Raw genomic sequence first — 144,179 nt, 5'->3', positions numbered from 1 at the left:
TGCCAATGGCAGTCTGCGTGGTGAACGCCCCTCGTCTTCTCCCCATATGCACATTGTATATTAATAACATAGTATTTAAAAAATGATCACTTTTAAAGCAATGACATGAAATAATATTTATTTTTATTTCGGCTTGTAAATGCAGCTGTTCCATTTTTGCCACTGACTCATTCCTCCTGACTATCCTATATTAAACTAGTATATCCACGAAGGAAATGTTATTTACCGAACAACTAATGTCAAGGAATTTTTTATTGTCAACCACTTTTAACAAAATGAATAAGCACATGAATAAATTGCATAACTATGTTGCTTATTAATAGATAACTGGGCCATTTTCTAATGGTATAAATATTTTTAAATAAATGAATAAATTATAATAAAAAAGATAAATAATACTGGCACATTTTTTGTGAAGCATATTACAATACTAGAAAACATTTGCATTACCATATTTTTAATGAATTAAACAATTGATTTTTTTTTGAACCAATGTATGTATATCCAAGTATTTCGAAATAACTTTTCTGTGTTTGCTTTTCAAATATAAATCTTATTTCTTTTGCGTAATTAATCAGTTTCAATTGGTTACAACAAATAGTACACTGCGCACATAGGTATGTAGGATAACTTTAAATTAATTCGATAAACCCAAAAACAGTTACAATTGGAGCCTCATCAAATGCAAATCAACAAAAATATAAATGTATATAACAACATGCTTTAAAATATCTATTAATACTTACAAGTGAACATCAGCGGAATAAAATCTAAGTACCTCCATAACAACCGGATAAGTAATCCAAAGGGTTTCGTTTCATTAAGTATAAAAACGGGTGTTGAAACTATTCACGCTTGAAAACACAATATATATGTAATCATGGTCGCACTGGAAATTGTAAAGAAGCAAATCGTTATTAAACTAACTTAATAGCTGCGTACATCGTCTAAAAAATCAAGCGCAGCCCAAAATGCAAAGGCGTAAATTAATTTCGACACAATTTACTACTCTCTAGACATGGAATAACAAGTAATCCAATGCTAATCAGTTGCTGACTGCAGCAACCATAGATAAGGAAAAAAATAAGCTCCCGTTAATTCCGACTCACTGGCGCCAGTGTTGGAAGGATACAATACGTTTCGAAGCATTGCGCCTCACTTCCGCTTCTAGATTTTTTGAAATAACAAAAAGCTTTCTGAATAATGAGGAGTTCGCTATTGGATGAAGGATTCTTATTATTTCGGAAACGTTTCCGATATACCCAGAAACGTTTCCGAAATTTGTTACAGTGTAGTCATTTATTAGAAATTCAGGAGATAAGCCCTTCGAACCCAAACTAAGACTATGATTAGTGAATCATACTTTGAAACTAGAGAAGATGTTTTTGGAATTACTTCCGAAAAATTGGGGGAATTGACCTTTCAAGAGGCTGAGAAAAATAACATGTCCTACAGATTTAATAAGGACAAATGTCTGCTAGTGCGATATTCTCTGGTAGTTTGAGACTTAAGCTTCTGGTTTCAGTAATAAAATGGTCAAAAATGTTCTCTGACATTTTAGAAAGCAAGTTCAATCTTGCTTCGAACGAAAATTTTCATAATTGATTTAACAAAATTCTCAACAGCTCAAAAGAGGTAGAAAATATATTAGATAAGAACAGTGTTGCACAAATTGGGAAAATATCAAGTGGTGAACCAGATGTGATGACAACAGCTGTGTGTTGTGTGAGTGCTGGGGTTTTTTATGTTCCTCTTATCCAAAAATAAAACATTTTTGAAAATAAATCTCTTTTTCTATCACTTATTGTTATTTGTAGTGTTTATTGATCACCTGTTATAAATATTTTTAAATTACGCATTGATTTTTCAGTTTGAGAATGTGGTCCACCGATGGAAACTCGATGGTCCATCCATAGCAACCGGTAGCCACGAATAGACCACATGCTAAAATATTTAATTTTCATTCTTTATTGTGTATATTTATCATGAAAGTGAATATTATTTTTAAAAGAGAAATATACTGAGAAATTGTTCCTATAATTAACGTGAAATTAGAGTTGGATTTCCTTTCTAAAAAAATCAAAGACTGTTATGCGGTTCATTGACGGCAACCTTCCCCTAACCTTAAAAAAGTCAAATTAATATTTAATTATAAATAAAAGTTATTATATTTCATCATTAAAAAAAGATTAACCACATGACATTTTTGAACGCATTTTTAAATTAAAATGAAGGAGAACAATGCGTTACTCAATTTACGCCCGAAACTTGATGTTTCGATCGCAAATAATTTTGAATTAGGTTAAAAACTTCTTCGAAATATTGTATTAACCGCTTGAAGAATATTAAATAAAAGTTCCCAGTTGAGCTGAGTTTGAAACAAAACTATTCATTTTACCATACTTAATCGAGTGCAACTAGAACATTTAAAAAGAGATATAACTCCAATTGAGTTTGGTAAGGATCACATTTGATAGAAAAAAATCATTCTAACATGAAGACCAAAATTAGATTGTAAAACATCAAAAGTCGTAACGGTTTTGAAATTACAAAAATGTAGTCAATTATCAAATACTTTTATGATTAGGAGGATTGTTTTTAAGTAAATGGAGACTTAAACTCTTTTAATATCAAAATCAGCTAATAACACGAATCTTAGGACATTTTTATACAACCAATAAAGTTGAATGAATTGCCAATATTTTAATGCACAAAATTAGCAAATTACTGATTTAAAACGTTGGTAATTCGTTCATTTAATTTTCAATCACAAAGTTAATTATTCAATAACCAGTGAAGTTTTCTAAAAATTAGTAAAAGAACAGCGGAACGGCGTCTTTGTTCATATTCTTTTTATTTTGATGGAAATTCGTTAAACTCAAATTCATTCTTAAGGAACATTTTCATTTATTTTCATCCATACAATTCAAAAACATCATTATTCTGCCTTCAAATTTGAAACAGCCTCGAAGAAAGCTAAGATGTTGATTAGTTTGCAGCAAGTACGAGAAATAATAAGTCAATTTCTTTTCTCTTTTCCGTAATAAGCCAATAACATATGTTGATTCATATTTAATGATATACTTAATCTTTTACGTACATTATAAGGTATGTGAGCCAAACGTGGCCATAGATTGTTTTGTAATTTTCCGGTTTATTATTTGGCTTGAACCTCTATTTGGATTGATTCTGTATTTGGCTGATTTCTTTAAAGTTGAATTTTATATTTATCTGTAACAGTTATCAGGAGCTATTTTTAAAGAAACAAAATTAACTATCTTCATAATTCAGTTTCAAAATTATTGTTAACCAACTTTGGTGTTTGGTGCTTTAAAGGTTGTCCATGTGTCGAAATGAATTTTAAAACTGGAGTTAAAAAAAGACAAGAAATTTTTATTTATAGAAGAGTAATTCGATGGTTAATTAAGAGAAAGATATTGACAAGGACATTTAAAGGGAAAAAAGTTCCGATGAGCATTTTTTCAATCTTACGCTGTTATGGCTTAATTTGATGTGGAAGTATTTGAAAACATAATAACAAAGAAATAAGTAATTTATATATATGTATATATATATATATATATATATATATATATATATATATATATATATATATATATATATATATATATATATATATATATATATATATATATATATATATATATAAAAATAATACAGTGGGCAACCAAAAATTACCTAACTACATTAGTTAATACATTTTTTTTTCTTAATGTGGCCACCTTGGAAATATATTGACCATTTGCACTACGTAAAAGTATTAATCAGTTGAAGTTATTAAAGTTAAAATGAAGTAAAATAAGTATATTTAAAGAAAAAGAAAAAATACTTCGAAAACGTATCTTAACTCGATTTTTTAAGAATTTAAATACTTGTGAATTAAAATATATTCTTACCTGGAAATGAGAACTACTGCATGCAATGCTCCCTGCATGCAATGGGGACATATTAAGGTATTCCCTTCACATTCAGCCATTTGCACTACAGATACATGTTTTACAATGCTGTGGCACCATTTTGTGATCAAAAATGAAGTTCATTCTTCATTTTGTTGATAGAATACAGTTTGAAATTGAAAACTGCCTTCCTACATTAGTTCAAGCATCTTTTTTCTAATTGTGGTCACCTCGGTAACATGTTGATCATTACCTTAGGAACACTGGCCACCTTTAGCTAACCTTCTTAATATCTGTATTCGGCGTCACTTGGTATCACATTAAATGAGAGGGTCGGACAAAGCTTCTTCATGCGGTAGAAAGTGTTCCATAAAAGTTTCCTCTTTGCGTACAAAACGCTTTGAAGCAGTTTACTTCTAAAAATAACTCAACGTTGTTGAAGATGAAAAATTCTAATTTAGTTCTAGTTGCATGCGTAAGCTTAATACGGAACTAGTCCTTTACTGTAGAAAAACTTTTGAAGTTAAAATTTTTGCAATTAAATAACTAAGGGTCATTCCATAGTGACTAACGTAACATTCGCAGCAGATTTTCAAACTCTTTTTACTTAGACCAGGAGTAAAAATAAATGTGTTTTGGTTTAATATGCAGATTTAAAAAGGACAAGGTGACTATTTTACATTTCTACAACGAATTTGAAGCAAAATAAGCGCTGGCAGGTGTTTTTTCACCAAAAAAGGCATCGTGACTAACGTAACATTTTTGCAACCCTGAGAAACAATGCTTATGTTACGAGGCAATTTTTTCTGAAACTTACGCAGGCATTTGAAATTGGCCGATATATTTGTAAGAGGTAAACAATCTATTTTTTAAAATGTACTACAGATTTATTACAGATGAAGCTTTTTTGGCCCTTAATGGTACTTTTACGAAAAACTGTGTGTGACTAACATAACCATCGAATAACAAGCAATGAATGCATATAAAAAACCTTTTGTAATTAATCTCTTGCTCTTATATTACTTTTACACTTTTTAGGAAATTTCTTTGGGTTGCATTATGGTTCTTTTTTACTTTTTTTCTATATTAGTGTAAGAAATTAAATGGAAGGATTCAGTTCAATAAACTCAATTTGAATGTGCAAAAAAAAAAAAAAAAAAAACTGCTTTTACAAACTGAATAACATTATTTTGGGGCTAATTAAATCTTAAATATCTCCCTTTTAAAAAATTAACCTTATGCAAGTTGATAGTTTTATCGAATTCTTGTATTCCGCAGATATACTAGTTATCGACATAAGAAACTCCTAGTACTTTTCAATGGCATATTAACTTTAAGAGTTTACTGAATCATCAAACGAATAGTGTTGTGCATCTTTTTGAATTAAAATGTAATATTGAAAGAAAAATATTCAAACGTTTTTGCAGAATGCATTTTAATTCCAGATATCACCGCAAATGCTTGAATTTCTAAATGATCATTCTTGCACTTTCTGAAATATATGGCAGCAGCGCTTATTGTCACTGTATCATGTAACATCTTCAAATGTTTTCCAACGAGCAGCCATTACTTCATTTTAATAGGTGGAGATGTATTTTCTAAAAAATAGAGACGTTCTCCTTTGTTAAGACTGTATTTCTATTATCTTAATTTTTAAGCTTGGATTCTTGTGTTGAATGCACATTCAGCAAAGTACTCACTTTGCTTTACTCAGATTTTTTTTAAAAATAATTCTTTAAATTAGAAGTATCTTTTCAAAGACTTTTAAAAAGTATTTTTCTAAGTAAAGAGAAGATCTACAATGTAATTCTACTAATATTTTTCACCCATTAAATTTTTAATCAATATAGAATACCTACATATTCAAAACTGTTCATGAAAATGTACATTAAATTAAATAAGATTTTAATATTAGCAGTCATTTTTAAAATGTTACGTTAGTCACATGCAAACTGTTAAGTTAGTCACAGCTCAAATGTTACGTTAGTCACACTAATTATTTTATATCTACTAATACTAAAATAAATATTTTGTACTTTTTAAGTAGATATGACACTGATGTAAGAAAATAAAAAGTGCTGTTTGGTTCAATCATCTGGTTTCGTTTTTAAGCAGAAAATAATGCATTTTCGTGACTAACGTAACGTAAACATTTTCAGCGAAATAACCAAACTAATTAAAATACTTATCTTATAATGTATGCAAAAAGAACAGTCAATTTTATTGGATCAACATCTAATAATTTAGAATAAACATAGTTCTTTTAAAAATTTGCAAAAATTTTTACATTACACAAGAAAACGTAGACGCATGTTTTTTGCACATGTTAAGACTTTTCTACAACCTCGCACGTTTAGAGCCAGAAGAAAAACACCGAAGGAAATTTTTGCAAACTGTTACTGGATTTATATACTAGAAAGTATGTTGAATGAAATGATAGGTCACAATTAAGGCTTTGTGGAAAAAAAAAATTCTGAGGTTGAGGTTGACATTTCTATGGAATGACACCTAACTCAGTGAGGTTTTAAAAAATGTGAAGTTTCCAAGTTAAAAAAAATGACTAGCTATGAACACCAATATCAAGTTGGCCAATATCAAGTTTGTAATCGATATTCCAGGATCACCATCAGTAGAGTTTCAAAATAAAATCTTTCAAGAACACCCCCGTCACATTTTTACCGACATGAGTTTTTATCTAACGTGTTATTTATAATGTTAATGCTTCTTAGTCACCAATTGGGAATGTCTATGCGTTTAAGTCTGTGAGGCATTTCTTTCTTAAGGCTGTGAGATTAATGTTTTTTATTTATTTTTGAATCAGACTGCAGTTTTATTGCTACGTACTCGTTTTTCAGCTTTCATATATATATATATATATATATATATATATATATATATATATATATATATATATATATATACTTTTTTTTAAAATTAAGATACTTAGGATCCTTTCTAGCGAATGTGGCCCTAAGTACTTAGTTAAAAGTAAGTATTTTAGTTATCGGAAAATATGGCCATAAAATTAGTTTTTTTTCATTATATATATATATATATATATATATATATATATATATATATATATATATATATATATATATATATATATATATATATATATATATATATATATATATATAAACATATTTTTTTGTGTTGTTGTTCAGATGAACCTTTCAAAAGTGATTTAACAGTTATCAAAATGTTTAAATATTAATTTTGCTGCAATTTGTGAGTCGAGAAACTTAAAATTTGGTTATATTGTAAGAAAAATAAGTGTTCTGATATTGTAAAACATTTTTTTTGTGCATTATCTGAAAAGAACTAAATTCAGCTAGCATGACTATTACTAGTCTTTATTATGCCCATAACTAAGCGAGTGTGAGCATGACTGGTAAAAAAGTTTCACAATTTTTGTTTTACTGATATATATATATATATAATCTCCTGTCACGTTGTTAGTGTTTGAACTCGTCCAAAACGGCTCGACTGATTTTTATGAAATTCTTGACGTGTATTTGGTAGGTATGAGAATAAGACGTAAAGTATATTTCATACCGCTGGGTACTCACGGTCTCTCTATCCAAACTTTTTTTTTTTTCGTGACGCTCCTGCAAAACATCGAAAACTCTCAATGATTTAAAATTTTATTTATTTCTATTTTCTATTGGCAACAAATAAAAAGTTTGAAACTAATTTAAGCAAGGCTTTTACAATGGTTTTCAGTTTCGCTCTTTGATTCTTTTGCGGAAATATTTTGATAATAGGGAGATTCAGGAAAATGGAAAGGTGGGGGTAGGAGGGTGAAATTTTGGGAATTTAGGTACTTTTGACGCCAAATGAAGGAAATACAATAAGTCAAAAAATCAAATATATCAAACTCTCATGTCACGGTGTTTGTGTTTGAACTTCTGCCAAATGGCTCGACTTATTTTTATGAAACTCTTTTGTATTTGGCAGATATGAGAAAAGGTTGTATATATCATACCGATACGTAATTAGAGTGTCTCTATCTAGAATCGTTTTGGCTACCAAATGTCAAACGGAGCGACGCTCGGGAAAAATATTGGAATGTAAAAGATCTCAAAGATTTAAATTTTTGATCTGTTGCCATCTGCTATTTGTTAACAAATAAAATATTTGAATAATTTAAGCCAGGATTTTGCAATAATTTTCAATTTCTTTCTTTGATTCTTTTACAGGGGTATTGGGGAAAGGTGGAAGTGTGGAAATTTGGGGTTACATTGTTTTTTGATTCTGAAAAAAAAAAAAAAAAACTGTCGAAAAAAAAATCTGGATATTGACATCCCGATTATATGGTTGGCAGTTTCGGCGGGACAAGGTGCTTTTTGTGTGGGTGGGGGAGGGGGGAGGACAGTGCACCATGTGAAACTAGCAAATCATTTCTCATTTTGCCAATTCATGCCGAAATATGATCTAATAATGATATCGTATTGGCCGTTAGATCATTTGTCATTGCAGTAACTTTACTGTATGGAGATAGAACAGCTCATTCAGCATTCAAGCTGCCATTGAATATTCAAAATAACCCAGGCGCAGTGTGCATCAAAAGACAACAATCGTTCATGGACAATGTTCAGAAACAACGCAAAATTATTACATGTGATGAATGGCACACAAACATTCTATGCAGGCGTTAAACAGAATACTGAAAGATTTAAAAACAGCAAACAACTATTCGGCGGCACTCTGTTACTCTCTTCAAGTAATTTCAGACAAACATTTCCGTCATTCTACGTTCAAAAGTCGATGATGAGATTAACGTTTACTCAAGTAAACGAAACGTTGATTGCCACTGTATCGTAATGTTGAAAAGGTTCAACTAAAAACATGTACGTCCAAATGCTTCAAGATCCATTTGCTGACAAATTCTCGGGCTCATCGCCAGATATCGACGATGGAAAATTTGATGTCTGTGAAAATACTAAATGCATAAAATTGCCCACTAATTTCTACACCATCGTTGATTCAAAAAATGTTCTCATTGACCGCATGTTTCCTGATGTAAGCATGCAATACATGCACATCATGCATGGCTGGAAGAAAGAACCAGTTTGGCAGCAAAATATTTAGAGGTTGATAATTTAAACTTCAAGACACGGCCTGGCGACTTGGTATCATACAAATTGATCGATACAGTTTGCTATGCTGACGAAGTTGAAAATACTCCAACAGAGTTTTTGAATCCTAGAAATAATTTATGTTGCAGAACAAGGTTTGCCGAGTCAGCTAGTTATATATAGTATCAAAATTATGGTTTAACATTCATGAAAATTTCACAGCTATAAAAATGCAATTTCTAAGTCCAAACGTCATGAGAATTATTTTTTTCTATGAACTAGAACATCACCATCAACAGTTCAACAGCAATCCTAATTTAAAAAAAAAAAAACTTTGCCACGAGCATAAATAGTCATTTACCGTACATTACACTATTTCACTGTCCAAATAAAACGAAAAAAAAATTTCAGCTAAAAAAACCATGAAAAAATTAAATTTTAAAAGCATTCGATGTTTTAATTCAAGTATCGAAGAACCTGTTGTATATTGGCGTTTAAACTATTGAACTGAAATGCAAGAAACTTTATTATTTTATTGGAGCTAAGTAGCTCTTATCATACAGTAAAGTTAAAAGTTTACAATAAAAAGAGTAATTACTTTCTAATACACTTAGAGCATATTTATTTATACAAAGCAATAACGTTTGCTTAAAACGATGAATTTTTGATGGATCGCAAGTATACTATGTTGTATCTGAAATCTAATAAATGGAAGAAGCGATCATCTTAATTAAGATCACGACACTCATTTTCTACTTTAATTATCTTTCACTGATTTTTTTAATAAATATGGTGATTAATGTCATCAACTGTGAGGAACATAACGCTAGAAATGTACAAAAAATCTAATCAGGTCTCTTGCAAAAAAGGACCTTTTTTTTTCATTCTGCTCCAAAGTTAAGTAAAAAAGCTGGTTTAATATGCTTTATTGTTTTAACGATTCGTTTAAGCCTAATTGAAATATCGTAGTGCAGAAGCGATAATTCTTCGTACCTGCGTTGGATGAGAGCCATTTTTTCTTAAGAAGGAAAATAATTGTAATAATACTATATAAAGTAGGTGCAAGTGATAAGGCTTACCTAAAGAAGATTTGAAACAAAATAAAAACTATGTATCGGAATCAACAAACTGCTATATTTATTAAACATACATATCAATTACTATAAAAAACTAACTAAAAAGTTCCTTTTTTGTCGAAAACAGTCATAAAACCTTTTGTTTTTAAACCTCGTCATTAGGCTTTATTATTCTATGGCAGGTTAATAAGGCCTAAGAACTTAAACATTCATAAATAATCAAAATATGCTTCTAACATTAGTAATTGAGATCAATTATATATATATATATATATATATATATATATATATATATATACATATCGTGCTTCAAGTGCCTTTAAAATGAAAAAAAAAATGTTCAACAACCGTCAGAGCACTTAAAATTATCTTTGTCATAGACTGTCGTCAAACCGATGCATTCCTTATGATACCACTTGCCACATTTTAAATATTACCGCCTCCGAGCAACAGTAGGATTTCTTTCTGTTATTTCTGGGATTAGATGTTTTTTTGTTGCTCTGAGGCGAAGATATGGTCTCATGTCATTCATCTTATCTTCTCACAAGTGTGTGACGGTATCCGCCGCATCGTTTTTTCTAGTATCATTTCCTTCTTTGAGGGTTTACGTCTTTCTTATTTTATTCTCTTTCTTGTTTTTTCAGCCAAGTCTTTGGTGACTGTAGTTCCCTGATAACTAATGACTTTTCCCTAACAATTGCCGTCTTTTCATAAGTTTCTCTGGCGTAGGCATAAGCTCTTGAAATGCTGTACTTTTTAATTGAGCGAGCCGTGTATTGTATTTTTTACCGTTCGAACTAGAACTGTAAACCATGTGGTGCAATCTTTCAGAAATCTGCTTGCGGTACTGGTATAACACTAAACCAGTTAGTAAACAGTCGGAATTTCTTATAAACAACCATAACATGTTAAGGAATATTTAAAAGATGTAAAAATGACAAACATTGTTGCAAAAACAAAGGAGTATAATGAGGCCAACGGTTAAAAAGGGTAAGCCTTATTCCGTTGACATCGTATCTGAAGAAATACACAAAAGTACAATAATTGGTTCATATATATTATTCGGACATGAAAGATCGAAAGAAGCATTAAAAACAGAAAACTGTTACACAAAACTATATATAAAGGTGGATTATTACAAAAATTATTTACGATTAGCAGTACCCGCACGGCGATGCTCGTGCTAAGAAGTTAAAGGAAGTCCGTTGAACAAAAAAAATCCACTCCCCCGCCCCCTTTCTGGTCTTAAATGATAATTTTTCTTCAACTAAAATGCGTACACACCTTTTCGAAATACCTATTAAAGTCTCTCAGGAATTGAAAACTATTTGCGAAAATACATAAAAAGATTAACAGTAGCTTTAAAACTCATAATAATCCTTCAACTACATAATTCATCGCTTAACACGCCAAGCAACCACGCTACCGTAACCCGTACATAGCATGGGCATGGTTCCTTGCAGCTATCAACACTATCGGCCAGCGCCCTATCGAAGATTTAACTTACCTTACCATCTATTAGGAATTCATAAAACTAAACTACTTACCCCGGCATCTATTTGGAATTCATAGAACTAAACAATTAATTAAGCATTTAATTTGCATAAAAAATATTCCGGTCAATCTGGTTTTAAAAAAAAGCCTATAGCTTTTCTCAATAAATGGACTATTCAACACAAAAATAATTTTTCAATTTGTACCAGTCTTTCCCGAGATTAGCGCGTTCAAACAGTCAAACTCTTCAGCTTTATAATATGAGTATAAAAGTAATTTTTCCCGTTTTCATAAGATTTTTTATTGCTGCTGCACTCCTATTAGTCATAGTGTAATGTTATATAGCCTATAGCCTTCCTCCATGAAAGGACGATTGATCACAAAAATAATTTTTTAATTGGAACCAGTAGTTCCTGATACGAGCGCGTTCAAACAAACTGTTCATCTTCTTTAATTAAATAATTAATAAGAAAAATAAGACAATGATACGTCATTTAAATTTTTTTTGCAAATCATCTTTAGCATTTTTTAGGATGTTCTCTAAAAAGTATCTTCGAGATTTGCCTTATTGCTGACTCGAACCTACACTCACTGGATCATGAAGGCCGCACTTTCAGGTCGAGCCACCGTGGCGACGCATGTTTTGCGTTCCATGCATTTTATATTACAATATAAATTTTCCCGTTTTCGTAATATTTTTTTATTGCTACTCAACTCCTTTTAGCCATAGCCTGATGTTATATAGCCTATAGATTTCCTCAATGAATAAACTATTCAACACAAAAAAACTTTTCAATTTGAACCAGTAGTTACTGAGATTAGCGCGTTCAAACAAACTCTACTGCTTCATATTTTTATTATAGATTTAGTCGCGTGATTTATATTTTTTTTTATTCGTGTGGCACAACCACTACGCCCAAAGTAATTGCGTCGCACTGGTCAATACGAGTAAGCAACGTGTCGCGACCAGTATTCAGTGCCATCTATGAGTGTTAGCTACTTACGAGTGTGTCTTTGAGTGGCAACGAACAATTAAATAATTGTATTTTTGTTGCTCAGGCCTCATTAGGCGACATGCCTTAATACTCAAACTTACCTTACATATATATAGTCCATATTTATACGGGATTTTTTTTCTTGGAGTTGAAACAGCGACGTCTCATAGTTCTGTGATACTATGAAAAAAAAAAAATCTCATTCTCTCAATACATAGTTCATCTATCTTTGGCTTAAAAAAATTATATCGCATTGAGATAACACTTAAATTAAAAATTTACTTTTTTCTTTATATCAGATGAAGGTTTTACACCAAACAATAACAGAATAAGCCTTTGAAACTGCATCTTAGCTATTTCCTTTTCTTAATGACACCAGATCGTGCTTTTGATACGTATTTTCTCTAATAGTATTGCACTTTCTGTAAGCGAGATGTTTTTAAATTCATTTAAGTAAGTTGGTGGTTAAATTCTTCTATTTATTTGACTCCTCATTTTTGTATTGTTCACAACTTTTATTGATTTTATAATTTCTTTTCCTTTTAAAATGCGTCCCTTGTTTTGCTAAGAAACAGGATCAAGTTAAAAAAACTCTTTTCTAATCTCTCATGTAGTTTTGTTATTTTGCAATTAAACCTACGAAAAGAATGAGCTTGATTAAAACAGCCCTCCATACCAAAAAATCTATTTTTATCTGAATTTATCTTAAGAATGTTATCATCAAAATCATATTTTTAAAAACAAGCATTTCTTCGGCCAGCCTCTTTCTAAATTTATTCGTTCATCCAAATACACAAGCGGCCATCATTAGTTAATCCCTCCGATACCACAAATGGTTTGTAAATTTACGCTATAGCTGCATCTCTGATTGATTGTAGTTATTTTTACATACTACTAATCTTTTAGAAACATCCTTGTTAAGTAAGGATAAAAAGTTTTGTAAGTTAATAGCTAAAAACCACGGTTTGATGTACCATTCAACAACATAAAAAAGCAGCAAAATGCGTTTAGGGTCACTTTAATTGTTCTCCAACTATAAAGCATTGAAAAGTGAAAGGAAAATCCTATAGTCACCTTAGAGTAAACTCCAGATTCAGAAAATATATCGTCAGTATCTTGGATTTTCAAGAAGTAGCATTTCTATACTTCTAAGGATTCTCTGTATTCTTCACGACGAAGATGAACTTTAATTCTGCTTTTTACATGCAATACCACCAACTTCGTTTTTCTGATTTAAAGTTCCAATATTTTAAGGATGAATATATCTCTAGAAATTCCTTTCTCTTTGCAGTTGCAACATTTTCTTACCTATTTTTAATGTATTTCCAGGTGCAATATAAAAAAGACGAAAAGTTTTGCATTAAACTTTTACCTTTTCTGTCTAAAAAAAGTATTTTTGTAGATATTTAGGTATGCTTATCTAAATTATGTTTCATGAGGGGTGCCCACCAAGGTAGAGTCAAGGTGCGGACTGCACCATTGAAATTTTTAGGAGGGTTGTTTTAACGGGTATTTTTCTCTTTTTTTCGGGGGGGGGGAGCGACTCCCGTTTTTAAGGAGTCTTCTCAATATTTAAGGGGGTGCGCCCTTGCTCCTAGAGGGGTGGGCACCCCTGGCTTTGTTGCATAATGTATTTTACATTTTTTAATGCAGTTTGAGCAACCTTAAGTAAATATTCGAGTTTTTTCCCAAAGTATAATTCTTTTAGGGAAGCACTAACTTGATGGTTCAAATTAACTTCGCGAGTATTTTATAAGAATACATCCCCACGGCAGTTTCCATAATAATGGATCATACTTTTATCCATTATTAGGGAAACACTAACTTGATTGTTCAAATTAATTTCACGTTCATTGTAGAAGAATACATCCCCACGGTAGTTTAGAACCGGTACTTTGATTTTTCGTTAAACCAACAAGAAAAAACTGATTTCCGTTTCCGAATTTCCGAAACATAATGTCAGACATCACTTATATGAGCTACGACTTACACATATCATTTTCCCTCATTGAAAACAATAACCTCTTACTATTCGTTCGTTAGGTGTCCGACTAAAGACATTTGTGTACAGCTTGTAACATTTAACAGAACAAAGCGACGAGAGTTTACGGTCTGAAACGGGTGGGGATGTAGTAAAAAATTGAAGTTCAATGTTAATGTAGAATCAAATTTAATTTTAAAAGTAAAAAAAAATCATTTAAAAAATATGTATTTAAAATAAAGTGGTTTACGGGTTAATTTTGTTTTATTAGTTACAATTTTGCAAAAAATCATTTTTTTTTTTGCATGACGAAGCAAATTCAACAGGCCTCGCTTAAAAATAACTTTACCTTTCAAAAAAAGGACCACCCTAATATACATGTATAATGTTATTGAGAAAGCCGCGGTAAATGTTGACATTAGCCAATGAATCTCTATATTTGTATACCAAAGGCATCGTCAAAGGACCGAATATATTCGGAGAATCACCCGTAAGAGTTGACATTCTTTGATTTTTGTCTCTCACGGTAATATGTATAATTCTACCTGAATCCTATATCGTACACTGAACCCTATCTAGGCCAGCTGCAAAGCTCAAAGATAAACAGCTACATAGAAACGGTATTCAGAAGTTTATCAATTTCATTCAAAACAAAAGTTAAAATTAAACGCCAAAAAAAAAAAAAAAAAAAAAGAAAAAAAATTATACCAGCTTAGCAAATCTCTAGAAAAACTCATTCCATTCCATGAGCTTCACTAACAGCAGGTGAACCCATCTCTTTAATGTTACCTTTGCAGAGTATGACTTCACGTCTATAAAATCGTGATGTAACCTCCGTGTTAAAGCTAGATTGTTTATTGCACCTTTAAGAGATAGCTTCTTATATTTTTGGGTGTTATCGTCACAATAAAACAGTTCGTCGACAGGACTTATTTTTTTTTTTAACTCTTGTATTGTTTTTTATACTCTTTGTTGCTGTTTCGCTAACATTATCCAACACCAATAATTCTTCCGGTTCAAACATAGTTATTTGCGAAGTATTTTGTCCTGCTAAACACGAAAATCACCATTAAAAATGAGATTAGCTGTCGTTTTCAAAATAAAGAACCAACTTGAGTAATGGAATCTCACAAATACCTTTTCCTGGATGATAGAAGCCCCTCCCATGGGACATGGGCGTATTTTGAACTTCTATCTCTGATTGAGATGGAAAATCTCTTTACATAAAGCACAAACAGACTACAAGACGTTTAAACTGCGAGAAGATAAATGTCCAAAATGAATCTATAGTAAATCCAGCCATTGCTACTTACGCTCATGCTCATTTTGCTGGAAATAATAAAGAACTTAGTGACAACTATGGACAAAGATTGTTTTCCAATACCTGAGAGGTAAATTCTCAAGATATATTGCAGCTAAGGTTAAGGAGAGAATTTTTGACGGTCCTTTAAATACACACAGTCATGAAAATGTTTTTTTAATTAAAATATTGAAGGGGAGGGGAAATTGGTGGACTTAAAAGGTGTGTTACAATTACTTCTAATAGTTTAAGATCCTACTAGGCTTGACCCACCCTCATCGAGTTTCTAGAAATTGTTATCTCAATTCAATTGTTAATAATGAGTAAAAGTGTAAATAAAACGCAAAAGTAAGAATTTCTACCTCTTTCACGTAAAAAATTCAAGGTTGCCAGGGGTTGAAAGGTGCCTAAAAATGAGCAATTTACCCTCATCGAGTTCCCGAAAATTGTTATCATAAATGAAGAGTAAAAGATGGAAAAAAACTTTTAAGTAAGGTTGCCTACCTTTTTCGAGTCCCTAATTAGTGTTGTCAGGGGGATAAATGCTGTTAACAGGTTCCATTTAACTCATTTGTTCCACATTTTTTCCCCTTGTTTACCTTCAAATTAATGGGTGGTTGCTGTGCATCTTTATCCAGTGAGTTTTTTTTTTATCTTGAAAACAAGAGCTGATCGAAAAAATAAAATCATTTGCATATTGCTTTTTTTCGATCCAAAATTAGAAAAAAAATGATTATTTAAAACCAGAATGAAGGCAAAATTTCATATTTTTTTTTTGAGCAATCACGATTGCTTATTGCTTTCATTTGACTGTTTTTGGCGTCCTATCATTTTATTTTCCCACCGCCACCCTCCGCACTATCACCGTCGACCCGTTCCTCACGATGCTGCTCCTATAGCGAAAGCCGTCTCCAGGTTGCATCCATGTCCTACACACACGCGTATACATACACAACTACACACACACGTACACACACACACAAACACATACACACACATACGCCTACACACATACACAAACACATACACACAACTACCCACACACAAACACATACACACACGCATACATACAGACACCTACACATACACACACACACGAAAACATACACACAACTACCCACACATTCATGCCTGCACACAGACACAAACACATATGCCTACACACACATACCCCCCGCACACATTCATACACACAACTACCCACACACTTATGCCAGCACAGAGACACAAACACATGCCTACACACGCACATACACATACCACCTACATACAAACACACATACCCCTCCCCAACACACAAACACACGCCTACATACACACACTCGTGATTGCGAAAAACATAATTTGAATTCAAGATGTCAAAATTCAAATTTATTTTTCTTTTTTTTTGTTCTCTAGGGAATTATTTCCCTTTATTGTGAAAGAGAGTATCTACGAACGTGTGTCCAATGTCTACAAAAATATTTTTCGCATACAGTTGTAAAATTCTGCTCGCATAGCGTGAAAGTTTTCACAGTGGACCTCGAACATTGTTTTTATAATTTAACGTAGAAAAAAAATCAATTCAAATATTTTTTCCTTCCTTTCGTTAATGTCCGTGAAGCTTTCTAAATATTCGTTGCCTTTTTCTGTGCTTTGAGTAAAATTAGAAAAAGTCACTTCTTTTGTTAAAAAACTTTCCAAAAATACAATATTCCATTAAGCTGTCTATTTAAAATTTGCCAACATTATTTCTCTAAATTTTGTGTGTTTTTATTTTTCATTTTACTTTTCTTTTTCATGAGTGTCGGCTTTTAATCTCGGTTTGTTTTTTTCTCTACTTTTCCAGCATGGGTAATTACTAATTCAGAATGAAAGAGTTAAAATATTTAATGTAAATAAGCGGTATTATTTCTTTTATGTAACTTATCTTTAAAATGCTGAAATATTTTAGGGATATTCTATTTTATTGAATTACGATAAATTCATTTTTGAGGCGCATTAAGTATTAAATTGAAAAAGAAAGCGTTGAAACAATTACTTGTGTGAATTTAATTTAAACGAGTACTTACGTGATATTGATACATTAATAACAACAGACAAAATGTATCGACTCCAATAAAAAACATATTATTCATAATTTTACTGTCGTTTGAATTTTAATGTCAAATCAGTTTTTGGTATATTTTTAAAGGTAAAGTAGTACATATTTTCTGACATTTATGAAAACATTTTTTTTTTCATTTTCACTTCTAAAGATAAAAACAATGTCACGTTGTGCCATGAATTTTGATTATAGCTTGTAAAGATTTAGTTCAAAGTTATTATTAGAAAAAAATGTTGCAAAAAACAGGGAGGGATAACTAAAGTTTCAATGAAATTGAATATTGAAAATGAAAAGTGCAGTGGGAAGTTTAGAAGTACCGAAATATTTTTCAGCAGCATGTGCCATTTGTTTTTAAATTTTTAACTGCTTATTTATTCTTAATTGCTTGGACTCGGGTTTGCTTTGCAAATTATTTTCTAGTCATACATCGGTTTGAAGCGTGGCTTAACGTATTTGTTAATTTATATTTATTCATTTATATTAATTTATTTATGTTTTTTTTCATTTGTATTTATTCATTAATAGAAGGTGATTCAATTCTAGTTGTTGGCAACATTGAATTAGACAGATATGACTATAAACGCATGTTTCAAGAGTCAATTGTTAATGTGAAAAGAAAAAAAAACACATTTGCGATGAGAATCGTTAAACTAACGTTCATCGATTGAAAACTGTTCAGTTGTTCTACATGGTTTAAAATTCGTTGAGGACTGTTTATAGAAATTTAAGGAAAAATTATGGTGAATTTAATTGTTTTACTGAGCGAACTATATACAACATTGTGCATAAATTTGAGGATCTTAAGAATCGAGTCTCCATCAACAAACCTTCAATATTCAAGAGCCTAAAAACTAATATTTGTCAAGAAATCGCAGGGATAACCCCCGAAACTTAAAGTCATCAAAAATTGTCTCAAACGATTAAGCTGCTGCAGAATGTCCTGATGCGGCCATTTGTATGAAATCTGTTTCTGAAAATTGTTTCATATATGTATAGTAAATTGTACTATATATTCGATTAGGAAAAGTGCAACTAACGTTTCATAATATTTTATGAGCTTTTTTTTTTGGAAATTAAAGATAGGAAACTGAAGTTAAATCACCCTTTAATTATTAATTTATGTTATTTTGTTTTTTACTTTTATTCATTCATTCATTCATTCATTTATTTATTTGATGGCAGGATCTTTCAACTTTGTATAGTAGAGTATTTGATGAAGTTTGAAAATATTCTCAGTTCAAAGCATTTATAATCTTCAAAATAATAATACTTATTATTGCTATTATTCATACTATTTTAGTTTTCCTATTTGGCTTGTGTTTCTTTACTTAAGGTATAAAAAAGGGGGGAAACCCATTATATTTTTTATTACGAAAATGTTTCATTTGATAAAAATATTCTTTTAGATAAGCTTTTCTCAGATTACGTATTCATTGGTCAGTTTTGTAGATAGTAACCTTTGTTTTATGAATATTAAAACACTATTATTATAGGCAAACGAACTAAACGTCATAACGTCATCCGATCTTTCAGAAAAAAAATCATATTTATCAATTATGAACCTTAAAAAAGTGGAAAAGTAAATAAATACGCTCAAGAATTTATTGTTTCAATATTTGTGAATTCGTGTGAAAAATTCATCTTGAAATATAAAAAAAAAGTCTATTTCATGATTATTTTTTAATCGAATGCCATGAAAATTCCTCCGATAATTTTGGTCTTAATCGAACTAGAGATAAATAGGTATGCCTATGATTTGATTGTTAATAAAGATAGCATTTATTTATTGTATTAAATGTGTTCATGTTACTGGATACTATTTTCTCTGTATACATAAACTATTTCGTTAATAAAGAACGGATATTGCCCAATAAAAACCTCCATTTCCTCCACGTTTTAGTACTTTCAGTATTGTATCTTACAAAGCTTTTGTGACGTCAATATTTAACGACACATTCTTTTTTTTTCGATTTATATAATATACACTCTTTACACATTTAGCTATATACTAAATCGAAGTAATTTTTTTTCCTCTTGAAATGTGAGTCGTTAGTTTTAAGCAAAAATTTACTTATATTATATATAAGAGAAAATTTTCAATTATTTCTCTATATGAAAATCTGAAGAAAATATTGTAAAACGTCAATTAAAGCACAAAGCTTTTTAATCAAAGGAATATTCTTTTGAGGTGTGAATGGAATTATTTTTTATGAAAAAGAAATTAGAAATGTGCTTTGGCAAAGCTTCAAATTTAGTCACGCGATCAGATCATGAATTGCGTGAAGTAGACTATGATTTAATAGATCATTTGCACACAAGCTGGCACATGGGATCAGTCAATTATTGTCACGTCAGCAATAGCGATAGAACAAAGGAAAAATACATAGCCAACTTCATACCGATAGTTTAAGACTCAGTTATGTACATTTTTTTATCGTTAGTATTTACTTTGATCGGTTTAAAAAGTTTTCTAAATTTATAAATTATAAATTGTTCACATTGGCATTGCTGATATATGTCAAAGTTTTAATTAGTTTTGAAAGCAAGTTCTTGAGTAATATACATCATAAATGAACTGAAAGAGCACTGTGCATGATTTCTATATTTTACGAAACATTGAAGAAACCATGCTTTAAACAAAAAACTGTTATAAGTAAAAAAATAGTGTTTCGAAAATGCGCTACAGTAATACCATTTTTTTTCTAACGATATTGAGTGTGCTGCTGTTTTTTAAAACTAAATCATTTTTTTACTACCTATAAAAAATAAAAATTTTTATTAAATAAAAGCAAGAAACCCGACTGCCTAAAAACAAAAAATACTAAAAAGAAAAAAAAATAAGCTCAGTAGTTTAGAATGTTATTAAGAACTACTGAGTAACTACACTTGAAATAGTTTTATAATCCGCACACACATAAGACAAATCATAAATTCAAAAGCAGAATAGAAGGATCAACAGTCGGGCCCATTCCTTTTTGACCAGTCAAGGAACCCCGTAAAGTCTAAAGGGGCCTATTTTGCTATGTTACTATATTTCTAGGAAATCTAATCTAAGCTATGAATAAAATGACATAGTAACGTAAAGAAGTTAGATCCGAAATTCTGCATGATTCTTTCAAAAATAACAAAAAATCTTACAATGTGATAGCAAAGGTGATTTTTACGCAATCGCTGGGCTCCAGTATTTTAGCACTAAGAGTAAGAATGACCATCCATATTCTGAAAGAAATATTCCCACTGAAAAAAATTTCCTCAAATTTCTTGTCTGACCGGAAATTTTTCTATGTGAGGATAGAAGCTCACTTTTCTTCTCTGAGTTCTTATACGTCAATAATTTCATGTAGAAACATTATTTGCCTTTGCCAGAAAAGTTAAAAGGTTTTGTACCCTTCTGGCTTCATTTGACCACTTCACATTAATAAAAGATGGCAACAGATTGATTTTCTTCACAAAGAGCTGAATTGATTAATAAGAAGTCCAAGCCTCATCCTAGTTCAATTCTCTTGAACTACGCCTCGTTAATATTGATAGGTTCTGAGCAGATACTTCGTGAAGATAGAACATGTGCTGAAAATTTCACAACTTTCAAGAAAATATTGTTGCAAGGGAGATCTAAAATTAAAAATATCTGCAAATTATTGATGTGCTTTATGAAGCAAAAAATGAGACTATTTTCTTAAAGCTGTGAAATAAGATCATAAGTTTTTTTTTCCAAAAAAAATAGTATAAAATCTTTAAAACTAACAAAGAAAACATTTACTATCAGAATCTGTGAAAAACTTTTTGGGAGAAAACTTGTTGTACCACTTACACCACTTTTCCAGTTTTCGCATTTAACACTATATAAAAGTTTTCTTTTATTTCAAAGTGTTTCTCCTGCTCTCCATAGTATTTATGGAAACAGTTTTGCTATTGAATCTAAGGTTTTCCTGTTCTTCAATAAACAAAACATGTCGTGAATGATAACTTTTGAAAAGTAGCACTTTAGCCAGCCGAAAACATTTTTTGGTTCAGTAGTGCGTAGTTACTTTTCTGCCCTTAGGAAAAAACATCGTGGCGTGCTTCTCTCCTCTAAATTTTAGAAAGAATTTTTTTTATCGAGAATCACAAATAGAAGCTTTTGAATAGCATCCCTAGAGGAATCAAACTGGCGTGGTATTTATAAATTGGAAACTGAAACTATCTTGATACAGCTACTGTTAAAATCATATCATCAAAACTTTTCAATAGACTGCAGTTGTAATGCTTGTTTTTCAGCATCACGGACGTGCTGAGTTTAATCTTTATAACAGTTTTTAAAAAATTCCTTCATGAACTGTGCATTAGTTTAAATGCGAAAAAATAAAACAATATTTAAAAGGCAAAAACGTTGTAAATGTGATTACTATAGCTTGCGTCAAGAGGAAAACTAGATTACTTGAAGTTTTGTTAAAAAATAAAATAGATTTAGAAGCATAAACAACAATGAATTAGGTTCAAATCACTTATATAGTTTAATTATCAGGGAAAATGGGACAAAACTGCAACATTAAGCTTAGATGAAACGAGCTGATGTGTACATCACATGACTTCCTTTAACACCAACTTAATGCTATTTCCCCATTATTGGCAATTTTGATGTGATTCAATAGTTAACTTTCTAAATATCACCAACAGTGGCCAAAAAAATAAATAAATATATATATTTTTAAAATCCCCAAATTTGTCGCCAAGTTGGCGACAAAACTTGGCGACCAAAAGACTGGCGATATATCGCCAAGTGTCTGTCAAATTTTAACACCACTTGAGTTTGAATCGAAATTAACAATGATTTCCCTCCAAAAAGGGACAAAAGCCCTCTTTAGAAACACCCGATTGCAACCAAAAGATGAGATGCACAACTAGACCCCACTAGGAGTCTACGCACCAAATTTAAAATTTCTAGGACAAACCGTTCTTAAGTTATGCGACATACAAACGCACATACATACATACGTACATACGGACGTCACGAGAAAATTCGTTGTAATTCAGTCGGGGATTGTCAAAATGGATATTTCGGGGGTCTATACGTTTTTAGGCACTTATCCACGTGTGCTCGGGCTGAAAAAAAAAACTCAACATTCATTCAAGGGTGAACAAAATGTAAATTAAGGTCGATTTTTTAGTGAAATTTTTTTCGCGAATACAATACTTCCTTTTTTGTAAAAGGAAGTAAAAATATAAGACATGCATTCAGAGGTATTTAAGAGATAAAACTTATTCAGCATACTTCCTAATACATTTGAGAGACAATATTTTGAGTTTGGAAATGTCGATGTACACAGTTCATATAATATTGATTCATTTTTTGAATCTTTGTAAAATAGTGACTTTGTCCCATGAGAAGGACAAAGTCATTATTTCACAATTTATATCGAACCAGTTTTACCCCACTCATTGCCCCTTGAGTTGAATAAAACCAGACCCCACCACGGAAATTTTTCTGAAATAAGATTGTATTTTATGTGAAAGCAATGTAGCATATGTATATTTTTTATATAAAATAATTGATACATCACGCAAGAAGCAAATTCTTATTGAGAAGAGGTGCTTTTTCAATTATGTTCCAAGTTAATATACCAACTTAACCTTATGTTTCCTTACTCAACTATCCAACATACACCAGCATGTGACTTATAACAGTTTGCCGACTGTTGCATCAAAATTCGTTATATTCTTGCATATGAACTTTAAAATAAAACGAGCTGGCACATGACTTCCTTTTACTCCAATTTAATGTCATTTCCCCATTATTGTCATTTTTAATGTGATTCAATAGTTTACTAACTAAATATCACCAACTATGGCCAAATTGAAACTAGATTTAAAAAAAAAAGATAAAAAAAATCCCAAAATTTGTCGCCAAGTTGATGAAAAAAACTTGGTGTCCAAAATACTGGCGATACATCGCCAAGTGTCCGCCAAATTATAACACCACTTGAGTTTACATCGAAATTTACAAAGATTTCCCCCAAAAGGGGGCAAAAGTCCCCTTAAGAAACACCCGACCAAAAAGGGAGGTGCACAAGTAGACCCCACTAGGAGTCTATGTACCAAATTTCAACTTTCTAGGACATACCGTTCTTGAGTTAAGCGACATACATCCGCATATCCGCACATACATACGTACATACAGACGTCACGAGAAAAATCGTTGTAATTAACTCGGGAATCGTCAAAATGGATATTTCGCGTTTCTATACGTTCTTAGGCACTTGTCCACGTGTGGTCGAGTCGAAAAAAAAAACTCAACATTCATTCAGAGGTGAACAAAATGGAAATTAAGGTCGATTTTTGATTGAAAATTTTTTCGCGAATGCAATGCTTCCTTTTTTGTAAAAGGAAGTAAAAAATGTATATAAGTTTGACTAATACTTGTAGCTATGGTATAAGATTAGGAAGTCCAGCCAATATTTTTAATTAACCAATATCTTTAATATAATTTAGTCAATTCAATATCTTTTATTACAGATCAAAAGTTTAAAAAAAAGGTTCTCTGATTTTATTAGCAATTTAAACTTTTAAGCAGGTTTGTCTTCTGTTTTTGTTTTTCTACTTACGTCTGTAAGCCTCGTGGCTTACTCTGCGGAACACGAAGAGTTTTAAATATTTTAATTTAAAAAAAAATGCTTCACTCTCCCCTACATTTTTTTTTCTCACACTAAAATAAATAACTTTAATATGATCAGTTCTATAATAATAGTTGTATAATTTAAACAATAAATATCATTGTATTTTTTTTAGACAGGTTGTGAAAAAATACTTACGCTTCAGTACTCCTTTCAATGCTAGAATTACAATGGAAAATTTTAAAAGTATTTAAAGCTCTAATTTTCATACTGTGCCCATAGTTTAATCTTTCCTTTCCATTTAAGACATTTTTTCAAGTTATATTTTTTACTGCATTTGCTGCAGTCCTTATGCGACAGGTTACACTATCTTATTATACATTGACTTGAAACATGAAAGAAATTGAAATAAACTTCACTTCGAATCTTCTTTTATTTCAAAATATCTTGTAGAAAAGTAGGGATAAAATATTCAGACACTTACCTGGTTTTGCTTTGAAAAAGGTTTGGATGTTATAATTTTCAGGAGTATAGATTCTCTTGTGAATTAAGCAAGAAATTCGAAACATGACTTCGCATGTTTTGAAGAAATTGTTTAATCAATTGTGCTGTTTAAAAATAAGGAAGATATTTCTCACACACTATTCGAATAAAATTTAAGGCTTTTGAGTTTGAAAAAAAGTCGAAGTGAATCTTTTACCATTATACATAAATGCGATAGTCAGAGATGGCTGATTGTAGCATTTATATGGCACTCTGGCAGTATTGTGTAATTTATTTTATATTTTAGAATACATAATTCCATTGGGATGCTGTCAGTTTAGTTTTAATATTTTTTTATACCACAATGCTGCCTACTAAATCTCTCGGTTTCAAAAATCTCATTATGTTGTGAGAAATGTTTTTGAAAATGTATTTTAATTTATTTTCGTAGCATGAACATTCTCATCGTAGTTGAAAAAACACAAAATGTAATGTATTTAAAATATTTTTCAAAGCTTCAAAGAGAAGTTATTTTATTTTAGAGCATTCAAACTTACTTTAAGGCAATTAGTTGGCAAATAAACAAAAATTTGATACAAGTTTCCACAAATTCAACGTAATTATATTTCTCATGCTTCGGTTTTACATCGGATATACGTTTTGTTTTTCCTGAAGAGAGGTGCTTCTTACATTATGTTTTCTAAATTCAAAAGCCACATTTCTGTTTATCGGTGTTATTTTCCTTTGAAAACTAAAAATTCTGATACGAGGCTTTCTAACATTGAATACAGAAAAATGTTCTCTGCAAATCATTGTATTCTTTTTCTTTTCATTTGATATTTTTGCAGTCTCACCTGCTGCTTAGGTACTTTTAACCAAGTTTCCTGTAAATTAAAAATGTAATTAATAAAATAAAACATTAAGGAAAGTTTAATACAATGTAAAAATATTGCTTAAAAAGGAAACATTAAAAAAAAAAAAAAGAAAACTTAAAGATTCATAAAGAAAGTTTCTACCGGTCTATTTGTACTTTCCTTCGCCTAAATACTTACTAGGTACTAGTCCAATTCGAAAAAAAAAACATTTTGTGCTTGAAAGATCTCAGTTAGAACTTGTTTCTTGAAATCTATAGGGGAAACTGGAGATATAATTTTGCGAGGGAAAAGTTGTGCCATCGAGCTTCCTGACTGAACAAATAGGTCGTGGCACCTGTCGTGATATGCGACTGAGCAGATTGATTGTCTCAGTGTGTTTTGTATGTCTGGAAGTACAGCGTTGGTCGGTTTTCAAGATTAGATGATTCCGACACTGTTTCGAAACTAATGAATGAAGTTCAAAATTGTCTAACTCGGGACTAATTGTGACAATGTCAATGAGACACGCTGAGACAGTGTCACTACTTGCCCCGTCATAATTTTTAATGGTGATTTTTATATTTTAGATGCATTTTTGCGAAATTGCAATTGGAGATAGATTCTATATCGGCTGACGTCAGCAATGTATTCGCGGTAAGTCTTACAGAAAAAAGACCGTTGCTTAAAGCAGGACTACGTAAGACAAGCGCTCCACTCGTAAATGTTTTCAATCAGCCTTTCTTACTAGTGGACCTGTAAAAGAGAAAATTCAAGCAGAGCAAAAAGCAGGAGAACACAAGATTTGAATTAAAGAAGAAAAAGCAACAAAGAAAGTACAAGGAAAGGATAAACACTGTGTAAAAACGGCACTACATTATGGAAAAAAATTGAGATGCAAGAACCGGATAACTCTAAAAATTATGAAAATTGTTACTTTGCTTGTGATTCTAGTTTGCTTGGAGCAATGCAAAAATTTTAGACTCGGAAAAGATTGATGCAATGAATGTGATGTCAAATGTACAACAAAAGAAACTTATTATATTTGTGTTAACTGTAAATCAGATGCTGAAACAAGCGATGATGATGATTGACTATAAAAAACGTTGAACTGAGTAGACGATCAATCTGACCGAAAATTAGTTGGTCTAAGTTTTTTTAAGTTATACAGTTTCTTAAAAAAAGAGTTTACAAGTGTTAATAAGAAACTATTTTGTTTTCATTCATTGCTTTAAAATATGTAGGTACAAACTTATATGGAATCACCAGTTATTCTTTAATTTTTACCGTTACAAAGAAAATAGCTATGTCAGGATTTCTTTACTGTAGTTTGACCTGTTGATACAAACATGTGAGCAATTTATCTTACGTAATAATCTAAAACCGTAAAACAATTAGAGCAATTTGTTACACTGCAAATTATACCCTAAAAGAGTAGTTTTAAAAATAGTTGTAACATTTTTTACGCACAAAAGTTTTTTTATAACATTGCATTGAATAGTTGTTATAAGAGAGAAAGTATAAGAAGGGGAAAACAATTTGGTGTATTTGCCAAGATTTCATTCTACATTTGTTGAGAAAATTTTAAGAATCAGACGACATATTTTGAAATATTACAACAGTATTAATGTTTTGAAAGCGATAATGAAAAAGGTTTCTATTGGAAGAAAATACTTTAAACGTATCCTTACTATTAGTTTTTATTACAGGCATAAAACTTATTACGTTATTACTCCTGACGTTTCGAATACATATGTTAACTGTAAAAAATTCATATTTTAAAGAGATATTTAGAGATAAAAATAGTTAGCATTGTTAAAACATACAATTTATAATTTTCTTTTTGAAACATTTTCATCAAATAAATTTTTGGTACATTTCGTGAACAATATAATTTTAACTTTAAGGTTTATCTTTAGCCATCCAAATTGAAAAATATTTTCTAATACCAGTAACTCATATATTGATCATAGAATTAAGCACATTAAATAATTTAAATAGTTGCATGTGTTTACTCCAAACAATCAGTTTTCGCTTTGAAACGTATTTAAAGTCTACGAAAACAATTTTTCTCTTCAACATGCATTCTAAACTCTAAACGACTAGCCATGATCCTATACTAAAAGCTCTGGTCTTAGTTTGTAGCATCAAATTACTCAATTCAGGTATGAAATTAGGATAAATTGGAATATGCTGAGCGTCAGTCAATCAGCAATAATTCAAGAGGTAATTTAGCAAATTAGCTACTATTGCATTAGGTTTATCCATTGTTGCAGTGAACCTCTATAATTATTACGGAATACTTGAACTTTATACAAGTATAAAGTTCAAGTCTTGTTATCACATAGTCATGAAAAGTTTTAAGACAGAGAACGTAATGCGGCATACTTTTGAAAATACTTTAGTACCACTGCATGTATGCATTTGTTGATGAGAAGTTTGAAGATATCCCACATGGTACAGAATGCTTGACTTTTACTATAAGTATATCTATCGATTTGTACATAAACATCCGTGGAACTTGATCGTGAAAACTAATTACAGAACACTGTGGAAAATTCAGGAAACTTTCATGGTACATATTACTGTAAAGTGGAGTGTTTACAGTACAGAAAAAAATGCAGTAAATTGGACCGAAAAAATTAAACGATTGCAGCGCCAATTGATACACACATATATGATTTTATAGAAATATATGATTTTGCGGTGTAAGTTCATGGTTTTTTAAGTGTTGCCCTGAATTCCATCGCACCTCGTTATATTGGATACATCGCGCTTTTCATCTGTGTCCCGAAATAACAAAGAAAGTAAAACCAATTAAGTAGTATAATTGTTTTATTTCCTAAGAATATTACTTTCTTCCCTTTTTAGATAGTAACGAAATAGGAATGTATTCCATTTTGAGCTCGCTACATTTAGCGAATATTATTTGAATAAGAAATAATTATTTGATTTCTTTTTTCACCAAAATACAACTGAAATATTTTAGATATTTTAATTTTCTAAGCATTTGGTATTGTGAGGCTCTGAGAAGTTGAGCTCCGACTCTGACAATGTTTACCTCTGTTTTGGTAAATAAGGAGGGGTAATTGGCGCTAAGTTGAGTTGAGAAACTTTCTTAGTAGTTTTTCAAAAATATTCCAACTAAATCCGAGCCCAATAACACGTCTATTTTTCAGTAAACTCCCCTAAAACAGGTAAACATAGCCAAGGTCACAGTTCAACTAACCAGAGTTGCACTATAAGATAATTACCTTTCAGTGTTTTTCTCAGAAATTCAGTTTAGTATACGAATAGGCTAAGTTAATTTTAGATGTACATAGCATTTACTTGAATGTTAAGGGAATATCTGTTTTTAATGACTTGAGTTATACCGCGTTTTTGGATATATCGGGCTTTTTTATTGTCTCCCGACAAGAGCAATATGACGAAGGGCTACTGTATCTTGTCTGGAATTACTATCAACTTATATGCATTGCTACAATTAAATAATCTCAGTGAACTTAACTTTTCCTCTTTCATTATAAAAATTATGGGCAGCGTTGGAAAACTTTTAAGTGAAGCAGCTAGTTAATCATAAATTATTTTTTAAATGACGTGATAATCAAGTTCACACAATTTAACCTTCAATACAGAACATTTAGTTTTCTTTGAATAATGTTCAACCATTATAGCTTTTTTTTTGGTGTAATGCGCAAAATATAGTTTAGCTTACAATCTTAAAGTGTACTACTGAATAAATAATGTATATGGATCATTCTCCAAAAAGTGTAACTTTTAAATCACACGCACTTTACACTAAAAGCTTTAAAGAATAGTTCATTTAAAAATATTTTTTTACATTCCCCATAAATGTATCCATCATTCAATATTTTTGGGAAAAACTTTTTTTTAATTTTTTTTGCTTCACAACATGTGAGTTCTCTCCTACGTGGCATGTCACACACCTGGTGTAGCTAATAATGATGCTTAATAACTTGTTTAAATAAAACAATAAACTTATTTTCTATAACTTTTTAATCACAAGTCTCAAACACTAAATGCTCAAGTGTATTTCATTTTTTTCTATTGTGATTTAATTCGTTTTAGAAGGATAATGAAGTCAGTCACACAAAAAATTCTCACCTCCGTTACCTAAACTCAAAATGCCATTCCTCACTAACACGTATCAGTAATGACACTGATTTTTATTTTCCATGATACAAGGCCCCCTCCCCCCCCTTGTTTACGTTCAGCCATAGTTGAAGTTGTGAGATTTTTGTCGAAAAACATGAAGATAGATTTTGCTTTTAAAACTTAGTATGGTTACTCTGACTTCTCACCTCTGTGAACTTGAATTTCAGGGATGTAAATTAATGTAAAAAAGGATGTCACCATGTTTTCATATGCTTAAGATGTGCAGATTGTATAAACGAAGAAAAAAAAAATTCCCTGAAAAATGTATCTATTAGGCCTATATTAATGGCAAATTCCTAACCTCCGTGACAGACCTTATCAATGTCATTATTCCTGAGGTGAAAATAAATGATGGAGGGGAAATACATCAATAATAGGCATTCTACTAAAATTATAAATTGCCAGTATATCCTCAAATTTACTAAATACTATTTTTTAACTACATTTGAAACTACTAATTCAGCCGTACTTTAATTAAGAGAGCTTAATATTATATTCCCCTAATCATTAAAATAGCTGATTGTATGCACAATAAACAAAATTACTACTTTGATATTAAATTGGAATCAAATTTTTAAATATTAAAAGTTTTTTTGATTTTTTTTTTATTTCCGTGAACAAGGCATTTTATTATTCTTTTTTTTATGAGTAAAATAATTAGAACTTAGCTAGGCCTTTGTTTATGGTTACTTCTAAAGGATGACACTTTCATGAAAGAATGAAAAAACGAGCTGATGTGTGCATCACATGACTTCCTTTTACTCCAATTTTAATGTCATTTTCCCATTATTGGCAATTTTAATGTGATTCAATAGTTTACTCTCTAAATATCACCACCAGTGTCCAAATTAAAACCAGATTTTTAGAAAAATCGCCAAATTTGTCGCCAAGTTGGTGACAAAACTTGGCGACCAAAAGACTGGCGATATATCGCCAAGTGTCCGCAAAATTATAACACCACCTGAGTATACATCGAAATTAACAATTATTTCCCCCCAAAAAGGGGCAAAAGTCCCCTTTAGAAACACCCGAATGCAACCAAAAGGGGTCGTGCACAACTAGACCCCACTAGGAGTCTACTTACCAAATTTCATTTTTCTAGGACATACCGTCCTTGAGTTATGCAACATACATTCCACACATACTCACATCCGCACATATGCACATACGCACATCCGTACATACGCACATACATACATACGTACATACGGACGTCAAGAGAAAACTCGTTGTAATTAACTAAGGAATCGTCAAAATGGATATTTCGAGTGTTTATACGTTCTCAGGCACTTATCCGCGTGTGGTCGGGTTTAAAAAAAAAAAATCAACATTAATTCGGGGGTGAGCAAAATGGAAATTAAGGCCGAATTTTGAGTGAATTTTTTTTCGCGAATACAATACTTCTTTTTTTGTAAAAGGAAGTAAATTGAAAATAAAAAATTTCGAAATTGAAAAATATTTGCGTTTAAAAGTTACGTTTTTTGGAGAATGACCCATATAGGTACGTTTTTCATAAAATAGATTAATTTTTAATTTGAAAACTAAACTATCTATGTATGTGAAATACACCGCCAGCTCAGTCATTTCCAGCCGAGGACTGCAGTTTTGTGCTTATTAGCACTCAACAGCCGGCATAGGAAAGTGACTGAGCTGGAGATGGAAAACCTCTAAGGGCCAAGAGTGCGAAACAAACTGGTAGCAAATATAGAATTAGCAGACCAGACAGTGACCGAAGCAATGGTTCAGTTCAACAGTTACCAGTTTGTTTCGCACTCTTGGCTTCCTTAGAGGTTTTCCATCTCCAGCTCAGTCACTTTCCTATGCCGGGCTGATGAGTGCTAATAAGCACGAAACTGCAGTCCTCGGCTGGAAATGACTGAGCTGGCGGTGTATTTCACGTATTTCTGCTTTAGCCCTTGCTAACGGGCGGTAATTTACTGAATATATCTATGCTTTGAAATAATGAAATCGAAAATTAAAAAAAAATACATTAAATTACTCTTGGTACTGCAGTATTCAAAAATGAAAAAAAAAAAGAAAAAAATTTCTCTATTTTTTGGAACATTCTTATATTGTTTCCTTAAAATGTCTATATATTTTCAATGCTTTGTAGAAGGATTTTGTGTGGCATTTCCTATTTTGGTGAAAATTACACATATTTACTTGTCAATCACAAATGCTGAGTGACAGTACTGACGCTAATACTTTCGATTTCGAAGATATTCGCTTAGATCTCGAGATTTCAGGAATTGAAAATTTAGCCTTAAGCTCAGGCTGATTTTGCAGCATTTTGTTTACTTAAATTAAATGCTTTTCCATAACTTTTTATCTAATGAACTAACATGCATTAATATCAATTGCTGCTCCAAATAGAAGCACAATAAATCGCAATTACTAATGATGCAAATAACTCCCTCATTATTAACAGTTGATGCCTCGGAAATAACCCTCACAATTAAAGACATGAAGTAATTATAGTTAGGTCATTGACCTAATAATGAGAGTGATTGAAATAATTGCATGCTTTCAAATTTGACATCCAAACTTTTTTACGATTTAATGGCAATATTTGAAAGTTGATATAATTCGTCTATGAAATGCTTCTTTTTTTTTTCAATGCGTATTTTAGTATTTTTACTTCCTTTTACAAAATAAAGGAAGCGTTGTATTCGCAAAAAAAAAAAAAAAAAAAAAAAAAAAAAACCCTCAAATTTGGTTCTAATTTTCCATTTTACTCATCCCCGAATGAATGTTGAGTGGTTTTTTCGACCCTATCGCACGTGCATAGATGCCTAAAAACGTATGGACGCCCGAAATATCCATTTTGACTATCTCCGAGGGAATTACCACAAGTTTTCTCGTGACGTCTGTATGTGCGTATGTATGTATGTTTATGTACGCATAGCGCATAACTCAAAAACGGCATGTTGTAGAAAGTTTAAAATTAATGTGTAGACTCCTATTGGGGTCTAATTGCGCACCTCCCATTTTGGTTTCATTTGGATGTTCAAAGGAATGTTGAAATTCGGAGAACACTTCACTTATATCGCCAAACTATTGTTCATCAAGTTTTGTCGCGAAGTTGGAGAAAAAAGTTGGAGTCTAATTGCGCACCTCCCATTTTGGTTTCATTTGGATGTTCAAAGGAATGTTAAAATTTGGAGAGCACTTCGCTTATATCGCCAAACTATTGTTCATCAAGTTTTGTCGTGAAGTTGGAGAAAAAAGTAATTTTTCCTATTTGTTTTCAATTTGGTGTCGATACCGGGAAAATTAACCTCTGTAAAACGCTTTTTTGCGTCAGTTAGTGACGAACTAGGAGTGGAAATATTTAAAGTGTTTTCTTGCCTACTCCAAGGAACCATTATCAATAAATTGGCGTAAACTGAAGTCATGTGATGCACACATCAGCTTGTTTATTAAACATTTAAAGTAAAAACACATACAGTCATTCAGGATTACTTTGCGCAATAATTGTTAGACATTACACCACGCTTTTTTTAATATGGTATTTCATCTACTGGCATAAATTGGAAGAAAAACTCCTTTAGTATTCGTAGTTATCCAAAACTAGGAACTAATAATTATTTAAACCATTTAAGGGGGTCCGGGACACAAAAATCGTCAAATTTTGCAATTTTTTTTTTATCATGTAAAAAATTACTCCGTGTTTTTCTGCTTAAGAGGAGGTTTGAATCTTGTTTCTATCTTAAATAGAACGAAAGATATAATTATTTTTGTTTCATTCACCTAACTAATGTGTACTTAACTTTAAAACTTTAAACGCGTTTTTCTCCATGATGCATGTTTTCCCGATTTCTTGCATTCAAACTCTTATAAGTCAGGAACCGATAAAGATAAAGTAATGAAACTTGGAGCATATCTTTTTCAAACAGTTTACTTTAAATTTTATTCGTCGAGTTTGAAAAAAACGTTTACTTCAAAAATTACGATTTTTTTAAAAAAAAGTATCTTCGAATTTTTCGAAAATTTTCTTCAAATATTTTTTATTTTTTATTGAATCAATATTTTTAAAATCGCCGAATAAAAATTAAAGCTTAGATATTTGTGCGTAATTCATTGAAAAAAAAATTGAAAATTGTTTAAAAATATTTTGAGTTATAGCAATTTACCCATTTTTTATAAAAAAAAACTAATTAAATTTAAATAAAAATTTTTCTTTTTTTCATATTTATGTTATGATTTTTCTTATTAAATAAATGGTGAATCAGTGCAAAAAATTTCAAAACTCTAAAGTATATAATAAAAATTTTTTCAAAATGTGTCCCGGACCCCCTTAAAAGGAATTATTGACCTGGCTCAAAGTCAGCCTGACATTCAGGGTAGCTTTGAATACGGTATGTATCCGCAATAGGTAAACAACAGAGATAAGCCTAACATTGAGTCTGGTTCAAAGTTGCTCTGAAAATTGGTGAAAAACTATAATGTCTTATTTTTTGTCAATTTAATCAATATTAATAAATAAACTGTGAGCGATGTTGATAAATTCGTCATTGTAGAGGAAATAAAATGCATGATCAATCGGAATAATTTATCTTATTTAAAAAATAAACGAGATTTAAACAACTGCAACCCAAATTAAAGTTCCAAATGCTAACTTCGTTGTATTTTACAATTTTATGTAAACATTTTCGCCAACAGTTTTCCTAAAATACATAGTAGAAAACTGATTTAATGACCCTCCCAGCAAAATACAGCACTGAGCCTTTTTTATTTCTTAGAATTCGAATAAAATAAAAAAATTGAATTAGCGTAAAGTTATTTGGGCTCAAAGATACCCCGACTGACTGTTTAAAGGAGTGATCATAAAAAAAATAATAATAATCTACGGTCATTTTTATTCTTTAATTGTTGACCAAGTAAACTTAAACACATGTTTTGCTTTTTCCCCGGAAATAAACGAGCTGACTTTCTTTTAAGTTTCTGTTTTGTTACTAAGCATTATCTCAATTGTTTTAGGCTAGAAAATGTCTCAAAAATACCTTTCTTTTATGATATATAACAATTATTGAAAACAAATTAATGTGTAAGACTTTCATAAAAAAAAACAAAATTAGTAAAATAATATATAACTCTTACTAACTTCACTCTCTCAAACTGTTATACATCATGTTTCAATGAATTCCAGCGTCTTTTTGAAACCAAATTATTTATAATTCAAATACTCTTTCATCAATGAAGTTTGTCATAAAATTAGTGATTTTGAGTTATGCTTGTTTTTAGAATGCCATGAATGAGTAGTGTATTTTAGCGAAAACGACAAACGAATCGACCAATTTTTCCGTTTTTTATGATCACTTGAAATTTTGGAGCCTAAATTTTAAACGCACCTATCTCCTTCGGAAGACCTTTAGGATCCTAATTTTTTACTTCATATTATTTGCCTTGATATGTACTATCACCCCTTAAAGTTTTGCCCAACGGATCAGAAACTCCCTGTATATCTTAATAGAATTTCTTACTTAAAAACTTTAAAATCGCTCTACTGAAAAATCACGTTTTTTGAGATATGACGTTGTTGAAAGGAGTGTGCGACATGTGAGTGGATTTCAATAGAAGAAACGAATTATGTAAATTCATTACAACAATTAAATTGCTCCAAAATTAAATTTATAACCTAAGTAAGTAAAAAAAAAAACATCTATCAAAGCAGCGAGCGGTTCTAAACCTTTCCAGGCTCTGCTCCCACCTCTGAACACTGATGTGAGGTCGCACCGATGCAGGTGGTACAATAAGAATTTGAAACTGACGCTGTTTAAGCTGGTTATTAAAACTAAAATATAAAAAATAAAAAAAAATTAATTTGAATTCTGAAATTTTGAATTCAAATTATGTTTTTCGCAATCACGAACTGAGACAGGACCCTACTCATTGGAGTTATTGTTTCTAGAAACAGCTCCTGCCCCCCCCCCCCAAGTTTGCCTCTCCTCCTGAGCGGTTACGTGTACATAGTTGTGTGTGTAATTGTGTAGACTTGTGCGTGTACGTAGACCTGTGTGTATGCACGTAGGCGTGTGTGTGTGTATATGTGTGAGTGTGTGAGCGTGCGTGTGTGTAGGACATGGACACCTCCGACCAGGAGAAGCGGATAGCTCAGGACCGGAGCAGCCGCGCCGCGCCGCCTGCACAGGACGGTGGGTGGTCCAAGTTGAAAAAGGCACGGAACATCAAAAACAGTCAAATGAGAACAATAAGCAATCGTGATTACTCAAAAATTTCATACACAAAATTTAATACTACTACACATTTTGAGCACATTATTATTAGAACATTTGAAAAACATGAAATAAAAGAACTAGATACCAAATTAATTTTATGTAATTTAAGAATTAGATGAAATTGGACGTAATATGAATCGATTTTACAAAATTTAATGCGAGGGCTGGAACTGTTTGTCCTTGGCAAGTTTTTCAATGTTTGGTTTAACTGTGCCAAAGCTCACCTAAGGTCACTCTCATGTCCAGCCTTGCACGATATTTTCATTTTAAGTATGCTAATGCTGAAAATCTCGACTCGCAGAGATATTTATATGGAAGAAAGCTGTCCTAATATCTTTAGAGCTTCCAAATCAACTTGAATATACAAAGGAAAATGATTTAACCAAAAACTGTCAGTATCTTCAATTTGCGAACACCGCGCTTGCCTGAGAATCGCATTTTTTTCAGTTGATAGCCTGCTCCTGAATACGAGCTGTAAGTAAAAGAATAGCATAAAAGCACTTTGTTTTAATTACTTTAGTTTTTGGGTCATCCACCGTGACGGGGTAATATTGCGAAGGATGGTTTACTCTTATTAATAGTATTTCAGAAAAAGTAGTATTCCTGAAAGATGGCTACTTTGTTTACTTTTTATTTTTCAGATTGTCAATCATTGTTTGAATTTTGTGATTAAAATTTAAAATAAAATAATATATTGTTCCCTCCAATTCCCAGTTAGCCAATATTTAGGGGTAAAATCTACCCCATTAAAGGTTTTTTTTTGCCGATAAAAAAAAATTAAAAAAAAAAAAAAACACACACAGGTTCAGTATTTTAAAGTGTTGTATCAATGTGCAAAGTTTTATTCCAATTGTGTGTGGTAATTCACACTTGGGTAGGGTTACCATCTCAATTTGTTCAAGTTTTACCTGCTTCAATTTTAAGAAAAATTTTGAATATTATTCTAGGGAAATGAAACGAAAACGAAACAAAAACTAATGGAAAAAAGTCTACTGTACCACATCTACCATATGCCTGAAAGAAAGGCCAAAAAGTATTTGATATCAGCTTTAAAATATACGCCTCTGCCTTTTTTTGTATCCTTTTGACTGACAATGAATGATTAACTGTAGCTTTTAGGAAACATACCCCTGTTAACGAGGCATATTTTTTTTAACAATATTTTTTTTCAGCGTAGCAAGAAACATATTCGTTACATTAAACATTTAGAAATGAATGAATACTGCACTTCAAGAACGAGCCTTTGTTTACCAGTGGAAATTTATGAGCTAAAAATAAAGAACACTAAAATATGTAAGTGTAGAAGCGTGGACCGAAATAGAAAACGCATAAGAGGGAGGACGCTTTGCTTTAGTTTAATGTGGTTCAATGTCTAGTACAAACTGCATCATTGATTTTGCAATTATGATAAATAAAATCGGAAAATTTTGCTTTCTTTACTTAGTTACAAGTATGTCGTGCGTTTAAAATAGCTTATTGAGGTCTGGTTTTAAAATATGTTTTGCTAGCAAACCATTCAATACAATGTATAAGATTAGTGGTTGAGATAATCATACAAATTTCTACACAACTTTGTCTTTCTTGATTTTGTTTTATTTTAGGTTGTTTTTAAAGAATACTCACGCCGTCCAATATGTGTCAAACACACACACACTTTTATGTAGATACACTCTATAACAAAAAAAATTGACGCACCAAGAAGCAATCATCCGATTGCTTTGAAATTTTGTATGCATGAATGTTTTGACCAGATATGCAAATGATTAAAATTTGGTGTCCATGAATGAATAGTTTGATCTCCAGCGCATCGAAACTGCGCATCCAGCAGATCTATATAAAGAGCAGTTTTTCTACAGTTGTTAAAACTTTCGGTTTGGTTTCGATTCGTATTACATTTCAAGAACTTATAAATACCGCGCCGCGTGGTTCGTGTTCATTACGAGCAACTGTGAGAGTTTAAAACAGTTCGTATCATTGTACTGAAAGAGGCCGGTTAGTCAAATCGGAGAATCACTCGTCATTAGAGCCGAAGCGATGCTGGCAAGGATGGGTGGAAAATGGCAGAGTTCAGCGTCAGGATGGTAGCGGTCGACCTAGGGTCACACCAGATCGTGATGACAGAGTGATTTTCCGATCAGCCGTCACAGTGCTTTCTTCATCTCTAGGAACCATCAGACATTCAACCCAAACACCAGTGTTCATCATGACCATTTTCAGACGGTTGAGACAGCGAAGTCTACGTTCGCGCCGACCGTTACGCCACCTGTCACTGACGCCTACACACTGCCTTGGACACCTTGGGACATATCCTGGTGTGCCATGACTTCATGATTCAGGAAGTAGCCATATACTTGAACTAAGTTTTCACAAAAAAAAATCATGGTAATAAATTAAACTATGAATAATAAATAATGAATCATAAATAATGAATTTATGAATTATTGTCTAACATTAAAGGTGTTTAAAAGACTACATCGGATTAGAACATTTTTCCATATTCCTAAACATATCTTAATTATTAAGAACCATGCACATGTTTCACATTGGGATGCGTCCTGAGGTGAAACATGTGGTTTAAGAAAAACGAAAGTGGTGGTCAATGCACCATCATTATTTTCTTATAACCAAAATATTTAAAGTAGGGTACACCAGGGTTAGTTGTTACAATTTTTTTAAATATTTTTTTACAATAAACTATTTTAATTATTTAACTGTATGAAACTTTAAAATGCATCTAGATTGTTTAACATTCATGTCATATTTAAAAAAAAATATTAGAAGCCACTACTCCAAAATATTTTAAGTCATTTTAATATCCGTACATTGTAATCACTTACCCCACCACAAGGCATGTTGTTACACTATATGGGGTTACTTGTTACATGAAATATATATGTAAGTAATAAAATGAGTCTTACACATTTTGTGGTTTATTCTGATACAATTTTACAAATTCTTTACCACGTTAAAAATCAAAAACTTTTAGGCTTTACAGATTTTCTTTACTAATGACTTTATTCTGATAAACTATCATCATCATAATCATTTTTCGCTCGCGAATTACAATTTTTATAAGCATGTAATTTATCAAACTTAGCACATCGGTCAGGTACCTATTCGTCACAATTACGTCATTGAAGCGATTTAGTTGGTTTTCTGGAATCTGAGTACAGTTTAGCGCACTTTATGAAGAACTAGTCATCTTCATCCCAAGGACGCACTGTTTGGACGCACCTTTTTGCACTGTTTTTTGTCTGTTGATTTCTGACAATTTTCTTTTCGCAGATATTCGTTTCCCAGCTTCCGCTTACAAAATAGTTTTTTATTGGTGCATTTGTTAAAATGCCGCTGACCTATGATTTCTGCTTGCGGACCATCTTCACTTCTGCACTATATGGTGCATTGGAGAATTGGTGGGAGTTTTAATTTATTTATTACACTTTATAGGTCTAACAGCGGGTTTTTATAATGTTGGAGACACAAATGCTCAAGTAAAACGAACTACCGGCTAGTAGTTGACTCTAATAATATTTGACACCTGATATTTAATTTATACATTGTTGACTTTTATTTAATTGGTCAACCTCTTAAAATCATTTAGTTAAACTTTAATGTTACATATATTTTTCAGGTGTGATGCACCGTTTTAAAAACCGAAACATTGAAAAAACTATTTTACTGTAACACTTCTGCTATTTTTCAAGTAAAACTATATGTTTTTGGCACTAAAAATCTTTACTTAATATTTATGCAATGTCTCTTAGAAAACAAGCTAACAATTTCATATTTGATGCTCTTACACAATATTTCATTTACCCTTACACGCGTTATGGTGCGGTTCTAATCAAAAATGCTTCAGTACTTCGAAATCTTTCATTAGTCATGGTGTCAGTTAAAGCAAGAGCCGAATATTAATAGTAGGCAGATGCCTCGAAATCTCGATATTTCGTTGAAGTTCCTCACTGAGAAGTCTAAGTGATGGCTTCATGAGTTTTATCAAGCTTCGTGTTCTGCCAAATATATAAATTAGAAGAACACTCTCGGAAAAATACTTGTCTTAAATAGCGAAAAATATTTTCTTTAGGGGAAACCCGGGCAACGTGAATACCTTAAGCTTTTCTTGATTATTGTCGTTTAATTATAACTTTAGAAGTTGAAACAAATGTTTATAATCAGTCTTCATTTAATGAACGTGAGTAATTCAATAACAGTTGTCCTTAATATTAATTGCACTATTAGATATAAGGCCAGTTTTCAAAAATGGCATGAATATCCTCTTTGCCCAACATCCCGGGTAAAGTGGATTCGTTACTTGGGCAAAGCGAACAGCAACATTATCTGTCATGAAACTAAACATTAAAAATAAAATAACCATCGAAAATTAAAGGATGATATCCAAAAAACATTTTTTTGCTACAATGTTAATTATTGTAGTTATTGCAAACAGAGAAATTAAACTTAAAAATAAAATAAACGTCGAAAATAAAAGGAACATATCTAAACGCATTTTTTTGCTGCAGTGCTAATTATTATTCTTATTACAAACAAAGAAACTGAACTTAAGAATAAAATAAGCATCGAAAATTAAAGGCTCATATTAAAAAGCATTTTTCTTCAATGCTAATAATTGCAGTAATTATTATAACGAGCAATGAATTTTTCCAAAAAAAGTCAACAACTAAATCGTACTTTCCTTAATCGTACGTTTTTCGCAATGAATCTCGATATTGTGTATTTTTTTCCGATAGTCTTGGACAGTCTGCAAATAAGAAGCCTGTAGAGGTTGTCTACATTGATTTTCAAAAAGCTTTCGATAAGGTACCGCATGTTGCTCTACTTAGCAAATTAGCTGATATAGGAATAGGAGGGAAAACTTTCATTTGGGTAAAAAACTGGCTGACCGGAAGGAACCAAAGGGTAGTTGTAAGGGGAAATTATTCTAATTGGAGTGAGGTTTTAAGGGGGGTTTCTCAAGGATCAGTGTTAGGGCCTGGTTTGTTCATTGTTTTTATGAACGATATTCACAAAATATTTCTGGGAGCATGAATTGTTTTGCTGATGATGTCAAAGTTATGGGGACAGTAGAAAATGAAGAACAAGCAAAACAGCTGCAAGAGGATCTAGATCAATCATATTACGGAGTGGGCTGATAAATGGGGTATGGCTGTTAATGTTGGGAAATGTCAAGTGCTACATTTAGGGCATGGAAATAAGTGTACAAGTTATTATTTGCAAGGTTCAGTCATTAGTCAAGCAGACAAAGTTACTGATCTGGGGTTCTTAATAAGTCAGGATTTAAAGTTTAGCCAACAATGCAGCATTGCTAGTAACAAGGCCAATAAGATGCTTGGGTTTATCAATAGATCCATTTCAAACAAATCTAAAGAAGTTCTTCTGCCCTTATATAGAAGTTTGGTAAGACCTCATTTGGAGTATGCTGGTCAGTTTTGGTCTCCTTATCTTAAGAAAGACATTAATGTATTGGAAATGGTTCAAAGGCGAGCTACAAGGCTAATAAATGGACTTTGTCACTTAGCCTATGATTCCAGGCTTAGAAGGCTAAAAATGTACAGTCTTGAGCAAAGAAGAGACCGAGGGGACATGATTCAGTTGTTTAAATTTATTAAAATGAAAGATGTTACGGGGCTGAAGTTTAGCACTGAAAACAGGACAAAGGGGCATTGTTTTAAGCTATTTAAATCTCAGGCTAACATGGATGTTAGGAAAAACTATTATTTTAGCAAGGTAGTGGAACCTTGGAACAGTTTACCGGAAGAGGTGGTAATGAGCAAGGGAGTAGATAGTTTTAAGAGGGCCATTGATCTTCACTGGGGATTGTAAATTGACTAGGACCAGTCTAGCTGGGCCCAGAGCCTGTTGCTGGTCGTCACTTTTGTATTTGTATTTGTAAAATAAAGTGCTTTGTGACTCATATCTGGTAAATTAGTTGTGAAATTCTTCGATTAATTGTGCTCCTCTTTCAGTTGTATCATTCACAATTTTCAGTATTTTAACAATCTCTCGTCCCTTTAAATAGCTTAAACATTTTGCCGTGAATCAGGATCAAATAGGAAAAAATCTTTTAGTATTTGCAACTTATCAAACAATTTTATTGACTCGTATTTTATTCTATAAAGAGGAAGATCTTTACTAAGAAAGTATTCTGAATCATCTACTGTTATCTGAAATTTGTTAAACAGTCATCAGACACGTCTTCCTTATCACAAGCAATTTTTGGACTAGTCTTTTCCCATTTTCAAAGTTAATTCCTTCATCCAATACGGACAAAGCTACTAGTTTATCCCCTAAATAACAGAAGGGATTTATGAATTTTTCAATAACTGCTTCTGCTGCATGTTTGTCGTTATTTTGTACACTGCTAGTTTTTCAGACATATTATGTTATTCAAAGGAGCCTCGATTGGGTTGCTGCGAAAACCATATCTTCATACAGCATTTAATTGTAAAACAGCTTTGTAAAACAGCATTGAAGGGCTTTCTTTTCATGTAAGGTCAATTTAAATTGTTTCCTAAATATAAACATTTTCAAACAAAAATTCCTTTTGCCACCCATGGGGCTCAGGGATAAGCTCCAGGTTGCCGAAAACATATAGGACATACAACATACAACACCAGGAAATATTATTACAAATTATGAGAATTCTCTGTAATCTTTCTGAATTCCGCTTTTTACAAACATTAATATGTCATCCACTTCGTCTTTTAGAATTTCAGTGGTATGTGTACTCGATTGAAATGTTGTAAGTTCTGAATGATGGAGATCTTTCCACAAAATTTTGAAGCTCTCAAATAATTGAATATCTGATCTAGAACTAAGAATGGCGAGAACTTCTTTAAGGACACACTCTGCAGTACGATTTCAAGTGCATGATGATGGCAATCCAAATGTAATATATCGCCGTTCAGTTTTTACTCTAAAAAATTGCATGCACAATTTATACTGTTGGTATTGCAAGTCGTTGTATCAAACACTACAGCTAGAACAGTTAGCAATAAAGAGCTATCAACTAAGATATCATATACAACTGAAGAAATATCTAAGGAATTCCGAGTAGCTGTTTAATATTAGGACCTGAAGCTATCACGGTAATCCTGTCGGCGTTCTTTTTCCAATTACATCTGGATGTAGGTAACTTTGTGTCCCAGTGAATAACTACAAAATCTAAATTTTAAATTCATGAAATTTAATTTTACCTCTCGAAGATTTTCTTTTGCTCTCTTAAGGAATGTACGATTGATCACTAAGTCATTTGGATGTAAATTTACTGCATCTACATAGGCTGTAAATAAATGAACAACATCTTTATCCTTAATATGGCATTTGTCTAACAGTGATGAAAGGCGAGCAGATATCAATAGTTGTCAAACATACCATTTTGGTTTCTAAATCTTGTGAATCGCAAGAATTTGATGATAATAAAGGACTATGTACTGAAATAGAAGAAAATTAATTTAAAGTATAGATTTCTACATTGTTCCGATCTGGATGTATTTTTTTTAAACTTATATTTTAGCTATGGAAAATACAGTATATTTTTATGTTAGTAGTAATCGAGGATTTTTCAAAATTTATATTTTAAAAATTAAAAATTGCATAAGCATTTAGGTATGTTTATAACTAAAGAACAGCGAATTAAAATATAATTGCAATTACTTATATTTATAGCATTGAAACCTTGCGACTCTATTTGACACACCTATTACATACACAGAACATTTTTTAAATCAACGCCCCCAAAGCCTGGAGAAGGCAATTTGTTGTTGTCAAAGATCGTTCATTAATGGCCTAAGTCATTCATTAATGGACTATAGAATCCCTTGTTTCCATTTTGATGGGAAGAAACGTTCCCCTGCCGCTTGGTTCGAACAAGCGCAGAAGAGCGGTACGCTTTACCCAAGGCCATTGGTGTACATTTTATTCTCTGTAAAATGTTAAGTTTTACAGAGTGAAAGTGAGAGAATGGTCGATCTGGAAGCAGCAGCACCTATTGAGGTTCAAAATTACTTTAAATATAAAACGTTAGAATATTTTTACATAAAAATGAGAAAATCCGCAATTTTTTCTTCGAAACTCAAAAAAGGCCCTATTGGCACGTGTTAATATTCATGGATTGACTTGAAATTTTGCAAGGATCATTTATTTGTACAATGGAACAAATTGAGGGGGCGTCGCGTAAAATATCTGCAACTTCAAAAATAAGGACCACCCTAATATATATATATATATATATATATATATATATATATATATATATATATATATATATATATATATATATATATATATATATATATATATATATATATATATATATATATATATGTATATATATATATACTTCCTTTTACAAAAAAGGAAGTATTGTATTCGCGAAAAAAGTTTCACCCAAAAATCGACCATAATTTCCATTTTGCTCACCCCCGAATGAATGTTGAGTTTTTTTTTTCAACCCGACCACACCTGGATATGTGCCTAGGAACGTACAGACACCCGAAGTATCCATTTTGACGATCCCCGAGTTAATTGCAACGAGTTTTCTCGTGACGTCTGTATGTCGGAAGTAAAAAAGTTTAATTTTACACATTAAATCCACATAGGTTCTTGATGTTTTAGTTCTTAGAGAATTCTGGAGTGATATAAGTATAGATTTTTGTTAGTTTAAGAGCAATTTGACGTACTTTTACTGTACAATGACAATCCACATTAGATTAATAAAAGTGATATGATTTCAACAAAGTATTCCATGTTAATGTTAAAATGAAAGTAATAGAAATAATGAAAGGATGTTTGAGTTAGGATTTCTATTGCAGTAAGGGAACAAAATATTTTTTTTTGTGTAAAGTATTTTTAAAGTAAGTTTATTTATTCCTTTCTGAAACTATTTTTACTTCCTTTTACAAAAAAGGAAGTATTGTATTCGCAAAAACATTTCCACTCAAAAATCGACCTTACTTTTCATTTTGCTCACCCCCGAATTAATGTTGAGTTTTTTTTTCCAACTCAACCACACGTAGATAAGTGCCTAAGAACGTATAGACACGCGAAATATCCATTTTGACGATTCCCGAGTTAGTTGGAACGAGTTTTCTCGTGACGTCTGTATGTACGTACACTGTAAAAACAATTCAGAAACATTACTGGAAAATAATAGGCAGCTGATGTGCCCAATTTCAACAAGTAACATAGCTTACAAAAACCAGGAACGTTTTCCAATAAAAGTCAGTGAGCTTTCAGAAATATTAAGAAATCTCCCCTATTAACGCCAGTCGTGAACCGTCTAGAATAATTAAATAGGTTCAATTCATTTGATTGGAACCTTCCTGATTTATCAAGAAAGCTCTAGAAATATTAGAGCAACCACGGCCAAGTTACGCGAAAATTGCAAGCAAGAACCAAGCATACTCCTTGCCTGCAATTCCTGCCTCGCAAAGCTGTAGCTATCCAGTGACTTATTTGCTCCCATTGGAAGCTTAGTCAATCCGGACGGGCCATAAACAATCTAAAGCCAATACACTTAATAAACACGCTCCGTCAATATTTAAACTGGTAGCAAAAATATTTTTCACACCAGTGCAAGGTCTGCATTCGTGCATCTTTTAGGAATTCAGGAAACGTTTTTGCGAAGATGCTTGATTTTTTGGGGAAATAGGTGAAAACCTCTGAAATCACGAAACGTACCACGGAAATAACCAGTAACGTTTCGGAATTTTTTTACAGTGTATGTATGTATGTGCGTATGTATGCCGCATAACTCAAGAACGGTATGTCCTAGAAAGTTGAAATCTGGTACGTAGACTCCAAGTGGGGTCTAGTTGTGCACCTTCCCTTTTGGTTGCGTTCGGGTGTTTCTAAGGGGGTACTTTTTTTCAAGTGACTGAATATTATAGGTAGTTATAGCATATGCTCATGTTCATTTGGCGATTTTTTTGTGCAAAGCCAGTTATGTTGTCCATAGAAATGTAAATGGTATTCCTTACTACACTCCTTTCATCTATGTATACATATATTTGCTGCAGTTCATTACTTTAGAAGCAAGTGCCGGAAAACTCGGCTGCAATTCTTGGTTTAAATTTTTGTTATAATTTTATTAATATCACTTAATATTTTTTAAATTGAAAATAAAAATTTTGGGAGGTGCAAGATTTGATTTTACTTACAGAGACTTAATAATCAGAGTAACATTATATTTTCATTTTTTAGTGTAACATAAACCATATTCTCCTAAATTGAAGCAATTTGAGAAGGAAGTTCAGTTGCAGTTTTGTCAATTTTAAATATTCAATTGTTATTCTACAGCAGAAGGAATTACATATTAAAGAACTAAAGAGCCTATTGCATAAGTTGAAACCTAATTCATAGCCGTCGATCGCACAGATTGATTTGATCAAAATTAATCAACAACTACTATTTCAATTCAATGCATGTTGCGTAGGCAGGAGCATCATATATTATATCATATATTACATATTTGCCTATCGATGCGGAAATGGTAAATTTCCTCAGGTCTAACCATGACAATGTTTCGATGAATATGTCTAATCTTGATTTGTCATAATGTAACAGTTACCTCATTCCACATGGAAACAAATGCTTACAATAAAACCATTTTGCTTTACTAACTCTTTACCTATATGTTTACATTGTCATTAAGGCCATATGATGATAAAAGAAGGTCCAATGTAAGATTTTCTATTGCCATAACTGTTCTTATACAAGTTATGGCAATAGTTATGGCAATTCTTGTACAAGTTATGGCATATCTTATACGAGTATGGAAACATAATGTTTCCATGCTTGTTGAAACTTGATTACAAACATTTGCCACAAAATCATAGCCTTAAAAAAAGTTGTATTTTGCGAATCTTTTTTACTTATCGGCGATGCCTTTTTAAATCAAAAAGAGCAAACTAACTAATAAAGTACACTAAAAAGAATATTAAAATGAAAATTATTTGAAATATCGGTTGTTCGAAAAAAATGAAAGCATGTTCCCAAGAAGCACAATATGTGTAAGAAAACGTTGTAATATTGTATTAGTGTAAAATGCTTTCCGTACAAGTGACTCTGGATTTATCACACTACCTCAATTCCAGATATCCACCGAAAATTGGAAAAAAAATTATAAACGCATGCTGGATATCCAAACCGAAAATAAATTGTAAGTAAGCAAAAATCCTCATTGCACAGTGCTTCATAGATATATAAGTTGACCTACGGACTATGTACTTCCTAAAATAGGAGAGGACTTAATCCTACTCCCTATCATCTCCAGTCTTTAAGATGCTTCGTTCCTTTTCTCCTTTCAGAAAAAACACCCTGCCTAAAATGAAGAACAGATCGCAAAACACATTACTTTAGCGCTTCCAAAGAAGTTAATTTCGTTTACCAACCTATCCTCTATCACTGCAGTGAAATATTTCCATCCTTATATTGTCAGTTCACGAAACATACTTTAATGTTTTTTAATTGGCTCTGCCAGATGCAAGGAAATTCTACAAAGAACAGTGATTTTCAAATTGCGCGAGTAATCCGAAAATTGCATCTGATAAATGGCTATATCAGATGCAAGGAAATTCTACAAAGAGCATCAACTTTAAAATTGCGCGAGTTATAAAAGAATCACACTTAAAAAATTAGGAGCTATGTATTAAATTTTGAAAAGTGCTACAAAAAAGATTTGTTTTTGTACCAAACAAAAATCACTATCAAAAGTGCAACAACGGTGTTAATTGTGTAATAATTAACACTATTTGCGTGTTTGAACACGTTATACATAGCAAATACGAGTGTTCTTGAAAATTCGGACTGATGATATATTAGCAAGAATGCACAATTGATTTAATGTTAACTATTTTCACAAGCAGAGCACGATGTTTAGAGCGGATATTTGGAGTTGAATGCGAGTCGGTGTGTACTTGACGGAGCAATGATTAGAACGAGATGCTCTCGTTTAAGCTGTACTGGCTCGAATCCCTTTGCTTAATGGTACGGATTATTGTGTGAACTGTCCCATGTCTATTAATCTGAGCAAAGCGATGAAGTTAATAAAACAGACGTGGACGGATTTTGCTATGGAATCTAACACTAGCACATGTACCCTTGCTAAATATATCAGAGCCTTGCTAATTATATGCAGGGGTGATTGTGCTCCGGTATTTTACCGAATTTCCGGTATTTTCTTACGTATTTCCGGTATTTTTAGTTCCGAAAATACCGAAATTACGTTTTTTTTTGTTATGCTTTTATCTCCCTACCTGCGCAATTTTTTTTATTATATAATACTCATCAAATATACCTGCAAGAGCCTTAAGATAAACACCTATCCCTTAAGATTGACAAATGTCAAGATAACGCCATGTATAACACCAGCTCAAAAGTAACTTTGTAACCCATTAAAAATTTAATCAAATGTACCCACAATATTTTGACTCAGAACTATTTAATACTATGGCAAAGGTGCACTTAAGTAATAGGGGTCAAAGGTTCCCCCCCTTCCCCTAGTTCTCGCTTTGAAACTTTCAGGTATTTTTTGATGAACTCACAATCACCCCTGTATATGGCGATACTTTGCGGGGAGGAAAAATTGGGTTCACATAAAAATATTAATCATTTAGGGCTTTTTCAAGCAAAATGATTTTTTTTTTTGCATTATGTTTTTGAAGTACTGTCAAACCCGTTTAATGTAATAGCCAATTATCCATAAAAATATATTCCAATAATCGGGATATTCCTCTACCCGGGATCAAAGGGTCTAGTTTCAGCGATTTGGTGCTTTGAAAGTTCATTCCATTAAACGGGATGTTCTATTAACCGATATTTCAATAAGCGGGCTCGACTGTATTGAGTAAGCTGAGGCAATTTCTCGACACGAATCAAACATATTCATCTGTTACAAAATCTATCAAAACTAGAGTTATAGGACCTTCTGTCTTTCCAAAAAAATTAAACGATATGACTAATGTAGAACGACCTTAAGTAATTATAAATAGTTATTATCCAGAATAAGCATACCCTTAGAAATAAGGTATGTCTTGAACGCTGAGATATCTTATGTATTAATCGAAGGTATTTTGCATATGGGGATGATTCGAGATTAAATGTAAATTTATCTTTCTCAAATCATAAACAAAATAAATTCAGACAATGTACTATTTTATGCATTCTTTATAAGCCGTATTTGCAGTTTCCGTGTTTGGAGTTTTATGCCTTCATGCTTTTTAAATCACTTAGTTCATAAAAATATATTTTATGCCGTTGCTTCTGTTATGTCTACTCTTGGTTAAATCAATTTAAAAAGATATTTTTCTTAGTTAAACTGAACTTAAGCTGTTTGTGAAGTAGAGGAGCGGAGTTACAAAGAGCTTTCTTGGATTTATCTTCACAAAAATAAGTTTATATCATGTTTAGTTAAACTTTTGACTGCTTTTATCGTGCTACTCACAAAAGCTCGTTTAACAACCGTTTGAGAATTGATACCTTGCAGCACAAATGGTGCTCTGGAAAGGTATGGATGCCCTTTTTCAAGTAGAACTTTGTGAAAATAAATTGTTCAATAATTCCTTTGGTTGAGTATACTATTTTTCTTTACAAAAGATAGAACAAGAAACTCCCAACTCTATAATTCACTAAAAAGAGTTATAAATGTTACTTCAATTGTGGTTTCATTTTACAGTCAAAGCAGTTTACAAATAGTTAAAATCAATAAAATATGACACTGAAATACAAAAATTAGTGATGAAAAAATAATTCTTCATGAATTATTCCAAGAACAGGGTTAGTACTAAACACATAATTAAAATATTTACGTGTATGAGGAAATTAATACGGTTTTTAAATACTTAAATAAATTTTCGAAGTGAGTGAAGTGTTCGGTTTAGTGAATTATTTGAAGCTTAAACTGTGAGATGCTTTGCAAAAACGCGTCATGAGTGAGCCAAAGTTAGTTTTCAAAACACAAACAACGAGTTTAAAAGATTTTTTTCCCACCAGAACAGGTAGCTAACACAATACTAAGCAATAAATTACAAACAAAGGATATTTAAGAACAGCTTGTTTTTTTCATTTTGTTGCAGACTGTCTTAAGAGAAAAAAAAGCTGCTTTTAGGAATTATCACGAAAGTTTAGGAAATGCCTCCCTGAGTGTGATTTCACTTACTTAAATCTAAATACAGTAAAATCCCTCTAATGCGGACACTAACGGGACAATTTTTTTTTGTCCGCAACGGAAGGGTGTCTGGTGGACAGGGGTTTAATAATGTTATTTGCCTTGGAATCGGGGAATTAAAAATTTTCCGCATAAGGGGGGTATCCACATTTGAGGGATGTCCGTTAGGAGGGGTTTTACTGTACTTATACTAATAATTTCGCGAGAGTTCAGTAGATTTCACTACCACTTACGCAGCAAGCATCGCTATGATTCCAACTTCTCTGTTTCTTCTTAAAGTTATTGTTTCGTACTTGCAAGGTGATGCTAGGTAAGTGTTTCAGTTTTGCCCATCTTTGTTCAAGTTTAGGCACACGTGATCAACAAGACATACGTGCAAAAATTTAAAGCAACAAAATCGTGAAGCATCCAAAATAGTTCTATCAAATTGTTAAATTAGTTTATTGGTTAAAAAAATGACTGCTAAATACCAATAAATAAATCAAGAGTGGTGGAAATAGGAAAACTTACCACTACAAACATAAGAGGATGAACAAATTTGATTGAAAACGGTGAAAAATCAACAAGTGTTTAAATTTTATCATCAAGTAAAGCTGTTCTACAGCAACGGTAATTAATATGATATGTTAACATCTATCGAGAATACAGACTGCATTTGTTTTTGATATCCTAAATAAGACAAGAATATTGATACACATGTTTTTTTCTTCTTAAATTTAAATCATTAACGAACTGACAAAACGTAGACATGTGACGGAAGGATCAATCGACGACGACATAAGCCAACAGCTGACGGCAGACAACTTCCAACCTCTAGCTAAAATATGATTACAGTGGAAAATTATGCTGAAAAGTAGAGAGCTGTAAAAAAATTTTTTTTTCAAATGAGTTAAAGTTGCCTAATATTCCAGTAAACGTGAAAGCACACAATTTACTTATATAATGAGTTACAGAAATCGAAAGTTTACTCGATTTATGGCAAGTGGATTTAAAATAGTCGTTTTGTAACAAAACCGGGCTCATACCATGACTTTTCAAAATTCATTTTTTCCGTAATTAGATACTTCTTGGGGGCTGTCCATGGTGCCATAGATCAATAATAAGGGTTACCATGTTTCTTATATGACATACTCCATAATATCTCAACAGGTGTGGGTGCGGTATGCTGCTGAAAAGCAAAAACACTATTGTAGCGTTCACAACAGTTTCTACATAAGTATCCAAAACTGTCATCAATACCCCCAATTCTATCTGAATTCATCGCTAAAGACGATCTGAATCCATACGGTTGCAGTTACATTCCGTCAAAATCGACACTACTCCAAGTTTAGGTGACAGTGTGAATGCTCCAATAAAACCCGCACCCGCAGCAAGAGTTACGTACCCTTACCCTACCCTCCCATCTCATAGCGGGCTCCCAGGAACACTTTTTAACAGAACAATTCCCGGTCACACATAGCAATGGTCTCATAGTACGTATAGTTCCACATTATCAACATCTCTTCTCTGCACGATGCCCTCATTTGTCACAAATCGAGCCTATCTGGAATCACTTGAGACAATGTATGCAGTATGCATTAAATATTTTAAAATGCCCATTGGTGAAAATTCAGGTTTAAAACGCTTTCTATTTTACATTATAATTATGTTCAGTTTCTCCCCAACGTTTAGTTTGAGGAAAATGCTTATTTGGATAGAGAATTCGAAGTTTAACTTTTAATAAAACCGAAATAACAATTCATTTCCATCACATCAGAATACTTCAACAATTACTTTTAACTTCATTTGCTTCGGAATTTCCATCAAAAACATTAATATAGATTGCTGTATGATTTATGATTTTTGTGTCAGTTCGGGATACAAAGGAAAATTAATGAGAAATCTGGACTGGTTGAAGAATTGATGATATATTTGACTTCGATGTAGCTTTCATCTTCATGTTTTGAAATATGAAATGCTTATTAAAAAGGAAAAATTAACATTGAATTGCTTTTTTTTTCTATCGTTGAAGTTTTATTTGTAAATATAACTAAAGCATTTCCCCTCTTCATTAAAATGAATCAGTGCGTATTTTAAAGGGCAATTATAAAACAAAATATGCTTTTCGAAAAAAAATATACGTACGCTACTATCAATAACTACCTATCGTCATTTTGCACAAAAAATTGTTTACAATAATTTTCGTTGTTTTCTCATAAGTAAACTTTATGTCGTTTTATTAGAAATTCCGGGTGAAAAACTTCCCGGGTGAATTTCTTCACCAAATGATAAAAACAAAATATTCAAGAGGAAAAATAAAGTTATATGTTTAAGTTTCCTGCAGTCATGTTGAATATTTATGAGAGGATTAAAAACTGTTTTACATGAAATAAATCTATAAGAATAACATCAGTTCATGATCAGAACAAAAACCAATGCGACGGTTGGTGCTATAAATATGTAAATGAAATAAGTACATGACAGAATAAATAAATAAAGACAAAACTGAAAAAAGATAAGCTGAAAAATAAAAAATAAAAATGTCTTAAGAAAATTTATACGGCTATAAATCAATGAATAGTTTTCAAAACAGACCAACATATTTTAATACCAGAGATGCGTAGCGTAATTAAATAAAAATTTCTGGTTCGTGTAGTCTAGTGCAACAGACTAAATGACAATCTCATGTTTAGATGGTTTTTCTGATCACTAATAGGAATATAAGTAGAAAGCTCGAAGTTCGGATGTCTGGATTCATATCTGTCTTTATGTGACTCACTGCTTAGACTACCGTTCGGTCGATTTTCGTTAAATTCGGCACAACATTTGTTTGGAGCATAGTGATGTGCACCTCAAAGCTTTTTTTAAACTACGCATCGCTTATGTTTTTTCTTTATTTCAATTTTTAACCATAAAAGGTCGTAAAACTGCTATTACTTTGCGAATGAATGATGGGAAATTTTTGAATTTGATTCCACTGGTATTCCTTTAAAAAGCACCCTAGTGGAAATTTTTCTCCGTGTTGAAGCCTAACTATAAAACTAGCGTTTTATGCATGTAAAACCTACTTTTTATTTTTATTTATTTTTATTTTAACCGCTTAAGTGATATATACTAAAGGTGAAAAAGAAAAGGAAATTAAAATACTTTCACTGCAAAGTACATCTCCTGTTTTCTCTGTTTTAATGGAACCATACTTTTAGTTAATTAGAAAATCATGGTATTCATAATTAGCGCTATTGCAAGGGTTTTTCTAAAATGGTAATTTCGGAAAAGAAATCCACTTTGGATTTTAAGCTACGATTTTATCATCCATTAAAAAAATACAACGTTTCTGATGACATGCAATATAAAATAATAAATAAAAGGCAAAGCTCGGGTATTCAGCAGTAAGTTACCGCCCTTAAGCCAGGGCAAAGGAAAAGCCACATGCAATATATCCGTTTAAAAATACTCAAACTTTGCCTTTTATTTTCGAGTCGAACAGCACCATGCTGCGGACACTCGCTGGTGAGAAAAATTACTTTATCTACCAGTTCGTTGGCGCTCTCAGCTTCAGTGAGATGACATCTGTCTCTAGCTCGGTTATTCACTATTCTAGACTGATGAGCTTGAATAAGAGCAAAATTGCAGTTTCTGGACGTAATAACCGGGATGTTTAGTATATTGCGGTAACTTACTGCAATACGCTGCTAAAGGATTTTGCAAGCAACTATAGTTTGTTTCCTTTCTTTTTCTCTTCTTTTTATCATAGTTTTTGTTTTACTTTTATAGTTTTAATGAATTACTGCTAAACTGTAACTGAAATTGAAAAGTCATTCATCTGTATGTGCACATCCTTCGGTTAATTCAAGCTGAGACTTATTTACCATACTATTATTTCCTAATTAATAAAGCAAAAAAAAAAAAAAAAAAAAAAAAAAATCCATTTAATCAGATTCCAGGATGAAATTATTTGTTTTTCATTTAGATGTTTCATGGTTTACGGTTTGGTGTTTGATTTATTACTGGTTAAATATTTTACATGCATCTCAAGTGATAGGTAAACTTTGAATCATATGAGAAAATTGATACCAAATATATTTTAATGAAAGCAGTTTAACTTTTATCCAGAAAAATTTAAATTCTTACTAGTTTAAAACTCCTCATTTGTAGTTCGAAAATCACAATATTTCAATTATTCACGACATTGTACAGCATTGGAGTGACATTTCAACAACGTCAAATCAGCATTTGAGAGTAACTTCCAAACAGTAATTTCTTAATTTTTTGACTCATGCTGAATATTGTGCACGGTATTGCGAACTTATTTCATACAAAATAAGTTGAAAACTGTTACTGTAAGTCAGTCAGAAGAGTGCGGCATTGAAACACAGTATATTTTGAAATCAAATGCAGTGAAATATGTGTAAGTTGACATTGCGGTGCAGTGCTTCAGCGGTTAACTTGAACAAGTGTTCAACTTGTAAAGATTGATATACATGGGAAAGTTACTGTCAATGAACCGATTCCCATGCCTAGAACGCGAAGATATTATCCCTACTCGAGTTTTCTCAGGCACGGAATCCGTTTTAGTGCCTTCCTTTGTCTGAAAAAGAGTCTAATGCAGAGTCGCCTAGGAACATGAGTTAATACATCATATTGTTAAACGTCCACGTAAGATTTCTATTGTTCACTTACTATTTACCGACATTTTCATTTTGTTATAACATGCTTTGACTATCACTGAGCAATTCAACTTGATCAGGAATATCAACTTGAAAGAGAGCATTTTCAAGTCGTATTTCATGTTTAATTGTAAATTGTTACAACAGTAACAACAACGAGAATATTCAAAATGACGCAGTTGCTATTATTGGACCGGTATGTGTTTCTATGAATGAACCACCTAACAAAGTGGTTCATTTATGGAATCTCACAAATATTAGTATAATTTCAGCTCAATTATCTTTAATAATTGATAATTTTTTTACAATAAGTTTGATAATGATGAAAAAACACTTTAAATTATTTTTGGAAACTCCCTAAAGTTATTCTAACTGCAACTTAAAAGCTGTTAGAACCGATTTAGTTTTTTTTTTCAACAAATTTTATTAGTTTTAAGTACATTTGCTGTTTCAGTAAAGTACCAAAAGAATTGAAATATAGCCAGTCGATGACTGAAAGTGGATATCATCGAACGTGCTATAACATCGTACAGGAACTGTGAAATGGGCCTTATCGAAGTCTGCCGACAATATGGATTACCGAAGGCTTGAAAGTGTTACATAAAAATAGATATAAATAAGATTTTCCGTTTATGGGAGATGTAATTTATTAGAAGTTTGAAAGTCACCCTCCCCACCCCCCAAAGATAAAAAGAATTAGGGAATCCTGTTTTGAAAATACAGCACACGTTTTTTAGAATTGCTTTCAAAGATTTGCGAGAAATGGCCTTTCAAGTAACTGAGAGAAATATTATGTCCTATAGATTTAATAATGACGAAAAATTGCTGTTAAAATGATATTATAATTTCATGCGATGGCATTCTGAATTAAGTCTCTGACTGCCAGTGAATACTGAAAAAGCTCGAGCCTTTGGTTTTAGAAAGGAAATGGCTATGAATTATTTGAAATTTTAGAGAAGTACAATCTTGATGGATCAATATGTTTCAACATGGAGTAAACAGGACTCCCAACAGTTCAAAGGAGGCACCAAAAGCTTTTAGATAAGACGAGTAAGTCACATGTAGGAAAAGATCAAGAGTAAGAGAAGGGGTCCCACTTACCCCGTTCATTTTTGCTACACGGAATAAGTAGGTCCTTTCACTATGGAGTAAGTGGGTCCCCCTATAATAATGCTGATTTCAAAATCAAAAGCAACTCTGATCAAATACTTGTATTGGTGAAATATAGGACAACTATGATGACTTAGTAGGAATTGATAGTTCAGCTACAAAAACTGCTAAAGCTGGTGATTATGTATTTGTGAAACATCAATATTTAACCATTAGAAAACCATTAAGATTTAAGTAGGTCTAACGTTGGAAGTTGATAATACAAATTAAAAATACTATTGAATTTGCAAGAACAAATAGAGATAGTAACACTTTTTATTGGCATGGTGCAGACGATGTTGGAATAATTACTGAGAATGAAGCGATATTGGTACTTCCTTAGCAAACTTTACATAGACACAGTCATTTATTGTTTCCAATTTCTTTTTCAACTTTGAGTTTTGGCAAATTTACTCAAATTGATCTTAATCAACTGTATTACGTTCATTAAACTCACCTTTATATGTGAAAGTGAAATATATCCCCATAGGCTTTCAATAAATTTCACAAATGAAATTGTTTTGTTTTTCGCTTTAAACTTTTTCGCTATACATATTTAAAAGACAGTAAACATCTCATAAATGGATGCATTTACAAAAAAAAAAAAAAAAAAAAAGATTTCACACTAAAAATTTACATACTTTATTATATAAGACCCCCTTACCCCTTTTTTAGATATGCTTCATTTAAATTTAAATAAGAGGAGGGTGACCCACTTACCCCTTTCAATGGGGTGAGTGTGACACCCATCCGATTTTTTAAGAATATAATCGTTAAGAATATTTGAAGCATTATTTTAGAAACTAATGATAAACTTTTGTTTATCAATAATGTTCAAGATAAAATAAGACAATTTAAATTTTTTTGTTTCAAAACTTTTGTATAAGGTTTCAAAAACGAACTATTAACCCACGTGGTTCAGTCATTCCCATTATAACTGTGTCGAGGACATCCTACAAACCGTTGGGAAATATTTTTCTCCACCTTGTCACAAGCGGCTACAGGTACAGCTCTCAACTTGGCTATAAGACGATACGCTAAGAAGAGAAATCCGTTCTTTTTTGAGACACTTTTCTGTCACATCACGGCTACAAAGGGACAAGTACAGGGTGATTATAATTAAAGCTCCACTTTCAAAACGCTGTGAAAATAAAACCACTGATCAGAATGACCTCAAACTTGAACGGAATATTGTCGAAGAAGGGGGAAAACGTATGGCAGAAGAAAAACGAATAGTTGGAATTTTTAGCAATAGATGGCGATGCAAGTGTCAGAATATATAAATCAAAACACCTGTCATGCGCACGAGTCATTGAAGTTGTTATAAAAACGCCAAATACGTTTTTTTTTCTCATTTCACACCTGAGAAGTTCACTATGACTGTCTCAATAAAAGACCTGGCCATCCCGATCACCTGATCTTAACCCGTGTGACTTCTGGATATGGGGCTATCTGAAGGCTGTTGTGTTCAGTGCTTCGATTGCAAACTTTGCTGAGCTGAAGGCATGCATCGCGCAACACATTCTAAAAGTGACCCGGAAACACTTCAATCAGTCGTAGAACATGCTGTTTCTCGATTTCAACTTGTTAGAGAAAACGGGGTACATCATACTGAACATCTTTTGCGCAAATCTCACGAAAATTAAAGACTGATTTGATTTTTACTGATGCTTTTTATGCGGTGTTCGGCCTCGGGACAATTAAAAACCTATTTTTCCCATCCGATGTGATATGACCTTGCCGTGTTGGATGGGCTTACTTAACTAAGTATCACACCTGTAACCTCGTGCACGCTAAGTAGTACGGTGGTTTAACGTATATTTTACACCTTAGATAATATTTTATGATTTATTTGTCATTTGTAGTCGACCACTATTAAATTATGATACTTACAGCGCCATCTGTTGCTAAAAATTTTAACTATTTATTTTCTTCCTTCATCAAGTTCCCCCCTTCTTCGATAATATTCCGTTGAAGTTTGACGTCATTCTGACCAGTGGTTTTATTTTTACACCGTTTTGAAAATGGAACTTTAATTATAATCATCTGTATATCGTATTAGTATAGCATTCACAGCGAACAAATGTCCATAGAGCTTTAAAATAAAGTTACATATATATCTCAGAAGTAGTTGATCGCTGCATTGATCTAAAAAAAATAATAATAAAAATAAAAAAAATAAATACGTATGGTTACTTTGAGAAAAATATTTTGTTTAGTACATCACCTTAGCAAAATAGGGCAAATTGCCGTATTTGCTTTATGTACCTTGACATTTGGGTTTATTACGTACAGGTACATAGTTGACAATTTTTTCTAAAAGTAATATTATTTAGAACAAAAGAGGCTCAGCAAGAGGTGTTTCAAAAAAAAATATTTACATCAGAAAGCATATCGTCGCCTCAGAGCAACAGTAAGATATCTAATCCCAGAAATAACACTAAGATATCTTACTGTTTCTCTGATGCGACGATATATGAAAGATATTTTAGTGTCTAACAGACTGACACTGAATCCATAACATAAAAACAAATAACAATCTGCAATAACTGTAATGTGTTTTCAAAAATTTAAAGCCGAAACATTGAAATTAAGTTAGCTATTACATAAAAATCAAACATACTGAAACTATTCTGCCGTGGGAAGGTAAACGACAGTATCTGAAGAAATCAGTTTCTAAGGTAATTGAAAAACGTGTTTTGGATTCAATACTAGTTTCAATATACGTTTTTTTAAAAACCAAATAAGCAAGCTTGTACAGTAAAAATAACGTACAATCGATGGTAAAAATTGAAATAATAATAATAATAATGACAAATTTGCTGTTACTGCCGCTTACATTCCCACGGTAGTATTTAAGAAAATATTTATTCAGCCGGAAATAAAATTACAGTTGACTTTAAAACTCGAAAATTACCAACATATTTAGTATCGTACCCATATTCCTTGAGATTGTCCATTTTTCTTGGATAAAAGTTTTGGAGAAGGACCACCACAAAGATCAATGTTTAGAAGTGCGAACAATTTTCCATTCCAACTGTCACAATATAGTATTGAAAAAAAAAAAAATCTATTTTTTGTCTTTTTTTTTTTTAAATGCCAACCTATTCAGTCAAACTAGAACTATTATTCCATTGAATTTCAAAACAGTCTGTGCCTTTGGGGCATGAAATATTTTTTAAATAATTCAGAGTTTATCAAATTTTATTTTTTTTCTCTAGATATGTATGCTTGGGATTTACCAGGTAAAGCGTACATTAGTGTAACTTAACAAACTAGTTAAAAGTAAAAAATCGCAAAACATTAGGGGAGACCGGGGTTAGTTGTTACATGGGGTAAGTTGTTACATTCGAATTTAAAAGTAACCGCTAGGAGAACTGACTTTCCTTGCAGTAGATGATAGCACTCACCCATCTGCATTCCCTGACAATCACTGGAGTGCTTGCAATCAGTAGCATGGAGAGTGCTCAAGAAAAACGGTTTTTAGAGTCTGGAAGTAATTTTTCTTTCCGTTGTTATTTTTCTATTTCTGGCGAAGCCGTTGCAGATAACGAATTTATTTCTATATCACGTGAAAGCCTACATTTTTAGGTAAGTGCTAACATAGTTAAAAGTTTTGTACAAAGATATAATACCAGTAATATGTGCCAATAACTAAAGTGGCGTCGTATGGGGCAAGTTGTTACAATTTTGTTGGGGTTAGTTGTTACAAGTAACAACTTGCCCCATGCAAGTTTTAATTTAATATTATGTTTTCTTTTTAAATGTGATATGGCGGGGGACTATAAAAACATGACGGACAGGGGCAAAACACCTAAAGAAAAATACCTGGAAGTGGCTAAAGAAGTAATTGCAGGTAGTTCATTACGAAAGGCAGCCGATGAATTTCATGACACTAGAGAGATTCTGTAGTAAGATGAAAAATGCTAGTGGTGGTAAGTAGTATTTCTGATCTGTGTTATTGCATGATTTAATTCATATAAAGTACTGTAGTTGGATGACGATAGTAATAATAATAATAAAAATAATTCTGATCTCTCATTTTATGATTAATTCGTTGTTAATATGTATGGTTGAATAAATAATAATAATAATTACAACAATGATAATAATAATAAATAATGTATTATTCGAATGTTTAGATCTTTCTCCAACGCTGCAGGCAGTGCAGAAGTGAAGACGGTTCGCCTGCGGAAACCATAGGTCAGCGCCACTTTAACAGATGCACCAGTAAAAAATGTTTTGCAAACCGACGCTAGGAAACAGAAGAAGAAATCAACAGACACAAAGGCAAAAAGAAAATGCAAAAAGGTGCGTCCAAACAGTGCATCCTTCGGATGAAGATGATGAAGACTGGTTCTACATAGAGTGCTCTAAACCGTACTTAGAATCCAAAAAACCAACTAAACGGCTTCAATGTCGTAATTGTGACAAATAGGCACATGACTGATGTGCTAAGTTTGATAAATTATATGCTTGTGAAAATTGTAATTCGCGGACAATGATAATGATGATGATAGTTTATTAGAATAAGTCATTAATGAAGTAAATTTATAAAGCCAAAAAGTTTTTGATTTTTAACGTGGTTAAGAATTTTTAAAATTTAACAGAATAAACCAGAAAATGTGTAAAATTAATTTCATTACTAAAATATATCTCATTTAACAACTAACCCCATATACTGTAACAACATGCTCCGTGGTGGGGTAAGTTGTTACACTCTACATCTATTCAAAAAATTTGAAATATTTTGGAGTAGTGGCTTCTAATCATTTTTTAAAAAATATGTTGTGAATGTTAAACAATCTAGAGGCATTTTAAAGTTTCACGCGTGTAAATAATTGAAATAGTTTAGCGTAAAAAAATATTGAAAAAAATTGTAACAACTAACCCCGGTCCCCCCTATATTCAGAAAAACAAAACCGAAACAAACATTCAATCAAAAATTTTGAGCATAAAATCATGTTAAGTCAATACTTTAACTGATTCAAAACTATTTTACTGCATTTTAAATCGTCATATAAGAGTGTTTGTTGTTCGAAAAAAATGCTAATGAAAGAAAATAACACAAGAAAAAGAAAACCTAATTAAAATTTCTTGTTTAATGTCCAAGGTTATTACCCAACTGCGAAAAAGACGTTTTTATTGCCGTCTTTTCTCAAATATTTAATGTTAAAAAGGAAAAATGTAAATTAAATCACTTTTTTGTGAAAAGGAGGATTATTTTAACTGTTTAGAGATAAATGTTTATACTATTTTTGGTTTTCAAAACATTAGCACAGTTTTGTGCTACTCCTTTTAAATTATTCCTAATCCTTATTTTATTTATATTTAATTGCGTCTTTAATTAATTTTTATTATGCAATTTTCCAATTAACAAAAAATAACTTTGCGTGGTAAATTACAGAAAGTTTTACCGTAATTAATTTTAATTTTTTTTTTTTTTTTTTGCAAAAACAATATTCAGAAATCGTTAGAGAAACCGTTATTTAAATTGTACAAAACCCAAACGTAATTAATTTTCTAAGCTTTTCCAAAGACTTTTTTTTATATTTAAACAATTAGAAAATATTTTTTAAGTTCAGATTCAACTTAGTAAGCATATTAATTTCTCTGAAACTGAAACGTTATACACACACATACGTACATACATTCATAGAGCAAAATCATTTGTACTGTATTCTCCTTAGCTTATCGGTGTTTCCCGTAAATTTTGATTACATATAATTATTTTACATAGTATTTGTTACCTAATCCTTTGAATTTTTTATGACATCATTTAAAGATACCAGAACTTGAATTAAGTTTCAAATATTCTTAAAACGCAAAAAGTCGCTTTTGTTTAACATTAGGCTTGAGGTACTTATTTTAAATGACTCGCCTGAAAGACAATTCTAAATGTGCGGGATGGTTTTTTTTTTTTTCTTAAGTGGAAAACAAGATGTTTTGTTTATTTTCAAAAAAATTCTTTTTAACTCGGAAATATATTGCATTTTCGAATGATATACGCTTTAACCCAAATGACTGCCAAATATCTGCATATTTACAAGAAATTATTTTATTGTTGGAGCGTTAATAAATTTTCTTCGTGGGGGGGGGGATAATATTTGGAACATTTCTTTGCAAGACTCCCATTTCAAGTTGTTTAATGCTTTTGTCAAACTTCATTTGCTGTGTTTTATTAATGCTTTCCTTGTGTAGTCTTATGTGCACTACTTTCGTTAGAATACTTAGCGTACAAATACAAAATGGACAAAAGTACCTCTTAAAATAAGTGTATGACTTTTCTTTTTGTAAAAGTAAATACAAAACTTAATGCATTTCCAATGTTTCATTAATTTAAATAGTAATAGTATGTTTCATGATAAAACGTTACTGTTATGAATAAACTTAACACATTTGAGTATTGTAATATATTTTCAAGATTTCACTACACAGAAAAATTCTAAAAGGAAAAAAGTAACAAGCATTTCTTAGTTCAGAAACCATTTTATACTTATAAATGCATAAAAATGTGACAGTAAATTTAAATATTTTTGAAGCAATTGCCATGCATCTGACAGAATAGAAAACAGTTTTCAAAATACAAGAAGGAATGTTTATTAAATAAATTTGCATATGAGGCAGTTTGAATACAGAAATTTATTTATTCAACTAGCAACAAATTACATACACAGACACATATCCTCCTCAGTCCCGGCTTCGAGTGTAGGAGACAATGCAAGGGCGGTAGGAATGTTTAAAATTAAAATTTACTAGAAAAAAGAAAATTACATTCATGCGCATATTGAAATGTCCCTCATTAATTTTTTTAAGTGGAAAATTATTAAACATGCTGCTAAATTCTTTAGATAGTGCGCCTTTTCTGTCTGATTATCAAATTTGAAATGAAATCTTCCTTCTTCTGATTTAGAACATTACTGCTTTAGTGTCGCTCTCCTAGGAAGCAACAATTTTCTCTAAAATAAAAATTAAGATGATTTGTAAAAAAAAAAATGTATTTTTCAATGTGTTAAGAACAAATTAGTACATTTTTTTAAAATTTATCATTCAGATTTGATCTTGGTTTTGAGAAGGATTAACTTGGAGAAGGTGAAACTTAAAACTTCTACACTGTTAAAAATTCAGAAAACTTTTATGGTAAATATTACTGTAAAATGGAGTGTTTACATTACAGAAAAACATTACAGTAAATTGTACCGAGAAAAATAAAAGATTGCAGCGCCAATCGATACAACACGTGATTTACAGTGAAAAGCACTTAACACCGTATTTCCCCTCACTCGATGTGTCCCAACTCGTATAGTGGGCAGCAAAGTCGCATGCCAATTCGAAAGTCCCGAGATGGAACCTGCTATTCACATTTTGAGTTTTTCAACAATCGTTTATTCTACTTCAACATTTTACAGTAAAAGATGATTTTACAGTGAAAGTTACTGGCAACATGGATGCCATGCCGTAAAATTTCAGGATTCTTTTTAACTGTGTATGAGCAACCAACTCCATTAATGGCCGATTTTCCCCCTATCTACTAACTGTTAAAAATCCTTTTGGAAAGACCATCGAAACTTATCGTAACGACCGGCTAATCTTTAAACTCTACTTCAACATTCTAGAGTAAAAGATGATTTTACAGTAAAAGTTACTGGCAACATGGATGCCAGTAACTTTCACCGTAAAATTTCAGGATTTTTTTTTAACAGTGTATGAGCAACCAACTCCATTAATGGCCGATTTTCCCCCTATCTACTAACTGTTAAAAATCCTTTTGGAAAGACCATCGAAACCTATCGTAACGACCGGCTAATCTTTAAACTCAACACACCCTCAGCTAAAGGAGTTTTCGGTTTGAGGAAACCAAGGGACATAAGGGGAGAAAGGACACATAAGACTACTCTTGTTATATAAGTGTGAAGAAACCAGAATGAGGGGTTAGAATTAATTCTTCTGGGAGATTCAAACGAATTCTTTTTGTGACTGGCGCTCTCTCGGTTGAGACTCCCAAAATTACAAAAAAAAAAAGGTAGTTTTTCGCATCCTAGGAATCTAAGGTGACAGAGGTGTATAGCATCTAACTACATACATAACTAGTATAGCAAGATACGTAACTCCGTAACGGCAGCTCCTTGCCGCGTTGGAGCGCGCGAATTTAGAAGTAAAGGGGAAGTAAACTTATCTGTAGTCTTAAAAATGCATTTTAAATGAGGTGTTGAATGTTAGGTAGAAAATGTTTGGGAGAGTTCGCATGTTCATTTTTCGAAATTGAAACTTTAGAAACACAAAGGTTATCCCCATGTCTGTGAGAGAGGGAGGCTGGAGGAAAATCTCCAGGAATTTTTTTCGAAATTGTAGCTCTTTAAACTCAATTTTGGACAAACTTTGGGGATGTTACGAGAAGGAGTTGTTCAACTGCCAGCCCTCGGAAATTTTTCTAATATATAGTATTAAAAAGGCATTCTACACCACCTTCGGTTTAGAGAATGTTATTGGTTTAAGAGCTTCGGGGTCCATCCGCAGGAATTTTCGAAATTGAACTCTTGAAAATGCGTTTGTAGGCCATTTTTAGAAACGTTTAGAGGACTGACAATATTTTGAAATAGAAGTTCTAAAACTGCAATTAAAACAATTACTTAGAAAGCTTTAAAGTTAAAAAAAATAAAATAAAATACTTTAACGAATAGCTACTAATCTGTGAATCTCTATTTACAGTTTTACAGTTTGAAAGCCGTTGCTCAGTAATTTAGTTGCTTAATACAACAACAAATTTAAGACACAACTTCGATATTTTCCCATAAATAGCTACGACAATTCATACCTGTAGTTAACTTCTTTAATAGCATAGAGCTTTCTCGTGTGCAAATAATCACGTGATCATAAACATGATTTTAAAATAACTATTTTAAATATTTTATAATAGGTAATCATTGTAAATGAAAAAAAGGTAAAAAATATAGGAATTGGTTAAGCAATACATTACTGCAAAAGGAATGCATGAGAACACAAATTAAAAATATACTAACCAGTTTTTTTTTTTTTTTTTTTTTTTTTACCAACACACTCAAAAACATTGAATGGATTACAGTCACATCCATTCTGTTTAATCTTACAATATATGCTGGAGGCTTAAATTGAGTTTTAAGTTAAGTATTTTCCTAAATGTGGTGCACTGGCAACGGCTATAATTTATCCCTTTTCCTGCGTTAAACAAAAGTAAAAAGGTTATCCACACATCTACATAAAAACATTTGTAAACACTCCTCTAAAGAATCTAAAATAATTATAAATACATAAAATGTAAGGTAGGTGCGGGTGTTAAGGCCTATCGGCTACTAAGGCCTAAACATAAAAAATACAATTTAAAATGTTCGTATCCAGTCAAGGTCGCACTCTTAGGTAGCTAACACTCATAGATGGCTCTTCATACTTGTCGCGACATATGGCTCACTTGTTGCGATCACTGGCTCACTTGACGCGATTCGTTTGCGCGGAGCGGTTGTGCAACACGAATAATAAAAAACCGTACGTTTGAATGTTAAATAATTTTTGTGATATTACACTTTTAGATATAGTCTTGCGCTACAGTTTTCTGTAGTCAATGCTCCTATCGATCTTTGATGTCTGAATTATGTATATAAACCAATTATTGTACTTTTGTGTACTTCTTTGTACACGATGTCAGCGGCTAATAAAACCTACCAAATTTGATCATAGGCCTTATTATACTCCTTTGTTTTTGCAACAATGTTTGTCAGTTTTAAATCTTATTTTAAATCTTTCTCAACATATTGTGGATCTTTATAAGTGGTTAAGACTATTTTCTAATTGGTTCAGAGTTATAGTAGTACCCCAATCAGACATCCTGAAAAGTTTTACAACATGGTTTACGGTTCTAGTTCAGATGATGAGAAAAACAATGTGCGGCTCGCTCCATTAAAAAATATGTATATCTACACCAGAGAAAATTATGAAAAAAAAAACACCAATTGCTGGAAGAAAAGCCATTAACTATTAGAGAGCCCCAGTCATCAAAGACTAGTTTGAGAGAAACAAGAAAGAGAAGAAAACAAAAAAGACGTAAACTCTCCATGAGGGAAATGATAGTAAAGAGAACGATGCTATTTGGTACTGTCAGACGCTTGAGAGAAGATAAGATGAATGACATGAGACTATATCTAAAATGCGGCTAGTGGTATCATAAGGAATGCGTCGGTATGACAGTCTATGACAAAGAAAATATTGAGTGCCCTAACTGTAGTTAAAAAAGGAATTTTTTTTTAAATTTTGACGACTTTAAGCTTGATTAATGCATTTATATTACAATTGATCTCAATTATCAATGTTAGAAGCTTATTTTAATTATTTAAGAGAGTTGAAGTTCTTAGGCCTTATTATCCTATCATAGTATAATAAGGCAATGACAAGGTTTTAAAAATGTTTTATTTCAAGTTAGTTTTCTGCAAAACTGGTGACTTTTTTTTTAGTTTCTTGTAGTAATTGGTCTGTATGTTTAATTAATATTACAATTAGTTGATTCGGAGACATAGTTTTTATTTTATTTCAAATCTCCCTTAAGTAGGCCTTATTACCCGCACCAACCTTAGTGATAAAAAAAAGGTATAAATATTCTAGTGCCGTTGTATGTCAGTGTTTTTTATCTAACGAATTATAAATTTAACAAAACAAAGAAAAAAAACGAGAAAGTTTTTTTTTTTTTTTTTGTGCTGACATAGGATGAACTTCTTTAAAGCTCTTGCTACAGAAAATTATTTTTTCAGTATATTGAGGTTTCAGAATTTATGTTTTTCAGAAAACTTTTTAATACCTTTTTGCTGTTTTTTTCTAAAGTGTTGCCACCTCCACACAAGTCCCTCCCCCCCCCCCCCCCGTAGTGATGCTACGATGCAACTGCGTTTGATGGATTAAATATAATTTTGAGTAAATCAGGATTTTAGCATTTATTTTTTTCAAAAACTCTTAAATGCATTTTGGGTACCACCCTCATGAAAGAAGAAGGACGTTGGCCGGCGGATATACCCCCACCCCCCGTCCTTAGCGATGCTCGATTACCTAATAGATTAAACACATTTAAAATATTTAAGAAAAGTTTCAGAACCTAAGTATCTATATTTTCTTAAGCTTTTGATCCAATTCAATATCAGCCCCCCCCCCCCTCGAGAGAGTGTCGCCCAGCGCAAGCAATCCTACACCCCCCCCACCCCCATTCGTGGTGATGCAACTGCGATTTATAGATCAAATGTATTTTAAATGAAGGAGAAAATTTTCTGAATTGAAGGATCTTTATTTTTCAAAAACTTTTATTCCACTTTGGGGTTAAATCCCCCAAACAGGTAAAATGGGGGGTGGGTCACCCCCTTCGATTCTCACGTAGCGACGCTATATATATATATATATATATAAAGCTTACAGTGTCCACAAACCTTTTTAAATATAAGTTGCATGTGTCCTTATTGATTACCTTTTATATAGTCAAGTGCAATTGAGTATTCATGTAGTTCGCGGAACCGAAATTTGATTTAGCAAAGGCAGCAGTCGACGAGCAATTTGTTCCGAAGCTCAAATATTTACAAGACGAGTTTTCGAAACCTAACGAATTTGGATTACAAGAACAAATCCCAAGGAATAGAAACTATTCATATGGTTGTATGCTTTCTAAGTAAAAATTGAAGCTCTTAGTAATTTAAACCTCTCTGAACATCAAAGCTGAGTCGTTTTTACTATTTCACCTTTGAAATTTATGTGTTTTCGGCACGTTAAATATGTATGTATTTTATTAAAAAGAGGAGAAATACCTAGATGATGTTTATAACTGACAAAACTAAAAATGCATTCATTTGAGTTAAAAGAAGGTAATACATTTGGTTCGAGTTTCACCGGTAAAGATATATGCAAGACATTAAGTCTTTACTCTGTAATATTGACTCGAAACCGTACAATTTGGATTACGAGAACAAATTCCAAGAAATAGATACTATTTATACGGTCGTATGCTTTCTAAGTAAAAAAGGAAGCTCTTAGTAATTTAAACCCATCTGAACATCAATGCAGAGTCATTTTTACTATTTCACCTATAAAAGTTAATGTTTTCTGCGCAGTAAATATGTAAGTATTATGTAAAAATGATTTAAAAAACTGAGGTGAGGTTTATAACTGGTAAAACTAATTTCTATCAATCAATATAAATTAGCTAGTTTTTCTGAGAAAACCATTTGTTCATATTTCTCTTGAAATTATATTTTTAATTTTTTAGAAGATTATATTTATGTATCTCATTTCCTTTGATTTTTGTGGAATTTTGAACTGCAGAGGGGAAATCTGAAGATTCAGATGCATACGTTTATTTGATGTGGGTAACTTAGTTTCTACATCAGATATAGCAACGATGTTCGAGATTGTTTCTGAAGTACGAGAACGTGAAAAAACCATTGTTTTGTCTTCTGAAACTGAAACTGAAATAGAAGAAAAAACTTTCAATTAAAGCGGAGGCTGAACGTCACGTCGATGCTTTAAATTTTTCTCCCCCTGAAAATATATACAACTTTGCCAAAATGTCTAAGAAAAAATGGACATCCAGTTAAATATCACCATAATTCTTAATTTTTGATTTTAAAGTGGTATTACGGAGCTAACATGCTGGTCTTTGAAATGTAATAAAATTAAACTTTGTTAAGTTCTAATCATTTAGTGTAAATTATTAAGTGTAATTGTACTTCGTTTCAATACAACATGTTAACGCTGTAATACCGCCTTAAAATTAAAAGCTAAAAATTTGCACATGTGTGGGTAGAGAGAAATGCAGATAGATGTATCTTAAATGTATGTATAAATCGATGCTCCTATTTGAAATTATTTTCACCTTAAAAAAATATACATTTTGCCAGAGAGTTTAGTCCCTGTTTGATATATGTTATGGAAAATTATGTTAACTGAATCTAGCTTAATGTGTCGCTCTCAATAAATTTATTAAATCCTCTAATCACAATGCATGTTGTTGTTTGGGTCTCTGTTTTAAAATACTTCTTGCTGAAACGCCGTTTCACTGCAAGAAAACAATTTGAACGAAGTTCAGAGATTGTCGCATAGCTCGGTTTGACTGTACCTGAGAAATATTCTCACTACAGTGACACATTTTTGCTGGTACGTAAAGGTGTCACAATGTTTAACTGTCAAATGCCACGGTTAAAATTCATTTCAAAGTCAGCTTTTTGATGAATTGTTTAACACTGTTTTGTAATCATAATCAAAAATCATTGTATTTCATTTAAAGAAGCATTGATTTATTGACCTAAGAGGGTATCTGTAACTAATCACGTGCAAGATTAGTTGCGTTTGTATCAATGCGTTTTTCAACGTAGCCATTACCACAGAAAATTTGTATTTTTATTAAGGTCATGATGTTCTAATTAAAAAATTGTTGTAGTATTAATAATGATTCTTAACGAAATCGCAATTTTGATAAATATAAATTTATTGTAGTTGACTAAGATCTGGCAGAGGATAACTAAATTACCTATTACACCTATTAAACCTAATAAAACAAATGCACTTTTTTCTGTAGAACGTGGTTAGCATCAGCATGTAAGAACACTTCTTATGATGTTTAAGATGAACATTAATGAACGTAAAATCCTCTATTGTAGTTTTCACTAATAGAGGATTTTACGTTCATTAGAGTATTTCCTTAGTGCATTAAATTGTACTAAGGATTTTTGATTTTATTATTTAACTATACGAACTTTGTTTACATTAGAATGTTTTAGAATGAAAACAAAGCGTCAATTGTTTACAAAAATGTATGATAGCTTTGTTATTTTTAAGCTGCTACACCCATCCCAGTGAATGTGTGTAATGTAACAATATGGTTTTTTGTGACTAATTAATATTTAAAAAAACAGAGCTAACTTTTCCTCCTGTTTTTGTATGCGACTTATAGATGCATGTGTTAGTTTCATTATGTATTATTTGACTTTAGAGTAGCAATTATTCTTCCTATTATTTAGAAACTTCCACAAAATGGGGATTTGTTAACGTTAGATAACTGTTGTTGCAAAAAATGATCTTTGGATTTTTTAACATAGAGGTAAATAAGAACTTGATTATTTAAGTTTTCTGGTTTATATAAAATGCAATACACTATTACTACTCTGCTTGGGAAGATAAAGAGCAGTGCCTGCAGAAATGAGGTTTTTATATATTTGAAGAAACGCATTTTAGACTCCATACTAACTATTGGGAAATCTTAGAATTTTACGTTTTTTATTTTTGTTTCAATTTTGACAGAAATCAAATAAGCCAACTTGTACAACAGAGCTAAAGTACAATTGATAATTAAAATGCAATTAATGAAAAATTAAAATTTGCAGGTCACTTTACCTTCCCATGTCAAATGAAAAATTTGCAGGTCGCGTTACCTTCCCACGGCATTATTATTCAAGCTTCCAGTGAAAATGTTTTATGAAGGTAGCTGAGACTATAATGCTTATTTTTGCTTTACAGCTTGTCTTAATTTATATACTTTACAGGTTTTTTTAAGAGGTTAGTAGAAGCTATGGGTACAATTTTTCATAAAGCTCCCAGTTACAGGGGAACTTGTCAGATAGCAATGAAGGCTTTTCAAGGCCTCTTCTGCCCCCCCCCCCAAATGGCCTGTAATCTTCTTCCTGACTACCAATACTCCTAGTACAACAAAAAACGAGTATTCTCAAGAACATGCGTGCACCAGTCTTTGAATTATGATTTTCGTTTGGGCAGCCTTGTGTTGATTTTGACTGTTAAGCCTTGGTTATCTTAAGACTATTCAATTCGCTTTCACACAGAGAAAGAGTAAAAATATGAATTGTTCTCTCCCTACGAATTTTACGAAGACAATTTTTTTTTGTGCTGAATAAAAGAGGCTTCACGCCGCGTCGAATCCACCTCATTCTCTACCTATTTTTCTATATAAATGCTTAATTGTACTTTTACTCTCTTGCTTTTTAACCCAAATTTCAAATTAGTCAATATAAAATCTGTTCAATCATGCTTCCATTAAGATTGTTGAAAATAAAATTTCGTGTCATTAAAGAATTGTCTGCCAAATTTTTGTATTCATGTAAGAGGCTTCATTCTGCATTAAACATACACTATTCTCTACTTATTTGCTTACATTTGTTGTATTATACTTTTATTAGATTGCTTCAAAACTAAGATTTTAACCTTCTTCCATATAAATATCTTTTAAACCATGCTTTCGTTTAGTTTGTAAAACTAAGATCTCCTCTCCCTACGAAGTTAACTGAGAAAATGAGTTTTGTACTGAATGAAAGGCTTCATTCAGCACTAAAACCGGACTTTTCTTAACTAATTTGTTTATAGATATGTCATTGAAATTTCAGTAGTTTGCTTCATGACTCAGGTTTTAATGTTGCACATTATGACATTCCTTCAGTAAAATTTACATATGAATCTCGATAAAAATTGCAGGCGTTTCTCTCAAAATATTTTTTATGGCTAAGTTTTGGTAATAACACAGGAAAAATCTTCGTTTACAGATATGTATTGTATGAATTTCTGATTTATGGTAAACGTGTTGAAAACTTGTAATTTATCTATTGAAGAATAGAGAAATACTTTAAAAACTTGGTCGAACTACTCAGTTCTTGAACTTGAACTCTTTAAGCTCGAGTTTTCCGTACTTAAAATAGAAGTGTCAATAAGAATTCTCATTTCATGAGCCAAAATGAAAAAAGGGATATTTATGATTCCAATTGAGAATGAAGTCTTATCTACGCTTCGTACCTGCCCATTAGGACCGAAAGGAACTACAAGACATTAAGTCCTGTTATTTTCACAACAGCAGGCTGCATTTGAAATTTTATATTTATAAACGCAGTAATATTAGCATTTTTAATGGATCGCACACCAAAACAAATCAAAAATTGTACAGCTTTTGAGTAATATACATGCCCTGGTGCATTTTTATTAGTTCTATTAAAATGCAAGACAGCCACAAACGAAAAAAAATCCTTATATTTTAGATGTGTCAGTGTGTTATTATAAGAATTTAAGCTAAGGCGTGTTGTATTTAAATTGATCTTCCCGAAAGGTAGTTTTTGCAGATGTGGCAGTAGTGTACTAGGTGCTGGAGATATACAGGGTGTTTGAAAAAGAACTTTTCTACTTTGAAAGGACATAACATCAAAACCGTGTGAGATAGAAGGATGAAACAAGTGGTATGCAGCACCAGCAGGTTTGGAAAGTTTTATATCCGGTTTTCAAATAGTTCAAAAATAGGACATCAGGGAACGCTATAGTCAAATGTTTTTGAATTTGTGCATGAAAGTGTGCTTATTGAACTGAGGTTAAATCTCATTGTCTACATCGATATCATTGATTCGGTATGGTTACCTTTCACAACTGTAACATTATGCAAACGAATGGTCATATTGCCGTTCTGAGAGGTGACCACATCGAACAAATCACAATGAGATTTAACCTCTGCTCGATAAGCACTTTCATACGTCTCTTGACTACTGCGCTTTCTGAATTGTTGAACTACTTTTCAAAACCGGTGTACAAAAAATTCCAAAGCACTGGTACAACGTACAGCAAGTTTAACTTTTCTATCTCACATGCTTTTGCTGTTATATCATTTCAAAGTAGGGGAGTATCAAACTCCTGTACATTTTTCTCTATCTCTCGTAGATGAATCTTGGTAGCCTTGATAATATTAACTCAACATCTAGTAGTAGCTGTGTTAATGTAATTATAAACATTACTCAAGAGGAAGCTAATTTTAAAATGAACTGAATAAACCAAGAAAGCATATATCAACTTCTTTAAACTTTCATAGTCCAATCTGGCATAAAAGGTTACTGTACTCATATGTTTATAACTTGCTAAACGGTGTTCTAACATGAAATTTAACCACACCTATAGCTGTAACGGATTTACTAAACTTCTCAGAATAGTTGAACTGCAAACAATTGATCTTTCAGCTCCTTCCGTCTTCTTCGAAAGGAACAGCCCTTTAAATGCAAAAATGGAGCTTTAATTGCAAGTTTACAATCGATTTCAAGGCAACACAGCAATTGAGATACCTAGTTGATTAAATCGTAGTTCACTTCAATAAATATTTTTGTTTCAAGAATAGGTAATTGATTTTTTAAAAATCATTCGCATGTACTGTATTGGATTTTTTAATATACCGTTTAGTTTAACAGGTTTGTAAGATAGTATCCTTGCGAGAACAAAAACAATTCATTTTCAGCAAAATGTTCTGAGGTCAGGAGAGTGTTTGATAAAAGTTAGTTTCATATGAGAAAAGCTTACGGTGTCAACTGTACACTGGTAATTCGAAATTTAAAGCTACATTAAAGATTCAACCGACATGTTTTGGGACATTTTATGGAAAATGCACATGAGTTGTGAGTATCTTTAAGTTTCTTAAGAAGTGCGCACAATATTTAGCATTTAAAATAGAAAAGTTGCTAGAATGTACAGTAAGTTTACATTTGACTAAATTTTCGCAAATACAACATCTTGTCGAAGAATTTACATAATTTTCCAGAAGAAAAATATTTTTAACTGCTTTCAAAACTTTTGTTGGGAATTATGAAATTCAGGACAGTCAGTAAACGAGTTCGTTTACAAACAATTATTAAACATTGAAATTTATTTGCAAAGGTTCAAAAGATAGATTTGAAAATTTAGACTTAGTAAATGAAATAGTTGATTAAAGAGCAAATGTATAAAGGTGATGTTCCCGTTAAAAATAAGTTTCATTTAATTATAAATATTTTTCAGGCAACTTAAGTTAACTGATTAAAACTGAGTGCTAATATTTTTGTAGATATAGCCCGCAAAGTTGTCGATCGACAACATTTGAAACCACCAAAAATAATTTTAAACTCTCCTTAAAAAAAGAAAGAAGCGAATTATTGATTGAATTATGCAAAAAAATGTAAAAGCTGTGAAAAAAATTAAATTACTAGAAGGCCCATCTGCTGGCGATTTTATTAAATTTGTTTTTTTTTCTCTTCATTTAAAAGAAAAGTTTGGAAAACTATAGAAAGAAAATTGTAAAACCCACCAAATGTAAAGTTACTATTTGAAATCATTTTGGAATACCGATCTGAAGTTCGTCAGAAAGCTTGGAACAGCTCGTTTTTGCTAGTCGAACACAAATGTAAAGAGTGAAGTATTCTGAAACACCCCCCAAGAGGAATTTTGGTCAAAACTTTTCTGGAATGAAGTAGTTAAAAGAGAAAGAGGTTAAAAAGTAAATGCATAATATAGCTATATTATTCGAAATGCTGAAAGAGAATACGCTGATTTTAAGATGGTGAGATCGAAGGTGTACGAATGGGACAGGCTCTTCAAAGATGGACAAGTTAAACGCTCAAGCCGAAAGACGCGGATTAACGTGATGGGAAACTTTATATATGTTAAGATTCTTCGTCGAAATACGCTGGAAACTAGTCCACATTAAGTGAGTGTCTTTTTTCATGTTCCCAAGGTTGACAGTAGTCTTTGTGTGGTTGTTGCTAACAGGGCGAACTTGGCGAAAGGCGGTTGGTGAGCTAAGCAAGCAGAGAGCAGAAACCCTCTAGCCTTATATATTAAAATCCGTCTTATGAAACGAGAAATGGCAACGCCTTTATGTATCTTTATGTATGTATGCATGCCGTTCTCACTTTTCCAGAATGGTTGCGATTTGAGGTTCAAACCAGGTATTAAAATATTCATTGATTTTCGGGGATCATGTTGAGGTAATTTGCATATTTGAACAAATTTAATTAGTGGAGATTTCAATTTAAAACGTCCTATTTCCCCTCTCTTTCTTCGCCCGAAATCTAGTAAATGCTCTGGCAAGTTGGTAATAATTCCTATCTGTGCTAAAAGTGGAAGTGATTTGGTATACGGGATCAAAAAATCGACTTCGGAAGGGTTCGAGCGAAAGTGGGTTAGGTAAGAGCCACTGCACGTCAAAAATTAATGTACTGCTCATTAATTGATATACCGCCACAGGCGGCATGAAGCCCGCGATGTACATCGCCGAAGCCGGTGTTCACCGACCTGCAACGGGGGGGGGGGGATTGCACGAACTTTTGTAGGCAGCAAAGGTGAAAAGTCCTTCTTCAGCGACTTAAATAGCTGCCCAGATGGTTAGTAAAAAAAAATTGGTAGATACTAAAACCACATATGAGGCAGTGAGGTGCAAAGGGATATAAGTGGACTATTTAAAGTTTCGAGAAAATTGCATTTTAAGTAAGGTATCTAGGACTACTAGTGCTATCTCTTGTCTCAAGACAGAGGGGAGGTCTACCAATCATTTGTACTGGTTATCTCAATGATTTAAACTTTATCACTTACATCCCTTTGTTTCTCTTTGTCTGATATGTGCAGTGGTTTTAAACATGGATAAGTAAATTCTATACAAAAACTCAAGGCTTAATGTAAATAGCTATATTTTATCTTATTTAAGCTGTGTGTTTTTAATAGATTCCTGACTCGATAAATACAAATATTCAATGATTGGGAATAAAAGAAAGAAAAAATTAAAGGTAAAATGAAAACTTTTCCCAATTTCTAATCATTGCCACTAAATTTATTGCTATGTCACCTAATCTTCCATACGGAAAACAACACAAATTAGCCGCTTTTTATTGCATACACTAGTGCCTGATCTGTTTTTTTAGTGCAAATCGTTAGTACATGCATTTTAGAAACATTTCAAACATTTTCTTCTAAGATTGTTCACTAGTTCTGTATGAAAGAGAAAGTAACTATTCTTAGAACTCAGTAGCTTTGATCTTTTATTTACGTGGGTGTTTAATATATCTAATTGAATTAACATAGAAAGGTTTATGCGTGCCGTAGTAAAATGTAAAAAAAGATACATGTACAGACAATAGTTATTTTAACTTAAAAACTCCAACTACAAATGAGTAATTGTAGCTTCTAACTCGCTGAACTGGTTGATGTAATGAAGCGATTTTATGACTATATGCTCAATCCATTGATGCGGGTGTGACAATTTGTGCATAAATTATTTACTCTTCAATAAGGAATTTTAAGTTTTGATCTTTAATGTTCAGAAAGAGAACAGAATTATTTCAGAATGAGTAACCAATATGTATCTTTGGAAAAAGTATCACATACATAAAACTGTCTTTGTATTAAAAACAAATGCTCATGTGGTGGGTTTGACTTATAAAGTCACACTAGCAAGATGTACAAATTAGTAGTAAAAAAAAAAAAAAATCAACTCTATACTTTGTATTAAGATGCAAAACTAGCTGACTCGCTTGGAGCATTCGCGTTTGATAGCAATTACTTAAGAATTTATTTTTTTAACGGTAAATTTTGAAAAACAGTAACATTGTGAATTGTTTGCTTACTTTTCGCTAATGGCGATGAAACAGTAAATAAAATGAGGCCTTGCTTTTGTAGTTTTATGCATTATTTAAAAAGAACACCCCTCCCGCTTAAAAAAAAAACACTCTAAAGAAATATAACTCCTGATACTGCGATTTAAAAGGCTAATATAAAAGGTTTTTTTTTTTCTGATTTTAACGCAACAGTACAACAGTGGTTCAAAATCTTGCAATAGCTTAAGATAACAGATTCTTGGAAATTTGGACCAAAATTATTCCGGGGAAAAAGTCATTCACAAACGACAAAACACATGGTGGGATCGAAACCACGACCTCTGTGATTTTAGCACGACGCTCTAACCAAGTGAGCTATGAAGCTTCACACTTGTGGTATTGTACAACAAAGCAATGCATGTTAAAAAAGCTGAATAAACTGAATTCTTCAAAAAAAAAAAAAAAAAAACATTACAAGGGGATTTTTCTTTTAATTTTTTTGCTGAAAGCGGTGAAAAAAAATCTTTAAAATGAGGCCTTACTTACGAAAAATTTGATGAATTATTCATGAGTTTTGACGCTGTCACAAAAAATAAAAAACGCCTTTGAAGAACATTATATCTATAACTGACCCGTGCGAAGCATTCGCACTCGAAATTTATATTCCTGCAGTAAACAAAAAACGAAAAAAAAGTTAAAATTCAAGCTTTTACTTTGTTGAAATATTTAAAAAAAATTAAACTGCGATTTACTGAGTTTAATTTAATGTTTTGTATCGTAATTTTAATAACTTATTTTTATGAGTTTAATGACTATTTCAGATAGAAAATCAGCTAAAAAATTAACTCTCGTACTGAACCGATAACATAACAAAACGACAATGCACATGAGAACTTGAGGATTGACCAGGAATCAGTTAAACATAAAGTATGAGTTTTAATTATTACAAGCTTTTTTTTTTAACCTTTTTTATATTAAATTCTTTAACTCTTTTTTTTTGGTCCCTTTTTCAATTTTCACTAATTTCAGCTTTTCTTTCATTTCTAAAAATGAGTCAACTAATGATTGTTTCTTGTAGCATCTAAAAAATACGAGAAGTTGTTTGTGTACGTAAATTATGCAAATAAAACTATTTCCAATATCTGATGATTAAATAAAATTCACGACTTTTTCCACTTGGCGTTAAATCTGGAAGTCAAATATTTACAAAAGGAAATTTGCCAATGATTTCTCGAAAATGTTTTAATCAATGTGCAATAAGGCATGTTTGTTTATTCCTTTACTGAAGCTACTGGTACTAACCTCGGGAATGACAAGTTGTTCAGTCAGACGTAATCCAATGATCAATAATACTTCAGTTCGAAAAAGTTTCTTTTCAAAGTTTACTTCTTCAAGTTATACCACCTGATCACAAACATTATATGGAATAACGCGAGAATAGAAAGATGAAAACCGCATTTTTTACACGTATGAGCATTCATATTTACTCGATTTAAACTGCAATCTAATTGAATAAACGTAGCTTGAATAATAAAGTTTTTTTGTGCTTTAATATTTATAGATTTGTGGTTTTTTTTTTTTAGTATCGAAAACAATTTTTACTTAGTACTTAAAATCATAAGGGAAAAAGTGAAATACACTTTCTAATCCTAAATACTTAATAGTAGTCAATACAGAACAGTTACATCTAAAACTAAAAATACATTTTATAATTTCAATATTCTTCTTTGCTTTGGTAATAAACCTGTAAAGTAAGACAAAACAACGTAAGTAGAAGCACAAATTTGTAAATTACAGCAGACACGTGTATCGGCGTTACAGGGAACGCCTTTTTCAATGCAAAAAATAATGAGCTTATGGATGAAAAGACATCATCCATAAGCTCATTATTTTTTGCATTGAAAAAGGCGTTCCCTGTAACGCCGAAACACGTGTCTGCTGTAATTTACAAATTTGTGCTTCTACTTACGTTGTTTTGTCTTACTTTACTGTTCAGCACAAAGGTATTTATTGATCTTAATAAAACTGTAGTTTATTTTCTAACAACAATAACTCTTAATGTAATATATTTTCTTCGAATGGAAAATGTTTTTATACATTAAAAAAAATTTCTTACTTAATTTGTTTTTATTTGAAAACATTAAGCATGAATCACAATAACCCACAGGAGCTTTTACTAGACACTGTATTAACTCGTGCAATCACTTAATAGAACGAGCTGATGCGTGTCTCACATGACTTCCTTTTACTCCAATTTAATGTGACGAGCTGATGCGTGTCTCACATGACTTCCTTTTACTCCAATTTAATGTGACGAGCTGATGCGTGTCTCACATGACTTCCTTTTGCTCCAATTTAATGTGATTTTCCCATTATTGGTAATTTTAATGTGGTTCAATAGTTTACTCTCTAAATATCACCAACAATGGTCAAATTAAAACCAGATTAAAAAAAAAAAAAAAAACTGGCAATATATCGCCAAGTGTCCGCCAAGTTGTAACACCACTTTAGAATCGAAAACACATCGAAACTAACAATGATTTCCCCCCAAAAAGGGACAAAAGGCCCCCTTAGCAACACCCGAATTCATTCAAAAGGGGAGTTGCACAACTAGACCCCACTAGTCTACGTACCAAGTTTCAACTTTTTAGGACATACCGTTCTTGAGTTATGCGACATACATACGCACATACGCACGTATATACATACGTACATACAGACGTCACGGGACAAAACTCGTTGTAACTAACTCGGGAATCGTCAAAATGGATATTTCGCGTGTCTATACGTTCTTAGGCACTTATCCACGTGTGGTCGAGTCAAAACTAAAACTCAACATTCATTCGGGGGTGAGCAAAATGGAAATTAAGGTCGATTTTTGAGTGAAATTTTTTTTCGCGAATACAATACTTCCTTTTTTGTAAAAGGAAGTAAAAAAAAGTAAGTAGCACAAAGGGAGAGTAGGGAGGATAATATACGTTAAAATTCTTTAAAGAAATATTGTTAAATATTGTTTTTAACATCTGACAATTTCACCAAAAGGAGCAATCCTTCGCATTAAATCCTTTTAGCTGATTTACAGCATACTTACATCTGTAAAATTACTTTTAGAAAATACTGTTTCACACCACTTAAAGTAAACAACTACATCTTTTTCAACAACAAGTTTCCATTCTCATTTACTGATCTTAACATAGTTCTTTAATGTCTTACACTTAGCAGTTAAGTTAAGCCTAAAATATACTATGCTTCTAGTAATAAGCTCATTTATTGAAATGTTGTGTAAACAGATGAATGGGATAATATGACTCAGAGAGATCCTATCCCTACCTTTCATAACCGAGACTTAATAAGTTTGCTTGATTTCACTTTTTTCGACGTAATACATATGATTGCAAAGATGGCCAAAAATAGTTGGGAGCGGAGTAATATTTCTCATTTGATGGGGGCTTATTGTTAAAGTATGATATTAAATAAAGTAGACTTTTTCAATATTATGTAAACCTCAAAACATAAGTCTTTGTCATTTTGCATAATATTTTTGAAAATTATGTGTTAATGTAACTTTCAAATGCATGTCTCATCCCTTGCTCCTCATATAAGAGAAGGCTGGACATTTTGTTGTTATATCAATTATCTTTTAAAACTAATATTGTAGCATTTACTATCATTTCATGTACAGTGGATTCTCTCTATCTGAACACTCCCTCATGTGAACACCCCAATATTCTGAGCACATTTTGATGCTCCCTGCAAAACTCCATAGACTTAACATAGGCTGACCTCTCTGTACTCTGAACACCCAATAATATCTACACCACAGTATTATGAACGCTATTTTGAACCCCCTTCAAGAATTACCTCTCTATATACTGAACATGTTCACAATAAGTAGTTGGGAATTCTTATGAACCAAATTGAAAAACTTAAAACACTTTCAAAGTTTTATCACAATGATTGAAGAGTGTTAAAAAGAAGAAGAAAAAATACTTTTGCGGAGATTGCTGCATCACATAAAACCATTCAGCTGAGAAATATGAGCCTGAAGTTTCTGCCACTGAACTGTCTGTACATTTCAAGAATCCAACCATTGTATCAAGTAGTATTCAAGACCTTTAAAGTACGATTATCTACAAGCAATACGCGACTGGAAACCTTTTTGCTTAAACAATTGGATGATAGCACGTACCTTGCACAAGAATGCACAATGCAAAGTCAAATTATTATTTTTTTTGCAGGTATTGTACCATTAACTGTATCGTAGTATTTTATCATTGAATGTTACGTTAAAACTTTGCAAAATAAAAAAAGATAGAAAGAAAGGCAAGAGTATACTCTTGTCTTTCTTTCTTTTTTTTTTACTGAGTTTAATTGGCAGTAAGTACACTTGCTGCCAATCCAAAATTCGGCACCTTTATCTCAAAAACTGGTATAACTCACTTGGTAAAGTGCTGAACATAGTCCATTAACGCAATAGAATACAGATGCGTGCATTTCATATCTCCCTATGTAATGAACACCCCCATTATATGAATACTTTTGTTCGGTCTCGTGAGTGTTCAGAAAAGAGAGAGTCCGCTGTACTTTAAATCATGTTAAAATGTCGTAATCTTTTGTTTTTAAATTAGCAACATTATAGCAGTAGAAAATTATTTTTAAGAAATACTTTTGTTAAAAATGTCCCAACCCTTCCGATTCTTCCTTACATGTGCGAATTGTTACAACTTGCATCGCATACGGTCAATGAAATGATTTCTTTCAAAACATCAATGTTAAGAAATTTTGAAATTTCTTTAGTTTAAAGTTTAAAAGTTTAAGTGGTTAAAGGGTCGAAATAAATAAATAGAGAAAAATAAAGGAATCATGGGTCAAAATTGACAATAAACTTCTTTCGTGTATTTCAACTGTTTCAAATTCTAATTGGTGTGAAAAACAAAAGGCTTTGACTTGACAACATTCGTCTCAATAATTAATCTCTCATTTCTATGTCCCCTGATAATATTTAAGCGAAAATTTTAGAAGTTAATTTTTTTCTCTTACAATTCGTTTCAGATCTTTAAGTTTGTTCGTACTGAGTACTGAAGTAGTATGTGCTATTCTGAAAAACTTGCACGTAGTTAACGAACAAATAAAGTTTTGTAATTCGCATATTAATATTGACGACGGTTGATTTCCATAATCCAAGTTTGTGTCTAAGACTTTTTGTTAAAAACTTAGCAAGCAGACTGGTGAGGTAAAAATTTAATTATAAAATAACTTTTGACTTTACAAGTGGTTGTGAAATAAAAACAGATACTAAAAGCAAACAAGTAATTGAATGAATCAACTTAGTTTAAGAAATCTTTAATGACACTTTAATTTATTTCATTTTCAGTTCAATTGAATTACATAGCTTTAGGTTTTACTTTTTATTTTCTCTTTATAAAGCTCGCCTCGGTACATCGTCCAGCATTATCAAGCAATCACTATAGTAGACAATTTACTTTCGTATCTCTTCCATTGTCTTTGATGTCCTGATGAAACTCATCACCCATCTCTCTACGAAATGCACCCAGACTTTCTAGAAAAGAATTACAATATTAATTCAAAAAGTAAATATTCAAGCTTATTAAACACTTTATTTATTTATTTATTTATTTTTTGCTCTTATTAAGCATGTTGTTCATCTTTAAGGACGGAATAAACTTCTACAAGATTGGAATAGTTGACGCATGCCCTATTTTTGCAGCTCCCCCCCCCCCCCCCGTGTGACAGAATGTTATTTAATAAATTCCTCATTAGTGCAGACCATAGTAAGATAAAAATATAAAATATCTGCGCACATAGCGCAAAACTATCTGCACGAATGAAACTCAACATGCAGTGGGTAGGTAAAATTTTTAGTAAGAAAATGCCTTTTGCTTTCAATCATGTATTCTTGAAAGCTCTAATAAACATTTTTCATTAATTTATCTTCAAATTTTGAAGATAACCAGTGTTTAATATGGATATTATTAACAATTTTCTGCCAATGCACATATCTACAGCAAATGTATCCGCGCACGGCGTGCGTCTATATTATCTAGGTGTGGTGCAGACACTAGATGCTGCATTGACCATCCGCTCTTTTCGCTCTGTCAATTTACTGCACTGTGTGGTAAAATACAATACCACACAGTGGAGTCATCTTACGCCTAACGAAAGAGTACAAAATTTGTAGAGAGAAAAAAATGGAATTTTTAATTTTAATACATTCAGAATAAAATAATCAGTAATCCAAAGTTATGAAGCACACAAATTGCAAATTATTGCAGACACGTGTCTGCAATAATTTGCAATTTGTGTGCTTCATAACGTTGGATTACTGATTATTTTAATTTTCAGCACAAAGGTATTTATTCGTTATTCGTTACATTCAGAATAACCTTTAAACTTTATACAAAAAAACTTTTATTTTCCAGTTTCAGAGCGATATTTCAAAAGTGTTATTTACAAGTAAAAATTAAATACTTTCGTTTTCTTCTGAAACCGGGAGTCACCAGACTTTCCATGAAATGAAGGGGGAAATGTCTACCCTCCCAGTTGTTTGGAGGTCTTTCTGGTAAGTCCGTGTGCGTACTGTAGGGATTGAATTATCTTCACTCTTTGGAATTAAATTATTGAAAGACATGTCAATCAGATTTAATCCCAATTTTCTGCATTCATTTGTGTGTTAAAATTATAGATTTTTGTGATCATTGCATGGTTGAATGTTATCAATTTTCATACCAAATCTTAAAAGAACCGTTTTTTTCTCTCCTCAAGCTTGCACTATTGTTTGAATTTCCAAGAATTCTCCCTATTTACCCTAGGGAAATGAAAAATGTACAGATTAAAGAAAAATGACTCTTTCTACTAATTTAATTTTATTTTATTTTTAAAATTGATAAAAGTCAGCAAATGGTCTTTGGGCAAATTAGAATCTTGAAAAAAAAAATAAATAAAATAAAATAAATAAATAAATGCTCCGTAAATTTTTATATATTTAAACATTTTTGAGTAGAATAGATGTGTTAATTTTTAAACTGCAGTTAATTTTCTTCTACCGAGTCAAGGTTTTATGTGAATGGCTTATGCTGATAGCGTTTATGTGCTTCAGCTTATGTGAATGTGACAATTTTCAACGGTAGAGCGCGCATTATAGTGAGTCTTACTGTTCATCTAGTGGCTGACATAAACCTTTTTTAATTGGATCAAAATGTTTATTTTCCTAAATATTATAGTTATTACTATAGGCCATAAATTTTAACTGACTTCACGGGAAAAAAAATTAAATTTCAGTAAGTAATGTAAAATAACTCCGTGTTCATTAGTAACACAAAGATGTTTTTTTTTTTAATTGTATAAAACGTATACATGTAACATTGCTGCTCGCGCACTCACTTAAAAAAAATCTTTTATCTTATATTATTTACAAATGTTCTATGATTTGTTCACCTTTTAATTGAAAAACGTGACTTGATACAGTAAAACTAAGATCCTTTGGGAAATAAGATCAGGGGATATAAATTAGTGAAAGTCAATTCAGAAATCTAAGACAGCCAAATTAGCCACAATTTAAAATGAACAAAACATCCGTTGCTCTCAGAGATTTTTCAAGAATTTGATTAAAGTCGCCAATATGAGCACAAACTAAATAAATAAACTAATAAACGCCAAAGCCAAATTAGCCACAACTTAAAATGAACAAAACATCAGTTAGGTTTAAAATAATTATCCGTACAGCCGCAAGTATGAGCACAAACTAAATAATCTTATAAAAGATTGAAAATGCAACAAAATGATTCTTGAAATGACGTCATAAACAGGATAAGTGTAAAAGGCCCTTAATTCATCTAAAAAAACTGTAAAAGGTTTTTTTTTAAACATCTGCTCTATAATATTCCAAACATTTATCTTTGTTCGTACAGAAATTTCTTAATAAATTTATATTGCAGCAAATAAGCTCCTATTGGAGATTTGAACCTAAGCGTGATTTGGGAGTTTTGTTACCATTGTACAGCAGACGCTTATTTAAAACCAGAATATTCGCATAATTAACATCAGGGTGTAACGAAATGTATGTATCTATTTCAGGCTAACTTTCCAGGAATGTAGTACCGATTGATTTAGACTATTTCAGGAAAGCCATTTCGGGCTGTCTTATCGCTGTGGGGGGATTTGATATCGGAGATATTCCCGAAAAGAGGCCCTTTCCCGCTCTTATTCTTAGAAGGATTTACGGAAGCTAAAGGGAGGATGTGTATCGCGGGTGCTGAATTAATTTCATGAAAGTTTTCTTACTGAGAAAACCATTTTCTGCCACCTTGTAGTAAATGTTTACATCTGATTTTATTTATCATATTTTTTTATTTATTTTTAATTTAATCTCCCGAAATCATATCCACAGAACATAGACCACTTCATCATTTTATTATATAATTTGTTATTTTATTACCTTTAAAATATTTGAACACTTTGGAAAAATATTTATTCTATTCCTTTATTTTTCTGGTAAAAAATTCTCAGGGTAGTCTCTTTTGTTATTATTCTTACTTATATCTTTATCAATGAATTTTCACAAGCACAAATAAACAAAAAGATTCGTCCAACTTCAGTATGCCAGCTCAACTGATTAAGTAGACAATGTGCCTGCTGCTCAGCTATTTTGCATTTGGGATGCTGTCAAATAGTAGCAGAAATCAAAACTAAAACTTTTTACTTAAATAAATTATTACCCTTTCATATGTACCTACAAAAACGTTAAATTGCATACATTCGTATCATTCAGTCATGAGTACAATTTTTGTCAGAAATAAATTTTTAAATGGAAATATTTTATCAGAGCAATTGCGCAACCCCCCCCCCTTTCTCCCTAAACACCACGAAAACCCTCCCAGATCGGGAGCCCCTCACAAAACAGAGAAAAATACCTCTGAAAACAACCCCACTAGAAATTCGATTCCGAAGGCTGCGCCATGGGCATCCCTGCTTTAAGTTATTTTAGAAGGTATATATCACATAAGAGCAAAAAAATTTAATTTTTTGAAATACAACCTGAGCGTTTATTATGTTTTTGGGAAGGGGTTCATAATCTTAACTTTATGTATAAAACAGTTCAAGCGTCGCTTATATTACATGTTAAAATAAAGCGGCATTGAATATATGATGACATACTGAAGTACCACAAATGAATTGGCACTTCAAATATAAAAGATAATGCTACTTAAAACTTAAAATTTTGAGCACCGTCCCCTGCTCGCATCGCTCACCAATCCCATTCGTCGCCTGGAGAGGGGGGGGGGGCAAAATGGTAACTGTTATTATCTTTTTATCAATTCATAGCTCTCTACAAGGTTTAGAATGGTGAGACAGGGCGGAATGGCTTCCTCTGAAAGTCCTGCAACCCCCCCTCCCCCGTTCAATGATAATATTATTGGCTTGATAGACATTGGCAGTCTGGAGGAGATATAAACAAACACACAGACAGATGCACAACGATTTAAATAGTATTGGTTAAATGTGATTTTTATATATATATATATATATATATATATATATATATATATATATATATATATATATATTTATTTATTTATTTATTTATTTATTTATTTATTTATTTATTTATTTATTTTTTCAACATTTCTGATTTAATGAAGATTTGTTCATGATAATGTCAAGTAGTTTTTAGTGTTAAGATTTTACAAAAACTGAAATGCAGAGTATGAAAATAATTGACAAGTAAAATGTTTACTTTTGCACATTAAGTTAAAAACTATATATATATATATATATATATATATATATATATATATATATATATATATATATATATATATATATATATTAGTTTTTTTTTTGCGTTTAATGGAGTTTGCGTTTCAGGCTATTCAGCCTTTAGCAGATCTGGTGCGATCCCCCGATACGGCATCAATCTTTTATATTCCACCATTAAGGCGCGGATGTCCAGTTTCCACCAGATGGAGGCCCTTAGGCTCTCTTTTATGCGAAATTTGCACTAGGAATTTTAATTTTGCCGAGGGAATTCTAAGCCAAACGAATACCCAAGGGATTTTTACGTGCTGCATAATCATACGACATGGGCACTGAGGATTTTCTGCATCTCGAAAATCCACCGACTGGCCATTCCAGGTCAGAACCTGGGTCCACAGGCGTAGAAGGCCAGCGCCTGACCATCAAAAACGTTAAAATTAACTCATCAAATAGTCTTTACGTCAAAATCTAATCTGTTTGCAAGAAAAATAAGTTGTTTCTTGTGATCTCGAAATACATGCCTGCAGATCTTATTTATGCAATTTTAATACAGTAAAGTCCCGAAAACTCGGAGTTATATGGACCAAAAAGTGGCCAAGTTTAGGAAAACACCCAGTTATCGAGAATGCGCATGCAACAAGTTTTTCGGCGGGGAATTTTACGCCCTATGGTGGCTGAGTTTTCGGAATTCTCCTTTAATACTAATATGATTGCTAGTAAGTAATATGTTTACATTGTTCTTGATTTCACACAGATAATAATGATTTAATATTTTTTAATTGAAAAATGGAAACAAAAGTATTTAAGTTTTATGCGAGTTTTTTTTTTTAAATTAAATTCGTCAATGCTTTACATAGTCAAAATATTTATCAAGATAAATAAAAACATAGTTGTTAACCGCCTTTTTAAAGTTATAGCATTAAATTATTTACCTTAACTTTTTATTTTCTCTTTTTTTTTTTTGACTGAATTATAATGGAGATAAGTCTGTAACATGCGCTGATACAGCCAACAAGAGGTTGAATCTTTAATTTGTGGTTGGTCATATAGCGTACAACACTGCAAAGCTAATAATTCTTTTCATTTTTTTTTTCCTTTGGAAAATTATATCAAAAAATGTTTCACCAAAAAGTTTTCGGTTAAAATTTTTTCAATCATTTCTAAATTTTTTATCTGATCAACTTTGCAATATCAACCCTCCAAATGTACAATAATGGCTCTCGTCACGATAGCAGATGTATGAAACTAATCTATCCAGCATCGGAACTGAAATACGATGACGTACGAGTATTTTCCTGCTGCTAGTTCCTAATTCGATACTGAAGCCAATTACCGAAGTTGCAAGATTCCGAACACATCAAAGTAACTCGCTTCGGAAACATTACGTCACACAATACGAAATTGCACCCTTAACACGAGTGAAAAACTGGCACCCTTAACCCCGCGTGCACCGCGGTGAAAAATGAAACCCTATGGCAGAACATTGGCACCCTTTCTGTTTCCTGTTGCTGCCCGCCCCCCGGTGTTGTGTGCATTTTGGGATACAAATGTGTACGTTATTATTTATTGTTTTGAGTTATAAAAAACTAAATCTTGGTTCATTTTCCACATTGAATAATTCTGAAAATGATTAAAACTTGTACTTCAAAGCATTTAATCACATTTAAACTTTCGAACATAGTTTAGAAATGTTCAAGACTTTAATTTGTCTGTTCTACTTGGATTGCTCAGTAATTTTAATATGTTATTGACATTTACTGCAGCACGATCGTACCAAAAATGAAGAGCGTGGGTGCTATTTGTAAATAATTTACACGAACAATAAATACTCAATTATATTGCAATCATGGAAAAATAATATCGTTTCATAAAAGTTTAAAATTTTAACCCAGAGCAACATATTAATACGTACGTATATATAATTAGACATTTGAATATCCCTATAGAATATAAATAAGCACTTTTTTTCAATGTGAAGTCTTTCGACAAGTTAAAAGTCAAAACAAATTTTAACGATCTATTCATTCTTACTATTACTAGATTGACAAAAAAAGATCAGTCATTCGCATCAAGCAATAACGCTGACATGAGATAATAAATAAAAAAATCGAGAAGAAGAAGGTATTTCTTTTTCAAACCGTTTTTTTTTTCGTGCTCTTCTGTTTTATTTATACGCAGCACCGTTAGAATTTCCGTTCACTTACTGATTGCATCACACTGTTAAAAATAAATATCTCAGTTAAAAATATACAAGATCCCTAACAACACAAGCAAGTAAAACCACATATTTAAAATTAATAGTTAAATTAACTTTTCAAATATCATCCAGTTTAACCGTTTTGATTATTAAATGTTACTTATCCAGTGCTGATAACTATTTTTAGGTAAAATTTATGCATAATAGAAATAACAAATGTACATAACGGAAAAGTGAAGAATCAAAGTACTTTGAAACACTTTTAAATGTGTTCGGAAGCCTTCAAAGCAACACTAAGATTAAATGCCTGTACTTACGCAAAATGTTGAAGAGTAAATTGCAGAAACCTTTAGTTTTAATCCAGTTTCGTACTTCATTCAATGTGGAAGTGAATCTACGTTGTTACTTCCTTCGTCCACCATTGATTGTGGTTGAACGATGGCAGCGCGCATGCGCCAACATGTCACCCTTGCTTTAGGAGTTAAGTATTCACACTTATTAGCGTCATTCACCTTGGTCACAATTCCTAGCCTGCATTGCAACCTGAGGCACCGCGTTTTTACCCCCAGGGAGCTAAATAGCTTTCCAGAGGCACCCGTAGTTTTGACAGTGCAGGTCGTGGTTACCTTGGCATGTGTTAGTAATACCCCACTGCTGAAATGTAAATATGGCTCAATATTGCACACTAGTCCTGTTGTTGTATATAGAAGTTCTCGTATAACACTGTACTTGTATTACACGGTTTTGATATTGCGCAGAACAAAATTTGCGTTTGTTATAACACGGATTCAATATTACTTTGTAACAATGTTAAATAGAATGCTACACACTTTTTATGTAACGGGATTTTTAAAAAAAATAATAATATCAATTTTTGTTTTAATTTGCTTTTAAAAAGACACGGAAAATAATATTAAGGTTTATTTTGAAAGCGATAAATGGTATAAAATTTATCAAAAGAAAAATTCCATTTATTTGTTTTTTTCGTTGTTGTATTTACAAACTTGATTAATGCAGAAATTCTCTGATTTCCTTTTGAATAATATGCGTTTTGGTTTTTGTACATGAAGTTAATCAAGTCTTGTATTTTTTAAACTGTTTTTTTTTTTTTTTGTTTTTTTGAATTTTTTTCTTAATTTTTAATTTTAACGAAAACAATTAACTTGTTTTGTATGTCTTTTTGGTCGAAGTTTCCAAAACCGAAAAATTTTACACCTTAAGACTCGATTTCGATACAATACGGTACACATTGCCTTGAACTACGTTATTTCGAAGTTTCGTATGTCACGGTTTCGATACAACACGGTGTATATTGCCCTGATTTGTTATGAAATTACAGAAAAATAAATTAAATAATTTAAATAAATAAATAAAATGTCTCCTTGGGATAACACGATTTCTATGTAACACGATACAAATTAACCGTGTTATACGAGGAACACCTGTACTGGGTTCAGTTCCTAGAAAAATGCAACATGTATTAGTCAATTTCAGCGTCAACGAAAACTGCGTTGTGGTAGTTTTAAATTAATAGGTGTGCTTCTGGTGGAAGTATGATTTTGGAAACAGTTTACTCGCAGAACTCAATTTTGCATCAAATGCAAAAAAAAAAAAAAAAAAACTTTAATTTGAATTCCGAAACTTTGAATTCAAATTATGTTTTTCGCAATCACGAGTTGCTTCAAGACTCTACTGGTTAGAGTTATTGTTTCTAGAAATGGCTCCCCCGCCCAAGCATGCCCCTCTCCTGGGTGCTTACGTGTATATAGTTGTGTGCGTGTGTGTGTAGGCTTACGTGTGTGCACGTAGGCGTGTGTATGTGTGTAAAGGCGTGCGCGCATAGGCGACTGTGTATGAGCATGCGTGTGTAGGACATGGACGCCACCGCCCAGCAAAAGTGGATTCTGGGGGACAGTGCTCAGGACCAGCCGCGCCGCCGCCGGTGGACGGTGGTGCTGCAGGCCTGGTCCAAGCTGAAAAAGGAACCGGAACATCAAGGACTGTCAAGTGAGAACAATAAGCAATCGTGATTGCTCAAAAAAAAAACTCAATATAATGACGTTAAATCATGTCTCAAGATTCATATGTTTTATCAAGAGTTAATTTTATGCAAAATTTGTGTATGGTGTAAGTTACTTTTCAAATATTTTTTAAACCTGTGATTAGAACTTGTTTAATTTTTCCATAATGACTTTTCGGAATACTTACTTTAATATAGATAAAGGTTTTCAATATTTCAATGCAACATTTGTTTTCTCTATGGGTTCCTTTAAAAAACAAACAATTACGAGTCAATGAATATTTAAAGCTTCATACTTTAGTGTTCTTGTTTATTGCTGCTTCTTTGATGAATAATTCATTGTTGTTAGACTTATCAATCAATAATTCTATAACACAATAACTTTCTTCATCAAAACAATTTATGTCTGCATATTTCAGTCTCTGTTCCTTACATGGCCAGTGCAACCGGGTAATATCAATTATTTCTTCAGGAATTTAATTATGCTATGGAAATGCGTCTGAAATGTTAGGTTTTTAATTATTGAGTATATTTACTTACCGATGAAAATGGCGCAGTGTGAGGAAGATCCGTAGTATAAGATAATATATACCTGCGATTATTAAAACATTTTTTCTCTTATTTGAACCAGCGATAAATGTAACTGTATGGCAGAAAAAAAGTAAAATTTCAATTTTATCTGAAAATATTTAAAAAGTAAAAGAGTAATTTGATTTAGTAGACAAGAAAAGCTGAAAATAATAAAAACGAAAAAAAAAATGTAAATATTTGAGTTATTTTTCCTTGTTGTATATTATTCATACAAAGATTTAAAAAAAAAAGAAATTTTTCATTTTGTTAAAATAAAATGAAATTACTGCTTAAAAGTACTAGGATTGTTTTCACTACCAACCTATGGGGTAGACTATGAAGTCTTGCAATCAAAAGAGAATAGTGCAGAAAGATTCACCAAAAAATAAGTCAAGTGAATCAAAACAGCTTTATGTCGGATGGTGTTGTTTCTGTTCTGAATAGTATCGAAAGGTTGGAAGATGGTCGAACCAATGAACAAGATGGAAGGGATTAAGGACACAAGTCTGTCGCTACAGATGACTTAATTCAACGAGTTGACTATGTGGTTATGAACAATCGAAGGTACACCATAAGAGAATTATTGATGAAAGAAATGACTTGGAAGGCAACGTTCTAAACATTACCAGGAGCTGGAAGAAACTATCGCTAGCCCCTTCAAGTCATTGGCGACAGCATTTTATTAAGAATTCATTTCAAAGCTTGTTCACAGTTATAATAAATGAATCAATCGTCAAGGTGTGTAATCATGTAATTTTTATTGCACATTAGTTCGGGAAGTAAAATTATTTCTTTAACTTCAACCATCTTTTCTTTATAGCCTATTGGAGTTTGAAAAAATAAAAATAAAAACATCCCTCGTATTACATAGAAAGATTACATTTGGAAATTTATTCCGAAATTTAGTTCTTTTCAGTTTTATTATTTTAAAGTTATGACCTTAGCTCGAAATTATGAAATTCAATGTGCATAATATGAAAAACTAAAGTGTACCACATAAGACTTAGTAACTGAAGGAGCTTCTAGGGGGTTCTAATCGCTAAGTCTGGATCAAAAACAGATCTTCAGAGTCCCATCCAAGCGGTGAAGTGTGGTGTAGTGAAGCAAAGAAAGGAAAAAAAATCGTTCGTGAATATTTGCCTCACCAGAACAAATTCTAACCATTGTCAACTTTTGAAGTAAAAGCTTTTACAGTACGATGCATCTTATGTTCCTCTGCTTAATACAAAAAATAAGCGCGTCGAGAACTTTACAATGATATCAAAACTCGCGAAAATGGGAAAGCTTAAATATCTGATTAAGTATGAAAAAGTTTAAATTCTAAATGGGTTTGATTATTTTTATGATCACAGAGGTTACGTAGATCAAAGAAGACTGCACTTTACCGTAAAATCGAAGTAATGTTATCCTTGACAATTTGAGGTTAAAAGGAAAATTGTTTCACTTCATTTCCTGCCTTGAATGTAGTAATGCTTATTGACAGAATCACTTCAAGCTGATGAAATCTGGTAAGTTAAATTAATTAGATGACATTATCCAATTAGAAATCATATACATCAGTTAATACCGTCAAATGTTTAGAGCCATGGGTCACATTTGAGATGTAATTACTAATTCTCGAGAAATTGTTCAGAAATTAAAGTATCTGTAGCACTTTGCCAAGCATTATTCTACAATTGATATTCAAACAATGCGTTACCGTTTGTCGAAAAAAAAGCTTTAAGACATTTTTTTCCGACATTAAGCTTTTACTAACAAAAATAATTATATCCTTATCAATTTAAGCTTTTATACTTGGTATGCATGTAGTTTCTCACTTTGAAACTTTTCCAAAATATAATGCATGAAATTTCTCACCTTTAGCATTTACTAATTAGTATGTATAAACATTCTCAATTTCTCTTTTCAATAGTTAATGTAGATGACATTTCTCACTTTAAGCCTTAACTAATTTGCTCACATAAAATTTCTCTTTTACGCTTTCACTGATTAGCATGCATGTAATTTCTCATTTTTAGTTTCACTGATATAGTACACATGCAATTTCTCACTAAGTTTTTGCTAATCAGTACACGCCAAATGTATCATTATAACAGCTCTCAAGTACATGTTTTTGGTATATGCTCAAATTTTCAGTGTTTTCCCTTTCTTTTGCCCATGTAACGTATGAAATATAACCTAAAATGGTTTGCATATGCAAGTTTTTGCATTCCATCGATAGGGCCATTAAGCCCTTAGGCCCAGTAGTTTATCTATATATCTTATTTATCGGTTGTTAGACTAGAAGTTCGTTCGTAATGACACCGCTGTTTTTTCTTCTTTTTTTATGTGTTTACGAGAGTGTCGCTTCACCCGACTGCTATTAGTTAAGAGATATTCTCATTTAAAAAGATTTACTTAGTGATCAAGAGTGAGTTCTGAGTCACTTAGGTTGGTTTTGAATGCAAATAAAACAGAAATCTGCACCAAATTCTCTAACAGCATGCCATGTCTGTCTAATAGCAAATTAAAACATTTATAGGCAATAAGTAGTTAAATTATCACACACTAAGCATCTAAAAATTCATCACATGTCACAAACTATATAATTCACATAAATGTGGCGAAAGCAAATTTTTTACTACTTGAAAAAATATTTTTAAAGCGTCAAAAAAACTGAAAATTGTCAACATGTCTACACATTTGCGTTAAAGTAAGGAACTATCGAAAATAAGAATGAAGACTTTTTCGGCTTACCCTATTGAACATGCGTCACTTGACACCGCTTTTACTTTCCAGGCACACCGTGCAACGCCAGGCAACAACGCAGATAGTAGTTTATAAAATCATTTCAATAAAATTAGAGGAAAAAAATATTTTCCTAATAATTGTCATTTTTGTAGAATTGCCCTTCACCGAAATTAAATAATTTAATTTAAATTTTATTTCTTATTCTTTGAGGAGATGGATATTCACTCGATTGTGATCCTTCGCTACGTGACCAATGAAATTCATTCACATGTGATTTTCAAAACGATTGACAGTTATGTGTGCCGACTTTTTCCGTTCATTTTCATGGTGATAAAATTATTTTTTCGGCATTGCATAGTCATGTAGTAAAGCACTGTTGCACACTTAATCATTGCATTCATTGTTTTTTTCCATGCTTGTAAATGAATAAGCCTTTTGCTATCATTTTAGTTAGCTAGTAATGGAAATTTCCTTGTCCTGACTAGAAAATTCATGCATTCTAAATCTTTTTTGTGTGCTTTCAAGCAGATTTTTTAAAAGAATTTCGTACATTAAAGAATGAAGTGATATTTTTTGTTAAAAATAGTAGAAATAGATTTTACTGAACTACTCATCTAACATTTTAAAATTTCAATGCAGTTTGTGTCCTCATGTGCAACTCATGAGTGTTACCCCAGGAAATTAATATTTTTTATAAGCAAAACATTCATTTTTTGTACTTAGCAACAGTACTATGGAAACCTCATTTGTTTCTTCTTAGAATGTGCAGGGCTAAAGATGGATATATTTATTCTTTATATGTTGTATATTGGATTTTACAATTCAATGTAAAGAGCATTTTTTGACTGCTTATGAGTGTTACCCATTTATTCGTATTATTTTTTTAAGTATAGAAATATACAATTAGGTAGTAATGTATTTTATTTTGAAGGAAACAAGAGACCAATCAAATTTTCAAAAACACCGATAGAAGTTATTCCAGCGAAAAATTTTATAAATATCATTAGTGTTACCACTCATAAGTGTTACTTGGAACATGTAACATTCATGAGAAAAGAGCAACACTCATGATAAAAGAGACCCAAATAATGAGCAGGTCCATAGTTATAGACATTGTATTACCTTAACTCATATTTTTATCAAAGTGATATATATTTTTTTGCACACATATCTATATAATAAATTTACATCTATTTAAAATTGAAGAGTGAGCACTGACGCAAAGCTAATGTTTGCAAAAATGAAATTTGTGTGCGTTGTTTAAGAGAAACTACAATTCTTAAGATATGATATTCAAATAGCTACATATTTTAGAGGAATTACAGCCAAAACTCAGCAATAAATTATTTCATGAGTCCATCCCTTATTAGTGTTACCGTCTCTCATAAGTTACTATATCTGAAATTCAGCATTTGCATTGATACAATTTTTCTTGAATATTTAAAAATTGGTTACAATATTGATTTTTTTTTAGCTATTTATGATAATTTCAATAAAAACATACAATGTTTAGTTTAATATGTTTTTATCGTAAACTTTACCTTTTATTTAGAAAACAAAGTAATACAATTATGAAAAAAAAGCTATACAAATACTTAAAATTTCTTAAACAATTAAATATTTATACCATTTTCACTTTTTTTCTGAGTATTTAAGATAGTTTCATCAATATTTGTTAGAATATTTATTTTTAGAAAAATAATTACAGAATGTTTTATAGTGGTAACACTCGTGAGAAAAACGGTGACTTGCCAAGACGTTTTTTGGAATTTCTAAAAGTCAATTAACTCATAAATAATCACCTAGTTAGAAAGCTATAAATTGTAAGGAATTTATACCTAGTAAAGTTTTAATGTTTATAAAAACAAAAAGTTTCAAATTGTGTCGAACTTAATATGTCAATGCGTTTAAAAATCACACTCATTTGAATTAAATATTATCGTCTGCTTTTCGCATGTAATATAGTTTTTATTTTTATAGATTTCTTGTTTTTGCTGTTTCTTATGTTAATATTTTTGGACAGTAAATATTAACTCAGTGACTTTTTTTTTTATTGACATTTTTTTTCGGATTAGATGAACGCAAGTTATTATCTTATTATTTAACCTAATACGCTTAGCTACGGTGGGTCTGAAGAAACTCAAACATTGCTTAAATTATGTATTTATTTCTTTGAAAAAAGGGGTTTTAACGGACAGTTGACGCCATTATAGCGGGATTATTTATTACGTCATGGAATACCCTAGAAGCTCAGGTGAAATTATGTGTGCACATGTAAATTAACGAAACATAACTTTTTTTTTAATTTAAACTGGGATGGGAAATATACATACGCTTAAAGAACTTTTTTTTGAACCATATAGCACTACCACAATCGTGCGGATACAGCTAAATCAACAACAAGTCTTATGTAACAAGATTGCTTTTTTTTAATATAGCGAAAATTGGCTTAGTTGGTTTGTAAACGAGCTTTTCAATTTACGTAAGACAATTTTTAAAAAAAATGCATTTTTTAACTTGAAAAAAAAAGACCCGTGGGCTTGATGCTTGTATAACATACGTTACTAAATTTATAAGAATTTTGAATTTCAAAATTTTACATTTTGCTGAAAAAATATTAATAGATTGAAAATATTCGGCAAACTGTAAGAGATGTATAAATATTGAACAATAATTTTGAAATCGTTGCACTTGCACTGATGGTTATACAAGTTTAAACAACTGGAAACAAACTTGAAAACAAAAATTTATATCTCCCGTTAAAAAATAATTGTGATTTATTGTTCTTCATAGAGTTCTTACTGTATTTAATCGATTCCCGAGAGTGGGAAATACTGCTATTCAATCCAACATTTTGTCAACACAAGATGAGGTATAAATTAATAGATGATTCCGAAATTTAAATTTCTGACGGTGTGAATTTCGGAAAGAGCAGTGCTTTTCTATTAGTGATAGATTTTCCTTGAGAGAAAGTCGTTAAATATTCCCTTTGAAATGTAAATATCCGAACCGTGTTTGGCAAATGAAATATTAATGATGTTTGATATGAAGCGAAAAGTTTAGGTAGGAAACGAAGGTATTTAAATTTTTACTATATTGTGGAGGGAGAAAAAGGGAAAACTCTGACAACGTATTGATATAAGGGTTCTGTAGAACTTAAATTGTAAAGGTACTTACTTTTTTTGGCAGAAAATTATAATGAAGATATTTTACTGGTTTGAAAGGAAATAACACGGATTGTATATGTAGTCAGGGTCGCAGAGAGCCTTGGAGGGTCCCTTGTTAGATTTTTCGTCTGGACACCTCCCCCCTCCGCCCCAAAGAAAAGTAAAAGAAAAGGAGAAATATGAGAAAAAAATGAAAAAAAAAAAAAAAAACCTACTTAATAGAAAATAATTAACTCTATTAAAAGTGCCATAACAGTAAATACCGAAAGGGTAAATTTTACTTTATCTTTACGATTCCGCTTAGTCGGAGTCCCCCCCCCCTCTCCCAAGTCCCGGGACTCTAGTTACTGATTGGGCTGACACGGTCTCTCGTCGGGTCTGTATGTAGTTGCCTTCCACAGTTTGTCTAAATGAATTGAGTCAGTGAGAAGCAAAGGGATGTAAGTGGACATTTTCAAGTTACGAGTAAAATGCGTTTAAAGATAAAGCCCTAGGTAGACTTTCATTGAAAAGTTTTTATAAATCATGCTGTATAGCAGCACCTATCAGAGCTACTAGTACTATCCCTTGCCTCAAGAAAGAGGAAAGGTTCCCCTACTATTTGTACTGGTTATCTCCAAATTTTTAATTTTGCCAGTTACACATCCCTTTGCTTCTCACTGCCTCATATGACCTTAATTGACTTTTTAACCATTCTTACTCAAATTAGTACTTGATGAAACATAAGTTAAATTCTACCGTGCGCACCTTCAGAAATAAAACTTAAAACTTTAAAAAACAGCAGGAAAGAAAGGGAAAGCAAAACATGTTTTTAAATTACTTGTGGCTTTTAGAGTTTAACAAAATCTACGAATGTTTTTATTTTTAAGTTACATATAAAGAAAAATCATGCCTCACCTTTGCTTCACACTGCCTCAATTCTGAACAAAGAAGGTAGTTAAGTAATGTTGAAAAAAAAAAAAAAAGAAAACAATCTGCACTTTTTGGCACAGCATTATGTTTACCAACCATGAAACCAAACGACAGTGTAATAATGAAAAATATTTAAATTAGTAGCATTTGAAAGATCATGGAAAACACGTTTCTGGAAGCATAAATGATTTGCCCTCGTTCCCCCGTTTTCTCAGTATGGGCTTCAAAGGTTTGCAAAAATTTCGAGAAGAGTTGCCAAATTTAGCGAGCTTTGGTAAGAAATGGGAGACATCTTTCACACGCTTTGCAGATAAATGAAGACGGTGAAATCGTCGGCAAGAAATTGGTATCTTCAAAATATCTCCGAGTATTGAAATTTGGCGCCTTTTTAAACATTTCGACAGACTTTAAGACCTTATGTATCTGGATAATGGAGACACGAGGGTAAATACTTATTGCGCCAAAAAAGTAGTAGTTCATATCGAACTTGGAATAAAGTGAAGCTATATACACTTGCATTACAGTAGACTCAGTTGCTGTCTAGGTAGTTTAAAGATTTTCAATGTCATCTCCATCCAGAAGTTTTAACCCAAAGTATGGTGATAAGCGTCATCTCGGAGAATGTATTTACATACTTCTGCAGGGTTTGAGATACACCTACAGAAGGAAGTGCTAATTCTCATCCAAACCAGCATTTACCTCAGAATATTACGACCTTATCCTCAATCGGGAGAGAGGAAAATTAAAAACTGTGAGGGGGGCAAAAAAGTTCTGCATTAATATTCACTGATTTCTTGTCGAAAAGGTTCTTGAAGGGAAAGGTAATGTTACAGCAAAATGAAAATCAGTACAAAAAACTTCCCAAAACTAACTAGAAATCTGAAGATGAATGAAAATTGAAAATCTCGAGAAAACTGGAATCAGGGAAGGAAATTTTTCAGGTGAGCCTACGAGGAGAGTGTTGGAGGAGCACCTTTTTTTCTTTGAATATAAAAATGTAATTCCTGCGACAATATGGGGTAGGCTAATAATCTAATGCAATATATATTAGAACAAATTAACATTTTTTTACTATAGCCTAATAACTGAATTATCTTTTTTAAACCTATTATATTGAAGCATAAAAGTAAATATAACATTGTTCAATTCACATCGTGTTTGCCTTTTCCAACATCTACTTCTAAAATCGAACTTAATCTTTTTCTATGGTTCAATACCTAATTTTATATTAGTTATAATGCTAATTTCGCTTTTTTTCTCATTGGTAAGTTTTACATACATGTTTAAAGTACCCCTGAGGCTTGATGTCAAACTTTATATGTCTATTATAAATTATTTCCAATTTACTAACTTACTCCATACTGCTCGCTAACTTACTCCGTGACGAGGCAAGTGTGCAAGTAGGTAAAAAATACACAAAGCATAGTAGGGTGAAAACAAAAATACGTCTTTATTGCTGCTACTAAACAGATCATCTAAGCAAAAGTGTTTTTCATTTACTTTTTTTACAACCTTTGAAAAACAATAAGTTAAAAAAGTTTGCGAATCTGATCCGGTCTCCCTTACTTAATAAACTACTTGAAATATGTTTTGTAAAATAAACAAAGAAATAAATAAATAAAAATGTCTAAAAGTAGTTAGAGGAGACAGTTTTAAAATTGTAGCCGCGCAAAATGATTATGATCAAGAGAATAATACTTAAAAAAAAGTTTTCCATTCAAGTCCATTTATTCTTATGGTAGAAATTGACCTATTTATGTTTGGAAGTTTGTGAATTTGGTTACAATAATTTTTACCATGATTAATTTAAGGTAAAAAAAACTTAATGATCGAAAAAATAAAAAAGAAATGGTGAGTAACATTGTTAACGTCACTAACAAATGCCATTACAGGTTTTTGCATTCTAAACTTGTACACAAAAATACGAGTTCGTTGTACAAATGTACTCGTTTTAATGTGTAAGTGCTTCAAAGCGTGAAAAGGTTTACCGTTGTATTTAATGAAAGAACGTTTTGTGGATAAAAATGTGTCCATTTTTCTATTCATTTGTTCAGATTATTTTTGAGACTTAGTGATTTTTTTTTCTTTTCCGTTTCACAAAAAATAAATCATTCTTCACAAGTTCTTGTATAAAGTCTAAACTTGCTATTATGTTTGGATTCCAGTTAATCAAAAATGTTGGCACCGAGAATTTTTTTGAAAACATGAACATTTGCAGGATCTGGGAAAAATATTCAAATATTTTTTTAAAACTTACCTTTCGCATTGTTATTCAGGATGATGCGTCCCATTAAAAGTCTACATTTTCTTGGAAAAAATGCTGCTTGCATTTTGCGAGATTACGGTTTCAGTTGAGGAAATTTATTTTTTCATATGTTTCCTAAAAGTTCATAAGATGCAAAAAGTGAAAATGTTTCTATTTTCGTAGTAGGGGAGGAATATAAAATAGCTCTGTTTGATCTGACTTTAATCCCGGAGTTCGACCTGACGACATGCAAGATTCTTAAACATCAAAACATTCAAATGGGTTTAAAATTACACGCTGCATCGCGTTAAGTGCGTAATGCAATGCCATAACACAACGTTTTGGTAATTTTTACAATTTCAAGAGGTGTGTTATACAATTAAGAAGTGATATTTACTGTAATAATCACACTCCGTACATTTACTTGTTATAAAACGAAACCAGCTTAATATGCTATTGTCATGCAGGTAAGTAAACAATAAGAAAAGCTTTGATGAGTGTGAAATCAAGAGTCCGAAAATGCTCATTTTTTGTAAATTTCAAGAGGAAGCATTTGTTTAAATGAAACAAAAACTGATTATGTGGTGCAAGTTAAAAACTTCATGTATCATTATTTAAATTAAAAAATAAATAAATAGGTAAATTAAAAATTGAACGAATAAAAATATTTAAATAAATAATTAAGTAAATAAATAAATGATTTAATAAACAAGTGAATAAATAAATAGATAAATATACAAAATTATTTACAATGTTTTAAACGGATGGTCTAAGTATTACAATGACAATGTAAGTCTGTCGAAGTCAACGAGTCTGAAATAGAGGAAGAATTACGCGATATGTAATACAGGTAGTGTTTGCACTGATTTGTTAAAAAACTGAACAAATTAAAATTAAAAAACTTAATTATACCTTCAATCTTAAATATATCTGAAAGAAAAAGAGTCTTTTTCTCCTAATAAAAACTTACCTTGTCTTTTAAAATTCTATAAATTGATTCTTCTCTTGTTTTGAGATGAAAGACAAAGAATAAAATGAAAACTTACCTCTTGAGTTTATATACTGCCTTTGAAAAAAATGAAAGAAAAAGTGATAACATCTGATAGTCTTACTTTATAGCTGTATAGGGTGAATAAGAAAGATTTGCCGCTTTTTTTATTGCTTTGTAAAACTTTAAATGGTGCATAAAAATAAAAATAAACCGTGCTATGCTATTTAATGACTATCGTACAACGTGCGTACTTAGGCAAAAAAAATATTAAAAATAATTAACATTTTCAATAATGTTTTTTGTACCCTTAGACTGCGGCGTGTCACCCGCAGACGCGGCACTTGTGTGGGAGTTGTCTCGCCTGGCATACGAACAGAAAATCACAATAAATACCTGAAGCATTATTTACGAAGTAAGAACAAAAAAAAAAAAACATTCAGTTCACTATACTCAATTATTGTAGTATAGTGAACTTGATATTGTTTGAATATTCATTAATATATAATGATCAGTCGCGGGATCCTCACGTCATTGAAAATTAAATTCTTCCCCTTTTTTGTGATATTTTATTAATTTTTTTTAAAATACATTTTCTAAAATTGATTTAGTTTTTTTTTTTTTTTTTTTGCATTGCAATCATGAATAGAGCCTGAACTTACTGCTGTTTTCTTTATTAAGTGCTTTCCTATCACTTGTCTAAGTCTCGAAATGAGATGTTTCCTTTTTTATTTTTAAATTTTTTAGTATATGATGACGGTTCAGCATGCTGCAACTTAACTCGAAGTATGCAGATTCAAAGTTTATTTGATGAATTGTCCTCCTCTCGTGTTGTGTTTTTCGTACCAGCACTTAACTATCTGCCAACGTCTAAAAAAATGGTCTCGAAGATCGTTGTTGTGAAGGAAAAGAAGAAAACGTTCATACATTACATAAACCCACAAAGTTTACTCCAATTGTATAAAAGTCAGGTACATAGTAAAATATGACATTGTTAGATACAGTTTAATTCCAATTTTAGTAACAGCGGTATCCCATAACGACAAATTGCGGCATGTATACCGGAACGCGGTGCGACATGCATCCCGGAATGCTGTGCTCCCCCCCCCCCATTATACGGATCAGAAGCCACACATCATGATTGCCTGCCCTTGTAATGGAGAATGACGCATTCATACACACACTGTAAAAACGATTCAGAAACGTTCCTGGAAAATAACAGGCAGCTGATGTGCCCAATTTCAGCCAGTAACATATCTTGCAAAAACCAGGAACGTTTTCTGATAAAAGTCAGTAACCTCTCTGAAATTATCCTTGAAACTTTCTGAATTATTGGAAAATCTCCCCTGTTAAAGCCAATCATGTTTCGGGAAACTTCCAGAAAAACGACGTAGGTTCAGTGTTATTGACTAGAGCTTTTCTGATTTATCAAGCTTGCTCTAATGCTACCAGAAGCATTAGAGCAACCATGGCCAAAACACGTGAAAATTGCGAGCAAGAACCAAGCACAGTCCTGCCTGCAATACCTGCTTCGCAAAGCTGCAACTGTCCAGTGACTTACAGGGTGATTATAATTAAAGTTCCACTTTCAAAACGCTGAAAAAATAAAACCACTGGTCAGAATGAAGTCAAACTTCAACGGAATATTATCGAAGAAGGGGGGAACTTGATGGAGGAAGAAAATAAATAGTTAAAATTTTTAGCAACAGATGGCGCTGTAAGCATCGTAATTTAATAGTGGTCGACTACAAATGACAAATAAATCATAAAATATTCCCTAAGGTGTAAACTATACGTGAAAACACCGTACTACTTCGCGTGCAGGAGGGTAAAGGTGTGATACTGTTAGTTAAGTAAGCCCATCCAACACGGCAAGGTCATATCACATCGGATGGGAAAAATCGGTTTTTAATTGTCCTGAGGCCGAAAACCGCATAAAAAGCATCAGTAAAAATCAAATCGGTCTTTAATTTTCGTCAGACTGGCGTAAAAGATGTTCAGTATGATGTACCCCGTTTTCTGTAACAAGTTGAAATCGAGAAACAGCATGTTCTACGACTGATTGAAGTGTTTCTGGGTCACGTTTAGAATGTGTTGCGCGATGCATGCCTTAGCTCAGCAAAGTTTGCAATCAGAGCACTGAACACAACAGCTTTCAGATAGCCCCATATCCAGAAGTCACACGGGTTAAGATCAGGTGATCGGGACGGCCAGGTCTTCCATTGAGACAGTCATAGTGAACTTCTCAGATGCGAAAGGAGGAAGAAAAAACGTATATTTGGCGTGTTTTTATAACAACTTCAATGAGTCGTGCGCATGACAGGTGTTTTTTTACATATTCTGACACTTGCAGCGCCATCTATTGTTGAAAATTCCAACTATTTATTTTTCTTCTGCCATACGTTTTCCCCCTTCTTCGATAATATTCCGTTGAAATTTGAGGTCGTTTTGACCAGTGGTTTTCTTTTTACAGCGTTTTGAAAGTGGAACTTTAATTATAATCACCCTGTATTTGTTCCCTTTGGGAACTTAGTCAATCCGAACAGGCCGTACTCAAGCTAAAGCCGATACACTTAATAAACTCTCTCAGTCAATCTTTAAACGGGTAGCAAAAAATACTTTTCACTCCAGTGGAAAGTCTGCATTTGTGCATATTTTAGCAATTCAGGAAACTTTTTGGCGAAGATACTGGATTTTACGGGGAAATAGATCAAAACCTCTGAAATCCCGAAACGTTCCATGGAAATAACCAGTAAAGTTTCGGAAATTTTTTACAGTGCACAGTACGCGATACAAACGTTAAATTTTTTTTGTCCCCAAAATAGTGTAACCCTGCATGATTTTGTAGACAAAAACTGTTTTTGGATAAGGTGATTAAATGTTTTGGTAGGGAAATTATGCACCTAACTCAAAATAACGATTGTACAGGTAAAACCATTCATTGAATTGCGACTCTCGCTTATTCACTGGATTAAAGAAATTTCATATTGCATCTATACTGAGAGTTTGGCATTTTTTTTCAATAATTACAAGACATTTAAGGTGTATGGCATCTATTCCGGTTGCAGCGATTCTCCCTGACTTAACCTAATTTAAATATTTTCATAACTATTATTTTAAATAAGGGAAGTAGTAAAAACTTTTAACACATGTATTCACCATAACATTTTCTCTTTTAACTTATGTTCTAATCTTACACTAGACAAATATATAATAAGCACGTAATTTTGTTTCTAATCTTAAGCTCCTAAAAATGTCCACTCCTTATTCTGATATTTATGCTGGTTTATAACCGGAGATAATATCAACGAAAGTTTAAGATCTAGGATAGTTTACATCTTAAATTTATCTTTGTACCCAGTGCACAGGTATAAAAACTGTGTGAAGTAATTTTTGTTGTTGTTTCTGGTTGAAAGTTTGTGATTTAATGCAAAAGTGGCGTTGAACACAGGTAATTATAAATATACATCCGAAAAAACATGTAAAAATGTCTACATTAGCATGCATAATGCCGCAATTTGATGTAGAACTGCCTTTTCCAAATTTTGATCACCGACTAGTATTTCTTGTGAATTTTTACTGACCCGCCACTACTATATAAAGAAATCTATGAAAAAGCGTGAAATTGCTATTATTATTATTTTTTTTACTGAATGGGTTTAAAGAAAAGTTTCTTATTATTCTTCTTTTATCCTTTTATGTTAAAGTTAACTAATCTTTATTGATAACGTCACTTCAAGTAGCAAATTTTAATTTGTGTGCGGAAGAGTAAAGGAGGATAAGGGAAGCCTATGAGAAACCTCTGCTGCATAATTATTATTTTTTTATTATAGAACTTGTTTTTATACCCAATTCATTTTTATTTTCCGTTTTTAAGTCAACTCATTGAATGTAGTTTCTACTTTGTTTGTAGGAATTTGAAAAGAAATAAAATATTTCAACACAAATGCTCCCTTGCCTAATTAATAAAGCATACACGCTAAATTCCGCTTCAAGAGCAGTGCTCATGACAGGTTGAATGATTTTTTAACTTCAATGAATACAAAAGTTAATATTTCTTCGATTTCGTTACTATATACGACTTTTCGTTGAAAATTTTCAAAGAATTGAAAAATTTTCTTATTTCTTTGAGCACCAATTTATTTTTCCTACTGATTCGTAGCCGTGAAAATCTTCATTTTATAGGCACTCGTATTGAACAATTTTGCATAAAAACGCTTGATACATTACATTTTGATAAATGTATATTCATTATCAGTATTTCTATTTGTGAGCAAATACAGATAGATAAATAAATAAATAAATTGATAGATAGATGTACTTAAATCTACTTAAAATGTTAAACATTAAGATGAATTTCATTTTTCAAATTAATAACTTGCAAATTTCTTTTGAGAACTACAATGAGAGAGCAACGTATTATACAATAGTACTTTGATTGAGATGTTATTTTTCTTTTTTTTCCAGTAAGAAAAGTTAGAAAAAAATAACGTGTTCGTGTTGCAAAGTAATAACTAAAATAATTTTCTAACAATATACTTTCTCTTTGACTACAAAGAATATGTTTTTATAAAATAAAAAAATAAATGACTAAATGAATAAATAAAAACTAGAATATTAAATGAATAAGTTCTTAAAAAATAATGAATGATAAAATAAATGAGTGAATAAGTAAGTGAAAAAAGTAAATAAGTAAAAAATATGTAAGCGAATTATTAAATAAGTAAATGAATACATAAATAGTTATGTAAACTTTTTCATCAATGACTGAATCCATTACTACATAAATGCTTTCATTAATACATAAACTGTACTATGGGTGATGTTCGTTATGAATCTGTTATTCACCTTTTCCTGCATGCACTTGAAAAACTGTATTAAACATGTACACTCAAAACATGTTTAATATTAAGTAAATAATTACTGCATTAAATACATTTGGTATCAATTAACATTTTAAATGTTAAAACTAGAACTTGATCATTGATAACAAAAATGGTTTTTGACATAGCAGAAAACATTATGATACGTGTTTTTCAAACTAAAAAAAAATGTAATATCGGATACCTTATCTTCAGAAGCAATTATTTTCTGACTGGTATTATTTACATATTTATTATTAAAGAAAAAATATTTCCAGAAAAGGGGAGGGACGCTTCAAACTGAGAAGTATATTTTACTTATTCACAATTGCTTCAGTATTTTTCTTGTCCGATATTTCTCTAATTAAAATGATTCAGAAATCTTAGGTTTTCTTTACAGTAAAAAATCAGCGTAAGTTCTGTACCTCAAAACCACAAGAACTCAAGTCACATTATGATAATTATAGAAGAGAGAGGGAAAACGTATTTCTGGCGCATGTAAAGGATGGTGCGCGCGCTCTTTTAACCCTGGTAAAAAAATTGAAAAGATTTCTTTTTTTTTAAGAATTACGTTCACATGGCTCGTTGCAGAATAGACTTATACATGGAATGTACTAATAAACGGAAAATCGCGATATTTTTGGACTTGCATCACTCTGACTCTGAAGTGCAGAGTTCTCACTAAGGGAAACTAACTTTTACGAACTGCGACTGACGATAAAATTCTCTTAACAATTTATTTCACTCGTAACGTTTTCCTAAAAGTATAACAAATTCATCCCGAGGAATTTAAACGGTATAGTTTAAAAAAGAGCAAATTGAAACTATTAGACAGGTTGAGACGAAAAAGAAATATATATAAGTAAAATTGGTAAGACTAGACTGAGAAAAATTCGGGAAACTTTCTAGAACGTTAGAATTGGTTCAAGATGTTCGGAGTTTGTCTAAACCATTCGAGCCTTTGATGACTCGTTCGATATCGAGTTCGTTCGACTCGTTTCGACTCGAGAGTAAATACGTTCGATACTCTATTTTTGGCAAACTGCTTTTTTTTTTTTTTTTTTGATTAAACAACGTTTAAATTACGCATCGTTTTTTATTCACAAGCCAATTTTTAAAGGTCTTATAGGAGCGTTATTATTCTTAAATTGTTGTGTACAGATCGGACCATATTATATTTCACATGTGTAAAGTTATGATAAAGTTTGTTTTTAACACGTAACAAGGCCTAATCGATCTCATAAATCATTACCATGAAAATGGAGTGCTATCTGATGATACCGTTAGCTTCTACTCGAATCGAATAACAAAAAAAAAGAAAAAAAACTTTGCTGTTCAAATGAATCACATATTTTATCATCTTTTTCCCATCATTTTTGGTTTAAATCTTTTTTACGTGCACAAGGAAAAATATAATACTAATAATAATAATAATAATAATGACAATATTAACAATAAATAAATAAATGAAAATAAATTTAAAAAATGTGCAAAATGAAAAGTTTTCGACACATATTTTGTACCAAATTCATCTACAAAAATGTGGAAATGTGGGCATGTAGTGATAAATATTCTTGATTAAATAACGAAAGTTGTTGCATATCTGAAACTAGCGTCCCTGTACTCGACGGTTTAAGCATTCGTAAGCAGATACTATTCATATGTTACAACACTTATACTATATATTTTTTTCATGAAAATATAATTAATTACATATAAACTAAAATTCATTGCACTATTGAACGCATATCACAATATTAAACCTTATGCCCACGTGAAGCCTAAACTAGCGCGTCTTTAAAGTTAAAGTTGTATTTTTGCACAAAATCACCTAATTCAGTGTTAATGCTTCGACAGGTAGCAATTCATTTAGCTATGTATCTTAGTTTTCTGAAACGATGCTAGAAAGAACCCAATTTTGACATTATTTTCGTTAAAATTTAATCACGTGATGATTTAATAACTAGTGGGATGCTGTTCAGCCCTACCACTAAGCACTTCCGTAAAATTAGCAAATAAAGTTTCCTCAAGATATAACGCTTCTCGGTTGAGATAAAATAAAGGGCGATTACGCAAACTTTCTGTTAATTGCCAAGGAATTCCTTGTGAAATATGCTAGCATTAAAGTTACGAAAGACATAGAATACGAGCTGCAGAAGACATGATTTAAATTAAGTAAATGGAGATTAGTGTATGAATGCTGACACACTGAAGATGAATATTCTGAAATGAGGAAGTTAGGAAAACAATTTTTGAAGTTATGTTTACAAAAATTGGGAAACATTCTACCATAGTAAAGTAGTGGGATCGTAAGTCATCCATAACTACATACAAATATGAGGTACTAAGCCACATATTACTTAAGTTTATCTATAGTGCATTTGCGTTTTATTTCTCAAATTAAGTTTTGACTCAAGGTTTGAATTATTAGAAACGGTAAACTAAAACTCCCTTTATTTTGAGTGTTTTTTTTTTCTTTTTGAGACAGAGAGAAAGAAAAAAACAAACAGATATTCCATTATTTGCTGCCAACCATACATACATTATTATTATTGTTATTATTATTACTTTTCTTCTTCATTTTTATTGTTTGACATTTAATTACATCAACATTCATACAAGTAGAGAAAATACCGGAGTTAAAAAAGAAATACTAGTTACTATTCTATTTTTTAAACTAAAAATATAATGATCTTGTTTATGGTTATACTGCTTTCATAAGTTTTGAAATTTTAAAAACAAGCAAGAAAATCATTTTATTAAAAGATTTTGATAAATAAATCAAAAGTATCCAAAAAAACGTCCCTTTTAATTTTTCCCAAGCTTCGTGTCATCAATTCACACCTATAATTCAAAGAAGAAAATGCTTACAATGTAGACTTTTACAAAGAAATGAAATCGAGTCTTAATAATTTGACTCCTGATAATTAGAATATCAGGATAAATTCGAAGTAATCAGCCAAAGAAAAACTCTTATTAAGGCAAAAAAAAAAAAAAAAAGAAAAAAAAAAAGAAACGTATTTTTTAATATACTTGTTACTTCTAAGTGATATTGATATCATGCCCCAGCAAACACGATGTGTTTTGTTTCGAAGGCAGCGTCTGACCACACTGTAAATATCGAAATTGTAGCGCTTCTACATTAGTTGCTCTGACACGTCCAAGAACGGTTCTTGTTTAACTTGTAACCCACAACTTCAGAAATGTTTACCTCGAAGAAGTTTGGCTGTTGCTAGATTGCATTGAATTTGACTCTAACATGACAATAGGGACAGCTGTGGCACTTGCTGACTTATATTCGACTTTAAAGCAACGTAAACTGTTATACTAGTTATTACAGAGACTTATATTCAACAGGGAGTAATATGTTGAACATATATGCAGAAAACTGACAATTTATTCTTCGTTTCTAAATCGTCAAAATTCTGAAGATTCTTTTCTGCTCTTGAAAGAAACGTTTGTGCGGTTTTGATGATGTTGCTAACTACAGTTCTTCCGCGGAAATTATATGTTGGACGCTTAGCAAAAAAAAAGGTTGATGACTATGATGATTACGGAGACAACAATGTGAGGACAATTTTTCTCGTCACACGGGAAGGACACCTACTCAACAAATTTTGAAATTACTTGTTGAGTAGGAGAAGACGATAAGATTTTCTCAGCCTTCAGCTGACTCGACGGAATGGGGTAGATTTAAGATGAGAAAAAGTTTTGCTCGAGTTTGACGATAATATTGTTAACTACACTGTTATTCAGCGGAAATCATCTGTGTAACGCACAAAAGGTCGAAGGATCATCACACTGAAAATACAAAACCATTGCTTAAGTGCTTAGAAATTTCAGAATTACTTCCTGAGCACGAAATAAGACGATATTTTCTCTCCCTCAAAATCACTTAAGCTAGAAGTTAAATTCCAATGCGAAAAATTGATTATTATTTTATTTATTTATTTATTTATTATTATATTTTTTTTTTGCAATTTTTGAATTAAGACTGTGTATAATTAATTGTTCATATATCATGTAATTCTTTTTAATGGAATGTTACATATGTATGCTGACTCATATTTTTAAAACGGCTTGTACTCTTTATTCTAATTTTCTCCACTTTCTAGTAACAAAATCACGATACGTAATTCATGGGAATTTGAATTTTTTTAAACTTTGAGTTTCAACGTATTGGACTACTCGAAGGTCTGAGTATTTATTTACTGTAACACTTAAATGAAGTTGCATATTTTAATGTAGTAGAAAGGGTAAATATTTAAAATATAAGTTTTGATATTTATAGTGCAACTTACAGATAAATTGATATAGATAAATTTTTCTGCAAAATAAATTCGAGCTCTACACCGTTAGCGGTGTAGTTTTGCGCACATTTAGTACCGTTCTTTATTATTGGTTTTTTCTGACCCAAAAATGTTCTACTGTAACTTTATTTAAACAACATGCAAAATCATAAACCTACCTATTCATTGAAGTCACTAAATCAAAGTTAAGTAAATTATTGCGTGCCTCTAATCAATACTTATGCTACTATGTTCTACCTCATTTCCCTTTGTTTTTCTAAAAATGAGCTCTTAAAGTCACAAGTAAAAAATGAAAATTCTTATTTTGAAAAGTATAATTAAGACATTTTACTTCTTGGGAAACAACAACACTAAAAAAAGTTTCTAGCTTAATTTTGATTACAGCACTGAAAGATTTGGATATTCATTCACAATTTCTCTGCGTACATGCGTTTCGTGACTATAAAATCACACGCCTTATGTTAAGAGCCTTATTTAATTTTGCTAAGGTCAAAATGTAGTAAACTCACGAAAAAATAATTACTCACACGCTATGAGAAGATATTAATGGAGTAAAAGCATAGAACATATCATTACTTATAAGCTTCGTAAATTTAGAAAGAATAAAGATTTGTTTTCTTAAATGAGTAGTTTGTTAAAAGTTTTGATATTTTCGATTTATGTTTAATTTTTACTTGTAAGGGGTAAAATAATACATAAAATTTAGTTTGATCATTCTAAATATTGTAATTCATAAATATTATACGACATCAAACTGTACCTCTTTTATTTGGGTAAATTGCGGTACCAAAAATAGATCTAGGAGTTCCAGTTTTAGTGAAATTTTTATATTTATGTTAAATTGAAAAATTGTTATATTGATGATAGTTTCGCAAATCAATCTTCTCTCTTAAACACTCGCCATTTTCGGTATCAATTTTTAAATATAATAAATTCAATAAATAAGATAAAGTAAATAAATAAATAAAAAAAAAATTAAAAAATAAATTAAAAGTCGTCTGGTTGAGCAGGAAGTTTTTTTTTTTTTTATTCCTTATGTGTTGTACTCAGAAAAACAAAACATTGATTAGCCTATGCTAAACTTCTTTTCACAAACTATAAACAACAAGTCTAGTATTATTTAGCAAAGAGTCCAGTAAAAGATTTTAAAGACCATCTTCTAACTATCGTCTGCAAAGTTTTCCTCGAATTATAGACGTGACAGGAATGATATTAGAACCACATATAAAGCCTGAGGGAGACGACACAGCACTTGTTACAACACATTAAACACAAAGTTAATGCAGGCTAGATTATTATTTTGTGTTTGCAATTGTAAAAGTTCTTCTCAGGCAGAAATATCTTTTTTAATTTATTATTTTGAAACAAAAAAGTGTCTTTACTCGACCCAGCAATTCAGTTTAAAGAATGAATTACTTAGAGCTCGAAGATATTGAAATGTAAAAATAAAGTTTAAAAAGAACAAGACGACTTTTCTATGATTGAAATGACTTGAAAAAGAGTTTTTCATTTTTGCGATTTAATTATCTAAGTTTTCTTTAGTTGACAATATATGATCACAAATCCTATGTTCGGGTAAGTGCATCATCATCATCATAATAATAATAATAATAATAATAATAATAATAATAATAATAATATAATATAATAATAATAATAATAATTATTATTATTATTTTATTGTTATAATTAACTAATCCGTGCGAAGCATTCACGATCAACAGCGGTACTTCTAAATTGAGATTTTTTTAAAGGTATTTTTTTGAAACCAGCCGAAATGTGAATTTTCTGTTTATTTTCTGCCAATGGGGAAATCGATAATGAAAAAACACATTTAAACTGATGCGCTGTTTTTGTAGTTTTATGAAGCCTTAAGGAAATACCCTCAAGAAAAAAAGAAATATTATTTATAATACTGAAATTCACCATGTTAGAATTCAATTTTTTAGTATCGGAAATTTGAATCAGAATTCCCCTCAGTACAAAAAAAATGTCACTTACAAGCGACATTTCCTGCCCCAATGGGGGGGGGGGGAATTGCAATCAAGACATTCACATTATTATCACGACGCGACGCTCAAAGCAACCCAGCTAGTCGCTTCCTTCTCGGGCTGTCATACATTAACTCTGTTCTGAAAACTACAGAATGAATTTAAATACATGCCTCTTTATTTTTAATTATAATTTTCAATATTTTATGATGATTTACCATGTCAAAAAAGAAAAAGAAGTGTTTTCTTTTTATGTTGGATCAGAATTCGGCAAAGGACAAGTTGTTCTAAAGAGACATTTGCAGACCCACAGAGTATCGAAGCCATGACCTTCGCAATATTTTCACAAAGCTCTCACCAACCAAGCTAATAAAGCCTTACTCACGGCATGCTATACATAAAAGCAATGCTTAGCAAAAACAAAATGAATTTTTTTTTTTCGAAAAACTGCCACAATGTGCATTGTCAGTTTATTTTTCGCAGAAAGCAGTGAAAACAATTTTTTAAATGATGGTTAGCTCTATTGAGTCGATTGGCGCAAGAGTTTTTATGGGCTATACTGCGCCAAACGATTGTCGATAAGTAGAAAAAAAATGTTAATATTGTGTCTTAGAAAGTTTATTGAAATGTTGAGGATGTAACTTCGCGTTCATACAATTTAAAAAAATGAGAAGTAATATATATATGATTATTATTATGCAATCAGTCATTTCAAAATTAATGGAGACGTTGAAATGTAAAAACAACGTGTTTTTGTAAAATGCGTACTTTATGTAACTGTTTCATTTTTGAACTATCAATATTTTATATATAAATTACTGAAAGAAGATTTGCGCGCGAAATTTATTATATAACTTGAAAAAAAACCTAATATTTAAGGAATTCATCACCATGTTAAATGATTTTCCACATAATTAAATATATTGACATTCCCAATGCGCACTCATATAATGTTTTTTTCACTAAATACTACTTTCATTTGACTATTAACAAACTATGAATAAAATATGTCAATAATATGCCTTTTTAAGTACTGTCATATTCTAACAAAAACAAATGACTAAATACTGTGCAGCCATTGACAGATTTTATTTTTTTGAAGGCATTTTTGTTGGTGTTATTAAGTGTCTGCTATTTTCCACGCCGAGACATAGGAGGTAAAGAAAAGAAAAATGAGTTAAATGTGTATGTAATAATAGGATGGTATGAGGTCTTTTGACATTTTCTTGTACCAAATGATTTTGTTTTAATATTTGGTGAGCGTATCATAATTTTGTAGCTACATATTATCTAGACATAACATGATTGAGAAAATCATTGAATCAAAATATTAGCTAAAGTATCTATGCATAAAACGAAAATCAAAATATTAGCTAAAGTATCTATGCATAAAACGAAAATCAAAATATTTGTAACATACTATCTATCTATCTATAGAACGGTTGAGAAAATGATCGAATATTAGCAACATGGTATCTAGGCATAACACGATTGAGAAAATCATAAAATCAAACTCTTCTAGACGATTTATGATAATTTATTTATTGCATACTTGTAAAATTGCATACATAACAATGCGTTATCATTTATTTTGCGTCTCTCTCGAATTATAGATTATCAATACTGATTCTGTAGTGTTGAGTAGATAATTGTACAGTTTGAAAATTTGAAATCAATCCCTTACGCACTATATGCAGTGCTTGAGCTTTGTAAAGTCTTACCTCAACTTGGGTCAACTGCCGTGGGAAGGTAAAACACAGTATGTGTAGAAATGAGTTTTTGAAATATTTAAAGAAACGCGTGTTGGATTCCATACTAACAGTACTGTTAGAATTTTTCGTTTTTGTTTTCAGCGAAAAAAACTGCTTTATTTTCAGCGGAAACCAAATACGTAAACTTGTACCATAACGTTAAAAAAAAAAGGGGGGGGGGGGGGATAAAAGAAGAAAAAAAGAAGAAAAAAGAAAAAAAATGGAGTATCTACGCTTTACCTTCTCACGGTAGTAATGCTCGGTTATTTCACTTGATCATTTGGATACATGACATCTTCCTAATTTGCTAGCAAAATTTTTGTCTACTTTTTTGTTATAGAGAAGAAAGTCAACAAGCGTATGTAAATGCTGTCTATTATTATAGATTAACTTTTGTTTATTATGAGAACAATTTTATTGCGAAGTAGAGTAATCTAATAAATAAAAAATACACATGTGAAATGTCTGGATTAAATTTATGAGAAAATCTATTGAGTTTTTACATTTGAGAAATTTATTAGTAGACAAAGTTAATGTAAGACACCATTATTTTACAGTATTACGGACCTGAACGAACCATTCAACAGTTCAGAAATAGTCTTTAAATGATATCAGAAATTTTTTTGCATGAACAAGTTGCACCATTAAATATTTTCCCAAATTGCAAAACAAATACGTTGAAGTTTGTAAAAAATGTATTTGCCATACATTAAAAAAATGTTTAAAGAAATTCAACATAAATTACGAAGTTGACATGTACTAAGAAAGTATTTAAGAAAACCATATAAGGATTAAATTATTGTTTGCTAATGCATTGAAACAACTTTGGCATTTGAAATAATCCAGCACATTATTACACATTTAAATTACATTTCAATTTTACTTGCACATTCCTGAACTTTCACATTTACTGTTATTGTTTCATTATTAGTCAACCATTATGACATAATACCCTACAAACTCAATATTATGCTGTATTATACATACTTAATAACACTTTACAGATACTTATTTTCTTTTATTAACCATACCATAAAAATAAAGACGTTTCTTTCTTTTGAATTTAGATTTTATACATTTCCTAGCGATTCGTAAGGTTTGGACATTAAGAAGAAAACTATAAGAATAGTTTAGTTACTTTAAACAACATGCAATAGGTTTAATGTAGCACAAAGTATCTTTTCTGGGAAGTGAGGAATGTACAGAAATGCACATTTTAACATACTATTAATCAAAAACCACTTTATTACTTCAAGAAAATTTTTGTTCAATTTTATTTCCTACAGTTTTCGTTATTTCTCGAACTTTTATTTTTTACAAAAAAAAGCACTCCTTTTAACTAAATATCTTACTAACAAAAAATTTGCATGGTTTTCGTTAAGGCATGTATTTTGCTGAAGAAATATGAATTTTTTTTCTTAATGTTAAAACTTTTCAACGATGCTTTCTTTTCAACAGTATTCCAACACTTCATTAAAATGTTTAAACGAATAAGTGGTGAGCTCTTTTTAAATTGTCAGTATGTATTTTTATCTTTATATATTCCAGTTAATAAATGCTAGTGCTTCAAACAAAAAATATGGAAAAACTTACAACTACATAAAAGTTCATCCTTTTGAATTAAAGGGCTGAATAAATTGTTGTATTTAAACTATCAGAAAACGTGAGCAGATCTCCTAATGCCTTTTGTTATGTTCTTTTCTAGATATTAGCTAGAAAATGTTGAAATTTTTTTGTCTTTTAATGTTCTAGTCGGATAAGGTATTTATATTAAGAAACTTTTACCTTGCTGATAAAAAGCCCGATAGCATAATTAATCTGAAGTAGTGGTGTAAATCTACGACGCGCGGGTCACATCCGGCCCGCGAAGCTGATCTGAGTGGCCCGTTGTTTTGTTCAATATTACAAATCGAAAAACGCAATCATTGACAATATCACAAATTTGAGCCAAATTTCTAGAAATTGGTTTCTGAAAAGCATGCATTTAGTAAAAAAAGAAAAAAAGTAGCAAGTGATTGATAACAGTTCTTATTGGTTCATAATTTTCTTGCCTTTTCCATTGTTTTTCATGTTATTTAGAAAATATTGAAATATTTTAAAATTTTATATGTGTTCTGGCACTCGGGCAGAACAAGATTGGGCACCACTGATCTAAGGTAAAATGCGATGATATCAACTAGCGTACATTCATAACAGAGCTCTTTTTAACTTAAAGTCATAAAGAGGAGGATGAATTTTTTTGTGAATATTCCTTGAAAAATATCATCTTTTTTGACGAAATAATTGAATTTAGTAAATATTTTCAAAGTGTCATTCTCGTATTTTCGTGTGACTTTGAAAAATGCCTCGACAAGTAATTTAAATTTACTATTATGTTAGTGTGCAAAAAAAAAAAATAATAATAATAATTAAAACTAGTTAAGATTTAGTTAGTTAAGTTTTAGGAAGTTAAATTACTGGCATTTGTTTCAATGCAAACGTAAGTTAAACGTTTTCAGTTAGAACCAGCCCATAAAGAAAATAAGCTCATATTTAGGAAAGAAAACTTAAGTATATATAGAGAGAGAAATATAGTAATAAAATGAGTTTTTCGGATCTTGAACTGAGAGCATAACTAAGTAAAACATTTGAAGCTAAAACCTGAAGTATAGATTACCTAAACTATTGGAATTCTAATAGGAAATTTAAGGAACTTTTTAAAAATGTTTTAATAGATGTTTAACATCGTCATTTAGAGATGATTTTAGTTACATTAAAAAAAAAATTAAACTGCACCACTTATATTTTAATAGTTTAGTGTATTTGTTGCTGTAATAAGGAAGTAGCACTTCTGAAATATTGCACTGTTATCCAAAATTAAAAAATAATTATGAAATGTGTTTCAAGCGAATTATTAACCTGATTCAAAGCTATTCTACAATTTAAAGGAACCATTATCAGCATCAGATATGGAACGTCAAATAATGAATTTTACGAAAATTAATGCTACTTAAATTCAGAAAAACCCTTAGTAGCGTCAGATATGGGATGTAAAATAATGAATGTTAAGGAAATTAATACTAATTAAATGCAAAAAAATAAATAAATAAATAAATTTTTTAAACGTTTAAAAACTTTATCTTTGCACCTGTAATACTGCTTAGATTATTACCATGTAAGACTGTAACAATTACATAGAACATTACAATTTCATCAACTTCAAAATTAGCTTCAGTTAGTACCTTTAGAATTATTTAAATATGCAATGAGATGCATCGTGAAAGATGTGTACTACTGTCAACTTTTTCTTTAAATTTAAGTATACTAAAAACTGTTAAATGGTGCAGAGTTTACCGGCATGGCTCAAAATTATCCAAAATGACTGTATAATAATTGTCATGTCTCACGATATAAAAAACATATCTTATTTTCTCTCACACAATGTCAAATATTTCATTTTGAAGTTCATTTTAGCTACTTTATTTCCACTGTATTAGTTTGCTGTTTTTACCTGTAACTGATTTAAAAAGTCCTAATTACTAATTTGAACAGAAATTTTCCAATAAAGTATACATATACGGGACATTCTCGACAAATTGGTACAAATCAAATACTTTGGATGTGTCATAATATCACAAGTTGAATATTATTTTGAAATCGATTCTTCGTTTAATTTTATTGTAAGCAAGTATTAATTAACTGAACATGTACTCCATATAGGGTTAGACAATATTTTGCTTTGTAGGAAAATGGAACATACATTATGTTTTCCATCTTAAAATAATTAGGAATAAATTTTTGATGTAAGGTTGTGCTGAAATGCAACAGCAATATAGATTATCAGTTATAATATGTGTTTCAAAAAAATAAAGTAATAAAACAACTTGATGAAAAAAAACTTCCCCTCTAAAATATTGCTTTTAATTAATGGACCATCATTTTCTATGTTTTTACGCTGTTCACTCTTTTACAGCCAGACTGGAAACAAAATAAACAACTACATTGAATCATGTAATATTTAAAGAGGACTCAGTAGTATAACTTAGTTTAAATACCATCTATGAATTTACAGTCAACAGACAAGGATAGTATTTTTTTTTCCTCGATAGTTCATTTGAAGTGTTGAATATTAATTCTCTCCGTTACATTTCTATTAAAGGTAAAATAAGGTTTTCTTTAAATTGCGGACGAAATAAATAGGTTTAGAGCCTCTGTTTCATTTTATGCTTGTTCTGTATGTGAAAAATTTTCGTTCTGATTAAGAAGATTTTTTAAATGCATATTTATCCACTCTATAACTCAAAAAACCATTCTTAAATTACTGACAGTCGATGTCGCTTAATGAAATAGACAATTTGCCACGAAAAAGTATTCTAATAAGTGTGGTACTCCATTATCTTGGCTGCAAAGACAAATTACAACGGTTTGGAATTTTATTTCGTAAGGTTAAAAAAAAAAACAAAACTGATAGTCCAATAAGCGGAGTCGACTGTACAAACCATTTATACTTTGTTACTCACATATAAATGGAGAATCAATAAAATGTACGATTAGCAAGTGGAAAAAACTAAAATTGATTAACAAAATTCAAAAGTGATGTAAATGATTTGTACTATTTTCGTGAGAATGACCCATGCATACTTATGTTAGGGAAATAGTTTCCTTCAGTTAACATTATTATGATTTATGTTCACTCATCACAATAAAAAATATATTTTATGCATTTAAGTATTACTAAAATTTTGAATATAAAAAAGTTTTTGATAATTTTCGCCACATTTTAGGCAATTTAGTTAAATATTTTCTTGAGTAAAGTACTTACCTTCATTACGAAACACATAAAAACTGCAACTTATGAGATCACTTTGTAAAAAAATAAAGTTTTTGTCTTATTTACAGAAAAACCTCTTGGTTTGGAGATTTTGGCCTCATAGCTAGAGCATTATGTCTCATAGTTGTTTGAAATCTGTACTGCTGCTTCTTTGTTTTGCAACAGGAGCACAAAAGTTGCCGAAATGCCCTTCTAAAATCTCGGCTCCAGCAAGCATAAATGACAGGATTCATTCCAGAGTTTATCCAGCCAAGCCATGTGACAATAGAAGAGACTAGTTCTGGTTCAGCAATACATGATTCTCCGCAAATGCCAACTAATACATTGACTATGAAGAAGGGAAGCCAGCACAAAATAAAAACTCCCATAACTATTCCTAAAGTTTTGGCAGCTTTTCTTTCTTTAGTCAATTTTCCAAGTTTCTTACTTATAGAAAAAGCTTTGACATGTCGACTAGCAAATCTCATTGGTATATTATTTTCTGGAGATTTTGGCGTAGAGGATTCAGAACGGGTAGGTAATGCAGAAATAACCAAGTGACTGTTGCGTTGAGCGTGGCTAGGCGAATTATTTTTACTTGTAGCAGCATGCTCAGGGGTTCCACCGCGGTGAACTCTGAATGTAGGCGAGTTGTTTTTACTTGTATGCTCAGGTGTACCACCCCGGTGAATTCTCAATGTCATCGATTGACAAGGTTCATTTGATGCTCTTATATGCTTCATTCCAATTTTAAGACTTTTGGTTTGTCTCACAGCAGCTCTGTAAATGCGGCAGTACGTAAAAACCATGACCATTAAAGGCCCGTAAAAGGATATAATTGACGAAAATAGCAAATATCCAACGTCGTTTGTGAAAAGACACTGATTTTCAGGGTAAGGCTCTTCGGAAACAGCTCGCCACCATGCAATGGCAGGAAAAGATATTAAAGCAGAACACATCCACACTAAAGCCACAATTAGTTTTGCTCTTGGGGGCGTCATTTTACTTGGATATGTCATAGGATCTGTAATGGCCCAGTATCTGTCAATAGATATGGCACAAAGATTCAAAATTGAAGCAGTGCTAGCTAAAACATCAAGACATCGCCACAAATCACACCATTCTCTTCCAAATATCCAATATTTGTCCATCACTTCATGAATGACACTGAACGGCATCACCACTGCCCCAACTAAGCAGTCGGCAATGGCCAAAGAAGCAATGAAGTAGTTCGTCACCGTGTGAAGGTACTGCTGTTTGAAAATAGCTACCATCACTAAAACATTCCCAAAAACAGTAGCGGCGCAAAATATTGCCAAAATGACAGCTAAAGTAGTTTGGTATACTCCAGGAGAAACGGCTGTTACGTCAGAAAAGTTTGCTGCTGTGAAATCATTTACAGGTGTTGAAGAATAACTATTGTCATCTAAAGATATTTGCACATCTCCAGACATTTCAAGCCACGAAACTACACTTGGAATAGCATCTTGTTTGTCAAGAAAAACCATTTCTATTACAGTGGATTCTGTACTTCTTGCATTCATCTTAAATGTTTTATGGCATAATTAATTATCTGCTCAATAAAAGAAAAACTGCATTATGACGTACTCTAAATTGTCGGTTTTAGAATTGTCGCAAGAAATAACTTCACTAATTTCTTTATCAAAGGCAAAGAGAAAATTATTCTGTAGGGATCAGCATCTAGCTAATTTGTTAGAAAGAATACTCGAATACATAGCATTTTTATTCAAGTCTATTAATGTTTATTCCGGAAAATATCTATGCACACATTTTTTGTTGTGGGAAATACATCTTCACAAAGCATTTTCAATAACACAATTTCAATTATTTTCATTGTATTTTGTTTAAAAATATTGTCTTATTATTATGATGATAAATAATAAAAATGTTGCTACTACTTAAAATGATTAAGTAAAATTTAAGTCATGTTTTAAATTTACCTTTATGCTTTCTTGTTAAAAGATGTTTCGAGCGTTAAGGTCAGCTGCCGAAATTATCGTTTCAGTATCTCAGTTTAGCTTAAAAGTTTCTTCTAATAATTTCTGATCGTAAAATAAAGTTCGGGAAAATTCGCTAAAAGTTATTATTTGTAAAACAAATATGGGCGATGAAAATACGAATTTTTCTCTTGTTTAATAGCATGAAAAAATACTTTTTCATCATTTCCCAGCAATTAATTTCCGGAAGCGACGTTCATATTTGTATGCGCGCAAGCGGGAAACATCAGTTATCTACTACACAGCGAATATTTTCGAGTCAGTCCCACGTGTTGGGCTAGCGAATCTAATGGTTTGAAAGGCGCGTCCGGTCGATTTGATGAGTGGAATTCCGCCAGCGCTAAGCGAGATGTCGCCAACTTTACCAGCCAAATGGGCGAGCGGTACGATCAGATCAGAGATGCCGAGTCGGAAATGACTTTTCACGGAATGATTTCGAAAAAGATGTTTTATGAATAGAAGCAGCGTGTGTGTGTGAGTGATGAATGAAAAGGGATAACTGTTGTATAACGTGCAAAATATTAATGAGTTCGGTGAAAAAAAAGTGTTTGCTTTATTTATGGAAATAATTTAAAGCCATTTCTATTTAATAGTTACTTAATTTAAACTTCTTCTTTCGGAAAAAAAGTAAACTCTCGCTTTTTAATAAAAGTTTATTTTCATTTAACTATCAATTATTTTATTTAACGCATCATTTCCTTAAAGTTTAATTAGCAGTAATGAAAATGTAGGTTCGTATTTAAATAAGAATTAAAAAAAAATCTATTAAAAGTAGAAGTCTAATTAAAATGTCAAATCATTTAAAGTAATATAATTTTTTTATCGATAATAATGTAGCTTTTTCAAGGAAATACTTTTTAAAATCTGTTTGAAAAGGAAAACACATATTTAAAGTTTTTTTTATTTATTAAAAGATATTAACTCAGTGGAGCAAATGTTCATGCGGGCAAAGACCTACTGCGCCCATAGATTCTTTAAGCGAAAGAAATGCACTTAACTTACTAAAAGTTAAAAACATATTTCTCCAAAGAAAAATGTAATGAAGTAACTAGCTTTTTTTTACATTTTGGAGAAAGAACAACAAGTGTCAAAAGTACCAGTTTTACACAAAACGGTAGTAAATTGTTTTAAGTTTTTCTGGCTTTATACAACTTTCATGCTCGAGTCCAGCGAAAATTTGAATTTTTCAAGATATTATTGTCTCATGCTGCATTAGGAATTTAAAAATAATATTGAATTGCCAGTACTTGAATTACATATTAAAATGGTTGCTTTAGCTCTAAATAAAATACTAATTGTTGAAAAAATTAAGGTTATAAGACTCTCATGGACCTATTTTTATCATAAATGAAATTTGGTCAAAATATGACACTAGCTGTTCTTGCTCCAAAATTCTCTTCAACCTGGAAAAAAATAGCCACCCGATGTCTTCGTAGTCACCAATATTACAACCACGGATGTTACTTTAACAGCTATGTTGAATGTCCTTAATTGGCTGCAAATTTACAATGTACGACAAGAGGCAAAAAGTGGCGAAAGCAAGTGAATAGTCATCATATATCGTTCGAAATTGGCAATCGTTGAGCAGAAAAAAGGCAGGGCCCTCATGAGAAAAAATATATATACTTTAGAAGATGATGTTTTTGTTGTTATGCTAAAAGTTTACATTTGTTAAATCTCAGTAAACGAACCATAGTGGAGCGAAAGCGCACCTTTTACATCAAGCGCATTATTTTTTTGCACAAAATTTTTTTTCAGATATTAGCGATAATTCGTCTGCTGTAATGGACTTTTTGAGGGCACAATTTTACGTAACAGGGTAAATTACTTATCAAAAAGAGATTTTGGATTATTCAAGTTTGTGTACTGAATTTGTAAAAAAAATAATTCAATAAAAACGTGATTTTTTTTTTTACTTCACATTAACATAGAACTTTTAAAAAAGCGAAGCCAATCGCGTGGGATTGGCTTCTTACAATCCAGAACTCCCCTGGAATTTTGGCGGTGGATTAAAAACCCTACTTAAAACACTTGTTTCCAACTGCTATTGGTGTTAGTGCTGTTCACATAGCTTTTGAATTCTCAATACTTATTTCATTATAAGTTGATCCCTTTTTTCTAATATTTTTACTTTTACATTTATTTTTCCGATTATTTTCTACAACTTCTAGCAGGTATTGAATACACGTTGCCGTTTAGAATCACATACCATTTCAGCGTTGGAAATAACTCCTTTATGAGGTAGAGAGAATTCTACGAAAGACGAAAGAGAGACAGAGAGCTCAAAGGCACAAAATCAGCCTTGTGGGTACTGAATACAAAGACAAGTTTAATCTAATTTCTAATGCATTCGTCTTTCGGCACAAAATGCTACAGAAGTAAAAAAAAATAACTTTTATGCAATAAAACAAGTATTCTTCATTAGAGACTATTTCTTCTAAACGAAGGAAATTTGATAAGACAGAACTTCCCCCCCCCCCATTAATTTACTGGTAACTGGCCCGCCATTAAGTGATCACCTTATTATATAAAAGCTTCCCTCTTGAAACGACTGTATTATCTTCCATCAAATATTTATAACAGCAGTGCATTATTGTCAGTGCTTGTTAAACAGACTATTCCCTACGGAGATTCTTACAAAACCACATTGGTAGTTTTCCAAAAATTCTTGATTCACGTCCGTTTCTCATCTCTTTTTGGAAAGTACACATTACCTTTAATTGTTTATTTGATGAGAGAGGGGGGGGAGGGCGATATTTTGCTTTTGAGAAAAAAGTTCCAGTACCCACCCCCTTATGATAATATCTCCCCCCATCCATCTCTCCCAAAGCTTTATGCAGTCTTTAGAGTTATTCTGTTCTTTTGAAAAAGTTTGTACTATTTTGCGTAGCAATTGTCTCACTCAACGTGTACATGATTTGAAAAAAAAAATATGTTTTAGGTATCTAAAAATAAAGCATACATAAGTAGTCTGACATTACGACTACGGTTTAAATGACTCGACACTAGTTAAATGCTTTGTAAACATTTATTAAACAACTGTATTCTCTCTGTAAGTAGTATTGTTTAACTACAGCCATTTAAGGTAGCGTTGAACCATGTGGGTTAACTTTGCGCCATTGTAATACAACAGTTATATTCTAAGCACTAGCAATTTGTTTTAGAAATCTTATGATACTTTAAAATAAGCGTTAGAAAATTTACTTTTCTAGGTCAGAGTCGTACTAGTATTAAAGTTATTTACTTTACATCTTATTTCAAGCGTGATTCACAGTTAGGAGTTGTGCACACATGATGTCACACTTTGAGGCAGAAATTGTGACAGTTTTTTAATAAAAGAAAGTGGGGTAACAAGAAGTGTGAAATTACCCCTTTTTTAAATGGAAATAGATATATGAAAAAAATTTGACATGTGATAAGGGGGAAAGGTTAAACTGAAGTGTGACACTTTGTGACAAAGGAGGGTCAACATGTTGAAAACCGATGTGACATCATTTATGGATAGTCCCTTACCCAGAATGACAGGGAAGTGTTGACCTAGTATAGTAATTCATTTTGAATGGTTTTTATAATTCTTGTTTAACGATTTTAGATAACTTAAAAATGGTTCAAAAAATTTCTTCAGCTTTATGGAATAGTTGCAGCAAAACTTACAATACAAGTAAGAAAAAAAAATAGAAATTCTGGATGAAAGTTTCATTAGATGACTGTACTCTGCATACATTAATGGGATAAAAATAACTGGAAACATTCAAACATCCATGCTTCATAGAACAAAAATAGATAGTTTACAAGAATCTGAAATTACATTTTAAAGAAGAAATTTTCGATTTCCTCATTGTATTACAAAACATATTTCAAGGTTCACACAGCTAGTACATTGTTTTTCTCTAAACGGTTTTGAAATTCTTTCAAAATGTTCACAAGTTTTAAATTCTGCTCTTTGTGTTCTTATGTTCCTCATTTTAATAAGTAAATATTTGTATTGCTTGAAAATATTTTAGAGAAATAACTTTTTGTTTCTTCAACCATGTTACATTCTATGAAAGCTACCTTAATTATTTAGCCATAAGATACTTCATAGAATTTCTGATATTACCAAAAATATGTTCTGGGTAATCAGGTTCAAGTTTCACTCATTGAAAATTTTTCATTTAACAATGCATTGATTGATAATTTGTTACGAGTGTTTGATTTGTATGATGTTACCAATGGATAATACACTGGTGTAAGAAATTAAGAGAATTTTCAGATATGGTCAATTATCTCCAGAACTACTGGGCCGATTTTAATGAAATTTAGTATGTACATACATTGATACAATGCAAAACAAATAACCGTCCAAGATTTAAAATTTACTCACATGATGATAAATAACACTCGTTAGAGTTAGATGGTATGAAACAGCGGTTGCAAAATTGAAGAACAAAATTGGTTAATGGGGGTATGGCCCCCTCTAACAAACCTATAGACCTCGCAGTGTGACTCCATACTTGAAATAAAGTAGTTCATGGGATCCTGAGATAATTGTTTCCACTCGTTCAACAACGCTGTTCTCAGACTATGGATGGTCCCCGGAGAGGTGTTGCAAGTTGCTATTGCTTTCCCGAGAGCGTCCCAGACATGCTCTATAGGATTGGAATCTAGAGATCTGCTTGGCTAAACCCTCCAGTGAATATCCTCCCCTTCCAAAACTTCGTCGACCAGAAGAGCTCTATGTAGCCTTGCATTAACATCCGTTAAAATTACCCCAGGACTAACAGTACCTCTCAAGAGGTGAGCATAAGTCTCCAAGCCCACATCTCTATTCCTCGCAACCCTTCAAAGAGCCTCTCTCAAAGACATGGAGGGGTGTGCGACCACCCAACATGATGCCTGTTCAGACCGTCAAACCACTACCGCCATAATGGTCGATTTCGCGCATATAGGAGGTTAGGTAGTGGGCTCCTGCTTCTATCCAATGAACGTAAGACTATAATAGTCGGTTAAGCTGAACCGGGAGCCACTACCTGCCCTCCAATAATCGCGAAATCGACCATTATGGTTGAGGAGGTTTGACCGTCTGGGCAGGCATCATATTGGATGGCTGAACTTCCCTCCATATCTTTGAGAGAGGCTCTGTTTCAGTTGTGAGGTATAGGGATGTGGTTTTGGAGCCCTACGCGCACCTCTTGAGGGGCGCTGTTAGCCCTGAGTTAATTTTAATGGATGTTTACACAAGACCACAGACAGCTCTTCTGGTCGACGAATTTCCTGAACAAGAGGATATTCACAGGATAGATTGGCCAAACAGATTTCTAGACTCCAATCCTAACCAGCATGTCTGGGACGCTCTCGGGAGGGCAATAGCAACTCGCAATACCCCTCTGGGGATCCTCTACAGCCTGAGTATAGCGTTGTTGAACAGGGGGGGGGGAAACTACCCCAGGATCCCATAAACTGCTTCATTTCAAGTAAGGAGTCACACTGCGAGGCCTATGTGTCTGTAAGAGGAACCATACCACCTACTAACACACTTTGTTGTTCAATTTCTCAACCGCTGTTTCATACAGTTCAACTCTAACGATTGTTATTTACGATCATGCGTGTGTATTTTCAATTTTGGGCGGTTATTTGTTTTGTATTGTTTCAATGTATGTACACACCAAATTTCATTAAAATCGGTCCAGTAGTTCTGGAAATAGTTGACCAAATCTGAAAATTCTCTTAATTTCTTACACCAGTGTATGTAACTAAGGTGCGTTCAGTACATAAAAGTGTAATTGTTAATATTTCCGACTGCAGTATACCCTTTATTTGGACTTACAACTAAAATATTCTTTTTGGTGGGTAGAATTTATTTATTTCTTTATTGCAAAAAGATGCTGGTATAATTTCCTTTATTTTAAAAACTCTCATTTATCATTACAAACCCAAAAAAAAAAAAAAATTACACTCAAATAAAACAACTGTCAAGATTTGAATTCCCTAATACATTAAAATTTAACATATGTGTCTAAATAAACTACTAGTCAGACGTGTCGTAATGAAGTATATAAAAAGAACATTGCGCCTCCTACTACCAGTGACGAAAAAGTTCTAGACGTAATGCTGAATATTTTACTAGCTTTAAGATGTACGAAAATACTTTAGTAAAAAAGGTATATGTTATTTAACTTGAAATTGAACAAAGTTAAATTTTTTTTTTTTTTTGTAAATGACGACTGAATTTTCCCTTGCGGAAAGAATTACGTTATTTCAATAGGAAGAAGAAAACCGGTGCTCAAACTGCAAAAATATATTGTACAGTACACACTTGTTTCAATTTAAGAAAAAACTCATTTTTGCAGTGCATTAGGAAGCTGAAAAACAGAGGAGTTTTCGTTACATTTACGTTTGAGTTACATCGTAACAGTTAAGGACGTGAACACAATAAATTTAACAGCTTTATTTATACAACGTTGGTTTTTCTCAATTTATTTTCAATTATAAGTAAACACTTCTTATTTTTAGGTATGATAAGTCTTAATATTTGAAATTAGTTCTCTCTATTACTCGGTTACTTTTAAAGGTTAAAGTTAATTCTGCTCTGTTAAATATGTATAAACGGTTTCCGATAAAAAAATATTTTCTCAGCAACGTAAAAAAAACTCTAAAACCTTCAAATGAGACATGAAAGTGCAGTAACTGCCATTACAATGGGCAAAAAAAATTGCCAAGTTTTTCTTTTACTTTTTTACGAGCGAAAAAACTTCTAATTATATCAAACAATCGTTGATCAGTGGCGGCACAAAAATAGTCTCAAAATGAGGGTCAAATTATGGAATACCGACGATGACTTATACCCTATACCCTAAACACGAAACATTAAAAGCATTTGAAATATACCGCCAGCTCAGTCAATTCCAGCCAAGGACTGCAGTTTCGTGCTTATTAGCACTCATTAACCCGGCTTATGAAGTGACTGAGCTGGAGGTGGAAAACTCTTAAGGAAGCCAAGAGTGCCAAACAAACTGGTTGCTAATATAGAATTAGCACTGACCAGATGAGTGACCGAAGCAATGGTTCGGTTCAACTCGACTGAGATGGCTGTGTATTTGAAGTATTTCTGCCTTAATACTGGCTATAGGGCGGTAACTTACTGAACATTAAAAGCATGTTGATAAGCGAAACACGATGCTTACAATCATTTATACATCCACTATTTAAACAATTTTAGTTATGTTTTTTAATTCATGTAAAAATTTTCTTGATGATAAAAAGAGTTAGACGATAACAATATTGAATTCAAAAAAATAGTTATATTACTAAAACTAAAATAACAATTAATTTTAATGGGATCTGTGTCTATTTAGTGAAGTATAAAGCCATAAGGTACTTGACTGTTAGGTTATTATCAAAGTATCATTTATTATAGAAACATGATTGAATTTTTTTCAACATATTGCTCCTTTTTTTATATTTGTCATATAAGTGGAGTTAGTTATGAGAGTTTACTCAAAGTACAGTAGACTCTCGATTATCCGCAGAATAGGACGGCATGCTAGCCACGGATAAGTGAATTCGCGGATTATCTGGAAATTAGGCAGAAGTGATGCCAGTTTATGCAATAGCTTAAAAAGATCAATAACACTTGCACACCTGTACACTATATCATTCAAACGATAACAGGGTGAATAAAAATGCATGTAAACGCTAAAAAAGGATCGGTCGTTGTTGGTATAAAACCTGTGAAGTTGACCACCCTTGTAAGTTGACCACCTGTCTAAGTTGACCACTTTTTTCAGGCACGGAATTAGCCCTTATCATATAAATCAACCTCTGTAAGTTGACCACTTGTTTAAGTTGACCATTAAAGTAGTGCACCGCAAGTGGTCAACTTACACAGGTTTCCCTGTAACAGATTACACACACGGGCGAGCAAATCTTGCAAGCAGATTAACTGCAGCAGATCAAGACAGGCTACACTCGAAACGCATAGGACGGAGGCATTTTTCAAGACTGATCCGGTTGCTTATTTATGCACCTTAGTGTAGACTTAAAAATCAGAAAGTAAAGCAGATCTAAAGACCATAAGTAGTGTAGATGTAAAACAGTGAGTAGAGTAGATCTAAAAATCAGGTTCGAACTAGTCAGGTTTCGGTAACCTCGAAAGGTTTGATATAATTGGAAGGGAAGCAGAAGATGGAAGTAGGAATGTCTAAAAAAAAGATTTTGCACTTGTTCACTTAAAATGAGTGGATTTATCTACATTCAGGGCCGTGGTAGCCCGATCGGTAGAGTGTCGGATTCGGGACCGGAGGGTCCTGAGTTCGAACCTCGATGGTCGAAGATCCACCGTCGTCATTAAAGGGGACTGGGCGACGTTAACTATGCTCGTGGTCTCAATGTTCTCCAAGGGAAACGATACCTCTGGGGGTGCTAGCACCAGGTAGCTATTAGCTCCTGGTCTAGTTCTAAATTCTCATTAACTGTTCGATCCGGTGATGGTGCTGCCATCTATCGGTATAAAAAATAATGGAGGCAAGGCACTTAGTATGCAGTCCTCGACATAAATACAGTTGTAGTCAGTTGTAGTCAGTTATCTACATTCAGTTTCTTTCATCATCGAAAACCTTTTTTTTTGAAAGTGTGGAAGGTTGCGGATAATCCGCCCAGCGGGGAAGTCGCTCGCAGATAATCGGGAGTTTACTCTAGTGAGTTTTTAGTTAAGATGTAATTTTCCACCTAATTCGATTTCATTCTTAGTCTACAATTAGTTAATAAACACATTGTCAGAAAAATAGTTATTTTGTTGCCCTTATGCATTGAAGTATACATAAAATGTAATAAAGGAATGAGAAACAACAAATCCCAATCGGAGTTAACAGTAACCCTGTACACATATATCACATAATTACATTGAATTTTCTAATATTCCATCTAAATAACGAGAAAAACGAAATGGCCTTTCAGGAAAAAACTCAGTTGTCGATTAAGATAGAAAAGCAAGAGACCTATTAAATATACAAAGGATCCCCCCCTACCATGTATGGTTATATAATCATACTTACGATGCAATTTTTGCTCTGAAGGTTGTTTCCAACCCTCTCAAGACCTTTCGAATTCTATCACGTGCTTGAAAAAAATAACGCATTTTAAATTTAACGAGCTGCTCTATTTCAAAACATAAACGAGCTGATGTGTGCATCACATGACTTCCTTTTACTCCAATTTAATGTATTTTTCTCATTATTGGCAATTTTAATGTGATTCAGTAGTTTACTCTCTAAACATCACCAACAGTGGCCAAATTGAAACCAGATTTTAAAAAGAATAAAATTTAAAAAACAATCGCCAAGTGTCCGCCAAATCATTACACCACTTGAGTTTACAACGAAATTAACAATGAGTTCCCCCCAAAAAGGGGCAAAAGACCTCTTTAGAGCACTCGAATGCAACCAAAAGGGGAGGTGTGCAACTAGACCCCACTAGGAGTCTACGTACCAAATTTCAACTTTCTAGGACATAGCGTTTTTGAGTTATGCGAGATACATACACACATACGCACATACATACGTACATACGGACGTCACGAGAAAATTCGTTGTAGTTAACTCGGGGGTCGTCAAAATGGATATTTCGGGTGTCTGTACGTTCCTAGGCATATATCCACGTGTGATCGGTTCGAAAAAAAACTCAACATTCATTCGGGGGTGAAAAAAATGGAAACTAAGGCCGATTTTTGAGAAAATTTTTTCACGAATACAATACTTCCTTTTTTGTAAAAGGAAGTAAAACGTTGATTATAGATTTTATTACAAGAAAAAGTAAAATTTGATTAAAAATCCAAAACTCAACAATTTTAATAAAATGCTTTTTTTGTACGGGGGATGTTTTTTTATAAATCCTATGCAAAAAAAAAAAAAAAAATCTAACATGTTTTTCGTTTATATTTTTAAAGAAAAATTAGTCTCATAATTAAATTTTATTTTCAAAAAATCCTGTAATAAACTCAATTTTTTTACGATTACCAGCAGAGGCAAATAAGTTCCATTTAAGTATGTACAGGGGAAAAAACCTCACACGCCGGCCAATAGCAAAAGTCAAAAAATGGAATACATACAAGCATATAGAGGTGCCGCGTAAGTTATGATAAGGACTAATAGAACTATGTGTTTCGCCTTCAGCACATAAGTTCAAATTAGTTTATTGACACAGAATACACATATGAGAAGAGAAAGTGCGTGCGGAACAAGGGTAGGAGTACAGCCTAACGTCTCAAGTGTGTGACGCCAACATTTTGATTAATTAACTGCTAAGCCCCCCTCCCCGAAAATGGAAAAACTGTTATTTATATGCCACGTCACAGTTAACTGGTGGCAGACGACAGCAATGATACATTTTATTGTGTTAAAAATGTCTTTCAACTAAATTTTTTATTCATACCGAAGCTAAGCAGGAAAATATTTTCAACACAAGATAAGGACAGCCGGGGCACCGGCGGGAACCGAACCCACGACCTTCGACTTAGAAGACGAAACTTCTACCACAGAGCCACGGAGGCCCCATTTCAATAAACGCTACTTTTTTACACCTTTTTAGTATGTAATTGATTCAACGAGGTTAAACCTTAATGTTTGCTTCAATAAATGATTTCTTAGCTTTTATTTAATACGCTAACTAAGCTGATTAATTTCTTATCTATTTTAAATATGTTTCAGATGTTTATTTGTAAAATATCATCAGCTGCTGGTTCAAGTAACTTTCTTTTCTCTTTTTTAAAAAATTATCTTAAGATATCATACGGAACAGTCGCTTATTCAATTTTGAAGAGGACTGCGTGTCAAGAGTCTCGTCTTTGTTTCTACATATAATAACAGCGACGATTTACCAAACTGAATACACTATTAAAATCGGTGCGCGTCTGTCTGTTTGAAACCTCAACTCCTCGAGAAACCACAGAAAGTAGAGAGAGGAAGAATGTCCCGCGCGCGCGCGAAATATTTGAAAAACTCATTTCACCCGGTCTCATCTTTGTACGACTTTAAACAGTAGGTATATTAATAAAACGTTAATTTATATTCTTTCTCTAACTTTTGAATTTCAAGTTGTTATATGTAACGTTAAGTTATTGCGGTATATAATGGAAGTCACAGCAGCCGAAGGTGGCAAGGAAGGGACAAAGTCCCTGAAGTGCAACGCAGCAGGCGAACTAGTGAGCGCAGGGAGCAGGGACGAATCCAACTGATATATACTAAAATATACGTACTTCTGTCTTAAGCCAGAGCTTTTCGAGAACCACTGGGAGTAGATAGTCGAACTAGGAATTGAAAATTCGAAATTTAACAAGGAACAAATTTCTCTTTATCTTTTTTACGATTTTAATTAGCTCTCTTATTATCAGGCAGGACAGCACAAGAAACATTTACCGCACAAATAAAGGAAACCAAACAAGGATATTGTTGAGAATCGAACCCAAAACTTCCTGAACCACACAACTTTAAGCACGACAATTCGGCCATGAAGAGGTCCCTGCTTTTTTTTCTTTACTTTCCTATAAGAAAGCGAAGCAGGGCCGCTACGGTGATTTTTTTGCTTTGAGTATCGATGTATTTTTCACTATGCTCATCTTTATAAAAATAACTGTATGAATTCTCTATGAAGAATTTCCTCGTGTAGTTGAATCTTTGAAAAATGGGAATGAACGCTTCCATTTAACTGAGTGTTCTAAATTAAATTTAATCAATGAGTTATACTAATCCATTTAAACTAAAAATGTATTCTGTGTATGAACGTATCATCAAGTGAAGTGGAGAAGCTCTCTTAAAACGCATTAGCGTTTTAAGGGGCTTTAAATGAGTTATAGTGGGTCTCCTTGGAAGACTGGTCGTTTTGTTCTGTTCGTGGTGCAGAAAGTAGTGGGTTCGATTCCCATCCTTACCCTGAATGAGATTCAGTCTCTATAGGGTGTTCTGAACGCAATGTACAAACTTAGAGTAGAGGTGGAGAACATGACAACTATTCTTTGCAAGAATCACTCAGAAACATAAGGTCGCAAACGCAATGTTGACGCGCTGCATGCACACGAAGCCACATACTGGAAGATGCAAAAAAGGAAGCAAATAGTAATGATTTCTCACACAAATAAAGTTTGACCTTTCATTTCAGATATTGAGAAGGTCTTTTTGTAATGTTGCAACTGCAGCTGTAGTTTATGCGCAATGACAACATACTGAGCGTTGCAATTACGAGCCATTTTGACAAGCTTTCTTCCTTCGTTGTGCCGCGCATGTTAGAATTACTAGGCTCCATTTCAAAAAGCCGCTTTAAACCATTCTTAAAATCTAAAATGTTGCGTAAAATCGTCTTTGTGTAATCAATTTTTGATCTGTTTTACATCCGTCAGTATCTGGCTTTGTGTGCAGGTAGAACGTCAGCATTGAATTTGCGACCATCTGCCCCGAAGAGTTTCTTGCTTGTTTTCATGTTCTCTACCTCCAGTCTAAATTTGTACAAGGCATTCATCGATATGTGTTTTAAGTATTTCTTATGTTGTCTTGTCGACAGATAAGAATTTGTTAAAGATTTCATTGACTACACTTGAGGCGGTGGGTTCGGCTCTCACCCTCGTTCCGGATGACTTCCCCTTCTTTGTGTTTTTATGTTCTGTACTATGTGGAATAAAAATATAACATGTGTAAGTAAGGCGAAGCATTTTTTGAGAGTGTAGACCTCCTAAAATAAAACCTGAGCAATAAGCTCCGAGGAATAGAATAAAAAGAAGAATTTTTTTCAGATGTGTCACTGTTGTTGCCAATGATATACGTACTTTTTTCATTTAATATGGCCGACCTTGTTGATGAAACTTTTTTACTGTTTTGGTCAAGTTGTTGAGTAAAGGTTGATAATCTTGTTAGTTCAAAGTGCGGCAAATTATTCGTTCAAAATCAAGAACAGTGTCTTGCGAGTTAAAAAGAATTTAATCGCTCGAACTTTAGGTCATTAAAGGAACAAAATAATGCATTGATAGATAAGATGGCAAGAAAGTTGTGCTGGATTTGGTTGCAAAATGTATTGACAATAGTGTAGCTATCTCCTCTTACAACGTTCCGAATCGTAATTTACTTGAAGATATTCACGTTTTATTTACTGTAAGATGATTTAAACTACATTCGAATGGATATTACAGGTAAGATTTCATTTATTTATAAATAAATTTGTGTCATTTTATTGTTTAATCTGCATAATACAGGTGACGTTTGCAATGTTAATTATTTGGGTAATTCAAATTTATTTAGTTTTATAAAACCTCTTTAAGATTATAGAATTATATATTTATCGACAGTTCAATAATGCGCATAATTACAACTACAAATGATTTACTTTATTTTACCAAATAATTAAGGGTATATCTTTTCCTTCGGCGTTGTCATATTTTTGTCTTTGAATAACAATATCATCTAGCGGTATTACTCTTGTAAACTCTGTTGCTACTTGGTATAAAAAATATCACGCCTGTAGTAACTATATGGTTTTAAGAATGCCGATTTTTCCGTTGCGTAGTATTTTTTTTTTCTGAGACTGACTGGGTTTTTGTAAATATTTTCAATGTTGTCAGTTTAGCTGTTTTTGGTTTTTACAATAATTTACTCAATATGTTTAACGAAACTATTCCTCTTAGGTGTATCTATAGAGAATTGACTTTCTGGTAATCAAATGAAACTAAAACAAATAACGGAACATAGAACATGGTTCGTACACTGACTTTAGGAACTAGCGATTCTCACATTTTCGAAAAGTTCTGATCTATAAAATCTATCTGTAAAAACAACATTAATAAGAATCACGTTAAATATTGGCGAACTTGAAAACAAAAATACTTCTGTTCTGGAAAGATTTTGATCTTACTTTAGTAGAAACGATTCTCTACCTAAAACAAGGCTCTACCAGAATATAGGCTGTAGTATTAACCGTGATATTGAGTGTGATCTCGTAAATATGTTTAAATCTGTTTATTGATCAAACACAGTATTTGTGATTTTATTGAGACTTATGATGATGTGATCATGTTTTTAGCAATGATTCAAGTTCCCCTTTCAGAACGTAATCATGTGCATTTTATTGTTAAGGACTGCACGCTGATATTAAACATTATTATTAATTTTTTCTTTAAAAACGAACCTTAATGTTTATTTAATCTTCCGAAAGAAGCCGAAGTTATTCCGGTTTTCAAAAGAAAGTGATAAAAAATATGCAATATTTATCGTCCTTTTGCAATTTTGAGCTTTTTTTTGAAAAAAATTGAAATTATGTATTCAACGCTCTTTTACCACGATCAAAATATAGTTTTGTCCACTTTGTTCGTTTTTGCTTCAACTCTTTGTTTAACTAGTCAATGTATTTCCCTTTTTCAAAGCGGCAATCAAATTGATTTATAGTGACTTTAGTTATAGTAGTTTTACCATAGCAATTCATGCAGTTGAGGTTTTTTTTTTGGAGGACACTGACTTACATTGAATTTTACATTATTAATACTGATTGCCTTTTTCTATTTAAATAGTAATCAGCGGTGGTTTTTCCAAGGAAATTACTGACACTTCGGTATTTTCTCGGGATTATAGTTATAATTCTTGTTTTTTTTTTTTTTTTCTGTTTATCAGTTTATTTTTGTTAGACGTTAAGTTATCGGTTACGTTACTGTTGAGGCTGCTCTTTAGCAAAAGGTTTTTTGATACCAGAGGTACATGGACAATAAATTGCCATCGAAATGTAAATGCAGCATTCCTAGTCGCAGTTGCAGTTTTGTTTATTCCTATAAAATGTATGCTTTTTGTTTATTCCTATAAATGTATGCGTTTTGTTTAATCCTAAAAAAAGTCAATAATCACGCGTGATCTCAGTCCGATTTCGTTACTGGTTTCGGTGACACTTTTACACTAGGTCAAATGTCACTTAATGTATTAACATTATTAAGATTTCAAATGGGCTCTATTGAAAGTTTCGGATATTTTTAGTAAAAATAGTTTAAATTCCGGAACTGATTGTGCAAAATTATTCATTACTCTCAAACCTGTTTTAATATGATGGATAGGGACCGCATAAAAAAATCGCCCCAAACTTCGGGTACCTGTAAAAAGTAGTTTTCTCAACACAATTGTTGTTGTTTTTTTTTTTTTAATTTTTTATGCGGTAGATACAGGAAGTGCATAAAAATGTCTCACGTAGAAAAGAGCTCAAAACCTTACGATACAAGTAGGAATTGGTTCTTGAAACGAATTCAAGACACCACAACTACTATGAATCTCTCCAAATCTTTTCTAAATTGATTTTAGAATGCGCATGCAAACGTTAAAAAAATATTTACATAAGTTTTTATTTAATCCATAAAAAAACTATTCAAAATGTATAACCTGTACGGTTCAAATATATAACCTTCGTAGTCTGAGTACAAGCGAACTGGTACGTCACTTGTCAATACACGAACTTTCACTCGTTTTAATGTTAACTTCGTCAGTTATGTCCTAATTTGAACAAAAAATTTCATATACCGCACAAAAAGAAAAAAAAAAGAAAATCACAGGAAAAAAGACTGCACAGTGTACTTCCATTTAGGAGCTACTGCGTACTATTTTCTTTAACTTGTTTAAGCAGTTTCTTAATTTTAAATCTCTTTTTGCGAAAATTTTGCCCGATACTTTTTTTTACAAAACACTTAATAACATGATTGATTGCAACAATACACTTATATTCAGTTCAATTTCCCAAATAAGGTACTGATTGTATAAAGCACACATCATTGTTAATTAAAACATGTTGCTATGTTTGTCTCTTTTAAAATAGTGTTTGTAAAGATTTTGTAAAGCGTTTGGCACTATATTTACGACAATTTTATTGTATAGTAGATGTACTCTTTACTATTGGTACCAACTCAATGCTTAATTGCTATAGAAATTTAGATACCGACGATTTGAGACATGACTTACATTATTTTCGTTAGTCATTATTTGTTGTGGAAGGAGGGTTTTCAAAATAGTTCCAGACCCTATGCCCCACTTCAACATTTTTCTACGATCATGCTGCAATTACTGAGATAAATTGTAGTTAATAGTACATGTACCAGTGTTATTTGTCTGATTGCGTTCCATACTTTTTTTTTTTTGCTTAAGTGTTTTTACATTGAGGAAGAGGCTAATTCTGCATTTACTAGACGATTACTAATTTTTTTACTTAAATTATATTTTGGCTCAAAGCGTCTCCGATCATTTTAAATTTAATTTAAATTGCTAGCGGGAAGGAGAAAAAATGAGTATGTGAGACATGCAATACGATTTCTTTGCATACTAGTCGCAACTAGATTTTTCACTACAAAATTGGTAATGATGCGCAATCATGTATTAACTCGAATTAAATACCTAATAAGAAAGTGTAAATTTGTTCCAACTGAACAACAATTTTTGGAATTCATGTTCTTAAGGCACTAAGTGCACCTGAAAGAAACCAACAATAATTTACGTTCGAATACGTTTGAGGGGGGGGGGGGGGTAGTGTTCACTTACAAATATAAAACATCTCCTTGCGGGATCCAAATTTATCAGTTTCACTCTTATTCGTCTGGAGTAACAGACAGTCTGTCGTATCAGTCTGTATTAACAAGAGTGGATTAACAGAGCTGTAAGTTAAAGTGGACATAATCTTCACATTAGTAACAAAAATAGGTTTAGTACACCAACGAGGGTCGGCAAGTCTGAAACGACTGATCTTGTAGAATGAAGTTAAATGTTTGTAAAGTAAACTGAAAGTTAGCCAGAGTAAGGCGGAAATACACCAGGTCTACCTATTAGGCAGAAGATAGCATAATTAAATTTTTAGGTTTTTAACTTAAAGTTTTTACGCTTTGACATCAGGAGCAGCTTTAAGCGTGGGTTCTTTTGATATGACACAGGACGGGTTACGGGTTGACTTTTGTTTGCAGGTAAGTATTCCGTTGGAAAAATTGACTTTTGTAAAGAAATATAAACCAAGTTCTCACATATGATGTTTTACGAGATTGTTGATGCTATCACATGCTTAGTTATCCCACAAGCAGGGGGGACCAATGATCACGCAATTTGCATGAGCTCACGTAAAAAGATTGTAGTTGAATTCCGAGAATTTTAATTAGATTTAACTATTTCGGGAAAAAATATTCAAATGAAACTCGAAATATATTCTTAACCTATCATATACCCTGGGACCTTACAATTTTATGTTTATTTCGGCGCAAAGTATTTTGGAGAAAAGTTGCCATACTAGGACATTTCTGAAAAGTACGAGGCAGTAGAAGTAAATTTAGTAAAATAAAAAGCTATTGTTAGTAATTCAGTGACACAAAGTGACCTTCACCACACTTAACATCGCACGAACACAACCAAAATTTGTTTCTTACGTGGATGGTAAGTAAGCAACATAAACTATACTGTCAAAAAATTATTTGATGTATCTCGTATAACACGGTTAATTCGTACCGTGTAGTATAGAAACCGTGTTATACGAGACTTTTTTACATATTTTACCCTTATTTCTGAAACTAATTAATCATGTACGTAACATAAATCAGGTCAATATGTATCGTGTTGTATCGAAACTTGTTTCGTGTTATATCGAAACCGTGTTATTAGAGACTTTGAAATAATGCAGATCAAGCTATGTGTTATATCGAAACCAAGTCTTTAGGTGCAAGTTTTATGATCGCTGAAAGTTCAGTTCATTAAAACATGCGAATGAAACGTTTTAAGGCCGAACTGATCGAAAACTAGATTTGCTATTAATGATACAACTTAATTATTTATATCCTCATATTAAAGCTATTATGTACAATAAGAAAACTTTCTTTACTGAGAACGAAATGCATATCATCAGATATCTGAGCTATTCTGTAGCAATTAAGTTCGTCTGAGCAACATCAACGAAACAAAAAATAAAATAAATAGAATTATTCTGTCTTTTAATTTCATATTTTGTTTTGGCTACTTAATTTTTATTTTTTATATATCGTTTGCCAAATTTAGCTTACGTTAAATCCTAATGTTATTTTCTTTCAATGTGTTAGAAACAAAACAATTTTCATCTTTTTGCTTTTAGAACATTCATGAGAAAATAATTTTTTTTTAAATTAAAATTTAGTGTTTTACGTGCAAAACCAAACTTTCAAACCGGAGACACACAATTTTTCGTATCAGTTTCGTCAAAACAAAGTAAAAATATTTTAGAGTTAATATCATCCATATTTTAGAAGTGTTTAGAACAGAAATAAAATTCAATCTTTTAAATTTGTTTTATATCAGAACCGTGTAGTATTAAGTTTAAGTTTTGAACCGTGTAACATCGAATCCGTGTTGTAATAGTTGCAAAATTCCGTACCGTGTAATATCGGAACCGTGTTGTAGAAGGATCGTGTTATACGCGGGAAGCCTGTACTCGATTTGTATACTACCTTTCGAAGGGAGGGGGAATTTCATCGCATTTCAATGGGTTTCGAAAAATAGATCCAAGTATCTACTGAAACCCTCTGCAAATTACTAATTCTGAATTATATATATATATAAATATAGAATATTTCGTTCCAAAAACATCACAGAAAACCATTATTTGCATTGTAGTTCATTCATTCAGTCACTATTGTGATGGAGTTTGATTCTGACGAAGAAGAATATTCACTTTAGCTGTATTTTCGATATTTTGTCGTCATTCAATAGCTCGAACTCTACTTATAAGAAGTTTTGGATGCGTGCCAGGCTATCTGGCGTATTAGGTTTTCCGTCAGATTATCGGGATATCCATCTCTATAAAAAATATAGACAATTTATGGTATATATTTTTGTTTTATTTTGGGCACGCAAACGTTTCCTTTTTTAAAAAAATATTTTTCTTTAAGTCGCGATCATTTGTTCTTATCAAGTACAGACTGACGTTAAAAGAATTTAAATCAGATCACCAATGAATGTAATTTTTATGCCTCTGTTCAGATTCGATAAAGAAGATTACCACTAACGTTTTACATAGGATAGATTTTTACATGACTTATTATTTAGTGAAATAAAATTTTTTGAATTATGTCTGAAAAAGTTGCGTGTGTTTTTGTTTATTTTTTGCAAGCTTTTTGCCCACAATTTAGTTATTTAAAGAAAAACGAAAAATAAGCATTTTATTCACTATTTCGTCTATATTTAATTAATGATTTTCAATACCAATAAATTGCCCAAAACGAATATGACATAAATCAGGTTTGAAATCCTCATCATTGAATTTCCTCATCAGTGATCTACCATGAAAATAGTGTCTTGAGCAATTTATGAGGACTTTCCTCGCTCAACAAAATGTAATTTATTTATTTGAGCGAGAGAGCTTTTTATCGAAAAATTAACTCCAGTGCGTTAAGTTTTACAAAATCTTCCGCGATGATTAACGTTATTTCTCTGATGAATCAGCATGTAATTTAATATTTACTTTGAAGTGAAATCTAAAAATTCCTTAAATTGTTCTTAATTTGTTAGTTGTACTTCCTGTCTAGTAATGTGACTTTGTTTAATTGCACTTAATTTCACTTCATTTTCTTTACCAATAATATGCGTTTTGGACCAAAACATATTAGGGTTATTCTCAGCAAAGCTGGAATTTAATGAATGTTTTAAACACTATAATCTCCTAACTTAATTTTATATCCTTTTGAAATAGATCTTTAGTAGTAATATCAATATAGTGGTCCAGATCATAAACCCAAATTGAGTAATTTAAACATAAAATAAAGATGAACCGAGATGTGACACTGCTAGTCATATAGTAAATTGTAGTGGAAAGATAAAGAGGCGTGTCTGTAGAAATAAGGCTTTGAGACATTTAAATGAACGCGCTTTGGATTTCTTGCTAACAATAGCTAAAATGTAGTAATTTGAAGTTTTTTGGGCTTTATTTTCAGCGAAAACCAAACAAGCAAGCTTGCGCAATAAAGCTTAAGTTCAATAGATGACACGTTTTGCCGTGTCATTCAGACCCGATATAACAATTAATTGAGTAGGTGCAGGTACCTCTATGGTGGCATGTCTGAATTGATATTAACTTTCTGTTTTCCAAAAAAAGCGTCTCAAGTACCCATTAGGGTCATTGGAAAGCAATCAAAATGGGAGGTGCGCAACAAGACCACATACAGACCCGCCGTTCGCAATTTCAACCTTCAACCCTATACCGTTCCTGAACTATTCGAGATACATGCATACCCACATACAGAAGACATGAGAAAATTCGCGATAATTAACTTAAGGATAATCAAAATCTAGACTTAGGCTGTACATACGCTCAAAGGTACCTGCGCACTGGGTGATGTAGGTGCGCAACAAGACCACATACAGACCCGCCGTTCGCAATTTCAACCTTCAACCCTATACCGTTCCTGAACTATTCGAGATACATGCATACCCACATACAGAAGACATGAGAAAATTCGCGATAATTAACTTAAGGATAATCAAAATCTAGATTTAGGCTGTACATACGTTCAAAGGTACCTGCGCACGGGGTGATGTACCGGAAAACTAGAACAATTTTACGTTTATTTTGTTCACGTTTTTTTACTGTACATGATTTAAGATGTCCAATAACTAAACGATATCATGACCAAAGGTGGTTAATTTCTCTGCATTTTACATTTGTATTTTTGTGTTCACTTGATTCAGAATAAATAAACAAAAAGTTTTCAAAAACCATATGAGACATAAAAAAGTAAATATGCTGTCATAAAACAAAATTTTCATTTATGTGAAGCTGTTTATTTATTCTTTTTTTTTTCAGTACAAACCTGCAGTCATGTGGTCGCTTATACATATAAGAGGCCAATAAATACAGTTTCCTCTAAAATGCATGTATTCTAATTCAAAAATGTTATTCAATAAAGTTTTTTTTTTTTAAATAATGATAAGTAAACCTGGAAATTTGGGAAACAACATGGAGTAATAATTCACAGACGTGACTTATTTCTATCTGTAGATGCGTTTTTATCAATATATTTCATTTTTTTACGCACTTAATTATATTCTATTAGTTTTATGAAGTGTAATAATCCATTTATATTAGCTTTCAACCCATATTTTTATTTTAATTATCTGATGATGCAATTGTGTGCCTTTTCTGCGAATGACCAGTTACCTAATGATGGCTGTTTCAGAATTATTTCAAGTTCTCTTGATCAGCTTGATCTTTTAAATATTTTTGAGAAGCTTTCGCCCAAGCAGCACTGTAAACAAAATAATAATAATTAAAAAATCCGAAATGTGTCACAGATTATTTCTGGACAACGTTCTGGAATTTTCCTAGTTTCTACATGTTTCCTGTGAAAAATAAGTATTTTTGCGAAAAAGTTTCTTTATTCGCTACCAAGTTTTATGAATGCAGATTTTCCACTGTAGTTAAAATTAAAATTTACGCAGGTTTTTTTTATTAGATGTTTCGCCTTCAACTCAGTTATGCTTTTGCAGGCTGACTGAGCCTCAAACATGGGTGAAATGCAGTCTCAGGATAATTCATTGCTACAATAATTGCAAGCGAATAAACTGTTCCGATTTTACTTCCATTTCTGCCTTATCTTAAATCAAATTATTGTAAACATTGCTAAGTTTTTCCCGACGATTCCTAATTAATTCCAGAAACGTGAGTGGTTTTCATTTGGAAAGCTTTTCACTGTAAAAAAAATCCGATACGTTACTGAGTATTGACTTGTAACGTTTCAGGATTTTAATGGTTTTTATCCTCTTCCTGGAAATATCAAGTTTCATAGTCAAAAAGTTTCCTGAATTGCTACAAGTTGTCCGAATGCAGACTTCTCTCTGTTGCAAAAAATATTTTTAGCTCCCAGTTTAAAGATTAACTGAGAGTATTTATAAAGTGTATCGGCTTCAGTTCAGCTACGGCTCGTCCATGCTGATTAAACTCCCAAAGGGAGCGGATAAGTATGGACTACATAGGTTGGCAAGAATTGCAATCAAGTGAGATGCTTGATATGCACTTGCAATTCTGGCTTAGCTTTGACCATGGTTGCAATACTGCCTTTGGAAGCAGTCTTGATAAACCAGGAAGGTGCCAAGATGTTATGTTATCTCTATCTAAGATTACTCTGATGTTCCAGCAACACGACTGGCTTTAAACGAGAAGATTTCTCTATTTTTCAGGAAGGTTACTGAATTTTAGCGTAAAACGTTCCTGGTTTTTGCGAGATATGTTACTGGAAGAAATTGGGCACATCAGCTGCCTATTATTTTCCAGGAATGTTTCTGAATCGTTTTTACAGTGTTGAATTCTTTAGAAAATTCCAGGTTAATTTCAGGAAGATAACTGACTATTAGCTTGAAAATTTCCTGCTTTTTGCCAGATATGCTACAAGCAGAAATTATTCACATTACCTGCCCATTTTTTTCAGGAGTAACTTGGAATTTTTCTTAGACTTCACACAGCAAATTAGTTTTACGCAAATTTTTACGTAACTTTTTGTAAGACAGGCAAGGATTTTTTCTTTTCAACTATCGGAAAAAAACTTTGTAGTACCTAGCTCAGAATTCATTCCACCATAGTCACATCACAGCCCACAAGAGAGACAAAATGGCACAAATGTAATGAATAAAAGAATTAAAAATCTAAAATGAAAAAACTCACACTTAAGAGATAAAAAATTATAATTAATTGTTAGGTTAAGGAGCATAAAAGAAGAGTTTTTCTTTAAGTGCGGGTATGCTTCAGTTTTGTATAGCATTTAGTTGACTGAGTTGTCGGATTTATTTCGAATATTTAAAGACATGGAATATTCTACTAACATATTCTTACAATGAATATATTTTTTTAACAGCGCGTATTATCATTAAAGTAAAGTTTTAGGATTAATGTACATGGTTACTTTCACCGGTAACTGATTGACATTTTTGAAGCAAAATATTGCATATTATGCAATATTCAAAGTAAAATATACACTGTAAAACAATGTCTTTTCCGCGGAATATTGTATTTTATTGACTAAAACTAATGGCAGGATTGAATTCCCAAAGTACTTTTTGGACGATTTGAAAAATATTGTTAAAAGCATGGTAATCGACTGACATACTTTTCAAAATGTCAGTTACCATGTTTTCAATAACTGTTTAAAAATCATCCAAGATGTATTTCGAGAATTCAATCATACCATTAAACTTAGCTTGAAAAAATACAATATTCCAGTGCTCGTTCCAGATCGTTTGAGCAACATATATTTTGTGTGGAAT

At 32.0% G+C, this 144,179-nt stretch overlaps 1 protein-coding gene across 1 annotated transcript; it reads right to left on the bottom strand.

Moving 5' to 3' along the window:
- Positions 1–81,976: 81,976 nt before the first annotated feature.
- LOC129219088 (dopamine receptor 2-like) lies at positions 81,977–120,468 on the bottom strand. The gene is made up of 2 exons (XM_054853407.1): positions 118,937–120,468; positions 81,977–82,178 (listed from the first exon to the last, which is right to left on the bottom strand). Exon 1 carries the CDS (start codon positions 120,466–120,468, stop codon positions 119,008–119,010), a length of 1,461 nt encoding a protein of 486 aa, XP_054709382.1. The 3' UTR covers positions 81,977–82,178; positions 118,937–119,007.
- Between the last annotated feature and the right edge of the window lie 23,711 nt (positions 120,469–144,179).

This window comes from Uloborus diversus, chromosome 3, assembly GCF_026930045.1.
Source record: "Uloborus diversus isolate 005 chromosome 3, Udiv.v.3.1, whole genome shotgun sequence".
In the NCBI taxonomy this organism is placed as follows: domain Eukaryota; kingdom Metazoa; phylum Arthropoda; class Arachnida; order Araneae; family Uloboridae; genus Uloborus; species Uloborus diversus.
Note: the sequence above shows the minus strand (reverse complement) of the source record. Positions and strands in the feature narration are given on the sequence as shown.

What these genes read in the sequence shown, in the direction of transcription:
- LOC129219088 (XM_054853407.1), bottom strand. Translation starts at nt 120,468, where the DNA reads ATGAATGCAAGAAGTACAGAATCCACTGTAATAGAAATGGTTTTTCTT.